This window comes from Macrosteles quadrilineatus, unplaced genomic scaffold (genome assembly GCF_028750875.1).
Source record: "Macrosteles quadrilineatus isolate MER2022 unplaced genomic scaffold, UCM_ALF_1.0 Scaffold_5__1_contigs__length_97177068, whole genome shotgun sequence".
NCBI lineage: Eukaryota > Metazoa > Arthropoda > Insecta > Hemiptera > Cicadellidae > Macrosteles > Macrosteles quadrilineatus.
Window position 1 is genome coordinate 84,501,432 of NW_026542598.1, and position 110,300 is coordinate 84,611,731.

A 110,300-nucleotide genomic window follows, 5' to 3' on the forward strand; every position below is an offset into this window, starting at 1 on the left:
TCAGTTGAAAGACTTGTTTGTGTGATTTGACGTTTAACATCATTGTAAACATTTTGAGATGTATGCTAGGTTAAAAAGGTAAACAAAAAAGGTTTGATCAAATAATAAAGACGAAATAAAATTGTCAATTTATAGGAACAATAACTATTTCTAGTCTATTCTCTAAGAAAGTTGTTTCAATTATATTAATATATAGAATTTTGAAAAGGAACTTAAGATTGTTTTACTACTAAAAGTGCGAATCGTTGGTTGAAATATTTTGTAACTGCATTACCTGATATTAATGATTCAAATTTATTAGAAATATTGAGTACTAACAAATAGGGTAATAGGGTAACTAAGAATCCATACACCAACAAAGACAACTTTTTTAAACTTAAATGTGCTTAAATAGGATATAAATAGGTTAAATGTGTAGTTAGAAATAGGACATTTTTTAAGGTTATCCTATTCGTTGTATTAATACTCAACTTTTAATTTTATTAGAACTAACAATGAAGTAACGATTTGAGTCAATGAAAGTGCAAAGGCTATAACTCCATAAATAGTACCGCCTCAGCTGTAGTAACAATGTATTGATGAAAACAATGCAACAATACAAGCAGCTGATTTTAATGCTGATTTTACAGCTGATTTTAATGCTAATTTACAGCTGATTTGGTAATGATTAATCAAAACACGGTTTACATTACATAATAAATTGTAAATATAGTAAAGGGTGGTTCATAATAACCACTAACATTTTGTTTTATGACAGCTCAGCTAATTCATGGGCTAGAGCAAGAGAGATGCTTTTTTCGTTGAATGGTTTCTTAATTAATAGTACGAGAGGTCGTCCAGTGGTCGAAACTCGACCAAAAATATGTAATGTACTCACTTATCTATTTTCACCCCACACTGTAAATAAAACATGTGATTGGAGTTTCCTCCATTTGTTTTGATTTTCTGTTTATATTTCGTTGTTATTTCGTAACCAGCATAGCAACGCATAAGATCCATGTTAATTTTTTCAAATTTTTAAACTCATTTTTTGTGCTTATCTTTGAGCCTATTTAAATTTATAAAGGGATTCTGCACACCTACAGGAAAATAGCTTTCCAACGGTATGCGTAGATTTTCCCTTCGATGCACACGAGCTGAGAAAAAAGGTTTTAAAGAAACATGCTTGCCTATTAATATATAGATAGATTTTTTTAATTATAAGTTGTTCAAACTATTAAACTTTTCTGATGGATGTGGCATGAAAAATAAATGTGTGAAATCAATGCAATCTTTGTTTTCCGGGTGTGAAGTAATAAACAAAACAACGCTGTGTAAAATAACAATTAGTTTATTAAAACTCAAAGAAATATGAGCAAAACGCAAATTCTTGAATTTATTTGAGTCTAAATAAACTGTAATTGTTATTTTACACAGCGTTGTTTTATTTATTACTTCACGCCCGCAAAACCATTAAACAACACCTCATTTATTTGTTATGCAACCACCATTAGAAAATCTGAATAGTTTCAACAACTTATAATTTAAAACAAATTCTATTAATGAACCACTAAACGAAAACAAAAACCCATGAATTAGCTGAGCTACAAAACAAAATGTTAGCGGTCATTATGAACCCGTTATATTACGTTACTAGTCCGGTAAACACATTTTGGGCGAGTTACGTACGATATTTTCGCCATAGGCTACCACTCTAAACTATGCGAACAATATATGAAAACTGTACAAATCCGTTATATATTCCCAACTACTAAAGGACAATTACTACACATAACTTCTAAGAGAGGATATTTTTGTTTATTGATTATAGGTAAAATCACAAATGTTACCGTACAATAACTATTTAACCGTAATTTTTGCAGCAATTGGGGTTTTACCTTTTTGTCCAGACTTAAAAGGACTATAAAATACTTAATCATGATCACAGTAGTTTGAGCCATTTTTGATTTGACTTTACCGTTATTCTATGGGGAAATCACCATTAAAAATCGAGATTTCGAAAAAAAACAAAAAAAACTGGAGGTACCATAAATAAGTACCCAAATATAAAATTTCAGCAAAATGGGATCACAGGTGTGGTATGTAGCTCTGTACACATACATAAACCCATACAGATACTTGAAAAATGCTCTTTTGGCTTCAGGGGACCCCAAAACTGATATCCACCGAAAACTCAAACTCGAAAATGTTTACGAAAACATTACTTCCTCCATATAGGGGGGAAAGTACAAAATCAATTCGTGATATTTTGTTAGTCAACCAAGCATCATTGATAGAATACGAACCGCGTATGGTAACAGAGAAAGATAACAGCTATCAGGGCAAACGTTGGAATGATTTTATCAGTCAACACGGTGGCTACAAGCAAAATGTAAGTATAACACCTTCCTGCCTACCCTGCAATATGTTCAATAATGCAGTTTGGTCTTTACTTCGTAATTTATTATTGAATTGTATAGTCAATGATTGCACATTGCGGATTAAAAACCTTCGCTGGTTCCTAAAATCGCATTTGATCGATGTATCGATGATTTTGTCAATGGTTGGTACTTTTGCGTTTTTTTATTGTAGAAAAATGTTTAATGTACTTTTAGATGTTTAAAAGGAATATTTCTCTAGAGTGCAAAAACTGTGTATTTTATAATATTAGGTCTTGCATAAATGATTTTTAAAATCGTAGTTATAACTAAAATCCAACTTATTTACATGCAGTGCACCTTTTTTGTGATAGATTATTTTGATTAAGCAACAATTCAATATGTGCTTAAAACAAATGAGTACACGCATATTCTTTCCAAATAATAATTATTGAATAAAAAATTAACTGTATTAGGCCTAATTACTGTATAGTTTTACTGTAGGTAGTTTGTGAGATGGTAAATCAATTAATGTAAAAAATTGGAAAAAATAAAATTTACGAAAAGACTTTTTTTAACTGCACCATTGAGACAATAGAAACATAAACTCAATCGACGCCATTTTACATATTGAGCGTATTTCACTAAGTGGGGTACTGTATGTTAAGATTCTAGTTTGGGGGAATGAGGACAATTACGTTAACATAGTATTATTATATACTTTATTACTTTAATATTTGATTTTTTAATTACTATCGTTTGCTATGATTTACAAATAGATTAATTCTAGCCAGAGAAAAGTAGGCTGCAGTAGAATTGCCACGTGTTTAATCGTCATGATTCGATTATGTAACTTCCTTGTACATCGATGACGTATGCAAGAAACGTAGTGATATAAAACATATGTTTGTAGATAACTTTGCACCTTAGTTGTTGGAAACTTAGGTTTTGCGAGTTATGTTAAAACGGTTTTATGAATGTGACACTGGCTTCAGAGTGTAGATTCGACTCAAAAAATATTTACAAAAATATTTCATTAAAAATATTGTATTAAAAATATCCCAATTATTGAATTAATTGTGGTATTGACTATACACTGAGTATCTCATCGTCCAATGTAAAAATTTGAAGCCAAGAAAATGTATGAAGTTCAGGACCATCTTATAATTGAGTTGAGTCCTAAACTCTAAAACAAGCGCGTGTACAGACAAATTTTTATTTTTCGTCAGAGTAATTTTTATTTTTTGTTTATCATGGGTATTTGGCCACGAGAAATCGATTGGACTTGGTCACAAGGCTGGAAAATCCAGTTTCCGCCCTACAGCCCTTTAAAGTCCCCATGTTATCGTCAATACGCTTTTGTAGCTGCCGTAAAAACAGCTGATGCAGGTTTTTTAATGCAATCTATGTGTTTATAAAGGTGTATTAAAATGTGTTCTTTGTATAATCTAATATGTGTTCATATTGATTACAGTACATAAAAAAATATTTAATTTAGCTAATCGACTTATATATTTAATGTTTAACTCAATCCGAGCAAAGCTTAGTCTCCTGGTACTATTAATTCAAATACATGCAGTATCGTAGCTAACAGCTGATTGATTTACCACTTGAGACAGAGATATGCCATTAGTTCGTATACCATCCCAACAGATTGCGCCACGTTTTTATTTGCTTCAAATTTGTACATTGGATGGGACGTTTTTTCTATAGTGATCGTAGTGACATAACTTGAAATAGTTTATACACATTTTGGTGATAAGCCTTTTACACTTTTACTAATAATAAAAAATAATGGAAAACATTGAACTATTAGAATATTCTGCAACTACTTTTTTGTCTCGTCTATTGTCAAAGTATAAAAACCCAAAACTAAAAATAGAATTTGGTCAATTGCACACTATAGTGTTAAACTAACGTGGTTATTAAATCAAGTTCTATAAAATTAAAATAAATTTTACAGCTGAATTGGATGGGATTTTTACTTTGGTATTGTTAATGGTAATTGTAGCTGTGTTCCTATAGTTATTTTACGTTTTTTCAGGCTTGCAGGTGTGATTCTGCTGCTATGCGTGGCGGCGAGCTCCGCCTTCCACGCAGCTGTCAGAGATTCAAAGGTATGAGCTGTTTCCGTCAATTGCCGTTGAGACACACACATATATATATATATATATATATATATATTATCAATTTCTTGTACAACAATATTAACTATGTTCATATGCAGAAAATGATTAAATATTTTCGATTATCTAACTTGTCGGCAAAATTATATTTCGGTAGCATGGTGATCAACAACATTGTTTTCTTGTGGATATTTAATTTATAATGTCGGTCAACTGGCTTGTCGACAAAATGGCATGTTGTTGGAATCGTGCTTCATTTCAATTTTTTTCAGATGGGTTACCCTTATAATGCTGTGATGTTCTCAGGGTTCATGTGTTTTTGTTGTTGTATTGTATTATTATTATGTTTCATGTTTTCAAAGTAATATTTTTGATTGTATAACTATTTCAGATGAGTTATTTCTAAGATTTGAATGTTTTCTGGTCTGGTTTAATATTTGGTTGTTGTTGTTCGTGTTGTTGTTGTTGTTGTTGTTGTTGTTGTTGTTGTTGCTGTTGTTGTGTTGTATTTTATCTTCATTACTGCATATGTTTTTTCAGACTGTCAAGGTGACAGTGTTCTACGAAGCGATGGATCCCGTTTTCAAGGATTTCATCAACAACCAGTTCTCACCTCACTGGGAACAGATTGAAGAAGGTATCGAGATTGAGCTCGTCCCCTTCGGAAAAACTAACGTGAGTTGTAGAGTATTCATTAAAATAAATGAATAGATAATTTGGTGTCTTCAGCCAGCCGTCAAGAATTGCCCAAATTGAGCCATTCAATTTACTTGTGTCAATTATCTTAAAATTGTATCTAAATCAACAAAAAAACTCGCTTTGATGAATGCAGCATTTCCACAAACTCAATTTCTGAAATGCTCAATGGTTTTACATGTATAAAATATCATCCAAAGTCCAATCCAATTGTTTTGTCTGCGCTTTGTTCCGAACAGCTGATTGGCTTATCACGTCATAAACTGAGAAATATGTAAATTCTGTAACAGGTATCAGTGGAGCAAGAGCCAGAACCTCATCTGGAGTTCGTCTGCACTCGAGGAGAAGAAGAATGCATCGCCAACAAACTGCACGCCTGTGTGATCAAGAAGATGCACGCGCACAAGCTGAAAATGGTCAAGGTGATCAAGTGTCTGATCAACAAGAAAGATCAAATGGACGGACTACCAGACGTAAGTCGTGTAACACTTTTGTTAAGAATTGAAGTCTTTTGTGGGCCTAAATCAAGTATTAATGAATTGGACTAGGAAAATTGTAAGGTGGAATAAATGTAGGCTACTTTACACGTTACGCAAGAGCGTGTTTACATCACTTAGGTGAATTATCAACTCCCTTCCGCTCGTTGCACAACATTCGCCTGCGTGATGTAAAAACGCTCTTACTACGATTGTAACGTAAATAGCTATTACGCCTAGGATCTTTTGAGAATTTTGTGAATGTTTCAATTTTTAGGTTTAAACACCCAAGTTGTATCGTACATTAGTGATTTATCAAGACATCTCTCTTAAAATTTGTTCAATATCGAAATAGTTACTAATTTTTTGACTTCCAGTTGGGATTCTACATTTTATCATTTAGTTGATTTTATTATTAATTATTTATTTACTTAATAACTAACTTACTTCCTTACTTACCCACTTACCTATTTACTTACTAACTTATTTATACAAAAAAATTATTTATTTATTATATTTTTTTATTTTTTTATTTATTTATTCATTTATTTGTTTATTTATTTATTTATATATTGTTATTTATTCATTCACAACGGATAGCTCCAATTACAATGATGCATATATTGGTATTACATATCACCTTTTTAATCGATTGTTGATTGTTCAGTGCCTGGACGAGATCCACATCAGGCCAGACGCTCACAAGTTCATTGATTGCGTCAACTCCCCAGACACCGATTATTTGGTCGTCAACCACGGAATCAGAACACAGAAGATGTTCCCCAAGAAGCTTGATTCCCTACCTAAGATAGTGTTTAATGATGTAAGTACGAAACCTCAAGGAAAAATTTAACAGTTCTTCACTTTTAGATAACAAAAAAGTTATTAATACTTAGAATAATATTTTTTGTTCATGTTGAGTTCATAATTGTGTGAATCGGTGGAGCTCGACCGAAATAACCCTTTGAACAAGTTCACAATGCTAAAAACAATGAAAAATGAGCTTGATGATCAAGGACACCAACTCAGGCTAGAGTTACTGGCAAACTAAGCATTACTTAAAATTTATTTAGAATTCGTGCAATTTTGAGTCATCTCCTACCCCAGAAGAAGTGCTTACTTGGATTAGTGGAATGATTCGTCATTGTAACGAAGATTTTCTAAAAACTGATTTACTACATTTTTTATCTATTTCCATATGACACAGCACAATAAGCCAAATATATTATAGATTAAATAATGTTTAAATTAAATTATATTTAAATAGAGTTTAGAGAGTACCATACGCTCAATATATATTTTGCACTAAGATAAGGCTTTAAAGTGAGTCGGTGGCTCAGTCGGTAGCGTCGCGGACTTCGGGCCCAAGGCAGCGATGTCGTGGGTTCGGATCCTGGTCACTGCCGATAACATTTTATTAGTACAATTCACCTTTGTACTGTACCGGCTCACTCCTTGCTTTGCTACAAACGATCCACGCACGGGCGCTTAGTCTATGTGGACGGGCAAACGCAAGGTTAAAAGAGGCCGCCAACCTCTTAAAAAAAAATAATAATAATGGTGATCGTTCTTGAAACAATCACCCAACCAAAAAGAAATTTGTTTGTGAGAAAAAAACGAAAAATGGGGTTTACTCAGGTTAAAATAATTCACAGTTCCACTCACTGGCCACAGTGCAGCCACAGACATTTGAGTTTTACCGTTGACTGTAGGTTTTACTGTACAGGTTATGTTTGATAGCTGGTTTCTTAAAACCAGCTTTCAATGGTCTTAATAAGCCATAGATAGTTTTAATACGCTTAAAAACTTGTAGTCTATTAGTAACATCTTCATCGTATTGTTTTGTATTTCAGCTGTTCAATAAGAGAGACCATGCCCAAGCCTTGACAAATTTCAAAAAGTTAATCTGTCGAATTGTGTTCGATCTGTGCGAAGAGAAGTAATTCTTTGTTTACTTTTTAGATTATTCTAGGTTAGGAAGGACAGCAGGGCAAGAGTCGCTGAAGAGTTTGCAGGCGATTGGTCTTTCTCATTTTTTTATAGTTATTTTTGTTTTTTGCCATTTTGTAAACATGTGTCAGATAAGTTCAAAGGAATAATAGGCCTACTTAGAAAATAATTTCATGAGCTATGATAAAATTAGTCGTAGTTATGCCAGAGACCTACAATTGGGCCAGTTTTACCAACAGAACTTCTCAAAAGCATTAGGAGGATAAGAGTTCGCATGCAAATAGAAACTATAAAATCGAAAAATGTAAATTTGTATTAATTTTCTTTCAGACACCTAAAAAGAAAGATCGTGGCGAAGGCCTGAACGAGTTCTTAAAAACAGTCTGTGGATTTCAAATGGACTTGTGTGAAGAAAAGTAATTATTTTCCACCCTTATTATCGGAAAAAGTAATTTAGTTTGGAAAGTAGGGTGAGAGTTCTTTGAAAACACCGACGAAAATCCACCGTTTTCAAATAGCTAGTACTTTAGGTACGGTTTTTGCAGAACTAATAGGCTTGTGAATGAATAATGTGATTGTTTTGCGTAGAACAATGTGAAATAAAATTATCAAAGAGGCTTTACCTCATCCAAATATTTAATTTATGTGGGTCAGATTAAAATAATTAATATTGTTGTACATCCTGAGGTTTGGTTGCAGAATCTTGATTGTCAACGTGTCGTAGCCTAGGTAAAAATAACACAAACACGTCTTTACATGTTTCGACTAAGATTTTCAACATGCACGAATAATGAAAATCAATTAAGGGGATTTTACAGAATACATAACTGAATTAATTTCAAATCAAAAGTCAAAACTGGTTAGGTAAAACCAGTACCATACAACAATGAAAATATTCTTCCGGGAACTCGAGAAAGCATTGCCTACATTGTTAACTTAAACACGTTTTTAGCATAGACCGAAGGTTTAGAAAGAGATTAATCAAACCAAGCTGAAATAAATATAGAATATGTGTCGAATCTATACAATTTAGAAAAGCATAAAACATTTTTTACTGGAAGTAACCTATATTTTGCAGGCAATAAAATTCTTATCTTTGTTGTATTTTATAAATGTTATGAATTTATACAGAAATGTTTGACTCTCACGCGGGAACAGACTTGATAATTGTCTCTTTGCGAATGTTTGTAGTATGATCACAAAACTGATAAAGTCCACACATCCTATGTCAGAGAAAAAATGTTCTTAAAGAAGTATTATAATTTTGAAATACGACTTTTTCATGTTCGTGCGGTCTTTTGGTCAACAAATTTTTGTCAGTTATGAACTAATTAATATTTTTGTAAATGATCGAACAATTTAAGTCAGTGAAATTTAAATAGATAATCTTGATGTTCACTTATTTCATAATATTAATAGGTACATGAATTTCTGGGACGTATCTCAAACTTCAGTATTTTCGCAAAATCAAAACACGGTTATTTCCCGATGACCAAAACTCGACTGTAATGCAATATTTCCTGTCTTTTGTACAGATTGAGGCTACGATCAAATATAACTTGCGCAAGTCATAAAGTAAAAATCAAATTGACCTGCAAACTCTTTTTTATTGGAAGATAAAAATCCGTATTCCCTAAACATTTTATAAATGCGTTTTCAGTCATTTATCTCAATTTTTCGATAAAATATGTGTTTTTTTTATTTTCATGCGAACTCTTATCCTGCTTTCCATAACACATAAGTTAAGCCTATTAAGGTAGCTAGTTCATTTAGTTTCTAAGAAATGTAGTTCAAATTGAATTGTTCTTCACTATATAGGATAATTAATTGACATTCACAACTAGCAAAACAGAATATTATGTGTCCATACAAATATTTGTTTAATCACTCATATTGCTTTATAGTTATTCTCTACTAATATAAACAGAACAAATAGAAAACCGTAAATAAATTTCTTAGTGTTGAAAAAACCTGTGATTTTAAATTTAACTAAAAGGTTTTATATTAATATTGAAGCCAACAACACTACGTCTGCCTGTGGGTCAAAAACGCACAAGTATTTCTTTTTTGTTCTTATTTCACGGGAAAACGAGTAGTTTATGAAATAACATTTTATGTAATAGTTGTTTATGAAACTATTTCAATTTTCTCTGTTTGGAATTTAATTATTTATTTATTTTATTATTAAAATAATTAATTTATTTTATTATTTTTTAATTAATTTATTTGATTATTTTTTAATTTATTTATTTTATATTTTTTTATTTATTTATTTTATTATTTTTAATTAATTAATTTATTAATTTTTTTTATTTTTTTTATTTATTTATTTATACTGAAAATACCATTAAACAATAACGCATCAAAGCAAGATGATTTACACAAAAATAAATACAAGATTTGTCTAGTATAATTAAGTCTATAAATAAGTCTATAATAATATAGTATCAATTATTGTCAACGCTAGTAAGCTAGTATATAGGTTATTTTCTAAGCCGTTTCATACAAATCATTATGCCACCTAAATATGTGTTAGTTCTCTAATATTTTCTATATTTTTACAGAAATATAAGAAGAGAGATCACGCTGCAGCTGTAAGCAAATTCACGTTGACCGTTTGTCACTACATTCAAGAGTTGTGTAGGAAGAAAATTAAAGTATTGCTGAACTAATCAAATTTCATTTCACAACCAATCTTTGAGAAGTCCATCATAGTATTTAACTCACCAAAATGTAGATTTACGTCTGGACGTTGTGGAGGAAAATAAAAAGCTAAAAAACTTAAATGTTGTATTTTTTTATTGTTTGTAAAAAATAATATAACAATTTATCCTCTGCAGAAATTAAAGATGTTACATATTAAATTAATGAAATTCACAAATAATTGTCTTGTATGTAGCTATTTTATAATTGCTAAAAAATAAAATTAAGGCACAAAAATTACTTTATTTTCCAAAAATATAATTTGTTATGCTAATCAATAATATTGTTTTTATTACATCAAGTGGTAGCATTGACTAAATATTCAAAGGTATTAGTTAAGAAGTAAAATAAAACAAATCACATACTTTTAGCATAAAATATTTAGATAGCTACATTATTTACTTATCGGTATCCATACAATATCATGTAATATCTAATTTTCATGCATTTACACACCTAATATTTTGATTGAGTACTTTTCCATTGTTATGGCTTATTAGTGGGGGGAGATCTCCAAAACTGAAAAATTTCTTCTCTTTTGAGAGAACTCCGCTTTTTCTGTTTGGTTGATAAATGAATCGAAAGATTAAGATGAGCTGCGGACTAGAAAATCCACACAATCGATTTATCAATATACCGATATATCGATATATCAATGCATCGATGTAGTTATACGTATATGGATGGTCCACATATCAAATGAAAACAAATAAAAGCATTATAAATTAAATACAATTATAACCTAAAACTTCTGCGTTCAAAGTCTGCATTATTGAATGGTACGTCTAGTTCACATAAATGGAAAGTCCACTTGTATCCACACTCAATGGTAGGCATATATTTGGTTCACATTAATGGAATAGCTATTTTGATTATTTAAAGTCAATGGTGCATCAGCCTTATTCCGCTGACCATAATTATTGGTTATCCATTTTGTAGTAAATTATGCTCAATGGTATTAATCCGATTGGTCTTCCCTTTTTCTCTGTACGGTATTTTTAATGTGCTATTGAGATGATTCGTTGACTAATATATGGTGTGACTCCTGTTTACCTTTTTATTGTTGTCTCGCAAAAAATCTCATGGCAACCAATTAACCCATAAGGCCCATGTTAAGTTTGTAAAATTTTCAATTCACTTAGGGAAAAGCCCTGTGGTCCCATTTGTACCGTTTCAGATTTATACCTTCCCATGGTTGGTTACTATGATTGTGCTAAATTTGGTGCATGTCGCTTTAGTCGTTCAGAAGGAGGAGGGGATTTGTAAAACAAAAGCAGGAGTGTAGTGTAAGAGCTTCGCTCAATTAATACTACTTCGCTGAATTGGTATTAAAAATTCACAAGTTGATCGGACGAAAACAATAGCTCTAGTAATGTAAACAATTAGAAATTACACAGAAAGCTAATGACAATCGCATGAAGCCTTAATATTGTAATTACCTCAACAGTTGACGTGTCATGCAACCATAACGCCCATTCTCAGTAAGTCAGTGGCTTTAACGCAACATGGTGAGTTACTTGTGGACTTTCACCTTTTACGTGTTAGGTTTAGGTCTTAGGTAAACACAGTTTTTCTGTTTAGGACTGATTAAGGAAATTATATAAAAATTGTAAGTCTGTGTTTATTAATAACTGTATAGTGTATTTATCACAGTGGAAGATGGTATTTATTTAATATCACGGTTACAGCTGTAATATTACATGTCTTGGTACAATGTCCTGTAAAATGAAGTTAACAGCTGGCAGATGCAATAGTTAAGGTATGGAAGTTACATTTCCATTGTTGAAAGGTACAGCTGACGAATTCACCTAACACTTGCCACATCACTGTGTTACACGGGTGGCGTCGTCCTGTAATCCAGCTACTGGGAGGTCACGAATTGTGGATATTTATAGGGATGCACTGTGGATACGATGCTCCCTGGTGTGGATTAACGTCCGCACTAGTGAGTACTACGACTATCCGCAGTATTATCCTGATAATTAGACCAATTCGTAAATTACAAGGAAAAATGTGGTTCGGATTCCACTATAAACTGTAGGTCCCTTAGTTGCCATTAGCTGTATGGGCTATTAATTAACAGCTGTGTCTAAGGAACATGTCGGCCTTAGTCACTAACAAGACTACAAGATCGCGCCACTCATCCTACACTCATCCTTCACTCATATTTGGGTTAAAATACGCACATAGTGGCGTCCCCATCTTAAATAATTGAATTGAATTGAATCAATTTTTATTGTTTTCGGACTAATTTTGAAAAGTAATACTATATTTAAGACTATTATTATATTGCAATTATCTTACAATGATTAACCTAAGTAAATTTGATTATTGTTGTTTTTTTATAGGTAAAAGACAGATATGGAGAATTGACATAAATATATATTGTAACATAAAATAAAGTATGACATTTCTGTGGGGTTGTGGAATACTAACGTATATAACATTGAACAAAAATTGATAAAATAATACATATTAACAAGGAACATTTTAAAACACTGTTAACACATTATTAGTGGGTTAAAAAAACATTATAGGAGAAAACACACAAAAATAATAGAGAAATTAATATTAATGATGATGATGAATGAATGACATGTAATATTACACAGTGTGTCCTGGAAAATTGTCCTTAAAGTTTTACACTTTCATGTAAAAGTAAACGTCATTACTAAACTGACACATACTTACTCCGATTAGCGTGTCAACAACCCTTATCATGGGTAAGCGGTGGGAGTAACTATGATATTTTATGGGAGAGATCATAAAAGTTGCTTTTGAACCGTAATTTTAACAGCAATGTGAGTTTTACAATTTTTTTTAGACTCAAAAGGACTATTACATACAGAGTGTTTTAAACGCAACCCACATTACAAGTACAAGACACTTTTTACCAACAAAACAAGCTCATATGTCCCCTGTTTCCTTACTGCATCCCTGTTTTCTTTAGCTCTTTGCCAATAAGCTAATATGCATAATTGCATTGTTATCTATATTGGGAAATTATCGATGTTAGGAATTTATTGTGAACAAGACTCAACATGTTGTTTTCACAAGCTCTAATAATTTTAGGTCTACATTTGTTTTTTTTTTAACGCTCCGTTACCATAAATTTTATTGAGTCAATAAATTAATAGTTTATTCATTATATACTGAAATCGCAGTCAGAAACTTAATTTCAAACCTTCCTTGACCAAAAACTATTTACTTTTAAAGTTTTTTTTCTGTTCGGAACGATTTTCTCCGTCAAAATTAGTAGACGAATGTTAAAGCTAAAAATATTAAGCACTTTTTTTTCTCTCTGGCTATTTTCAATACTTGCGTTGCAAAATAACCGTAGCTTAGAGTAAATAAAAATTAATATAAATACCCGTAGCTAAATGCACAGAAAATTCTACCTAGGGTGAAAAAATCGGCTGAAATTGAGAACAGGGGTGGTACACTTTTTTGTGAAGTTTTTCATCTGTTTTCCGAAGAAAAAAGTCCCATTTTAACCAATATACTTCATCTAATCATTACAATTGTTCTTGTATATCATTATTTTAACATAATATTTCAATATTTCACTTCAAAAACACCTCCATATCGACATTTAGATTAATTGAAATGTAACAGAATTCCATCGATAAACTATGAATTTATTATTGTGTTTGAAGAGTAATACATCTGACTATTCATACAACTAATGGTATTGAATATTGACAAGTAGAACACATCACATCTAAATACCAATAACTGCTATTCGTGTATAGTATTAGGTATTACCAAACAATAATGAAACCTTTTTTGAAGATCATTTATAAAGGTTAATGCATGAAATGTACGTTTAGGGAATTATGGCGCAGTGCGGTGAAAAATCATGTTCGTCACATGGACACAAAGTAAGTATCTTTTCGATCTTAGCACAACTAAAATTTTACATTTGAGTGACGAGTTATACTCTTAAATAATACTAGGTCGTCCAGTGGTCGAAAACTCGACCAAAAATATGCAATTTACAGACTCCTCTATTTGTTTCACCACTGTAAATAAAACGTCTGATTGGAATTCCTTCCACTTGTTTTCATTTTCTGTTTGTATTTCGTTGTTATTTCGTCACTATTGGCAACCCATTAGACCCTTGTTGGTTTGTTTTAAATTTGTTTTTTTGTTTATTTTTTAGCCTATTAGCGAATTTCCCATTTATTTGTAAAGGGATTGTGCACATCTACAGGATAATATGATAGATAAAACATACTTGTCTCTCAAACAGTATACATACATTTTCCCAGCGATGCACACGAGCTGAGAAAAAAGTGTTTTAAAGAAAAATGCTTGTCTATAGGAATTTTCTAGATTTAAAAGTTTTCAAACGATTTTTAAAGGAATTAAATGATTAATTTGTAAATTGTACCTCGTTCTCTAATACTTTAATCAATGATTTCATCAAGAATAATTCATTTTCCCTGTGATAAATGATTAGTCAGATATAAAGTATTGGAAGTTATTGGGTGGGAAAAACGGGAATTGTCTTGTAGATACAACCTTGTTAAGCAATGACCTGTGTTGTTGACCTATCAGGAAAACGGTGGTTAACTTATAACAGATCTGTGATAAGCGGATAACACGAACAGTGAGTGAGTGATAAGCCAATTGAAAGACTCAGAGGACTTACGTTTTTTTCCATGAACTGAAACTGACAAACTAAAATAAGAGTTATCATGTAGCCTTGTTTAACCAGTTTCACGAATGTTAAAAACGAAGTCAACCATTGGCCCTGATGATGATTGGACATAGAATGCGCTATTGTCTAAAATTATATTTTCTACCTTATTTTTTGCTGATCAAGTTTATGAAGCTTGAAAGTTGTTATTGCTCGCAATAAAACGTGTTAGATAGACTTGGTAAAAGATTCTTGTATTCGACAGAAATCAATAATTTAGATCAGCACAATCTGTTGTTTTTGTGCAGGAAAAATTAGGGAATACGTGATAAAAAATTATTTAATTGATCATTTTTTATTATTTTCGTTTGTTAAAATAGGGAAATTGGCTAAATGCCTTTGTTATAAATATGGCTAAACTATTTTTTGAAATTAAATTGACAAAAGGTCCTGGGTTTTGTAAAATAAGTTATTGACATGATAATTTCCCTAATCTAACTCAACACATTTTAAAGACAAACTTCATTCCACATTATGGTGGTGAATAAGGTTAACCAAACAAACTGAATGATGTCAAATATGGCGTGTCGTGTTGCGTGTCGCATGAATGGTTGACCTGACTGTACACTCATCAAGTTTATTTAACAACATTAACAGTGCTAGGTCATGTAAATCTTCAATAATGCACTGAATGGCCACAGTAAAATTCGCTTCAAAATATCAGAGAATTTGGCTTATTTCTTTTTATTGAATCCTTATTCAGTTGAGCTGTGGATTTTATTATGTACCTTTTGTGTACAGTACTACACCCACATACTGAGAAAACTTTAATAAAATCGTAAATATACATTTTTTTGTGTGCATCATCCAAAACCAACGTTTGTGGCTACTTATCTCTCTTTAACTATTTGTATCAACTTCAGTAATCTATATATATAAAAGGCAAAGCTCTCACTGACTGACTCACTCACTCACTCACTCACTCACTCACTCACTCATCACTAATTCTCCCCCTTCCCATTTACAATACCTAGGAGGCTGAAATTTGGTACACTGATTCATTAGGCATTAAATAGGAAAACTGAGTTGTTTTTATTCTGATCGGACTCTCGGGCTCCGCCCCAGTGGCTCTGGAGTTTCCCATGTTAACCTTATGCGTACTCATATTTAAATGGAATTAATGAATCTTAACAGCTGTTTCAATTAAACAAGCTGGTTCTGTTCTATGATGTGCAATAAAGTTACAAGGATTATCAACAGGGTGCAGCACTATTATTATTTTTTTTATTAATGACAACAGCTAATTTGGAACCAAAATGTGAGGGAGCGTAGCAAACGAACTTCAACCCGGAGGCGAGGTAGCGTAGCGAACGAGCTAACCTGAAGGCAAGTGAGCGCAGCGAACCAGCTCCAACCTAAATCTTGTTTTTTTCCAAGAAACATGTATTTTCATCGCCCCATTTCTTTTGTTCAATCTTAAATGAATTGATTGAGCACAACAATAGTGAATTGTTGTATTGAATAATTGGATACAATATCTTAGCGTTATCTTAATACTCAATAGCTTGGAGAAAACCTAATTAGGCCAACGTGTTAAATTTATGCAGACATTTATGCAACAGTATGACTACAGTAAATGATAATTACATTTAGTAATTTTGTAAAAAATCTAAAAATGGACAAATCTTGTGATAAAATTGTACATACATAAAGGTAAATAGTGTAACTTTGTGGATAATCTACCAAAATTCTAGATGACTATTTTGTTATAAAAAAAGAAAAACACATTGCATACGAAAACTATTAGGTTTTACCCAAACAAATCGAAAACTTCATTGGGAAAGCTTTTAGGGTATATTAAAATAAGGCGTATAGTTTATGCTACATTAATGTCATGTATATTTCTAAGTCAATCTACACCTTGTACCAGTAGCTACATAATTTAGCAAAAAACTTATAATAAATATATTATTACCGTTTCAGAACTGTGAGTACGCTCAGAAGAAAATACAAGAGCAGATAGGAGCGGTTACAAGGGACATCCCTCTGAGCTGGTGGCATTACATCCCTGGAGGACTGAAGATCAAGGAATACTTTGACCTAACGTCTCTACACGGGCTCAAGTACTTCTCTGAATCTGGACGTTCGCTAAGTGAGAGGTCAGGGCTCGTACTTTACTCCCATTATCAGGTGTATGGGAAAACAGGAGGCACCATCAAAGATGGCTTGTTTTAAACATACTTCCTCTTTTATTTATTATCTTTTTGGCTCACCTGCAGTGGTGGTGGTGCTGGGCTGCAGGGACTAGATCCTCCCCATTGGACCCTTGAAAAAATTTGTACCCTTGAAATAACCTATGAAAGTTACCAAACTGCTTTACAAATACCAAATTGTCCAGGAGGGGACCCTTGAACTTTTTTCTTCGGGGGTGCCCCTTGACAAGCCACCACTTTTCATCTGGAACACTATTTATAGAAAACTGTACGTCTAGGAATGCCTGGTTTCACTAATGTATTCTATTTATTTACAGGTCATTTTACCGACTTCAATAAATTATAAGATCAATCAGAAAAGTTTGTGTAAACTACTGCTTATGCTTATACTGTGGCGTTGTCAACTGTCTGTTGAGCTCTTAAATTAATTTTTAACTAAGGGAGATAAAAGGGCTTACTTAGCTTGTAGAAGATTCTTTAAAAATGTAGTCAATGCCATTACTTTAGTTATCTGTAAACTGGAACAGGAAAGCAGTTAGTTTAAAGTGGTCTCCCTTTATCGGTGGGAGACCTTAACGGCAGTGGTCCGCAGAACAGATTTGTTGGGCCGGCCAAACCAAACTATACAAACTCAGAGGCAATTGGGAGAGTTTGATGGTTGTAGGCGTTGAGGGCTGCAGACCTTGCGGAAAATAGCGTGGGAGAGTTTTACGGCGGCGGACCTTGGTATAACTCCGTCCACAGAGTTTAGTTCCTCTTCTCCTTCCCCAGCTCACGATTCTTGAGCGCATCTTGTGATGGGCATACTTTTCTCAAACCTTCTGATTGGACCTAAACTGTTAGCCAAATTGTTATTCTAGAGTTTATTTTTTCCTTTCAGGTATTTCTGGATAGTGGCTCTGACGCTAGTCTACGTCGGCGCAGTAATCGCAGTCTATGACCAGATCATGTACTTCATACACACACCTGTACTGATCAGTATAGACGACAAACCCACCCCTGTATGGGACGTTCCTTTTCCTGCCATCACTATCTGCAGTGAGAACCAGGTGCGGCCTTCTTACTTCAACCACTCTGCCTTTGAGGGCAACACCAGCATGACCCAAGAGCAGTAAGTAAATAATAAACATTATCAGCAATCTAACACGTACTTCCTCCCATTGGCTTATCGACAACCCTGTTTATGAACATGTAGGGTGAGTAATTATGATCTTTTATGGGTAACATCAATAAATTATCAATAATTATATAAATTAATAGGGCTGTTCTAATTTGTTTAGAGTTAAAAGGACTGTAACATAGCAAAAATATTAATCAACCGTGTTGGTTTCAGTTTTTTTTTTTATATGATTTTCTGTTATTTTTATTAAAAAATTGCCTAAAAAACAAAATTACCTAAAAATTAAAAAAACTTATGAAGGTGCAATAGATTAGTACCCAAATACCAACTTCCATCAATATCGGACTACCACTGTTTTGGTTTTTTTTGCGTGGGGGGGGGGGCAAAATTATAATCCAACAAAAACTCAAACTCAAACATTCTGAAAACAATACTTTCACCACATTCTTTGTACTGTATAGGGGGAGGAAGAAATAAATTAACTTTATTTCCCACGAAAATACTACAAACCAACAATACGTTACTATTTGGAGAAATATAATATAATATATTGCTTGATTGAGTAGTGTAACCGGTTTTTTATGTTTTATCTAAAATGACATTATAATTATAGTCCAGCGTGTTATACTGTATAAAACATGGTATTTCGCCTGAACTGTATTTCTGATGATGCTAATTCCTTGACACCTGGTATTTGAGAACAATAAAAATTGTTACAATAAAATATCATGCTGAAATCAAAAGCCGAATTATCGTTCTTTACTAAGCTTTCTTAAATTCAAAATCACTCTAACTAATGCTCAAGTTCTTGTAGGGACTCATTTTCAGGCAACATCAACAAAGGTACATAATATTTAAATACAGTTTTAGACTTTAACACAACAAGTGAATGTTTTAAAAATCCTCTGAGAAAATATTCCTAAACAAGTGATTGCAATTTTTTACGACGCAATCTTGATTCTAAAAGTACAAATGGCACAAAACCTCTACAGCACAATATTTAATACAAGTTCAGCTGAAAACGTGTTTTAGCGCAAAACCATGATAGATTTTTAATTTACTCATTTCTAAAAGGCTCAAAACGAATGTTAATTCAAGTTGTGAATTTCAGACGTGAGATATACGAGTACATATCAATGAGTTGCAATTCAAACATAACAGACTCCAAGCTAGAATTTATATCTCCAGACACCCTGTATGATGTACATCAGGTAAGTAAAGAATATTGAGAGAGATCCTTAATCTTAAATTGCTTAAAATAAGTCAATGAGTTGCCTTTATTACATCTTTCAAGGCCTCGGCGTTGGTGTGTGGCCTGTTGCCTTGGTAACAAACGTGTAAACAATATAAATATTGCGTAGAAGCTCCATATGAATTTTGGTAACAGCTGTTTCGGTAGGCCGTGGCTGCGGCGTTATCACTTTTTTCTCGCCACTGCCTTGTATTAAAAGAGACCATGACTCAGCGTATGTAGGCCTACTGTTAAATGTAAACAAACCATAATTCATTAGAAGTTTAGATAACTTTACTATCATGTAGAATGGTTTTAGGTTTTACTTTTGACCTTAATATACTTGAAAAGTAAATAACTGAGAAATGTTAATAGTTTGTGGACATTTACTACATTACATTTTTAAATACATATTAAGATATCAATATTACATAGTTTTTTAAATTGATTTAAAATTTTGTGTATTCATTAATTGTATCTCTTCATTTATATAATGCTTTTTGCTTTTCATTTGTGGGTTGATTTGTTACTTTCATTGTGTGATTATTTTGTCTAGTCGTTTGTTGGATGATCAATTTCTTGGTTCTTTTTTTATTTTTCCCCTTTGTATTTGTTTTATGTTGTTTTTTTTCGTATTTTTGTGTTCGTATTTATTTATTTTATTTGCCAGTTTGTTTTTGTTTTGCGTACCTAGATGTATCTTTTTGATTTGTTAATTTTATTCGATATTTAGTAGTTTGTTTTATTCCCTTGGTTGTCTAATGCATGTACTTATTTATTAGACCATCTGTAATCAGTCATTTTCAATTTATTTTTGCTTTTTTTAATTATTTATTCAACAATATATATTTATGCATCCATATATTACTTTATTCAAGGGAGTGAGCTGGTCTAGTGGTTAGAGTGCAGGACATCGGTCCCTGAGGGCCCGGGTTCAAATACCGGCAAGTAACCAATAGATTTGATCTAAGTGATAATGCCGCACCCCTAGGTCTAGCCTAAGGTAATGTGTAAAACAATTCTAGGTTCGTGCCTAGCGTCCTAGGGCAAAACATACTTTTTTCAACTTCCCCGCAGGAGATCTGGCGACACTGCAACACCAGTTACCTGATGACGTGGATGAGTCGGAATTTTCTAGAACCCTGCAGCATCTTCCAGCCGATGCTGACGGTTGCCGGGGCTTGCCACACGTTCAATGCACTGCCTGGAGATCTGCTGTACCGACCATCTGTCTACAACTTGTAAATATATATACAACAGGTGTCAAATACTTGGTGTCATTTGATAGGAACTTTGAAATGCTAAATACAAGTGCCATTGAGTTTTTTAATAAAACCAGATTTTTTTTATTTAAGCTGTAAAAATTAAAATTGCAACCATTCTGAAACAAAAACAATTTCAATGCACATTTTTCACCAAACAGTTTTCGGCTCTTTAAAACTGTATACAAAATTTTAATATATATATATATCTTTAGTAGTTTTCAAGATATAAATTTAAATCACAAATAAATATTGAATATCATGCCAACGAGCCATTAAAAAATCATTCTTGATTTTCTCTTAACTCTGACCCGTAGAACCATTTCCCGACGTTTGACTGTTAATGGGACACCCTGTATGTTTGTATAGCCTTCACGAACACACGTACACAGTCAAGTCGTCCAACGAAGGCATGATCTGGAGCCCTGATAGAGGCTACCCAAGCCAGAAGCGTTATGACAGCCCGCCGTGGAGAATGTCTGGCGGAGGCTACGGCAGAGATGCAACCTTTATACTGAATCTCCACAACCAAGACTTTGACGACAACTGTTTCTTCGGGGGCCACGGGTTTCTGGTTGGTTAATATTCTAAAATAATGGCCATCAACATTTACCTTGTCATCTAATACAACTTGTTCGTAGAGATATAATTAACCTTACATGTTATAGTGATTGACATTTTGTCACAAGAACACAAACAAATAAATAAATACGATACAAACATTTATTACACATAGGCTTGTCTCATTACGCAGAACGGTAGTAGACTGTGCACTTTTAGTTGACGTTTTATGATTTAGTATCCCATTTATTCATTCGATGACAGTTGGAACTGCACAAAACTATTTTTGAATGTAATTTTTGAAAGTTAATAATGCAGCAAACACAGGTTACCTATTCATTGCAATGTTCTTAACTATGTTATTAGTTATACTATGTTATTTATTTGTCTGACCTAATCACCAGACATAATCATTTGTGGGATGGTTATAATAGTCTACATGTATTAGCAGCAAAATAATATCTTTCAAAATCTATTTAAATCGAACTCTTTATTTTTTTATTTTCTAAAATTGAGCACTTATATTTTGCACAGCTGAAAATTTCATGGTTTTTACAACAATCTATTTACAATCTCTGTATAATAAATTTGTGTATTGCTAATTTTGTACTTTTTTCCTAAGCTAATTTAAGATTATCTGAAATGTAGTTTAAAATCTTTTAAAGAGTAATTATTGTCTTTATACTTTTTCTATAACACTGTTATAGTCTATTTACAAAATTTAGTTGGTTTGAAGGGAAGTCCCCCACTACTTTTTTGCTTATTGTATATGATGCAGCTGAATTAAAGTTTGTATTCAAATATTTTTTTAATTAATGGGCTTAGTGATCCTTATATAGAAACAGGTTATCTCAGCCAATTAAGAAAACTACAATGAACATCTAACTCCAATCTACTCTCATTCACGTTGCAGTCCTGGGAGCCTAGACATTCTAACTCATAAAGCAATTAGAAAACTACAAAGTAAATTTCTAATCTTACAATTTACTATTTAAATTACAATCACTTTGGTATTTGAAAACATATTTTGAGATGGTAATTAACTCTTCGGCGGCTATTTAAAATTACTGAAATTAACATTGCTCTTATGGTGGGCAAATCTAAGATGGCCGTTAGGCCGTAGGCTTCCATGGACTTTCTTGGAAAACACTTCAAAACTGCAAAGAAAATGTATGATCCCACAGTGTCCTAGATGTTTAAATTGTAACCACTTTGGTGTTTGAAAAAATATTGTTTGATGACAGTTTACTCTTCAGCAGCTGTTTGAAATTATCCAAGATGGCCACTTGCCTCCAAGGACTCTTAAAACACACACCTAAGTATGTGTCACTTTAAAGTACTGATAATGATAGAGTTTCTTAAATGAGATCAACCAGTGAAAATTTCTCATCTTGCAGGAACTTACGTTTTATGAATAACCTAAAACATTTTCCAGATAACATTTCACAGTCCAGCTGAGCTACCCACTCTAGCTCATCCTTCAACGTACGTACATGCAGATCACCTCACCGTCGTCAAAATCACCCCTGACCTCAAAGTTACGGACAGAATCCTAAGAAAATGGACCCCTGCTGAACGAGGATGTTTCTTTGAGGATGAGCGATTCCTCAAATACTTCAACATATACACAGAGAAAAACTGTGACCTAGAGTGTGAAACAAACATTTCTCTGTCGAGATGTGGATGTGCGCCTTATTACGCCCCTCGTAAGTGTGATTTTACTAATGTAAGAAACTAAATTTATGTCTGATTCCATTTAAAGTAAAATTAATTTCATAAATAGCTGTTTGGCCCACTCTTCTCTCGGGCGTGTAAATATATTTTAAAATTAGTTTGGAAACAGATCATCATTTTTTTTTGGTAACTCATTGACCTCTTTCTAGTTCGTAACAATTTATTTTTCCAGGTACAAAGGACATCCCAGTTTGTGGACCTTTAAAGCAACAATGTTTCCTGGAGAGTGTAAGTAAGTATTTCTATGGTTAAAAAAATTCTATCCAAGAGAGCACTTTATTACCATTTTCCCCATCTTAGGTATTTGACCTGCACATATTTGACCTGTGCATGGAGTGGAGCAAAAGGTGAAGATAACTCAACGTAGTAGCAGAAAGGAGAGTCCAAGTAGATTTTTTTTATTATGCCCTTTTTATAGCACATAATTTCTTCATTAAAATGGTATACTTACTTTTTTAATTACTAACCTAGAAATGTATAAAAAAAATATTTTCCATAACATTGCAGTGCCGTTTTAAAGGTAAAACTCATAGAACCTTGGTAGACCCTTGGAGGCTTTACTTACCGATTTCCGCAACTTTACTTTTTAGAACTTTAATGTATTTTTTCAGGACTGGTAATACATACAGCTGTGAAATTTTTTCCATGTAGCCTTACTGAATTATTCTAAACACAGACATGAGGATTTCATCATATCTCTAGTAGAAGCATAGATAAAACATAGTCATTTTATCTATGGTAGAAGCCTGTAAACAAAAAATTATAAAAACTAAAAAAATAATTGTTTTTGATTTAAATGAAAAATCTTTTGTCTGTGACTAGTTGTTGAGTTAATATAAAAGTATACCAAGTTTCACTATCCTACCTGTTCTAACTAATGAGAAAAGTGACATTTAGTTAACATTACCAAAGATATGTAGGACCTCTGACTCCCCTATTGATGCTACCGTTTTTAATAAATCCTCAACATTACTGCAAAGGTTCCAAATCCTGCAACTATGCAATGTGTACAATGTTTTATTTCACTGAGCTTACGCGGTTTTTTTTTTTAAAAAAAACTTATTTGCAAATCTTTGTGGTGATTTTACTAACTTGACGTCGTATTTATTACCGTATAGAGGGTTTGAGTTGCTTTCGTAAATAATTGTTACCACAGTAAATTTTAGTGTTAGCTTATCATTTAAATAAATAAAAACATCTTTCAACACTTTTTACTCATACATAAATACAAAATTTATCATTTAAAAAGTTATAAAACTTGTTGTTTATACTTTATCTCAGTTCTCAAAATGCATCCTCTGGTTATTATTTTTGTATATTTTAGTGAAATTTGTGTAAATTATCAAATTAATTTCAGGTAAATCACTAGACCCCCTCTCTACAGGATGTAACTGTATGCCATCTTGTTTCGAGGTCGACTACAAAATAGACGTGGCCAACTATCGAAGAAACTGGACAGTAGCAGCGAAAAAAGGGTTCAAATTAAATGGTTTTGGAAAGATCGTTGAGTAAGTAAATTTTAAGTAGTCATCATTTTTGCTAATCCATCAGAAAGCTACTACTATTTCATGAGCTTAATTTACAGAAAAAAAACATAACTTACTTCATGTAACCACATACTTGGAATTAGTAGCCTACTTAATTGCTGGCTCCTCCTCCTCCTCCTTCTTTTCCTCCTCCTCCTCCTCCTCCTCCTCCTCCTCCTCCTCTCCTTCTCCTCTCCTCCTCCTCCTCCTCTCCTCCTCCTCCTTCTCCTCCTCCTCCTCCTCTTCCTCCTCCTCCTTGTCCTCCTCTCCTCCTCTCCTCCTCCTCCTTATCCACCTCCTCCTCCTCCGAGAATAGTTTTATTAAAGTCTGTGATATAAATTTAGAAAACATTGAGGCGAAGGGTTTTCTAGAAGGCTCATGGTTAAAACATCTACCGATACTGGTGTAACGAATGTAAAATGCTGTTAACACTCCCAACATTAATTTAGTTTCCCCTCAATCAGCGATTAATGTTTTTAGTTTTGAATTTAGTCGTTTGACTTAAGTTTAAGTACAGCCTTGTATCACAGAAAATTGGCAAATTTGATAAACCTCATTGTACACTAAACAAATACTACTGTTTAACTATGTGAATTATAAAAATTGATAATTTTTAGGAACAATTTTGCAGTTTTGACAGTCCAATATCAGACACAGAAAGTAACTGCTATGAAACGGATTGCGGTGTTTGGACTGAGCGACTTCATAGGTAATATTTGTTTTGTTTATTCATTAAATACAACTAAACAGGAACTACATAAACACAAACTTTGAGGAAGTGTCACACCCCTACTAGTATGGTAGTATTTGTATTAGAGTAATTGTATTGTAGTAATAATAGGTACAAATTTTAGCTGAATTTGAAACATCCAAATACTAGGTGTACAATGCAGTTGCCTGCTTGTAATATTGAGCGGAGCTAGCATATTCATCCTGCAATGTCTGCAGTATCCTAAGTCAGTGGTTCATTTTATTCACATAAATGGAGTGATTTGAAGTATCCAAAGAAAATGGAACGTCTGGTTCGCGTCAACGGAATGCCTACTTGGAGTATCCAAACTCAATGGTATCTTTGGTTCACGTTCTTTAATGGAATTCTTATTTGCAGTACCTATATAGTAAACGGCTGCATTAAATGGTACGTCTAGTTCGCTTAAATGGAAAGTCTACTTCCCTAGCTTGTAGGGTTTTCACTGAAATACATCTATACTATTTTAAATTGAAGCCGTGTCTGTCTGTCTGGGCAGCTTTCAAGACTAAAATACAAACCCGATTCAGCCAAAATAAAGCACAAGAAAGGTCCACATATCTAGGAATGTCATAGGCCTATTCACCTTCCTGAGTTCCTCTCGGGCTACGCCCCTTGGAAGTTCAAAGTTTTTTGGTGAGGTTTTCAAAAGTAAATGTTAATTGGTCTCCATGGAAGCATGAGAAAATTCACAATGTTTACCTTTGCGTAGACATTTAAATGTAAACAATCAGAACTGCCAAATGCTCGTTTCACAATTATTTCAGACAGCTGATCCAAAGAAATTAAATATATTTTAACAGCTGTGGTAGGATTATTCAATCTAAAACTTGATGATAGATTATTTATTCTAAATCTATTTCAATGATTATGAAACTGATTTTTCCCCCTAGCGAAGCACGGGTACAGCAGGTAGTACTTAAATAAGCTGAAGCTAATAATTAATGTTTATTTTTTAGCTAACATCGGAGGCCTCCTAGGACTATTCTTGGGATTTAGTTTCCTCAGTTTGTTTGAAATCTTCTACTTTTGTACTCTGCGGTTCAAAAACAAGAATGGTAACATTAAAGTAACTCCAACTCCAACTTAGTAACATTTCAGTGCGACACTTTGAATATTGTATGTATACAGTGTAAAAATAAATTTGTGACTGTTATAACTGTGTTTTTGTCAACTGTATACCAAAAATTCCGAACATACACTTTCAAATTTTGTAAAATAGTTAAAGAATATGTTTTTCATGGCAAAGTAGCTCATATTGGAAAAATTATACCAAGTTAAGTTAAACTTAGCTCTACTTCTCCAAATTATCTAAAAAAAAGTATTTTCGCCATATCCACCAGTTTTTCAATAATATTTTAGACTTTTCAGAGACCTTTTGACGTGAAGAATGATATGTAATTTGAATAGGTTATTTGTATTTATATGAAACTAGCTGTTAAACTACGGGCTTCGTCCCGTTTGACTTCATAAGTATTAATAAAACTATTGATTGGTTAAATAAAGCTGAAATAAACAAAACAGAATACAGTAATACAAACAAATAATCACACCTGATTTTAATAAGGTAATAAATTGAAAGAATAACATATAAATAAGTACAGCTGGGGTATTTTTAACATTAAGTATATTGAAAGTTCCCTTTAGAAAGAAATAACGACCTTAAAGAGCAATTTATGAAATAATGGATAGTTTTGCGCAAGGTTTCTGCTCATGACGAACAGTTTAAGTATATGGTTTATGGGAGGTGTGACTTGTAGTTATCTCAAAAATTCATGGGTACTTTGGGATTTGTATATGGATGATTGAATGATGATTTAATAAATTTACTGTACAATTTATTCTTGTTTTGACCAAATACATTATTGACAAATAACACCTCTGTCATTTTTGAGGGGGTATTTCTTCTGGGAATCCTTTAATAATGACAACTGTTGTGTACCAAACTCAATCAGTAACAAGGCCAGTAACTGCTATGACAATGGAAAAGAAATCAAACAAGTGTTTCTAGGGATAGGAGTGGCAGAACCAGTACAGTGCCAGATAACGGAGTTTCCTTTTTTGTCTTAGTACGATAGGCACGAGCCCGGAATTGTTTTTCACATTACTTCAGGCTAGACCTAGGGGTTGTGGCATTATCACTTAGATAAAATCCATTGGTGATTTGGCGGGATTTCAACCCGGGGCCCCAGGAACCGGAGTCCCGCGCTCTAACCACTAGACCAGCTCGCTCTCCTATCATAGAGCTCGCCCAGATCACAGAGTGGTGGCATCATAAGTGCCAGGAGAGTCCACCCACAGCTCCTGTCAGTGACACAAACACTCCCAGACTCAGACTGGGCAGTTGATTTTAACTTCAAACCTTTTTTTCTAAAAAGTAAAGTAATATGAGCATATTAAGCTAAAGACAAATAACCAAAAACTATGACAAATAAAATTGAACCATTGAACTTGAGAGTCTTCCATTTGGTCAATCTGTCTCAAACGACTATTCTAATGTTTCCTCGAGCTTATTTTGACAGTATAAACTCTATTATTCTACTTCGATAAATTGGTATTAAAAACACACAAGTTGACCGAACGATAAACAATAGCTGTAGTATAATCTAAATAATTATAAATTACACTGAAATGTAATGACAACCACTTTCGTGAAGCATGTAATTACCTTCAAAGTTTATGAATAAAATAACAACCATAACACCATGCAACACCCATTCTCAGTTATTCAGTGGCTTTTAGAACGCAACATGGTGAGTTAATTGTGTAATTTTACCTTTTACGTGATATGTTTTCTTAGGTAAACACAATTTTTCTGTTAAGGACTAATTGAGGAGATATATAAAAATGGTAAGTTTTTGTTTAGTAATAACTGTATAGTGTACTCATCGCGGTATTGTGAAAGATATTTACTTTAAGCGAATTTCCAATATAGGGAATAAGCTATTACCGTAGGTCTCATGGTAAGACCCGGACCCGGGACCCATTTACTTTTTTTCGACTTGAGGTCTCCAGAGGCGAAAATACCATTTGTTTAAATTCATATGTGTCTGTTAGCACGATTATTTAGAGTTTATTTTCATCACCCGATTTTTTTACAGTCTTAAAAGTACAGCCGTTTTTGCAGCAGTAGCCTATGACAAAAAAGAGTTTTAATTTAGTTATTGTAAGGAAAAATTGATAATTCTTGAAATTTGAGGTGTAATTTTGTGGAGGAACTAGCAAAGTTCCAAAAGATTATGTTTATATTAAAACATATTATACATGAAACATACTTTAGTTTACTCAATAAACGAAGTATTTCACTGGGAAAAGTTATTGGGTATATAATTTAAAATATAACAAGCCTATTAATAACTTAAAAGGAAATTTATGTAGAAATAGCTACACAATTTATCAATGCTATTTTATAGTTGTTTCATAAACTTAAGGCGGTATAAGGGGAAGCTTAGACTAACCAACACAAGTAGACTTCTCATCCCATTGTAAATTTTGAAGCTCGTTTTTCGTGTCTAGTTCATGTACGGCGACAATATAGGCGCTAGTGTCGATGAAATTTTGTTCCTATTATTTATGGGTTAATTTCTAGATTTGTGCTTAGCTGTTGGGTTATATAACCGGGGGACGAGTTATTGTTTATGATTAGATCGAACTACTTGTTTAAACGAGATTTTAAATTACTGAAATAAACAAGAAACAAATCGTAAACAAAACATGAAATGCAGTACACCGTACAGAACCAACAATAAAATTGTCTAGCTGTTCCATAAGGATGAGAAGTCTAGGGAGAATTACTGGGTACCCCCACCACTTTTTTTAGCTTCTTCTAGTTCAGCTGATTAGCTGTCGGCTAATGTTGCAAAGTTATGATGAGATAGAAAAGAAGGGATGGAATCACTCCTCAAACCACCTAAATTTGGTGTATAGAGTATAGTACAAAACGTAATCTAATAAATGTATCATTACAGTATCAGGACTCTGACTACGGCCAGAAGAAACTACAAGAGCAGATAGGAGCGGTTCCAAGTGACATCCAACTGAGCTGGTGGCACCACATCCCTGGAGGACTGAAGATCAAGGAGTGCTTCGACCTTACAACTCTACACGGGCTCAAGTACTTCTCTGAATCTGGACGTTCGCTAAGTGAGAGGTCAGGGCTCGTAGGCTACTTTACTAATTAAAATCAGCATCAGATGTATATTGGAAAATAGGAGGCACCATCAAAAGCTAGCTTTGATACTAAGTATACTTCATTTTAGCGAATTCCCCTTTAGGGAAACTAACAACGGTAGAGCTATTACCGCTATATACGGTAAGACATAGGCCCGGGACAGATATGATTTTTTATTTTGATGTCTAAAACCACTTCGTTCAAATGTGTCTGTAAACACGACATCTTGAGTAATTTTTGATTTTGATGAAATTTGGCTTGAATTAATTTGTGAACCAGCATGATTAGATAACAGGAACGGGGTTTTGTAGGGTAAAATTTTGGTTTTCTCATTTTTCACCCTTAAAAGATTTTTCTTTCAACCCCTTTTAAGAACCTCAAAATAATTTTGTAAAGTATTACTGTACGGTCAAGTAGGAAATGAAAAATCCCCATGTTATTCTTGTGGAATCTCCGTAAACTGTTGTAGTTTGCTTGTTTAGGGATATATTTCGATCAAACATGGCAAATTTATTTATTTTATACCAAGCTATTAAAACTTTACCAAATAATACCCCCGCCGTAGCAAACCTGGAGATTAAGCGAATATCTATTTACCTGATTGGATTTTCAATTAAATCTATTTTAATAACATTAAGTTGAATAGCATGCTGGTCGCTAGTCTGCAGGTTTGCTGCGGCGGGGGTATTTACTACATGTATTATGTTGTTTCGTGGTGTTTCAGTCCAGGGAGACGAAGCCCCACTGGACTGAGGCCGTTCTACGACCATGTCCTCTTCAGCCAGTAATTATATATGTAGGCTATTACTCTTTTGCTCACCTTATGGACAATTTGTAGGAAACTGTTACGTCTGGAAACGCTTGGGTTTAGTAATATGTTCTGTTTGAAAGAGTACCGGCTATTTTACCAACTTAAATTATACGTCCAAACACAACTGTAAAATATGTTGTGTGAACTACAGCTTGTATTGTAGTGTTGCCAAATGTCTAGTGTAGAGAGCTAAGTTAATTTTCAACTAAGGGAGGTCAAAGAGAGTGACTTAGCTTTGTATACGATTTTGTAACTAGTTACTGACGTTATTTTAGCTATTTCTGAACAGTAACAGGAGAGCAGTTCGTTTGTGTCGTTCACAAACTTAAGCTCCTCTTCTCCTTCCCCAGGCTTCATCTTGCTGTGAGCTTAACTTCCACAAACCCTCTGATTGGACCCAAAGTTTTAGCCAAAGTATCTAGAGATCAAACAAATGTTTCCCTTACAGGTGTTTCTGGATAGTAGCTCTAACGCTGGTCTACGTCGGCGCAGTGATCGTAATCTATGACCAGATCATGTACTTCATACACACCCCAGTGCTGATCAGTATAGACGACAAACCCACCCCTGTATGGGACGTTCCCTTTCCTGCCATCACTATCTGCAGTGAGAACCAAGTGCGGCCTTCCTACTTCAACTACTCGGCCTTCAAGGGTAACACAAACATGACCCAAGAGCAGTAAGTAATAGAATCATTACTTCTTTTAAAGAGGTTGGCGGCCTCTTTTAACCTTGCGTTTGCCCGTCCACATAAACTTTTTGCAAGTGCGTGGAATGTATCCAGCAAAGTAAGGACTGAGCCGGTACAATACGAAGGTGAACTTTAACATTTAGTTGTTGGTAAACTGTAAACTGTACACATAGTGGGAAGCTATGGTACAATTTGGGGTTGCTCCTGCTCCTCCTGATCCTGCAGTGAATAGCGTTTGTACACTACTACACACTACAAGGAATAAATGAGAAATAAGGTTGCACAATTATATAAGGATATGTAGGCAAAGATCAGGATTTTATGAAAAAGTGGCTAAAATTTATCCCCATGTTATTCTTTTGGGAAAAAACGCCTAAAGTGGGGTCATATTCTGGTATTGCTATTACTGCGGCTGTGACCAGGATCCGAACCCACGACATCGCTGCCTTGGGCCCGAAGTTTGCTAGTCTCCTCCTCACCAAATTTTAATTTCATTCCAAAACTAGTGAAATTGGTTAATCTGCAGTATATTTTGTGTCTATAAATTAGCATCAACACTCAACTCACACCGAATCGTTTGTAGACGAACGAACGATCCTTTTGCCTAATTGCAGTTCCCGTGTAAATTTTTACATATGTTAAAAAACTATAATGAAAAGATATTGATATCACTGTAAATAATTACTTCTTCTTGATTCCCAGGTTTGTTGCCATATTTCTGGCTCTTTCTTTGCAACAATGGTATAGAAGTAACGTCCGGACACAGACGTCTGTGAATCGCACACCGAGCGTTTCCGTCGCGTCTGCAAGCCGACGGATGCGGTGTGTTAGCCCATTAAATCAGCAGGGCAGCGAAATTTTGCTACTGACAGACGATCGGTGATAGTTGGCCTTGAAATATTCACTTGCTAATATACCTTGACCCACACCCAACAATCTATTGTATCTGATATAATACAATTTTGGACTCAAACCATCACATGTGAATGTAAAAAAAATCCTCTAACAAAATTATTTTTCCGTTAAAAAACAAGGGTTTGCAATAATTTAACGTATTTTAGTTCTAAAAGTGTAAACGGCACGAATCATTTACAGTACAGTAAGTACTATGCTAATTAATATAAACATTCTGCTGAAAACAAGTTTTTAGCGCAAACCCATAATCGATTTTCAATTTACTCATTTCAAAAGGTCGAATTTTAATTCAAGTTGTGAATTTCAGACGTGAGATATTCGAGTACATAACAATGACTTGTAATGTACTCCAAACTGACACCAGGCTTGAATTTCTATCTCCAGAAATTCTAAATAAGGTACATCAGGTAAGTAAAGAATAGTGAAATATCCATAGCCTTAAAATGAATCGTATTAGCGTAGGCCTATATAGGCCCACTACAATCTAAACAGACCATAATTCGTTTAGAAGCAAAGATAACTTTTCTGCAATCTAGTATAGTTTTAGGTTTTAGGTGTAGACCACTACAAAGTTTTACTTTTGACCTTAATTTACTTGAAAATAATAAATAACGGAGGGGTGTTATTTGTTTGTTGACTTATTTATTATTTACATTGATTTTTTTTATTTAATTCATTTACAACATTCGAAGGAAATCGTTGTAGACGTTTTCAAGATCTTTGTGCAAGCAAGCAAGCCTACAAGCATACAAGCAAACATTGCTCAAGAGTATAATAATAAATTAATAATAATAGGATTAGGATAAGATGTACACTCATCTCCATTCAAACTTGGCTTAAAATACCTACTTTGTATGGTCACGATTTCATTGAAAAGTATTAAGTTTTTTTAATAGTTTATTTCTTGACAACTGGGACCCGATAGATGTAGGAAACCACTCTTTTTATAGAGTAGATGTAAAATCAACAAAGTTATTGTAAATTTAGTAGCTCTATTCACTTAATAACTGTTCTAAACCAAAAAATCTTGTAATTGCGAATGCTTATTGCACAGTATTCATTTAGCCTCAGAAACAAATATTTAATTCCATTAAATTACACAATTAGTGCATAGGTCCCTTCGTCTATTTATTAAATCATCAATTAATTAAGTACTTATTTCAATTATTTATTCAACCTTTTACTTATGCATTTATTTATTACTTTTATGTTCAACTTTCCTCTTGCAGGAGATCTGGGGACACTGCAACGTCAGTTTTTTGATGACGTGGATGAATTGGAATTTTCAACAACCCTGCGGTACCGGTATCTTACAACCGTTTCCCATGGTTGCCGGGGCTTGCCACACGTTCAACGCACTTCCTGCAGACCTGCTATACCGACCATTTGTCTACAACTTGTAAAATATGCAATGCCCATTTATTGATCCATAGATAAAACATACTCCCTAGTAGATCAATTCTCATCCTTATAGATCAGCTAGAGATAATTTTTTTGTTAGTTTTGTCCAGTGAACCAAGGCCCCATTAGAAAAACAGGATCCATGACGTCACACTAGTGGATAGATTTCATTGATAAATTCATTGCCATCACCATTCCCGTATGTTTTAGGTTAAACAAGCTGGCTGTTTGTAAGATTTTAATGGTAAGAGTTTAGTACAACTATCCACCACTGTGACGCAGTGTTGCGCTGCCCGTGCTGCAGCATGGCCTGTTTTTTCTAGTGGGGCCTTGAGTGAACCGTTCGTGGAGGTCGTGATTTGTTTACAGCTTGTTTCTGATTATTTCAGTCAGCTCTAAAACATCTAATCATAAACAATAACTCGTCCACTAGTTATTTAGCCAAACATTAAAGCCAAAAACATGAAATTACCGGTACCCCTATAATAGAAACAAAAATTCATCACACAAGTCATCAGTGTCACCAACATGAACTTGACACTAAAAACGAGTTTCAAAATTTACAACGGGATGAGAAGTCACTTGTGTTGGTTAGTCTATGGCAGAGTACCTACCTACTATTTGCTTTCACATTGCAAAACCTAAAAACACCATTTTAACTACATAACTGTAGTGAGATAAGCAGTTATGGTAGAATCATTGAGTATACATACAACGTTGATTATTGCTGAAAAATGAATTGGAAAGTAATGAACATTAAATAACTGAAAAAATATTGGATACCTGCCATCAAGGCATTTTTGAAAGAATTTTATTCTTGATTTTTGTTTTATTTCAAGACATTAAATCTATTCGTAATTTCTTTGTAGGCCTACATAGCCTACACCCTGCATATTTATCTTTGAACTAAATGTTGACATGTGGTTTGAAACCGGTGTTTAGTAGTGTGGGTATTTATCTATAAATTATAATATGTTTGTATAGTCTTCATGAAAACGAGCAAACGGTCAAGTCGTCCAACGAAGGCATGATCTGGACCCCTGATAGAGGCTACCCAAGCCAGAAGCGTTATGACAGCCCGCCTTGGAGAATGTCTGGCGGAGGCTACGGCAGAGACTTATCATTTTTAATGGCTCTCCACAACCACGACTTTGACAGCAATTGCTTCTTCGGGGGCCACGGGTTTCAGGTTGGTTAAGATTTTGAATTGTAGGTATTTAATTATTTTAAGTATTTAATTTTAGTATTTAACTTCCTGGTTGAAGTTCGTTCTCTACGCTAACTCGCCTCCAGTTGGAGTTCGTTCGCTACGCTCACTCACCCTATGGTTGCAAATTAGCTGTTGTCATAAATTTAAAAAAATAGTAGTGCTGCACCCTGCTGGCGAACCTATTAACTTTTTAATGCTATTGAAAATCGCAGAATCAAACTGTTTAGTTGAACCAGCTGTTTAGATTCTTTAATTACATTTAAATGTGAGTACTCAAAAGGTTAACATGAAAAACTCCAGAGCCACTGGGGCGGAGCTCTATTGACGGATCTGCACCAAACTTCACACAAACCATCCTTGAATAATGCTTAATAATACCTGAAAGTTTCATTACAATCTGTCGAGCGGTTTCGGAGTCCATAAAGGACAAACAAACCAACAAACAAGCAAACATACATACATTGGATTATATACAGGTGTTTTTTTTTTTACTTGCATCTTTATTTATGTAAAAACCGCAATAGATAGAAATATGCAGTTTGCGGGAATCATCTATTGACGTAGGGGGCCCAATTGTTTTGAATTCTACGTTACATTCACATTCCCCCCTTCCCCCCTGCCCCCAACTTATTTTTTTAAATAGCAAGGTACCCCTTGTGACATATCAAATGAAAGAGCATGAAAAAAGAAAATGTTTGGTGAAATTTATTTTTCATTTGATATGTCACAAGGGCGGGTACCTTGCTATTAAAAAACAAGTTATGGGTAGGGGAAAAGGGGGGGGATTATCTCACAAATTCATAAGCCGATTTTACATTTTTTTCACCAAAAATTTTCTTTTTTCATGCTCTTTCATTTGATATGTCACAAGGGGTACCTTGCTATTAAAAAAACATTAAGTTCCGGGGGAGGAGGGGGGGAATATCTCACAAATTTATGAACCGATTTTCAATTTTTTTTTCATTAAACATTTTATTTGTTCATGTTCTTTCATTTGATATGTCACAAGGGGTACCTTGCTATTAAAAAAAATTAAGTTGGGGGCAGGGGGGAAAGGGGGGGAATGTGAATGTAACGTTGAATTCAAAAAATTGTGCCCCCTACGTCAATAGATGATTCCTGCCAACTGTATATTTCTATCTATTGCGGTTTTTACATAAATAAAGATGCAAATTTAAAAAAAAACACCCTGTATATATATAGATTATTTTATCAATTAACTAGCAGAGTACCCGTCCTTCGTACGGGGTTGGCATGTAAGTATAAATGCTTATTGCAGTTATGGGAGAGGACACAGTTTAAGAAAATTTGGTCTTTTAATTTATATGGTATCCTATTGTGTAGCTCACATCTACCATATCCCTAATGTTCTACCACTGCACCTAAACCATCGAAAAAAGTTCTCATTGTGTACCACAACTTTTTGGTGCTAGTTGGTTCAAATTAGCTGTGGTCTTAAATGCAAAAAACATAATAGTGCTGCACCCTGTTGGTAAGCCTTATAATTTTTAATGCTGTATAATATCATAGAACCAACTTGTACAGTTGAAACGGCTGACACAATTCTTTAATTTCTTTAAACGCATAAGGTTAACATGAGAAACTCCAGAGCCAGAGCCACTGGGGCGGAGCCTGAAAGGATTTTTGAGGTAAGAATATGTCTACATGTTAGTCAGCTATCATCATACCAAATTTCAGCCTTGTCGGTTTAGTATTTTTCGCGTTTACTTGTCACAAACATCCATCCATCCATCCATCTATTCATCCATACATCCATATATCCAAACTTTCTTACTTATAATATTAGTAGGATAAGTGTTATCTGCTGTAATATTGCTTGTTTACGGATAGTTTTTTATCAAACTTGGCTAATTTATTTATTTCATACTAAGCTAATAATATTTTTCTAAAAATCACACTTCCTTACCCTCCCTGTAGGCAGCAAACCTATGTACTCGTTAAACCTAATGTTATTGAATTATATTTAATTGAAAATAAAGTCACACAAATGGAAATTTGCTTAGATTGCAGGTTTGCTGCGGTGGGGGTATTATGGAATTTTAATTGATGTAGAAAGAAGACTTTGTGGTAGTACATGATTAACTCTTATTTATATAAGATACTAAATAAATCAATCCCGTTGGTCACAATTAGTAGCGCCGGTCGCTTGTTATTTGAACAGCTACTGCAAACCAGCGCTACTGCAGTATTAGTATTTGCTATTTAAAAAAATAGCTACTGTTTTTAGCAGCTATACCCGTTACTTGCAACGGTGTCAGTATGCAAAAGAGACAATGTTGGTTCTTTGAAAATGCCAAATGGTTTCACTCCTACCATTTAATTTAGAAACAAAATTGAACTGTATTACTTAACTTGATAATAGTACATTTTTGTTAACTCATACTGTAAATACCTATTTAGGCTACCTAAGATACAAAACCAATGATAGATTTTAAAGTATAATAAAAGAATGTGTTTAATGGTTTGCACTGTAAACGAAAAGCTATTACAATTAGTAGTTCCAAACCGAAAAATAGAAATAAATATGGAAAATAGGGTAGTTTTCTAACACATTTTAGTGAAATTATAATCAGGCAAATGGAAATTAGCTCAGTTTATAGATTTGCTGCGGCAGGGGGTTTATATTACTGTTTACACAAAAATAAATAAAAAAATAAACCTCATAAAACTCAGGATAAGGGGCTAGGTTGATACGGCAATGATTATAGAATCTTAATTATTTCCTATATCCATGAATGATTTTTTACAACGAATTATTCCCTGTAAAATATTATTACAGCATTTCACAAATATTATAACAGACTCAGTATAATAGATGCATAAATATAAACAAATGAAGTAACTGAAAGAAAATATACTAATGAAATTACATTAACATATGGTTTGACAGCTCCATTTAAGTAATGTTAAATAATGTTTACATTCGGGCTAGTGACATCATTATTTTAAATTTATAATTCTTACCATCTCTGTTCTAATATTCGTGCAGTATTTAATATGTTTGAACCAGCTGTGTCGAATTGTGAAATCCAAATTCATTTGACAGTTAGTTCTGCGTTTACATTTTTAAACTTTGTAGGTTTGTTCTTTGTTACCATGGATACCATCAATCAATATTTACTTTAAAATCTCTCACCTCAAATTTTTGAAAGCCCACGGGGCAGAGCCCTAGGACAATATCGAAGCGGGAATAGTTCTATATGTATCCTCGGAGCTGTAGCTTCATTTGCTGTGTGCAATTTGAGCCCAGTCGGTTCAGAGGTTTTTGAGATTAGCTCACACAAACACACAGACAGACACACACCCGCACATATACACAGACACCACCTCTTCTTTATAATAATCCATTAAACAAATCAAAAAATTATATTTTGTGAAATTGAACACTTAACTTATATTTTGTACAGCTGAAAATATCAATTTTTACAACAATCTAGTACAATGTCTGTTCATTTAAACCTTTGTGTTGCAATTGTAGATCTTTTTTCTTAACCTAATTAGATTGTACTTTATCTGAAGGTTAAAATCATTCAAGAGACGTATTTTTTGTCCTCATGCCTTTTATATTAAAACCAGTTAACTTGTACTTTTTTTACTTACTTACAACATATACAGTTTATACATAAGCAGTATATTGAATTTAATATTTTTAACCACTGTACTTGATGAGACTTTTTCTCCTTAAAGAAGAGCAAGTTCAATAGAACCGCCGTGCAAACCTAATTTCCATTTGCCTGAACGATTTTCAATTAAATCTATTTAAATTAAATTAGGTTTAACGATTACCTAGATTTGCTGCTACAGGGAGGCTATCAAAGTGCTATTTGAAATAAAATATGAATAGCTTAGTATGAAATAAATAAATTTGACAAGTTTTTATCAAAATATGTCTATAAACAAACAAACTACACATTTTACAATGTTGTCCATAATAATAACATGGGAATTTTAAATTTATATTTGAATTTTCTCAGTAACCAATAACGTACAAAAACACATTGATGTAATTAATTATTTGTTTTTTAAGTTCTTTAAATGATAAGAGAGAGATTAGTAAATTTTATGTTTTCAGGGTGAAAAATTAGAAAAACCAATGTTGACCCCATAAAACCCCCTATAAAACCTCTTTCCCATGGTTACATCATGCTAGTTGGCGAACTCGTTCAAGTTTATCCCGCCGCACACCTTCAAACCAAATTTCATCAAAATCGGACAAAAACTACTCAAGTTGTCGCGATCACGGACACATACCTAAAAAAATTTATATATATATACCGTATACATATTTAACATTAACGGATGGTGTTTTTGGCCTCTGGGGACATCAAAATGAAAAAGTAAATTGGTCTTGGGCCCAGGTCTTACTGTGCCATCTGGTAATAGATATTTCCCTATAAGGAAATTCGCTAAAACTGAGAATTCAACTATTTTTGGTACTTAGTCAGGATAGTGTTACATCCAAACTAAATTAATCTTGTCCAAAAGGTTACAGGTTAAATCTGGATAAAATTTATCCTTTTGATTATTTTTTTACTGGGCCCAGATCTCTAGATGTTCTCTGTCAATGGGCTTTTCATAAATGATGCTGACTTAAGAAACAGCTGATTACAGCCAATAGCAAAGTTACTCCAAACATCTCACTCCAATCTACGGGTGAGGTTCATAACTCCAAGTTTTCATAACTCCAAGTACTTTTAAATACAACATTTCATAACTCCAAGTAAAATTATGTCCAAAGTAAATTAAAACCAAAATATCATAAGACCAAGTTTCATAACTCCAAGCGTTCATAACTCCAAGATTCATAAGTCCAAGTTAAAATAAAACCAAGTAAATTAAAATACAAAATTTCATAACTCCAAACGTACAGATTTGCAAGGACCACAAGTCCAAGTTTCATAACTCCAAGGGTTCATAACACCAAGTTTCATAACTCCAAGTGACAATGGGTACAGTCCGTGCAGGAAACGATAACGTACGCACACACACGCACCCATTACACACACACATGCTGGAAGAGCGTTTCCGATGTTGGCGAGACTATTCGAAGTGGTGTGTTCCCTGTCGCTTTGCACGTTCGTCTAAATTGTAATACAAATAGTGAGAGGATGAAATTTACATATTTAAATTCAGCGTAAACTGATGTTTAATACTATATAAATACAATTTAGTTCGTGCAGATGATTAATGTTTAATAATGGAAAATATGAAAAGGTTGTTCAATGTAAACATGAAAAAGTAAGTGAGCGAGGATTTTTTTTATTTTTTGGTCAGATGAAAACTTTCAGCGAGAAAAGTATAGATAATAAGATGTTCTTCAATTTTTGTTCCAAACATTTTTTCGTAAGACTTTTAGTTTGTCCAATAATCGACTTAGATGACCACCACGAGGTATGAATGAATTAGTTTACGCGCACGGTATTTTAGCAATTGCCGTCTTCCAACAACAATATTAAGGAAATACAGTATTAGTTCACGTTTTAAAATTTCTAAACTATGAAAAATATTTAGTCTTAACTTCTTCAGCTGTATGTACGAAATTTCGAAATTTTTTCTACATAATATTCGTGGTGCACAACTCAAATAAGTCGTAGTGCCTTTTTTTCCACTATTTTTCATCTCCTATTTTTCGGAAAAAATTTACACAGGATTAATCCAGGTTAAGGTTTTATCTTGTAGCATTCATTTGTAAATATAAAATTTGATTATAGTTACAATTACTTGTTCCCTCATAACTCTTTATTCCGTAACAAATATGAGAGTGTATGTTAGCAAAGTAAATTGTACGCAAAATGTCTGTAGTGCATAATGGGTTTAATAAAAAAATACCATATTTAAAATTTTAAAAATACTATCTAGATTTGTATGATCCAAACAAGCGGATATGTTTTTGAGTAAATACATCTATACTTAATACTAGATTGTTTTATTTGAGTCAAATAGAAGGCATTTATCATTTAGGTATTATTTAAGTACCTTAATGAGTTAAGTACTTTAATATAAGAATTGATGTCGTCCAGTGGTCAAAACTCGACCACAATCCAAATAAAATATGAACTTATCTATATTTATCCCACGCTGAAAATCAAACATGTGATGATTGTGTACCAGTCTTCAATTTGTTTTGATTTTCTGTATATTTATCGTTGTTATTGCGTCACCAGAATTTTAACTCATAATCCAAATGTTAGTTTTTTTGTTTATGTTAAATTCGTTTTCGTACTTATTTTTCATCATTTTTTTAATTTATTAAGTTGTTCTGGTTATCTACAGGAAAATATGTTTCTAACAGTATGCGTAGATTTTCCTTGCGATGCACACGAGCTGAGAAAAGGGCCTTAAAGAAACATATTTGCCTATTAATATATAGATATAGCTAATACTCGTCATACCAATAAAGAGAATAAATAAGCAGACACAAGAAGGATCTTATATAAGAAACATAATTTAATGTAGGCTATTCTAATAGCCAGTGAAATTTATTTTTGTAAACTTCACAAGAGAGATAATAGTAATAATAATCGAAAGTATATAGTAACTTAAAATTAGTGCAATTCTGTTCACTGCCGCAAACATTTTATCAGTACTGTTCACCTTCGTACTGTAGTACTGGCTCATCCCTTGCTTTGCTGGATACGTTACACGCACAGATCTGTAGTCTTATGTGGACGGGCAAATGTTAAAAATTTTTAAATACTTTTTAAAATAATAAATAAATAATAAATAAATTTTTAAATAGTTGGAACACATAATTCTTCATCCAAACTCTATGGTTCTTGAGAGTCACTTAATTGTATACACAATATATGTAAGCAATATCAGTTGTGTGTTTTTAGCTAATTTCCCATATAGGGAATAAGCTATTACCGTAGTGCTCATGTAAGACCTGGACCCGGACCGAATTAATTTTCGTTTTGAGAGCCCTAGAGGCCAAAAACACCATCCGTTCCTTTTTTGTTACATTTTTTAGACAAATTAAAATATGATATTATGGAGCTATTTATGTTGCAAGCGCTAATAAGTGGATGATACTTAAATAATTTGTAGAGGACGGATTGTCCAATTAATTTGTTTGTGGCGTCAAACCATATGTTTATTAGTCTAGGAGCTAGGCCAAGTCCCGTGTGCACTTTAATGTGCCTCCAGTTTTGTTGTGGGGCTTTGTTTAACACCTTTGGGAGCTTAAAAAAATACTGGTCACGTGGTCCAAATCATGGTCGTTTGGCCGCCATATTGGAAAATGGCCGCCAAAACGCTAGATTATTTGCTAATACGTATCTCCGCACCCAGTGGTCCGATTTTAATTTTCTAAAGCTCATTTTACTCCTTATGTGATTGCAAACAATTTTTGTATTTACACTTTTTTGCTAAACCCATTATTTATTAAGATAAATTAACATTTAAAATATTTCCAGTAACGTTGTGGAAATTATTGTTGGTTAATGCGTCCATTCGTTCCAAAAACTTAAAAGTATCGATAGCCCCAGTATTTCGCTCCGCTACTGTCGCTAGCGATATAAACCGTCAGCTTTTTACATGTCTGATTCATTGTTTACGGTTTCTTGTTTGTTCGTTTAGTTGGTAAAATATGGTTGGTTTTAGTGCAAGGTTATTTCTCACGTTTATAAACTGCGATGTGAATAAACTTTAAGTAGGTATTTACTTATACTTATCTTAAGTAAATAGTCCAATGTGAATAAAACATAAGTAATTTCTTTTTTTAAGTGTTTACTTTTTTCTATAAGTACCTATTTACTTTAAGCACACAATGTTAATTTAATGGAAAATTTTACTTACCTCTAAATAAGTATTTAATACCCAAAGAAATTAAGCCAAACGTACCAATAAGAGCAGCAATGGATAATTTTGATCACCTAGAGCAAACCCCTTCTGGTATTGGAGGCAGTCATGACACAGTACTGGTAATATTTCAAAATGAAAGTAACAATGTTGAAGATATCCCCGAAGTAAACCAAAGCATAGGACTAGTCAACAAAGGAATGCGATCTTTTCACAGTCTCCTGCCATGTCAAGAGCTTAAATATTTTAAAAAACCAGTGCAAAGAGGAGAAATCAGTGAGACGTTTACGGTAGCACCTAAAACTAACCTTATCCTGCCTGCTTCATCAGCTAAAGAACAGGATATGATCTGGAGTTTGTGCAGATATTTCGCAAGCAGAGAAAGTGACCCTAATGAATGTAAGATACCTACCTGGAGTGCATTCAACAGTATGATATCGAGTGAACATATCCCACAGACTAAAACTGCTTTTACCCCTATATTGCCACACCCTGCGACCGAATTTAGTTCAATATATACGTGCATGAAAAATTTTCAAGACTGTCTGACAAAAGTAAATCAAAAGTCAGGATCCCTTTGGTCTGATGAGGGAGTGTACAGAATAGCCAAAGAAATACAACTGCTGCGACCAGAAGAGTTTTCTAATATTTTTCTTGGCTTAGGAGCTTTTCATCTTGCTAAAGACGTTATGGCTTGTTTTGGAAATATTTAGCAGAAAGTGGAGTAAAAAATATTTTCGTTGAAACTGAAACGTTTGGACCAAACATTGTCGAGAATGTGCTTACTGGGAAACATTATTCTCGTGCTATAAGAGGATTTTCCATGCTAGCTGAAGCTTTGCAACGTTTATTACTTGAAAAATTCATGGAGAGTAACAATTTTTCAGAAACCACAGCCAAAGAACTTAAGGGTTTAACAGAGTGCATCAAGATTAAAGATTCGACACGTACAAACACTCAAGTCAAGACTCTCAAACAGCAAATTTCAAATATTATGGAAGAAATAGAAAAATTTGCTATAGAAAAAGGTAGAGAAAATGAGACGTTTCGGTATTGGTACCAATTCTTGACACATCTTTTTCCTATATTACGAGATCTTACACGCGCACAGAGAGAAGGGAATTGGGATCTAAATATTAGTGCCTTAATGCGGTCAATACCACTCTTCTTTGCATTTGACAAGACAAACTATTCTCGGTGGGCAAGTGTTTTTTTAGAGGACTGCTTACGTCTTCCTCTGGATTTCCCTGATATCTATGCGGATTTCAAAGCCGGAAATTTTGTTGTGAAAAATACTCAGCGAAAGTTCAGTTGTGTGGCTATGGATCAAGCACTGGAACAAAATTACAACAAACCAGCTAAAGGCCAAGGAGGAATCATCGGAGTAACAAGAAGAAGAGAAGCTGTGTTGCTTCATGATCTAATCAAACACGAGAAAGCCCAAATAGTAAAAGTTTTGCATGATTTATGTGGCCTTGTCTATGAAGATGAATACACTCTGCACCACGAATTTTCAAACAACACTACAACTGCTGATGAGCTATGCGTTAGAAGAATTGTGACTTTCATGAAGAAGCAAGGAAATCCATTCATGCATACAAGCTCTAGCTGTGGAAAAGAACTACAAAATGTTATTACTAAACAAAAGATAGATCGTGGAATGATCACTGATCTTTTAGACTGCATACAAGTAGGAGAAACAGCCCACACTCAGTTTCGGAGTGAACGATTTGAAGATAAGTCACTCAGTCTAATGCAACCAATTAAGAGACTAAAAAAAAGAGTAGTAAACCCCATAATCCGTTAGAAGTGGACGTAAAGAATGAAACCGCCCATGCTCTGCGTTTAATTGACATTTCACGGTGTCGAGGATATGACATAAATCATCTTTTGTCCTATGAATTAACTTCTACATCTTTGTTTTTGACCAGAAATGGATTTCTGACAAAATCAGATAAATCGCAGCTGGTTCATGAACTTGAAAAAAAGTTACAAACACCGCCAAATTCCGAAACCCCTCAATCACCTGGCAAAGCAACAGTTATAGATTTTATGGCATTTGCAAGGAAGGTACCAACTAAATCTTTAAAACTGAAGACATATGAAGAATTGGTACGAAGCATTTGGCTAGCTATATCCCAAGCATCTTACAAAAGTGAACGCATCGATATTGTTTTCGACGTTTATAATGAAAAAAGTGTTAAAGGGTTTGAGAGGTCCAAGCGATCAAGGAAACAATCTGTAGAATATGGAGCCCCAAATGACAACACGCCACTTCCTGTGGATACTGACGCTTTCTGGGCCTCATCTAAAAACAAAGAATTGTTGTAAGCTTACTTTTTTGAATGGATATCCCGGAAAGAGGATTCATTCACTGCGTCTTCTATCATTTATCTCGGTGGTGTAGTAAAAGATGGTCAGCCAAGATGTTTTGCTATTGAAAACGGGATAGTTGAAGAAGAGCCTACTTTGGAACCCGAACATGAAGAAGCCGATGACAGGATCTTAAGCCATATTTCTCACATAACATTGTCTTCAAAATTAAGCAACGTAGTTATCTGTTCTACTGATACGGATGTTTTTGTTAGTGCACTCTATCAATACCTACAGAAGTGGAAAAGCTTAGGACTTAAAGAGCTGTGGATTGCTTTTGGAGTAGGCAAAACATCGCGGTACATCCCACTTCACTCCTTTGAAGACAGAGTACCACTTACTGTTTTAACAGCTTTACCAGCCATTCACTCTTTAACCGGCTGCGACACTACAAGCAAGGTTAGTACGAAATTAGCAGCTTTAAAAACAGCTGAATCCTGTGCAGGAGACCTCTTGGTAGAGTTTGGAAAAGGGCCATTAAATGAGGACATGGAAAAAAAAGCAGAAGAATTTTTGGTTCGAGCACTTTCTTCAAGTTCATCAACAATGGATAAATTGCGTTTTCATCAGTTCCATCACAAGAAACTACGAAACTTTCAAGATTTAGCACCAACCTCAAGATCTATCCGTCTTCATATAAAAAGAAGCTACTTGCAATGTTACAAATGGATCCATGCTTTGGAACCATCTGAGAAACTTAATCCCTTGGACTATGGTTATGTAGAGGAAGGTGATTCTCTGATTCCACAAGTGACAGATGATCCAACGTTCCCTGAAGATTTCCCTAAGCCATGTAATTGCCAGACGTGTTTCAGAGAAACTGTATGTCCCTGTAGAAGATTGAAAGTAATGTGCTGTGACTTTTGTAAATGTAAGAGTAGTGTTTCAGACAATTGCAAGAACCCTCATACATAATTTTGCAATTCTTGTTCTTGATAAGATTTGAAACCCTAAGTTTTGGAAGACTATGTCTCTATATAACTTTTATCAGTAGGTAAATAGTAATGTCTCTATGTAAGTTAATAGTAAACATATATTTTAAACACACGTTTAAGTCTTTTAATATATTTTTTATTGATAGTTTTAAGCTTTTGGAACGAATGGACGCATTAACCAACAATTATTTCCACAACGTTACTGGAAATATTTTAAATGTTAATTTATCTTAATAAATAATGGGTTTAGCAAAAAAGTGTAAATACAAGAATTGTTTGCAATCACATAAGGAGTAAAATGAGCTTTAGAAAATTAAAATCGGACCACTGGGTGCGGAGATACGTATTAGCAAATAATCTAGCGTTTTGGCGGCCATTTTCCAATATGGCGGCCAAACGACCATGATTTGGACCACGTGACCAGTATTTTTTTTAGCTCCCAAAGGTGTTAAACAAAGCCCCACAACAAAACTGGGGGCACATTAAAGTGCACACGGGACTTGGCCTAGCTCCTAGACTATATGGGAGTAAGGAATCTGTTACCAATACTAACTAGTGTACATTTTGCTCGAATTCGAGCAATTGCAAGGTACTGGTATTACAGAAATTATTTCAAAACAATAACAGTAATATTTACAATGAGTTTAAAAGAGTCTACTCAAAGCTTACTGGTGTGTATCATATGGAGATACTCACGATGTACATAACAGTAACCAACATTTCCTGTAAATATTTTATCATATTTCATAACCTGTTATTGCTTTTTAATGTTTTCTACAATCATTTCCTGACTTATAGCCGCATAAGGTTGTCCATGTTTATCTTCGTTATTGATAAACCTATGCATGATACCACCCTTGTCGCCAGCTATAAGTTTACAAATTTAAGTAATTCTTTAATAAGGATAGAATCTGTTTTCATCACCATAAGGACTTCCTGTTGTCTGCCACAATTTTATTTGTTCAATTGGTGTATTTTTTGTTTAGTTGCAATAACGTTAGTTATATTTACCTGAGAAAATGCAAAGTTAAAGACCTTCTGTTGTTCAGTTGATTTTTGTTTCCCTTAGCATTATATGAATAATAAGCCTTCAGTAAAATGTTGGTAAGGGGCTCTTGGATATTTTCATAGGCTATTATTAAAATTGCTTGACTTTTATGAAAACATAGATTAATGTCATTGACGTACCAGATTTATTTGGCTTTAGAGGGCTTTCCTCTGAAATTATCACTAAGTTAAGTCCATGTTTCCTAATAAAATTTGTAGCACTTCGGCTAACCCTCGGTCATAGTTTGTAGGAATCTGAATCTTGTAGGTGTTCTTCATTATACAGGCTAATGACGATGGTTAATTCTTTAAAAAAAATATCTCTATTTCTTCTACTATGGGGCGTTCTATGACTTTTAATGTTTCTATAATTTGCAAATGGGTTCTTTCAATGATTTATTTTTTAAAGATCTAATTTTTGTATGACGCTTTTCTTTGAAATGCAGCTTAAATATTGACAGCAATTAAACTATATAGCTGATCAAAATTTTAACATTTATGATCTTCATAAGGATAACATGGGAACCTTTAAAGCCACTGGGGTAGAGCCCAAGGGACTTTTTCAAATCCAGTTCAAGGCCAGTTTGCAAATCTACGTGACAGCTCTTTCCAATGATACGTCAATGGATAAAATCGGTTAAGAAATGACGGAGGAGTTCAACCGACAAACTTCGTGTACGCGTATTAATTATATAGATATACGTATCACGTTTCGTTTAGCCTACAGGCAGGAAATGTCGCTCATTACTAAAATATTAATTAATTCTTTTAATAATGACTCTAGAGAAGAGTTAGAAAATTAAAAGTTGTAGAACAATACAGTTAACAAAAGTGGTCCTGTAACATTTGGTCATAACTTGAACCCATATGACATTATGGATCCTTTCATGTTCTGGAATTCTCGGCGAGTGCCCGAGCTGCTCCAGCAAGGTGGTTTGGTTGAGCCTGTTTTGGAAAGTGGATAAAAATGTACACTTACACGCCCATTATTGTTAAAAAATTGCTTAAGCCGTTATAACGTTAAAATGTGTATAAAGAAATATGAGCTATAACTGTATTCAGTGAGTGTTTGGATTTAAGCACCCCTCCCCCCTGCTATCTGCTCAATATTGCAAGCAGACAACTGCATTGTACACCTAGTGTAAATTACCTAAAATGTAAAGTTAAAACTGTGAAACACAGGAACGTTTCTCATCCAAAGTCCCCGTGCAATCTCTAGTGTTCACTTGGTAATACATGTGTATTACAAAGTATAGGGTGTTTTCAACTCCCCACGTGAGTGTTAACGTTTCGTAAAAAGTACAAGTTCCTGTATAAGGTAATGTTTTTCTTTTTGCAAAAGACTCTAAAAGTAATGAAAGGACATTTTTTATTTACATTTATTTCGATAACAAACAAGTGTTTTTGACATATAAATAAATTTGTTTGCACAAAACTTGTGTGTATTACGATCCCCCCCCCCCCTAAAAACTGTTTTTTTAGTAGTACGTTTTAGGGAAAAATAATACCTTTACCATTCACAGACATAATATAATCTTTTAAAAATTATATATTTTCCGGGTAGTACATATGCTAGTTATTCAATATCAAACAGTTCAATGACAAAATACATATTTTTTAATACAACAAATGGTTTATATGCAAAACTTGACCAAATACACACACACAAATTGCAGTTGGTAAAAGAAATATATTATTTACATTGTATAACTTAAAATAAATAACTCTTTCATATTGGAAAAAGTATACAGTAAAATAAACTTAAATAACAACAAAAAATGTTATTTACCAATTATTATTAGTGTTAATACAATTATAACAAATATGTAATAACGGGGTGTCAAAAACACCCCACGCGAGTACATACGTTAGTAAAACCCGCGCGAGTAGTTAAAGGTTAAAGTATACCTTTAGCATAGAAGTAAGAAGTATAGCAATTAATTAATCTGTAAGTATATAACAAAATTACATAATCGTTTGACAGGCGACGGTAGGTATATAGATACAATGATGCGGCAAAGGCTGCTGACAGTATTACAGCGGAGCGGACAGCGCAGGAACTTGTGGCGCTGACTGTACTACACATTCCACTTGGAGATATGAGACTCCACTCAACTTTTGGAGTTATGAGACTCTGGTTTAATTTTTACTTGGACTTATGAAACTTTGGAGTTATGATATCTTGGACTTATGAAACTTTGGAGTTATGATCACTTGCACTTATATTTTTCTTGGAGTAATGAAATTATCCCTTTTCGGGTACTTGTAGTTGTGAAACTTTGGATTAAATATAATTTGGAGTTATGATCTCTTGGACTTATGAAACTTTGGAGTTATGATCACTTGGAGTTGTGAAACCTTGGAGTTATGAGATGATCCCCAATCTACTCTCTCCCACATTGCAGAACAATACACACCTAAGTATGTGTCACTGTCTTGAATTATCGATTATCAATTGAAATGGAGGCGTAGCCAAAGAGTGAAGAATGAATGTAGAATAGAGTAAAATGATCTGTGTAGCATTTTTACTGACTAAGATCAGCTGTTTCATTAGCCTGGATCATTTATTTAAAGACCTATGGTTAGGAACAGCTGGATCCAGTTTTGAATGATCTAAAAGCTAAAATGACTTTTCTCAGGATCGATGGCAACCTTTTGATTGTTAGGTGAGAACTTTAACCACTCAGCTACCCAGGTGGACTGATAAGATAATGATATCTCTTGTACGAGATGCAGCAGTGCACGTTTCTCATGATGCAGAAACTTTTGTTAGCTAAACTTTATTCATTAATAATTTTCCAGGTAACATTTCACAGTCCAGCTGAGCTACCCGCTCTAGCTCATCCCTCAACGTACGTACGCACAGATCACCAAACCATGGTCAAAATCACCCCTGACATCAAAGTTACTGACAAAATCCTGAGAAAATGGACCCCTGCTCAAAGAGGATGTTTCTTTGAGGACGAGCGATTCCTCAAGTTCTTCAATATATACACAGAGAAAAACTGTGACCTCGAGTGTGAAGCGAATATTTCTTTGTCGAGGTGTGGATGTGTGCCTTTTTACGCCCCTCGTAAGTGTGGTTTGACTCAATTAAGAAGCAAAATTATTTTGATTGTTTGAAATTGGACCCACCTGCCATTGATCATGGGATGTTAATTAATGGTGTTGGTTCAATAATCAGTTGATCCTACCTGGGATAAACCTTTGACTATTGATACAACTAGACATGCCATCCCCACGTTAAACGTTTTTTTTATCGAAATCATTGTAGTTGATGCGAGCCACTGACCGATTGTGCTTATGTCAATTCATAATTTCTCTATATATTTAATACACAGTTGTAAGTCTGTTTTCTCAGTGACTACTGGACCGATATACAAGATTTATGTGCCAAATTGAAGGCAATAATGCGCAGATTTGCCGAATCTCCTTAGTATATACGTTTTTCTAAGGGCTACGACATTCAGCCCTTCAAAGGCCGAGTCATTACAATTTTTATTGAAGAATATGAAATTAGTTATAGCTATAAACCATTTGTAGGCTGTGAGTTATTTGTTATTATTTTTATAACAGAACCGTCGAATTAAAAAAGTAAAGAACAGTGATGGTGTTTAATATGGTCTGGGAGTCCCTACAAAAAATCTGACTCTTTTGAATTGGGATCGTTAAATTGGATTTGTCAATACTGCAAATCTATGAATTTTTCGAGACACAACAGACTAAGAGGGGCACAAATACATTGTCCTCATGTTGTCCCAAGGGGAAGGTAAAATTTGCTCCTTATCAACATTCTGAGTTCATGGAAAATCTTATCAACAGGGGGGCTACATCCAATGTAAAAGAAACAAAAACGCTTTCAAAAACCTATTTGAATAATATAACATCATACAACTATACAATTTGTAATGGTGAGTTCTGCTGAGTCTCACTTAGATGATTCAAAATCTGATGATCTATATAATTTTAAGATCAACGACTCCTTTTACCATAAGATTGGTCCGTTAATACCCTCTAACATTGTTTTTTATTGATGACATTATTCCCGTGGCGGAGCACGGGTGGTTAACTAGTTTCTGTTAAATACACAAACTTTTTTCCAATTTTAACTGATGGAATTACTCATTGTGAGCTGTAGCAACTGATGACCCATCAACAAAAATTAAGATAGAAAATACAATTATAGACACTAGCGAATTCTGTGACTAGCTCACTCAACTACGTTCTTTTTAATAAAAACTGGTCCATATGGATGGGAAGTCTAATTCGGAACACAATAGTCAATGACTAAGCCAAACATTCAATACATTCCCCATTCATCCTTCACACTCATATTCAGGTTCATGGTGTTCCTGACTTGGTGTAATAATAACAAGGTTGAAATTATAGTTCTACATGTGTTTGCCAATTTTCCTGGAAATTGGCTAATCCTGGAACTATGAATCGACGAATTTGCAGTCATCTTGTCGATTTGAGGGCCTCACGGCGGCCATCTTGGAAAAACCCGACTTCCGGTTGTCCGATTTTGGTAGACTTTTTTCCTGGTACTTTCTACACCTATTACTACCAAAAACCGTCGAAAAACCATTTGTTGGAATTTGTTCTATCTCAAGTGCCTATATTTACTCGACTAATGTTTTTCTTCTCACTTTTAATTACTGACAACAGCTGGAGTTTCATAACAATTTTTGTTTCCCATGTTAATCTTATGGAGAAATACAAAACTTTAAAGGGCCCCAGGGCCTCATTCTAAAATTATTTTGATAAAAAGAAAGTTTCCTGCACAACTTCACGTTACGCTCTTTCCAATGACACCAAAAACATGTCAATCAGTTCAGTAGTTTCGGAGGAGTAATTGTCACAAAAATCCTGCTTGCGTATTAAATAAGTACTAGTGGTCGTCCTGTGGTCGAAACTCGACCAAAAATAATTAATGTACAGACTTCTCTATTTTCTCCCCACACTGTAAATAAAACATGTGATTGGAATTTCTTACCTTTGTTTTGATTTTCTGTTTACATTTTGTTGTTATTTCGTCACCATCATGGCAACTCATATGGTCCATGTTAATTTTTTGAAGTTTTCAAATTCATTTTTTGTGCTTATTTGTTAGCCTATTTTAATTTTTAAAGGCATTCTGCACATCTACAGGAAAATATCTTTCTAACAGTATGCGTAGATTTTCCCTGCGATGCACACGAGCTGAGAAAAAAGGTTTTAAAGAAACATGCTTGCCTATTAATATATAGATAGAAGATAGATAACCGTATGATATATTTGCAAAAACAACTGCTATCAAATAATTTTGGATCAGATCAACTTTGTTTGGTTTAACTCATCCAAAAGTAATTATTTAACCAACTAGCATTACAGTTTTAAATAAAATAGTTACTTGACCTCCTTATACTTCATAAATTTGTTTTCCAGGTACAAAGGGCATTCCAGTTTGTGGACCTTTAAAGCAACCATGTGTCCTGGAAAGTATAAGTAAGTATTTCAATAGCTTTTGACTTTTTTAGCGAATTTCCCTATAGGGAAGTAGCTATTACCGTAGGTGGCACGGTAAGACCTAGACCCGGGACCGATTTACTTTTTCATTTTGATGTCCCCAGAGGCCAAAAACACTAGTCGTTCAAATTTTTATATATGTATATATATATATATATATATATATATATATACGTCCGTGAACGCGATAACTTGAGTAATTTTTGTCCGATTTTGATGAAATTTGGTTTAAAGGTGTAAAGCGGGATAAACTTGAATGAGTTCGCGAACCAGCACGATCGGACCATGGGAACGGGGCTTTACGGGGGGTTTTATGGGGTAAAAATTGGTTTTTCTCACTTTTGACCCTCAAAACACAAAATTTCCCAATTTCTCTTTAGACCTTTTTAAAGAGCTTAAAAAAACAAATAATTTAGTATATAAAAGTATTTTTGTTCAAATATTAGTAACGGAGAAAATTAAAAAATTGTAAATTTAAAATTCCCATGTTATTCTTATGGAGAAAATTGTCAAATGTTGTAGTTTGCTTGTTTATGAATATATTTTGATCAAACTTATTTGAGCAAATTTATTTATTTTGTACTAAGCTATCAATATTTTACTCAAAAACACACTTTATTAGTTTCCTTGTAGCAGCAAACCTAGGTACTCGTTAAACCTAATGTTATTAAAATATATTTAACTGAAAATCAATTCAGACAAATGGAAATTCGCTTAGTCAGCAGGTTTGCTGCGGCGGGGGTATTATTGTATAGGAGAGCACTTCACCTTTGCCTTCTCCTTGGTTTTTGACCTGCAGAAATGCATGGAGTGAAGCAAAACGTCAAGAGAATGAAAAGTTGTAGCAAAATTGAATATTTATGCTACAACTATTGTTAAATCCTTAACGGGGTTGGTTATAGGTACAGCACAGAACTTCGGCCGCTGAGGTCCCGGGTTCAAATCCCGCGCCAAGTGGATTTTATATAAGTGATAATGCTGCAACCCCTAGGTCTAGCCTGAAGTAATGTGAAAAACAATTCCGGGCTTGTGCCTAGCGTCTTAGGACAAAGAAGTCCTCAACTATATGGGTTTTATTACCTGTCATGCAGTTCCAAAAGTAACAAACGTGTTACATGTTTCGGCAAGAAGCTATCATAAAACACTTCAGTCCAGGAATTATATTGCTTGATTAGCTTTGTTGATGTTTAAAAAGGACACACATTCACGCACAGGACACACAAACAGATACAAAAAATCTGGTAATGTTGTGTTTCTGTGATTGGCTTATTTCTTTACAAAAACTGATTATTTCTGTGTCGTATCCGTATGTGTGTTGAACGGGTGTCCGTATTCAAACATCAACGAAGCTAATGAAGCAGATTAAATTTATCCACTCGTCTGAAGTGTCTTACGATGGCATTCCGCCAAAACACGTAATATGATTGTTACTTTTCGAACTGCATATGACAGATCATCAGAACCCATATAATTTTCAGGTTCGCGGCTATCAAAATTATTTATTATAAATCCTCAGCATCGCTGCAATGATTCAAAATCTTGTAACTTACCTAAACTTTTTTAAGGAAAACTGTAAATTAATTTAGTTTACTATAAAAAAACCTCTAATTTAAAAATATTATTATTGCTTAGAGGGCTTGAATTTCTTTGTAAATAATTTCTACCCCAGTAAATTTAAATGTTATTCTATAATTGAAATAAATAAAAACAACTTACAACACTTTTTACTCTGAAAAGCACACAAAAATGCATCGTTTAAAAAGTTGAATACATTTTTTTTACTATGAATTTTTTAAAGTGTATGAAAACAGTACTTTAATTGTTTAGTTTTGACTCAGTTCACAAAATGTGACATCTGATTATTATTTTTTATTATTTTAGTTATTTTTTTACAAGCTATCAAATCAATTTCAGGTAAATTGCTAGACCCTCTGTCTACAGGCTGTAACTGTAAGCCATCTTGTTTTGAGATAAACTACAAAATAGATGTGGCTTACTATCCGAGGAACTGGACAACAGCAACTACCAAAGGGTTCAAATTTGAAGGTGTTGAACAAATCTTGGAGTAAGTAAATTTAAATTACCTATAGTTATCTTTTTTGTAAATCCGTCAGAAAGTAACTGATTATGAAGGGATAAGTACTTAATCCACTGGCTGTGGTATAACTTTAGAAAACATTGAGCTCATAGCTTTTCCTGAAGGCTCAATGGTAAAACATCCAGGCCCACAGCTTGCATGTGATGTGCTATGACCCCGAGATAATTGCCATCTAAGCTAACCTACCTTTTGGTGAAATTTTTCTCTTCCTTCCTTGCGTCCCCAACAAACCTTAAGCATCTTGCGCCCTTGTTCTGGGCCCACTGTGCTCATTTAAAGCCTTGAACACATCCACTGATACTGGTGTAAACTATGTAAAATGCTGTTAACACTCCCAACATTTGCTCCTTCAATCAGCAAAGTTTATAGTTTTGAAATTATTTGTTTGACAAAAAATTTTGCCAGTTATAAATGTGAGTGTACAAAACACAACAAACACTATAATATATTTTAAATACCCCCGTAGGAGTAAACCAGCAGACTAAGCGGATTTCCATTAGTTGTTTACTTTTTCTCTATAAGAATAACATGGGAATTTTTAATTTAAAATTTTGAAATTTTCTTTCTAAACAATAACCGTACAAAAGGACTTTAATATACTAAATTATTTGTTTTCCAAGCTTTTCAAAATGGTTTAGAGAGATATTGAGAAATTTTATGTTTTGAGAGTAAAACATTGAAAAAATATATTTTTACTTAATAAAACCCCCCATAATGGTTCACATGGTCCGATCATGCTGGTTCGCAACTCATTCAAATACATGTAGGTTTACAAGTTATTTTCTAAATTTTATCAAAATTGGATGATGTTTGCTCGAGTTATTGTGCCAATGGATGTATATGAATTTGATAGGATGGTGTTTTGACCTCTAGGCACATCAAAACAAAAAATTAAATCGGTCCCAAGTCCCGGTCTTACCATGATACCTAAGGTATTAGCAGTATTATTAGGTGTTATTAGGTAGTATTATTAGGTGATATAAGGTATATTCCCTATGTGAGAAATTTGCTAAATGTGATTTGTAAGAAAGACATAATTTTCAGGAACAATTATGCACATTTGACAGTCCAATATCAGACACAGAAGGTAACTGCCATGAAGCGGATTGCAGTGTTTGGACTGAGTGACTTCATAGGTAAATATTTGTTTTATTATTTATTAAATACAATTAACAAGAAATGTATAAACTCATACTTTGATAAAGGTGTCACACACCTAGGTGGATAAATTAGCTGAATACAAGGTGAGTGTAGAATGGAGATGATAAGTGTAGCTTTGTTACTTGATCAGCTGTTTATTTTCAGGACCATTTTTCAAGCCCAATGATCAAGAACAGCTGGATTCAATTTTGAAACATTCAAATGACTTTTTTTCAGAATTGAATTGACAACCTGGAAGGGATTGATCTCTTCCTTGCGTCCCCAACTTATCTAAAACACAAGCGTCTAGGCAGCCAGAGCAACTCCGAGGATCGTGGATCAGAACACCCCCCACCACCGCACCATGTTGTACGCTTTCGAATCATACCGGCGCATCAGCATAGCCTAACTGTTGGCGGATAATTGTTATTTCTATCACTGTCGCTGTCAAAACGTATCGTTTGTAGCTTAAATTTAAATTAAAAGTAATTAAACTGTCATAACCTAACCAAACTAACCAAACTTGCTTATAATGAAAAACTCGAATGAAGGTTTACTAATCAAAAAAATAGTTCTGTTCTAAAAATAAAATTATAAAAGTCTTAAATTCAATTTTTTAAATTTTTAATTATAAAATTAAACTGTCATAACCTAACCAAACCAACCAAACTTGCTGATATGAAAAAAATTGTTGACAAAAAGTTAGTGCTACCGCTACCAGCGGGATTCGAACACGGCACCTATCGATTATCAGCCCGACACGCTATCCACTACACTACCAAGGCTCATGACTTAGCTCTGTATTGTTGCGGTAATGGTTGACGTCACGCCATCGGCACGGAGCGGTGGTGGGAGGTTTTCTGATCTGATCCACGATCATCGGAGTTGCACTGGCTGCCTAGATGCTTATATTTAATACCTCTCACTCACCCTGGGCTCTTTTACCAAAGCTGTTTCTACTATATTACCTAAATATTTTGTGTATACATAAATTTACATAAACAACAGAATTACCTCAACGTAAATTTCACTTATTTGTGGGTTTCACGAAAATAAATAATTAATAAACTAAAGCTAATAATCATATTAATTTATTTTCCAGCTAACATCGGAGGCCTCCTAGGACTATTCTTGGGATTTAGTTTCCTCAGTTTGTTTGAAATCTTCTACTTTTGTACTCTGCGGTTCAAAAATAAGAAAGGTAACAGTAACTCCAACATAAGAAAATTACAACGTAAAATATTATCTATATGTATAAATTGTAAAAAAAATTGTGACTGTTATAACTGTATTTTAGTCTACTGCAGACCAAATACTACCAACACACACACTTTCAAATTTTGTAAAATAAACAGGTTAGAGAAGAACAAATATTGTTCAGCTCTTATTGGAAAAATTGGACCAAGTTAAGTCAAACTTAGCTCTACTTCTCCAATTTATCTAGAAGTATTGCAAAAGTAATAATTTTGCCATATGTATCCATCAGTTTCTTCAATAAAAATGTGTCAATTTTCAGTTACTTTTTTAGATGAAGAGTGTTTTAAGCCAATTAGAGAGACTCATTTAAACAAGTTTGATCAAAATGACAGAATAATACTTGTAGACGGAACTAATAAAACAGACTCTCAACATCGACATAATATTCTTATAAAACTAGATAATCAAAACAATCAATGCTGAAATTTTATTGACTGAACTGCCGTATTTTATATCTTTATCTGTAAAAATCTTATATTTAACTTATTATCTTATATTATTAATACACGGCAGGTAATTCTAAGATGCTTCCCACCAACCAACATCAGATGGATGCCGACTCATTAGACAAACCACAGCACGAGATTTCGCAGCCGACCCTCCACAGCATCTTGTGTGTGTCAAGTGAAGTGCAGGCTGTTACGCCCAATCCAAGCGCTAGTCCCTCCCGACACCTTGCTCCTGGCCCACATTCCTATGTGGAAGTGATACAGGGCAGTGCAAGTGTCAGTGTCAGTAATGTGAATCAAGTTTATACTGCAGGTTCTGGAGATGGTGTTGCTTCATCAAATATTCCTGCTTTAGAAATTTGCCCAGAAAAGAAGCAGAAACTATAAATCCAGCAAACAATTTGATTCACCAGCAAACACTATTAACAAAAGTAACATTACCTCAAAAATACAACTCTCTCCTCCAAGGGGTGAATAAAAAAGTTGAAGAACTTGAATTGTTTATTTTATATTTAAAATATATTGTAATGTTGAAATTGTATGTATGAAAGAGCACTGTGTAAAAAAGATAGTAGCTATTTGCTTAAAAGAATGTTAAACCTTAGTTTGGCAGATGGCTATTTTAGAGAAAAATTGGAGGGAGGTTCTGTTATATTAATCCATAACTCTTTGACTTATGTTGTAAGAAATGATTTTTAAAAGATATTTAAAGAAGAATTTTTAGTTGGAGGATAATTTATTCAGATTAATTCACGAGTAATATTAATAGTATCAATTTATAGAATACCTGGCAATAAAGTTACAAAGGAATTCCTAAGGAAGCTTAATAATTTGTTTAAATTATATCAAAAGAAAAGAAATTTATTTAAATTCAAATGGCGTCAGATATTGATTTATTGGTTAAGGATACAAATCCAGACCGATTTCCGAATATTGTTAGTAGATATGGTTATAATGTACATTGTTTTGAAGCTACCAGAACCAATCAATCAGTTTCTTTATTGAGATTTCTTCAAGAAATGCAATAGTGTCATATTTGAATTTTCATCTTGCTTGACAATTTTGATCGATGAATTCCTATAGTAAATAGAATGGTTGATCCATTAGCCAGTCTTTGAGTTTCCTCTTGAGGTCTTGATTTCTTAAGGTCTTCAAGTGGTTGGGCAGGCTATTGAAGACCTTTGTCCCATGTAGTGCTTCCTGCTGTATTGAGTTGTATGTTTTGCTGGGTAGTCTGTAGCTCTTCGAGTGTTGTGAGAGTAAGAATATTTTCCTCTTGTATGTTCACTCTATTGAGTATAGTTAATCATTGCAAGGATGTATAGTGATTCACAGTCGTGGTTTTTAGTGATTTATAAGCTTCCCTGCAGCTTTCTTTAGGGCTGAGGTCAGCTAGCGTTATTGTAGCTTTTTTCTGAAGTCGCAGTATTCTTGTAAGGTTCTGATCTGTGGTTCCACCCCAGACCACTAATCCATATCTTTTGTGGGACTCTACTAAGGCATAGTATGCAGTATTAGTTGCCTCCTGTATTCCTATCAGTTTAATTCTACACAGTACATAAATTCCAGATCCTAGTTTTTTGCTCAGGCTATTTACATGTTCTGTCCAAGAGAGTTTAGCATTGATGGTCATGCCTAGTAGTTTGGATTGTTCATTGGCAGTGATATTGGTATCTTCAGTTGTCTGCAGCTGTCTTCTGCTGTAATTTATTTGCATAGTTTTTGTTGGACTTATTGCTAAGTCATTTTGAAGACAGTACGTTGTTGCTTTATTGGTTAGTTCTCTGAGTAGAGTCCATGAGTTGTATCATTCTTAATAATAAATGTTGTATCATCAGCATACATATTTGGCATGATCATTATAAATAAAGTCTGTGAAGTCATTAGTGAAAAGTATAAATAGAAGAGGACCAAGACCCGAACCCTAAGGAACTCCCATGGTGGTAGTTTTTGGGCTAGATCTGATGGTGTGTCTTGTTCCATTTAATGTTTTTTGTATTCAAACTATCTGTGCACAGTCTTCTAGATAGCTTGCTATCCAGACAAGGGCTTTGCCTTTAATCCCTAGTAGGAGTAGTTTGTTAAGTACAAGCTTGTGACCTAAGCAGCCAAATGCCTTAAGGTCTTTTCTGGTTATTTTATAAGGTAGACTTCTGTTACTTTTATAAGTTTTAGTTTAGGGTTAGTTTATATCGTAACGCCACTCCAGTCTTTGTACTTTGTGCATTGTAAAAATCTGATGAGTGAATAAAGAAAATATTTGTACTGATATGGAATTTTCCACAAATTAAAGCGATAATGAGATGAAGATTAAATAAATTATGAGAGTGTATAAATTTCCTGTATAATTTTTCTTTTTGTTTTGACCATATATTTCGATAAACAACAAAACCTAAAAAAAAGTCCATGTTCAGTCCTGACTTCATTACCTGAATGAATATATAGGACAAACAAAGAATGATAACTTTTTACAATAAATTACACAATGTTAAAACGAAAGCTAGGAAATAAAAATAAAATAACACCTCTGTCATTTTTGAGGGGGTGTATCATCTGGGAATCCTTTAATCATGACAACTGTTGTGTACAAAACTCCAGTAACAAGGCCAATAACTGCTAGGACAATGGAAAAGAAATCAAACGAGTGTTTCCAGGGACGCGAGTGGCAGGACCAATAGAGCGCCAGATCACAGAGTGGTGGCATCATAAGTGCCAGTAGAGTTCCGCACACAGCTCCTGTGAGGGACACAAACACTCCCAGACTTGGCAGTACCTCTACAGCTGTGACTGTAACATTATTTTATGGTCTTACACATGGTAAATAGCCCAGGCATATGTTTGGTCAACGAATTATTTTTGTTATTGTTCTCTTAGGTAAGCTACATTACAAAGCATATTGTGTGAACTACTTTTACCATCAATTTATATATAGCATCAATACCAAAAGCTCATAAATGTAATTAAGATTTCTGGTAAATCTCCTACATTTTTCCGCAGCCTCGATCAAGACTGTCCTTTTAACACTGCTTCATAATTTCAACACCTATCTGTGTCACAGTTTATTTACCGCACTAGTATTATCGTCACAAATTGGTACTTACAAGTAGCCAACGCTATGATGAGTCGGAGTGCCAGCTCGGCCAGGACCGTGTGCTGCGCAGGTCCATGCTCTGTCACCAGCTCCGGCCAGACCAGCATGAGAGCTATGTGGAACTGTAGAGTGTACGAGAACAAGAGTCCCAGGGCTATGGTCAAGTGAACAACCTCAGAACACCTGCAACAATTTTAAGGGAACTATCTCACAATTTACTCCTTTGTTACACCTCTCGCTTGAATATTTACACTTGGATTACTCCTCATGCTTCACTTAACACTTTTACTTACCGTAACCGCTAATTTAAAATAATTTGCAGCAGAAACTTTCATTCAGTTTCAAGTTATGTTTAAGATGCTTTGACTACTGATATAAGTAGAAATTGAATCCATGATGAAGCTAGAGTCTATAGTTTTAGAATATAATTAAATGAGACACCGGGGGAGTGTGTTGATATCAATTACTGATTTCTGTCAAATAATACTCAACTTTTTAACCATGCCAACCTGAAAGAAACACTTACTGCAAAATATAGCACATCTTATCTAATATCCAACTATCGTAGTAACAAAGAAAGTTAAAATTTGACAGTATATAGTTCTTTCACCAATGAGTGCTTTATTCTATTTAAATATTTTTTTTATGACTTCAGCTGGTCCATACAGACGTGATGACTAATTAAAAAAATTAAAAAATACTAACAAATACGTCTGTGAAAGGCTGTAGCTCAGGTGGTGGCTGGCGACGTCGTCTACGAATTTGATGAAGCAGATGAATGCGATGACAACAAACAAAGTCCCGACCAGAGCCAGTAAGACGATCAGCAGGTTACAATGTCTAAGAGGAGCCATGATTGGTGGAGTCGATCCGTTTAGTGGCCACGTCTGCAACGATAAATGTTTACTTACTATATTGTAATGTTAACATTTTTTGGAGGTTATGTTATCAAACTTTAACTGGAGGAGAGTTGGAAGATGTTGAGTGTAGCAGCTACTTTAATAAATAACTTGTGCGACTGCTTAGAATGTATCAATACAGTTCACTTGTACAGTACAAGCTCAGTCCTTGCTTTGCTGGATTCATTTGATAAATTCAGAACAGTTTAGTGGTTTTTCCTGGTTCAACTTATCAGTTTTTGAAATTTTGATTTTTTGGGGGGTTATTTTCCCCTTAACGGAAAAATAAGGTTTTAACAAAAACTATCTCCCGTAACCGATTTTGATTAAAATTTAGAATCTTATAGCCCTTTTAACTCTTAACAAAATGGTACAACTCCTCCTATTGCTGTAAAAATTACAGTTAAACTGTTCATTCAATTTTTGTGATTCAACCCAAAAAATACCATAGGTATTCACACCCCTTGCCCATGATAAGGTTGTTGACAAGCTACTAGGAGAAAGTATATGTCAGATTGGTGCATGATACCGTTTATTTGTATAGTTTAGCGTAATACCTTAGCTATTCCTTCAAAGCAGTAGATGGATGTTCCGAAAAACAGAGGTATCTGAGACCAGTGAGCGATTGTAGGTCGAGTAGTGATGGGTGGCAGGTCAGAAGAAGACACGTACAGCGTGAGGGCAACGGCACTGAATACAAACACACTGGTCAGTACGGAGAACAGGGTGAGAAACCTGGGAACACAAATGTTTAACATTTAGATTGGATTTGGCTACTTCTTACTTATTTTTTTTATTTCAATAACACCCTCATTTTAGAAACCCATTTAAGCTATTTATGTAAAATAAATCACAAACTTCACAACTAGTACCGAAGGTGGTCTCCTAAAGTTTGTTTGCTGGTTGTGTTCCCCTCGCTCTATAGAGCTTCAAACATGTTTGTTGATCTCAGCTGTCATAAAAAAACTACTTTCTGATAAAACAATGGAAAAGTGAAAAGTAGGTTATATTTTTCTTTGTATTTTTCTTAATCGATTATGTTCCATACCTCTCGCACATTTATTTTCAAAACATTGCAGCTACCATACTATACTCGGTTCATTAAATGTAGGCAGTTCTAAGGGAAGAAATTTATCCCCTCCATTTGATCGTCCCTTCAAAACAATAGTTTAACAGTTGAGTTTTGAGAAAACGTCAATCAGCTGCAACATATACATTATGCAAATGAGTAGTGGGCAAACTTACAGTCAAATAGCCTAAATTTTGTTAAAGAAACTATAGTGTAGCAATAAAAATAATAAGTATTTTTATCTATTTCATATGAAGCTTACCTGAGGTTAGCCATGAAGATTGTCAGAACTACTGGGAGGAAAATAATAACTATCATGAGATGCTCATCCATCACTATTCCATGTCTAGCGAGCATCCTCAGCAGCTGAAAAAACACAATGTCTCATTAGACGCATTTATGTCTAACATTAACAACCATCCAACTTTTCAATCGCTTAAAAAGTTAACTGCTTGTGGTAATCCCTGAAAGTATCCCTAGTGGAAGACATCAATAGAAATCAATAGAAAATATCTATTGATATCACTAGATACTTAGTGATATCAATAGATGTTCATGGATATCATTACAAGTAAATACAAACAAATAGACATCACTGAAAACTTAGTCAATACATATCACTAGACATCTATAAACATAAAATATATCAATATAGATCATTAGAGCAAACAAAGGTACTTACGTATCAAACGGAGGCCACCTAACCTACAGATTCGATTCGATTAGTAAACCTTCACCATCAGCAAGTTTGGTTGGTTAGGTTAGGTTAAGATGGTTTAATTTGATAAAAAAAAACATATATTCATGATAACCCAACCTAACATAACCGCTGCAGCGCGCTGTAAAATATGTGGCCTCCGTATAATACGTAAGTACCCAAACAAATCGTTCATTGATATCAATAGAGAATATTTTTTTAATATGTTAGATGTTATAAATCAATAGACATCAATACGGGTAAATAAAATTCAAAATATCTCTAAAATGTATCACATATGAGCATTATGGATTATACAAACTATCAATGTAAAGTGGTTAAATAAACAGTAAATAAAAATGTTATTTTTTGAAAAAAGGAAAAACTCTAGTTTTAGGTCATAGACGTTAGCTGAGGTACCTAAAACTCAATATAATTTAAAAATATATCATTTTCAAATTGTTGTAAAACAGTTACATTACAACTTGTATTAAATCTTATTTTTTAAACTGCCAAAAACTGATTGCTAAACAATTTTAAAATTGTTGTAAACAGTTTACGACTTGTATTAAAACTAATTTTTTTAAACTTCAAAAAACTGATTGTAAAAAAATTTTAAAATTGTTGTAAAACAGTTACAGCTCGTATTGAAACTTATTTTTTTCAACTGCAAAAAACTTATTGTTAAACATTTTTAAAATTGTTTCAATCTTATTTCAACATTGTTGTAGTATGAAGTTTAAATCAAAATGTTTTAAAATTGTTATACAACAATTATTGTAATACAGCTTTCGACAACTTTTAACAATTTCTTTCTTAATTGGTTATTGTTATAGGGATAAAAATCACTCACAAATTCATCATTGAATTCCTTATTTCTAGAAATCAATAAAAATAAATTGTATTGACACTATTCACATCACCCAAGTAGCAAGAAAACAGTTTGAACTGGTAATAAAATAGTTTTGAAACATGTTAAAGCATAATTACATGCATGAGTACATGCTTGAAATGACACAAATGCCATTAAAAAATCTTTTAAGTTTAATTATGAGGCCTAACACAGCTTCTCCCATTCAAAGTGGCTATCATTACAAGATCAGATATGAAGTCTCTGTGGTGTAACGGCTTAGACAGCCGGCTACTATGCTGAAGTCCCAGGTTCAAATCACGGAAACATCAAGACTTTTTGACAAGAATTTTTTTACTTTTTCATTTTTATTTTATTTTTAGTGCATAGTAGATGTGATTCAATGTGTTGAAACAAATTAAAAATTGTTTTTTAACAAGCTACAGATTATTTCCAATTAAGCTAATGACTCGGATCCTATATTTACTTGTATTGATATGTATTGATGTGTATTGGCCCAAATACACATACGTATCAATACGTATCAATATACAATTTTTGTATTGATATATATTGATCTCTTCCACTAGGGATACTAAGCGACTAGTTTTTGTGCCATCGTAAAACTTACAACATTTATTCATTATTTTTGTTTGAAATAACCAAATTAATTTAGTAAAATAAGGGATTGTACTGTATGAGAAAGACTATTATTTATATGGTCCTTAATAAAAAAAACTCACTCCTACAATAAGGAGTCAGTTAATTATTTCAGACAACTGAGAGACTTCTTATTATAGTTACTAACACAAACAAAGGCTCTTAGTCTACAGCATTTAGTGATGTAGTACCCAGTGCACTCTCCGCATATTGACTTATAAAAACCATTTTTTTTTACCCTTTGCGGTCGAATGGCGAGTATAGGTCGCCACCCGCCATTTTCCCGACTGCTCAAAAATGGCAACCTACACTAAAAAAAATCAAAAGTTAAAAAAGTTTATTTTTCCAGTAAAATGGCGCCATTTTCCTGACTGATCTAATGGCAAACTATACTCGGCAAAAAATGGGGGGGAAATTCGACCTCAAAGGATTAATAATGCCGTGTAAATGAATTTTAGTTAGTCTACTTATATTTTTTATGTTTATCCTACGAATACTTACAGATTGTAGTGAGGAGGACGTAAAAATGAAATATACAATGCAGCAACCGAGCTGGGTCATCAAGTTGAGTCCCTTCACCACCTCCCTGTGAAGAGCAACATTTTTACACTCACTGGAGTAGAAAATAAATTACAGTGTATAAAGAGGAAGAGAACGTAGATTTTAAAGATTATTAAAGATAGCAGACTTATTTGGTGGGAGAAGAGTCCATCCTTTGTACAAAAAGCACACAAATTTAACTTTTGACACAATAATTTGAATACTGACACTGAATGCACTTTCACCAAAGAAACGTGTTAGCAGCATAAGTTATTGTTTAGGGTTGCAGACACTTTCTAACCAATTAGTCTTGTTACTATCTTCAGGGCCGTTAATAACCAGTCCTCAAGAAGTTTTAGGTTTATTGGGGGGAAGGGGGAGGGGGCAACGAAGAGAAAAATTCTCCCTCAAGATAGGTGGTTGGCAACAATCGCTCCGGTCCATGGGGCAACATGCAAACCACGGGCCTGACTATATTACAAAAAAATATACTTTTTTTATTAATATTTTTCTTATTTACTTATTCTTACAATCACACTATCTTTGTTCCTATATAATCCACAATCTAGGAGTACTTAACTAGATATGGTCTGTTCAACATGTAGTCATGAAAGTATTACTCTAACAAGTTTGCTACTATTCAAGAATATTATTAGAAACAAACAAACCAAAACTTCTATCACCTGACTGCTGAAGAACATTTGCGGAACAGGGATGGCCCGGACTGGAATGCCCACTCCATCGTGTCAGGGAAAGACGGATAGAAACTGAGGTTCTGTCGATGTTTGATTTCCTTGGAGCAGTTAGCCTGTAAACATTTAATTAGATTTAAATCTTAGAAAAAAAAGAAAGATCAATTTCATATTTTAAAATGTTTGATGTTGTTAATTTGTTTTGTGATGAGTTGGTGGCTTATAGTGGATAGCTGGACAGAATGTAAAACCAATAAAGCAGCTATGTTGTGAATGTATTTCGATAATACCACTATTTCAAATTTATTCAGTACAGTTCATACTTAAGCTTAACTATTTCCCTATAGGGAAGTAGCTATTACTGTAGGGGGCATGGTAAGACCTAGGCCCGGAACCGATTTAATTTTTCATTTTGATGTCCCTAGAGGCCAAAAACACCATTTGTTCAAATTTATATATGAGTGAAAATTTAAAAACGTACGTTTTCATGTTCCTGGTCTTTTAATTCGTAGATACTGGATTTGTAGTTTATTATTATGTGTTTTAATATTTTTTGGGATGGGGGCAACATGTTACACACATTTATTTGGTTTTAAATAGGTTCTAGGTATTTTTTTCGTATTTTTAAAGTCTCGAAATTCACGACCATGACGTGTCCCTAGGGTACATTTTCCAACTTTCACGCTGTTTTTAGACTAATTATTCATGCCGAAATATATAAAGCCATATTTTTATGTCATCAATGGTTTTGAAACTTACAAAAAAGGAGCATATTATAATTTTATTGTCATTGCAAACTGACTACCATGACAAAATAAGTCTGTCCCTCGATTTGGCGTCACGACCATTTGGGAAAGATTTTCAACTTTGGAGCACGACAGTGGCAAGCCTGGCGTCGATGGAGTCAGTTGGTTTTAGAGACTAGTTCGGGGTGTACGTCAGGATTGTAGTGCCGGTCGTTTCAAATTGAAAGGAGGAATTACAGGATTAATAATGGAAAGATTGTGTTTTTTGTAATTTTGGTGTGTCCATGACCGTACGTAGTCATTCGATGAAGTAGACATGGTGTTAATTTTTGTTTATAAGCTATTTCAATTGCTAGATTAACCTAGAAGTCCACTTTGTATCCTCGAACATGAGGTACAGGGCTACCGCCAGAACAGAGCCAAATAACACGTAATTTCACGACCAAAGTTTCACGACCATCGCGGGTTTTTTTAACGACCAATTCAGCCTTATGGAGTATAGTGTTTATAATGGTTTAAATACCTGCATTCAGTAATCCATTATGCTGCTTGTGGCAACTATAGTTTCGGTTCACAGGGAACCATCTTCAGGCCGTACAAGGCGTCGTTATTCACTTCCATATATGAAGGTCGTCATAAGTACATAGAACACGAACACACGAAAACACACATTGACACGAACATTTAACATTAAAAATACCGAGTACTCAGGAACACGAGACAGGTGACGCGACCGGGTGGAAGTTGTAGCTCGAACTGGTGGTCAGTGGTCTAACGGTATGACGTCAGCCATTGTCTCCTTATCAATGCCGGCTCGCATTCATTCCTTCTCTCCTCCTCCCCCATCCAGTATTTTGATTGCGGTGTTATAAATGGAATTCGATTGGAATGAGAGTTTGTCATTTAAAACATTTTGACCATCTGTTTTGACTGCCTTGTATATTTCAAATTCTTCGTAAGTGTTAATGGTTGATCGGTCTTGGGAAAGATGTAAAACGTACATATTACTATTTAAAATAGTAATATGGACGTTTTACATCTTTCCCAGTTCCCAGTGGAAGTTGTAGCTCGAACTGGTGGTCAGTGGTCTAACGGTATGACGTCAGCCGTTGTCTCCTTATCACTGCCGGCTCGCATTCATTCCTTCTCTCCTCCTCCCCCATCCAGTATTTTGATTGCGGTGTTATAAATGGAATTCGATTGGAATGAGAGTTTGTCATTTAAAACATTTTGACCATCTGTTTTGACTGCCTTGTATATTTCAAATTCTTCGTAAGTGTTAATGGTTGATCGGTCTTGGGAAAGATGTAAAACGTCCATATTACTATTTAAAATTCTTTTCTATTCTTTTTAGAGGGACAATGAAAAGAACAGAAAACCGCCATTTCGATTTGGGTCAGCCCCCGTGCGAACAGTTACACCTAGATTTTCACAGTGGAATAGTTAGGCAACAAATGGTTAGGCAAAGCATTGCTGAAACCTTCACGTTTTGGAAACACTGATCAACGAAGCCTTAGAAGATCAATAAATTTTAACCTTCACAGACAAATCGTACCAGGTCTGTATTAAGTTTAATTACAATTAATTCTACAATTTGAACCATAAGTTAAGGAAAATTTAATTTAAAAAGCTTCTATAGAACCCAGGTAACAGTAATTTAACAGTTATGTCACGTTAAATGTCAATACCTAAAAAATGTGACTCAATAAAAAATATACTAAGAAGATAAGCCCTATGTGTATTATTTCAACTGGTACCTTGAACTGAGTCACTCACACTACTACAAGCTAAACCCATAACCACAATGCCACAATGTTTACCCACCAATATGTGGTTGTCGCATATACAGACTATCCCTAGACAGATTGTCAGTAATGGTCCCAGCAATAAGCCGGTGTGGTTGCGGAACACATCTCCAACCGCAAAAATTCCCGATCCTATGTGACATTTTATCAGGTGGAACAAGGTCTGAAAATAGCTGAAACAGACAAGAGGATTGATTTCACTAGACAAAGTAGAATACTAATTGTATGGTTTATGATTAAATATATATATACACTATTCCGGTAACTATGTCTATTCACACTCTAAAACTGGCCACATATTTAAAATGTGAATGATGTACTTATCCCCGCATAGTCAAAGGTACTCTTTGTTGTACACTTCGCTCATTAAATTTAGACATTTTTAGGGGAATAATCTATTCCCTCCACGATCTTACCATTAAAATAATTGCCCAACAGCTGAGATTTTGCAAATAGCAAATCAGCTGCAATATATTTATTAAGCAAAGTATTAGCGGGGGAAACTTCCCCTCAAACCCCCTAAATTTTGTGTACAGACTATAATATACAATCCTTATGTTGCTTGTGATAATATATCCAACACATATATTTTATCATACTAACAAACACAATTAGACTTTTCATCCGAATGTAAAATCTGAAGATTGTTGTTCAGCTGCTTTATAAATATAAAAGCTTTTGTTTTGTCTACATGATGGTGACACTGGGCAGTGTTGACAAAATGTTGTTACTATTGCTGAAATAATAAGAAACAAATCGTAAACAAAAACATGATCCTAGCGGCACTGGACGGAACTAACGATAAAACTACCAGCTGATCCATATTGATGACAAATCTACTAGGGAGTATGTTTAATATATGATTTTATGCTGTGATGTACTACTTACGTTGTCCGTTGAGCTACACAAATATCACATTTCTCCTTAACTTCAGGCACAGTGAGGTTCTCACAGTCAATTATTTGAGATTGTATTTTGTCGTCAGTCGCCTCCTCTTCTTTTGTCTGATGCAGAAGCACATAACTCGCATCAAGTTGGAGCATCCCTTTAAACACTACAAAACAGTTAGTTGCACACCCTGTATAAGATGTTATATTTTTCTAACTACTGTGCTACTTTTTTTGTCCTAGGACGCTAGGCACAAGACAATCCCAGGATTGTTTTTCACATTACTTCAGGCTAGACCTAGGGGTTGCGGCATTTTCACTTAGAAAAAATCCATTGGTGATTTGGCGGGATTTTAACTCGGGACCTCTTGGACCGAAGTCCCGCGCTCTAACCATTAGACCAGATCGCTCCTACTAACACAAAGATGTATTTGTGTGCTTCACTGGCATTTACTTTTTTTGCGTTTTTGTATTTTTATCTTCTAATATTGACCTTTTGTTAGGTAAGGCAAGCATTATAACCACAGCTGGGGGAGCGAACTGGTCTAGTGGTAGAGTGTGGGGCTTCGTTTCCTGAGGTCAGGGGTTCAAATCCCACCAAATCACCAATGGATTTTATCCAAGTGATAATGCCATAGCCTCTAGGTCTAGCCTGAAGTAATGTGAAAAAAATCCCTGACTAGTTTTGCTATCCCTTTAAACAACTCTAATATTTTTACAACCATGGAAATTTTTTTGAAGTGACGTACATTATCTGTTGTCTTGTTGAAAATGGCACATGTTTTAGAGTTGTATGTTTGTATGTTCATGTGATAAAAATGAATTAGATTGTATTCAATTTGGACCACACCAGGGCATGTTTTTAAGGAAGACGAGTTGGATGAATGATGAATGAGATGAACATTTTGTTAAGATCAACTTGGTTCTTTAGCCAGTACCATTAATTTTAACCGATTAAGGAATGCTTGACACAGTTTGAAAGCACCTAATTTATTGACAAAGTTTTATCAGAGTATGTAGGTTTGCTGAACTCTTTCCTACCTGAAGAAAAGTTGTGGAGAGCCACCGAGAAGCCCCTGTAGAAGCCAGCTGATTTGTGCAACCGACATACATCCCCCACAACCACTCTAAATTTTGGAAAAAAACGCCGATCACAATGGCACAGGCAGTTTAATTAGTTATAATATAAAAATGATTCATTCACCTGCACAGACTTAACAGCAGTGTTGCTCTTATCTTGTCTTGACATGATTTACAATGTATGCTTGACTAACGGTGGAGAGGAAATTGCATTTTCAAATGGATTCACACTCTTTAACTTATAAGAGTAGAAATGGAAATACTCTTTTGATATTTTTATGGAGGTTTTACATCCGTGCAGTAAAGTAAAAGTAAATTGCTCAATTTTATGAAGACATATAAAACATATGTCACAAGTTTAAAACATCGGAAGTAATTAACTTGCTCTTCATAAGAATAAAGTGGGAGATATCTTGATGAAAAAGTGCATGGTAAAAATAGAATACAGAATATTGGAGTTTATGCTGATCTTAATTATTGCATAAATCTTTTTGAGAAGTTTGAAACCTTTGAGCAAAAAAGGTCAAGCAACAGATTTGTTATTGTAAAATTTCCTTCCAAGGATAACAATTCTGTTCTATTTTACTTTACGGTTTTTAATTTTTTTTTTACGAAAAAATACATTCAATAATTATGTTCACTTTAATACTTAGTGTTGTAAATTAAAGGGACAATGTTGCTTAAACTGAGTTTTATATTAAATAATTCTTTTAATATATTTTTGTTAAAAAATTACCAAGCCAAATAAGCCCGCTAAATAAGTTATGGGTAAATTACTTTTAACCGTGGATAAACTGTTTTATAGTGTTGTTAATACAGTAATGTGTTTTATTGTTTTTCTCACAATTTCATCTCGTAAATTTAGGGTGAAAAATATCACAATTCATCAAATGTATCCAAATATGACCGTACACATTGAGAATCTTGAAAAATACTGTTAAGAATATAGTACTTAAATTTTAAATTAGCAGACTGGAATATGATTAAAAACATTTGAGTGTTATCACCATATCATTTAGAGTGCTTGCTGCATTGGAAAAAAGAACACATAAACTCTAATCTAAAGATTTATTTACAAAAAAAATACTTAATAAATATTCACTATAAAATAAGTAGCCTACATCTAGTTTTATTTACAGTAGACTCCCTCTTATCCGTACTCCTCGGGACTGAGGACAGTCCAGATAACAGGTTTTCCAGTTAAATCTACATCTACATCTACTCGTAAAAACGGACCGCTTAAATGTGTATTTGACTTAAATTTATGAGAGCATTGTATTTAGACACGTGATCACTGGTCTCAAATCTTTCCCACGAGAACGGTCGTTTCAGTACCGCCCACTTCCTGCCGATCTAGTCCAGTTAAATAGATGTGCTGATAAAAATTGTCCGGTAAGAGATGTCATTTCCACCAAGTGTAGTCCGGTTAAAAGGTGTCCGAATAAGAGGGAGTCTACTGTATACAAAAATGGTAAAATCTTAAAGAAATAACTAATGTAATAAATTTTGTCATTGTATATGAATTTTATCTTGTCAAATACAGAAAACGCCGTTTTTTTTACATTAGTATAAATAAATATCATGAGCTAAAATATAAAAAATTAGAATAGTATTTCTTCACTAGCAACCCTCCAAAAGTAAACCTTTTTTATCTGAGGTTTAACAAGCAAAGAAAAGCCAAAGCTGGAAAAAGCAATGCCTTTCCTATTAAAATAAAATGCTTTTTCTAGTAGTTTATTTATTTACTAGTGTCCCTGTTGCTCGAATTCGAGCAATTGCTAAGTATTACAGGCGTTATTTGAAAACGAATTTCAACCAAGTCAGCAAGTTTGTAGCAAACTGTTAAATTAGCAAACTTATTGACTGTTTACAACTAACATAACTTCTCACTTTTGATTTCTGACAACAGCTGGAGTTTCATAACAATTTTTGTTTCCAATGTTAATCTTATGGAGAAATACGAAACTTTAAAGGGCTCCATGGCCTCACTCTCTCATTATTTCCCTAAAAAGAAAGTTTCCTGCACAACTTCACGTTACGCTCTTTCCAATGACACCAAGAACATGTAAATCGGTTCAGTAGTTTCGGAGGAGTAATTGTCACAAAAAATCTGCTTGCGTATTAAATAAGTACGAGAGGTCGTCCAGTGGTCGAAACTCGACCAAAAATATGTAATGTACTCACTTCTCTATTTTCACCCCACACTGTAAATAAAACATGTGATTGGAGTTTCTTCCATTTGTTTTGATTTTCTGTTTATATTTCGTTGTTATTTCGTCACCAGCATGGCAACGCATAAAATCCATGTTAATTTTTTCAAATTTTCAATCTCATTTTTTGTGCTTATCTTTGAGCCTATTTAAATTTATAAAGGGATTCTGCACACCTACAGGAAAATTGCTTTCTAACGGTATGCGCAGATTTACCCCACGATGCACACAAGCTGAGAAAAAAGGTTTTAAAGAAACATGCTTGCCTATCACCCCACACTGTAAATAAAACATGTGATTGGAGTTTCTTCCATTTGTTTTGATTTTCTGTTTATATTTCGTTGTTATTTCGTCACCAGCATGGCAACGCATAAAATCCATGTTAATTTTTTCAAATTTTCAATCTCATTTTTTGTGCTTATCTTTGAGCCTATTTAAATTTATAAAGGGATTCTGCACACCTACAGGAAAATTGCTTTCTAACGGTATGCGCAGATTTACCCCACGATGCACACAAGCTGAGAAAAAAGGTTTTAAAGAAACATGCTTGCCTATCACCCCACACTGTAAATAAAACATGTGATTGGAGTTTCTTCCATTTGTTTTGATTTTCTGTTTATATTTCGTTGTTATTTCGTCACCAGCATGGCAACGCATAAAATCCATGTTAATTGTTTCAAATTTTCAATCTCATTTTTTGTGCTTATCTTTGAGCCTATTTAAATTTATAAAGGGATTCTGCACACCTACAGGAAAATTGCTTTCTAACGGTATGCGCAGATTTACCCCACGATGCACACAAGCTGAGAAAAAAGGTTTTAAAGAAACATGCTTGCCTATTAATGTATAGATAGATAGATTTAGGAAAATTAAAGCTTCATGATCAAGGACAGCTGGATCCAGTTATAAACCATTGTAAAACTACTGACATTCTTCTCATCAGCAACAACTACCATTCTATTTATTAGGCGAAGCACCTTCTTTTCTAATAAGTTAAACACTAACCACTCGGTTACCCGTATTTTAGAAATAACATAAAAACATTGCACTAATGTAAATAACAGCAAAGAAATATGACCCGAAATGAAACCTAATAAAATCAGACGGTACAAATATTTCAATTAATTACATTTAAATTACTTTTAGCACTGTGTTAAAATGTTTTTATTTGTATGTAATAGTATGCTGTAACTAAGAGAACAGTTAGTTTATGTCAATAGTCAATGAAGTATGTTATTTATGCATTGTGTAAGTTATTGATGAAACAAAACAGATTTTGGCAAGTAATATTTAGATTTTTTGAAAAATTATATTAAAAGCAAAAATGTTATTGAACACACCTATTTCTTGCTCGTTGATAAGCAAGCTCCTTCTGTCATCGATTAAAGCTGCTAAATGCTAATATCATAGGTAACCAGCGTAACAATGAAAATAATAGTTACATTTGTAAATTAATCAAAATTCTTACAGTTTTATATCAATAACTACACAACAGTTGGAAAAATTATCCCTAAGGCACATCAAAACGTTATGAAATCTCCAAAATAAATACAAATTCCTCACTTAAATACAATATTGCATTTTTGACTAAATCAATACGCTACTTTACATTTCCGCATAAAATACAAGACAACACTACACTTTAAGTGGGTGAAATTCAACCAGCGTAAGCACAACGATCCACCATGTATACACTTTTGGATCTGAAAACATACATTTGTTAAAAAAATCGTTCCATTCTGTCATGACGACTGACCGAAGAATGCTACAAAGATGTCGTGTAGACTGAAGTACGATCCAGTGAGGAAGCCGATGAGTGCGAGGGTGAGGGAGAGCACGTCAAAGGCGTAGTTCGGCCCCGGAGTGCGGCCGTAGTGCAGGGCGAGGTCGCAGAGGGGCGGAAACACTAGTGCGAGAGCTGTACTACTGACAGATCCGAGCAGAGAGATGAATAGTCCAAGGTGTGGCACTACCTCAGCTGCGATGACTGGGGACAAAAATATTAAAAATCAATCACTTCTTGTGTAATTTATTTATGTTTGAAACTAACTATAGTAATTTTAATTTTAGTGTCCAGTAATAAGTGTGAATATTGTGAAGACCCTGAAACTGGCTGCATCCTGTGGCAAAGTAGTGTTGGTCAGATTACATTACAAAACTGAACCACAAAGTTGATGGAGTAATGTAATGACATCATCAGTACAAACACCTAGCCAAAGCTGGGAAATTCCAAAATAAAAACATTTGGAGTAGATAGCTATACCAAAACAACAAAAAATATTCTTCAAATAACACATTTTGAAACTTGTCTTCAAGTTGTTACCCATTAACTTTAACTATTGTTACAATATAGCATGCTATAGTCGGTTGGGACAGTAACTGATATATTGTATAGTATTGTGATATCTATCGTAATAGCTATATAGTTTCATGAAATAGTTTTCAATAAGTCTTCAACTTAAGATATTATTGCCTCAACGTCAATCTTATATGAAACAAATATGATGATCTCTCAAAGATGCAGCATGTAATAAAGTGGAATCTTCGCCAATCATCTGAGTTTTAGACATAAATAATATTGTTAACATTTAATTTGGCAGTTTATAAATGAGGCCAAGTACTACTCTTGGGGTATCGCCATGGGAGAAGTAGTAGTAGTAGTAGTAGTAGTTTATAAATGATGAAGTCTTACATGTGACAAGAGCCAGACAGAAGCGGACACAGAGCTCTGCCTGCACAGGTCTCTTGAATGGTCCGTGCTTCCTGTTGAAGTCTGGCCACACAAAACAGACAGCCACGTGGAACTGTAGAGCATAGGAGAAGAGTAACCCTACGGCTATGGTGAGCTGGACCACCTCAGAGAACCTGAAATGGAAAGCTATATAGATAAAAGGATAATATATCCCTGTATATTGAATTCAGAAGTGGCAGCTGGAAAAGGAAAATTGGATGATGAAAATTTTTCCTACCACTGCATGCTGGAAAATGATCATATTGTAAACAGTACGCAAAGTAGATCATTTCCGCTATCATCATCAGTAATTTGCATGGACCCAATCTCTCCCTAGCTTCAAATTCAACGGTTCATTTTTATTCTAAAACTAGTTACAGCTTGAATACGAGAATGGAATGTCTCGTTCGGTCCGCAGGCAACAATGCTACTCACACACTAGCCGGAGGCAAGTTGAGCGTAAGGCTGCCCTCCACATCCTCTCCATACTTGAGGTATCCAACGAAACCCATCCACAGCAGAACACATCCGACTAATGACATTCCAACGTTCAGCACCCCGAACCAACCTCCGAACTTGTCTGGTTTCTTCATCTCACTTTGGAGTGGTAAAACCTGCACACAAACATCGTGGTTAAAAATATTATGATTAATTTCATATAAAACAGAACCTATCAGGAGTTCAAGTTTTAACAATCATCAGCAGGATGCCATCAAACCGCTCTGTTATTAATATGTAGCCTGAATAAACTATAGTGAAGCATTGCTAAATGGCCAAATTATATCAACATTTATTGACATTGTACACGCAACAACAAATTTTTCTCATGAAAAATAATATGCTGTAATCGATATAGTATGTTGTGCACTTGAATATCACACTATTAAATCACATAGAACATTGCTGGGTAGCTGAGTGGCCATTGGGATACTAGTCCCTGACTAAATTAATAATCATCAGCTGATCAAGTTCCAGTAATAAATCTAACATCTCGCCCATTCAACCAGCATCCTTTTTTCATATTCCTAAAGTACACACCCTTTTGTGTTGGGATCAGACAAAATCTAATATATCAGTATTGTTACTTACAATTTGAAAATAATTTGTCTTTTAAATAAATCAACTAATAGATTTTCTACAATAAAGGACTATTACAGTACAAAAGTTATGTACCAAAATAATCTACAGTAAAAAATTACCAAACCGATTCCTTCGAAGCAGTAGATGGCTGTGCCGAAGAACAGCGGCAGCCTATCAATAGGAGCGATGGCAGGCCTGGACGATACGGGAGGTAGGTCGTGCATGGAGATGTACATTGTCAAGAACACTCCTAGGCCAGTCAGAATGTTGGCCAGCACCGAGAACGGAACGAGGAACTTGAGGGAACGAACCATCGCGGTAGACACCATCGGAATGAAGATGAGCGCCATGAGTACGTGGACATCTACATGGTGACCGTAGTGTTCCAGGATCTGAACAGGTTGTTTATACAGTAGATTCAAGAGGCATTGACTGTCATATTTTGCTATTGATATAATTTGTTTTTAACGATATCGTGAAAAAGATGAGGTGAACTTGAACACCTATGATATCTATTGATGGAACTAAACATTCTGTTACCACGTTAAAGTTGTTTCCATTATTTTAATCTAATTGAAAAACTGATGTCATCGCAGTTGATTTGAGCCACTGACAGACGACACTGCGGTAGATTACTGATCTTCATCAAATTAGTTGTGTAGTGGGGCAGGAAAGTGTGGGTACAGCGTTGCCGCACTGCTTTTTTTAAAGAAACTATAAGCTACCAATATTTTCCGCAACGGTGGTGAGTGTCCCTGCACTGGAAAGTTTATGACTACACCACTGTGTAAAATACTCCAAAGTTGTAACCAAGTCAAACTGATAAGATGGCTTACTGTAAACTAGAATTGTTTATGTTTTTTTACATTAAAATAATATTCCACAAACACACTCTTTTAGTGGCACAATTCAACTCCTTTGTCATTGAAAAACTGGCTAACAAATGATAAGAGTAAAATCAAATAACAAAATGTTAAACAATTACGGTATTGGATTTTAAGGTAGTATCCTCTTTTGGATCACCAAAAAATGGTTACTTATTTCCTTTTGGTAGTCTCTTCAATTAATTGTTCTAAACATCAAATTCGTGTTATTCAGCACATTTGGGTCATGTGAACACACAGAACACAGAATCCTAACTTGTTAAGTGTTTCTCAGTAACCGATGTAGTTAAGCAATCAAAATAATTTGTCATCAGAGGTACTAATCAACTTAAATCATGTGACTTACCGTTGTTAGTGTTGATGATATGAAAACAAAGTAAACCGAACAAAATCCCAGCTGAGCAATGATGTTGAAAATCTTCACCATCAGTCTGGAAAAAAACAATAATACAATAATTATAATGTGATAATTGAACGCTATAAATTCCAATCCCTCTCAGCCCTACCAAAGCGAGCAATCTGTTAGGTAGCCTACAGAGGAACCATTCAATGTGGTACACTTAAGTCTAGTAGTGGTACTGGTGTCTTGATAGCCCACGCCCCCCTCATGTACTACATCGCTCACGGTGTATGAAGACCCTGTTCCGTGCGGGGTGGGAATTTCCACATAGTGCTCACAACTCGGGCTCTTCCTGCGTTTGAATCTGCTAGTGCCTACCACAGAACCTAGGAGCGCTTCTGTTACCTTAATTATTTTAAGTACTCAAAAAGAATTAAGGTATGTTATGTCGGAAATATACTTGTGACAAGCAAGGAAGAGCCCAAGCAGCAAGGACTGAGTGGAAATTTCTACCCCACAAGGCACACAGTACCCTCCCCCCCACAGTGAGCATTGAAGTACATAAGGGCAATGGGGGGCGGTGTTGGACTTTGCCCGACGTGACATCAGCGACTAGTGCTAGACACCACTTAAGTGTAACACATTGAATCAGAATTCATATTGTCCTACTTCTGGATATTGCTCATATTAATAAAATGATTTAGTTACCTTACAATATCCTTGTTTGTTGTTGGTAATTGCTACATGTTTCAGGGCAACTACCACATCATCAGGATTAACTTCTTCTCAGGTTCATTGTTAACTTAATATTGAAAACACAGGACACTCGTACATTTAACAAAAGACATAACATTTATTTGATCAACCGTCGTGGTGTAGCTTACTAGCAACAAACAAGGATATTGTAAGGTAACAAAATCATTTTATTAGTACCATTGAATGTGTTATGTTAGTTAAAGGTTTAATTATATTGAACTTTGTCTTTCTTTAAACAGATGAGGATACAGGAAGAAGAAACGTCCCTTGTTGTATCATGTGCTAAAGCAAAGGCGGCGGCGGAGAAAGCAGAGGCAGAGGCAGCAGTAAAAATAGCAGCAGCTGAAGCAGAGGCAGAGGCAGCAGTAAAAATAGCAGCAGCTGATGAAAGACTTGCCCGAGTGGAGGAAGAAGCCAAGCGGAAGGAAATAGAAATGAAGAAGAAGCTACTTGAAGACAGACTGTCATCGCTTAGCAGGGAATCGTCAAGAGTCAGTAGCAGATCATCTAGGACTTCAATTTCTTCTCTTCCACGACCGTTGCCCACAAAGGAAGCTGTTGAAAAGTGGATGCAGACAAAGGATCAAGCTGAAGACATTAATAAAAATAACGTTTTGAAGCCTTGTACTAATGTTCCAGTAAATATTATGAAGAGTGTACAGCAGGAGGTATCCTTGCCGCATCACGAAGTACAGTCTAGTTTCCAGCCTCGAGAAGAAAACTGTGAAAATCCTCGAGAAGCAAGGACTGTAGCTTTCAGCGAAGGAAGGAGAATTCCTCGAGATGTTTCGTGTTTCCCTCGAGATTGTCAACCTGATAAAATGATATTTAGAGAGAAGATGCCGGCGAGAATATTGTCAGCTCTACCTAATTTCAGCGGAGATCTAGACCAATGGCCCGCTTGGATAGCTGAATACAGGCGATCTACTGAAATTAATGACTACACTGATTTGGAGAATCTTCAAAGACTTCAGAAGTGTATTACTGGAAAAGCTAAAGAAATGATATCAGCACTGTTGATATATCCTGAGAACGTACCAGAAATTGTTAATTTGTTGGAACGGCGTTTTGGAAGACCAGATATAATTATTAAAAATCTCATAGCAAGCGTGAAAGGTCGACCACCAACTAAGGACTATAAGCCTGACACTTTGGTTGCTTTTAGTGACATGGTAAGGAACTTAGTAGTTACGGTAAAATCCTTGAAGCAGGACCACTACTTGTTTAACCCACAACTTATGGAAGAGCTCACAGAAAAACTGTCCACCAACATGAAGCTCAACTGGGGAATGTTTGTCACTTCACCACAGTCTCAATTGAAACAACCAATTGGCCTCGACAGCTTTTCGACGTGGCTCTCTTCTGTGGCGGATGCAGCAATTATATGTGCTCCCAGTACATCTACTAGTGGAAACTTTAAAAACATGTCATCAAGAAATGAATCAAACTCCAAGAACTTTGTATTAGTACAACATGAAGGTGACAAGAAGTTTAAAAAACGTATATGTGTTTGCTGCAAAAAACAAGACCATACATTGACAGAATGCAAGCAATTCCTAAAGTATGATGTAAATAAAAGATGGGAGACAGTCAAGAGTAACAGTCTGTGTTTCAATTGCTTGAAGACTAAACACCGAGCGATGACTTGTCGTAACAAACTTGCTTGTGGAGTTAATGGCTGCACCTATTTCCATAATAAACTGTTACACGTGACCTCAAAAGAAAAAGGTGCTAATAAAGAGACACCTAAATTGGAAATTCACAGTGAACATATGGGGTTTCAAGAAGAACCTGTTGCAAGAGTGTTGTTGAGGGTTCTCTCAGTAACATTGGTAGGAAAAAATGGCAAGCAAATTGAAACATTTGCTTTAATTGATGACGGTTCAACTATTTCTGTCATCGAAAAGGGATTGGTTGAAGAACTTGAAATTGATGGACCTACTAAACCTGTATCTTTCTCCTGGACAGATGGATCTGTTTATACAGAAAAAGAATCTCAGACTGTAACACTGACAGTTATAGGAGATACAGGCGAACACTTGACTCTAAACAACGTGAAGACTTTGACAGCCTTGCAGTTACCAATACAGTCTATGAATTCAGAACAAATGAAAAATAAATGGTCTTATTTACAGGAAATCCCTGAAGAAGTGTTTCAGCGTGGTCGTCCACGACTACTGATTGGACATGAACATGTACATTTGACAGTGCCTCTGAAAGTAATCATTGGACCTACAAATGCACCGGTTGCTTTGAAGTCGAAACTAGGTTGGACAATAAATGGTCCTACTGGAAATGTAAACTATCAAACTCGTATAGACAACGACTTTGTTATGTTTAAACATGAAACAAATTCAGATATGTTGGAGCTTAACACACTAGTTAAAGAAAGTTTTGAGAGGGATTTTATCGACTGCCCGATTAAGGAATCCAATAAAAGTGATGAAGAAGTTAGAGCAGAAAAAATATTAGAAAATACCTGTTCACAAACAGAAGATGGTTGTTGGCAAACTGGTTTGTTATGGAAAGAAGACAAACCATGGTTACCAGAAAGTCGTTCCGTTGCATTGAAGAGATTTAACTACGTTGAAAATAAAATGAAAGAGGACCCAAAACTATGTCAACAATATCATCAGAAAATAGCAAGTTATGCTGAAAAGGGATATGCAAAAAAGTTAAATTTGGATGAGGTAAAGAACAAAAGTGAGAAAACCTGGTACCTTCCTCACTTTCCTGTCTACAATCCCAGAAAACCGGACAAGTTCCGTTTTGTGTTTGATGCTGCGTCAAAATCACATGGAAAGAGCCTGAACAGTTGTCTACTACCTGGACCAAATTTATTCAATAGCCTGATAAGTATTCTGTTCCAGTTCAGAAAACATGAAATCGCATACGCAGCAGATATTGAAGAGATGTTTTTGAGAATAAAGATTATTCCAGAAGATCAAGACTCACTACGTTTTTTATGGAGGGAAGAAACTGACGGAAAATTACAGGAGTGGTGTATGACATCAATGATTTTTGGGGCAGTTTGCTCACCAACCAGTGCCATTTACATAACTAGAAAAAATAGTGAAAAACATGGAGAGGAACATCCAGACGCAAAGCTAGCTGTAAATCAACAATTCTACATGGATGATTATCTTGATAGCAACCAATCTGTGGAAGAAGCTAAGAGCTTAATAGAAGGAGTTGTAAACATATGTAAAAAAGGTGGTTTCAATTTGAGGAACTTTATTAGCAATTCACCAGAGTTAATGAGCTGTCTGCCAAAGAAAAGTTGGTCAAAAAACTACTTGAAAGAAGAAGATGTTGGAATAACAACTGATGACACAGAGCGAGTACTCGGGATACACTGGAATTTCCATGAGGATTTCTTCCTTTTCAAAATCAACTTTGTAAAAGTGAAGAAAGAAGTCGTTGATCTAAAAGAGCCACCAACCAAACGACAGGTGCTCCAGGCTGTGATGTCCATTTATGATCCAATAGGCTTTATCACTCCAATCACAATGAAGGGCAAAATTCTGGTACAAAATCTGTGGAAAATGAATGTCCAGTGGGATGAAAGAATTCCAGCGCAGTTGGAAAAGGCATGGAGAAATTGGATGAAAGATGTGAAGATTTCGGAAAATCTGAAAATACCTCGATGCTACAACTTGACTGCAAACTGCACTGTATCATTACATATTTTCTGTGACGCAAGTGAGAAAGGATTTTGTTCGGTTGCTTATTTTAGGACTGAAAAACCAGAAGATTGCGTGGAAGTTGTTTTTGTACTGGCAAGATCACGTGTTGCTCCCCTAAAGTCGTCCACCATCCCTAGACTTGAACTGCAAGCAGCTGTATTAGGCAGTCAAATTGCATCTTTGATCTATCAGTTTCACAAAATGGAAATAGACCAAACATACTTTTGGACGGACTCAAGAATTGTGTGGTGCTGGATTCAAGCAACTCAAAAGCAAAAGTCAGCCTATGTTGCTAATCGTGTTGATAAAATACTGAGCAACTCAGACAGAAATCAATGGAGGTGGTTACCTACGACAGAAAATGTAGCTGATGAAGCTACACGGGAATCAGCAACTCCATTAACGAACGATTGCCGTTGGCTCCAAGGTCCATCCTTCTTACTTAAAAAAGAAAAGGAATGGCCAAAAATTGAAAGCATTCCGAGAAAAGAAGACTGCAATGAAGTAGCCTTAGCAATTTTACCTGAAAACAAAGAAAATGTTATCGATATGGAGAGATTTTCAAAATACTCCAGACTCATAAGAGCAGTAGCATGGATGCAACGATTCATTTCCAATACGAGATGTAAATCTGAGAGAAATACAAATGTGAGTCTTGGTGTTGAAGAGCTTCAACGAGCTGAAGAAACCTGCTTCAGACTTTCACAACTAGAATCTTTTCCTAAAGAAATGAAGAATCTTGAGGAGAACAAGCCAGTTCCTCGAGAAAGTCGACTTCATAAGCTAAGCCCTATTTTGACAGGGAACTTATTGAAAATGAGAGGAAGGACTGAATATGGGAACCAAATCAGTCAAGACCTGAAAAATCCCATAATTTTAGATCCTAAACATCGACTTACAGTCCTATTGATCCAACATGAACATGAACAGGCAGCTCATCAAGGTCAAGAAACTGTAGCAAATAATATGAGACAAAGATTTTGGGTAATCCGTTTGAAGCGAGCAATTAAGAGCTGTTGGGCAAATTGTAAGAAGTGTCAGCTGCGCAGAAACACACCTAAAAATCCTGAGATGGCTCCTCTTCCGGCAAACAGATTAGAATCTTATGGACGTCCATTCACCTGTGTGGCTGTGGATTATTTTGGGCCTCTGGAAGTCACTATAGGTCGCAGAAGAGAAAAGCGATATGGAGTGTTGTTCACATGTCTGTCAGTGCGAGCGGTACACTTGGAGATTGCAGCTTCTCTCAATACAGACTCGGCAATTCTTGCGATCAGGAGATTTGCAGCAAGGCGGGGTTGTCCTTCGGAATTGATATCAGACAATGGTACCAACTTTAAGGGCGCAGAGAACGAATTAAGAAAAGGACTTGAGTCGTTTGATAACGAACAAATTAAAACGTTCTGCGTGGGGAAGATGATGAAGTGGACTTTTCTACCACCGGCGAGCCCTCACATGGGTGGTGCGCATGAACGTCTTATACAATCGGTGAAGAAATGTTTAAGAGTGATTTTAAACACCCAAGCTCCTAAAGAAGAAACGTTGACTACTCTATTATGTGAAGTAGAATACATAATCAACAACAGACCCTTATTTCCTGTATCAGACGACCCTAATGATGAGCTCCCTTTGACACCAAACCACTTTCTCCAGGGAGGAGCAGATAGAGTCACACCAGCTGTCATTATAACGGAGAAGCACCTGCATAGACAATGGAAGATCGCACAGGACATGGCAGACAAATTCTGGAAACGTTGGCTGAAAGAATATGTGCCTTTACTAAACAAACGCTCCAAGTGGCACACAAAACAAGTAAATCTGCAAGTCGGTAACTTGGTCCTTATAACTGAAGAAAACCAAGCCAGAGGAAGGTGGACAAAGGGTGTAGTCGAAGCTGTTTACCCTGGACGAGATGGCCAAGTGAGGGTGGCAGACATCAAAACGTCCACCGGCACCTGGAGAAGACCGACTGCTAAACTAGTCAAGCTGATGACTTAAACTCGCCCCGGAGAAAATGTTATGTTAGTTAAAGGTTTAATTATATTGAACTTTGTCTTTCTTTAAACAGATGATTACAAAAAATATGCTTCTATTCCAATTTGTAAATAAATAAAGATTTTTAGTGTTGCTTAAATGTTCACCAAGGAACATCAGTTTTTCATTTACAGATATAATAAATAATTTAAACTATTCATTTTGAACAGAATGTTTTATCAATTATATCAATTTGTGTTATATCAATATCAATTTGAAGATGGGGACGCCACTATGTGCATATTTTAACTCAAATATGAGAGAAGGATGTTCCCCCTACCTTACTTTTCTGAGAACCCTATACATTTCACTTTTCTCTCTTATATTTGGTAATTGATACTCAAACAAACCTGATAGTTTTTGAGAAGCGACGGAAGTATCGTGGACCCGTTTGGAAGGCCCACTCCATCGTGTCAGGAAACGTTGGATATACTTTCAGGTTACGCCGCTGAGCTAACTCTTTAGAACTGTTGATCTGGAAATGAGCAATTATTTGAGCAAATTCAAATTTTACAGAAATTAACTTTGTTGATTAGTTATTTTACTGATAACTTGATTCAAAAGATAACAATAGAAACGGAAGTACTGTTTATTCATAAAAGTACTAAAGGTGATCAGTCCACCTACTATTTGTGTTAGAGCAAACTATCGTTAATTCTCTCAGAGGGTTAACCAGTTAAATCCTGAAAAACATCAGTATCTTTTTGATGGTTTAAAACTGGACCCATCTATCCTTGGCCATTATGGGCTTTTAATGGTTTTGGCTAAAGAAACAACCAATCTAGTAACATTATAGCTGTCATCTCATCCTTTTCATCTTTCCTTAACATACGCACCCAAACAGTTGTATTGATTTTGTATGAATCTTATCTACCAAAGGACACCACTAACCAAGACGTGATTCCCGTAAACACAAATGACTCCAAGGAAGACTGTCAGCACGGGGCCGAGCATAAGACCTGCGTTCTTGAAGGCATCTCCCATTGCAAACATTCCAGATCCTATGTTTCCCTTGATCAAGTGGAACAGGGTCTCAAAGAAACTGAAACAAAATATTTTGGGCTATAACTATATGTGAACCATGTAAAAAATTTAACACAACACTGTAGGCGTAAAAGTTTAGAAAGAAATTGTTAAATTTTATGTTTTGGGGGGCAAAAATGGGACTACCAAATGTTTATCCTATAAAACCCCGTTCACACAGTCCAATCATGCTGGTTAGCAAACTCGTTTCAACAAATTAGTTTAAACGTCTGTAATGAGTTTTATTTAAAGCATTACACTTATGAGAGGTAATTACTTGAGTTATCGTGCTTCTGGATGTATAATTGTATAATTACATTGTTGTATTGTATTGTACAGTATATGATTTTGAAAGGATGTTGTTTGTTCACTTGGGATATCAAAATAATAAAGTAAATCGGTCCTGGGTCCAGATCTTACCCTGAGACCTACTGTAATAGCTTATTTCCTATATGGGAAACTTTCTAATATTTTTCAATGAGGAGGGGTATTTCAACATTTCTACTCACGTAGTAGGGTGACGAACCCCCATACCGTGTTCATCATTGACTTTGGCGTTTTCTAATTCCATCTCCGAAAAGTTGATCACCTTAACATCACCGTCTGGATGAGGCTTCTCAAGCAAGGGTTTCGTGTTTGGTCCTTCATTGGCTGCTGTTGCTATTTCAGCCATCGTAACTGAAAATATTGAACACTATAGAAGTAGGAATTAAAATCAATGGAAAGTTTATTTAAATAAACATATAAACAACTTGTGAGAACTGACTTCATCAATTATTCAATAGTGGGGGGCGAAATTTGTTTGTATTAAATACGATAGTACCTACAAAATAATGTGCATTACAAACAATTTTACTAGTAAACTGTCAAATTATACATTATTGAAGTTAGAAATACATAGAGTAATCAGGATCCAAGTTTATTTAAACTTTCATTAGAATACTCACAGAACTGACTACTGTATTTAGTTCAATGATTCAAGAGTGAGGGACTGCAAGAGGATTTTACAAAAATGAGGAGTTAGAAGAGAAATTAGAACTAAGATGAGAATAACAGATTTTAAACATTCTTAGACTCCCAAGAATACTGATACCAAAACCTTAACAACAAAAATAACATATACAGAACAAATTGAAAAAGAAGATTAAAGATACAATTTTCAAAAAATTGTTTATGAAATATTAAAAAGTTTGTTGTCGAAGCTTGAAAATTTCTTAGTGGGCTTTTCAAACTTCAAATGATTTTTAGGTTGATTTTTGTAGAGTTGAATTTAGATTCAATACATTCAACACAATAAAGTTCTATATCGAACAAATAATACTAAACTTACCTAATGATGCTTCAATAAAATACAGTTGATTGTAAAAAAATAAACACTTTCACTCAATGATTTTTTTACTCAGTTTAAGATAATACAGATGATGATTTCCTTTTGTCCAATTAAAATTCTCTTCCTTTGTTCCGGTTCACCAATAACCCCTTCAACCATGCTAAAGTATCACTTTTAACGATAAGATTATGAAGGCCTTGATTGGATTACTTGAAATTACTAGAGATAGTATTGTTGTGAAGTGTTTTTTTAACATAATTATAACTTGATGAACACGCTTTGTTCTCCATATTGACCGTAGTAAAAAATTACCTTAATTTAGTTTGTTTTTGTGAAAAAAATAACTACATTAAAATTATACAGTAGCTTATAATTGTTGCTTAGATGATTTTATAAGTATTCAGAATTATGTGTATTTTAATTTAAGCCCTGACAAAACCAAATAAGTTTTAGGTGGTTCAGCAAAAATTCACTAAGCGTAAATAGAGAAAATTTTATGCATTAGCAGGTTGAGAAGAGGTAAGCTACCTACATAATTGTATAAGTGAAAGCTTAAAAAAAACCTTACAACTTTTTAAAGCCTAAAGATTGTAATGTCAAAAAGCAGGGTCCAAAAATACTTTAGGGGGGTCCATCCCTCCCCCCCCCCCCCCCCCCGTGACCGCCAATGGTTGTACAAGTATACTTTAATTTTTAACCAAACAAAACTAAAAAGAATTTTTACAGAAGCACACCATGTGAATCATGTATTGACAATGGCTTTTACCAACCTTACGATTAAATCCCAGTCGGTCAGTCTCTTTGAATACAATAAAAGTGAAAATAAAATTAATAGTTCACAGATAAAAGTTCATTATCTGAGAAAAATCAAAGCACTGAACTCTAGCTTATCATAAAACAAACAATTGTGTGTGGCACTTTTGTTTATGTTTGTATGGTGGGCGAATAAAGTCAGAACTATTTTGAGTCACGGCAATGCATTGTCTTCTCAAGATTCTATTTTATTGGCTACGTGCCAGAGATGATTTGATGGTCCACATGTGGATTTTGCATGCCTTGACATGTTTTGTAACAAAAATAACAAACTCTTATAAAGTATCAACAAAAAGTCCCTTTTTTGAGGGGATGTGTGGTTCAGCGCATCCCAGTTTTATCAATTATCTACAATCACCAAGTAAATATTTTGATATTACAGTTGTTTTTTAAATTAGTTATTTATCTGTTTGCAAACTATTCATCCAAAATAATAAAAAACTAATGAAAAACTTTATAATTTCATAATTTATTTAAGTTGTTTTCTATATCTAGACAAAAATTCATACACAAAAATCCATGAGAAAACCTAGCTTATTATCGATGAGAACACTTATCCTAATCCTTCATTAATTCACAGTTATTGTGTGACCTGAAAAACATTGAAGTGTTGTTTGTACATCAAATTACATTACCATTGGTAAACATTTTTTGTTTATAAAAATAGTGTTAACCCTTTTATTTTAACGGCTTGTTCTATAAATTAGATAAAAATAATCTTTTGATTGATAAACAACTTGTGGGATTTTGAAAACAAATAAATTAAAACGTTACTTAAAGGTGTAACACTAAATACGTAATACATTTTGCCTAGTTATTTACTGAAACTTATTATTTTTTTAAATTAGTTTGAACATATTGTCAATTAATATACAAAGAACCTAACTTAAGCAAATTATATTATTAACAACAATACCTGTGAATCAGCTGTTCACTTTCTACTAAATCTAGGCTACACAGAAGTGTGGTCTAGTTTACCACAGACTGGGAACTGTGGGTTGTGGACCACTATCAAATGATCAGCTGGACTAGAAATAGTGGAGGGGAACATCTGATACATTGAGAATTTGGAAAACTTGTTTTCGGTTATGGTGCTAATGTGCTAGGTGTGCTAGGTATGCTATTTCATCCAAAACATGTAATACATTATTTTTTTGTAGGTATACAAAAAAGATTATTGAATAGTAAAAAGGGTTGGATTTTGCACCTGATTTTGGAAAATTAAAATTCATCCACAACTTTTTGGAAATTAATATGTATCTTTTATAGGTATTTGAAAAGTTATTCGATTGTAATTATTATGGTTTACGGTATTGTCTCAAAATCACCCAGCAATTCTTTTGGCCGAATATGTATGGTGATCTTCATAAACATGATAATATTCAGTTTCAAATACTACACTGGGAACTAAATTAATCCAATTATTGTGTTTTCTTAGCAACCAGACTTGCAATAGATATTTTTTTACTCCTCAACCATTTCTCGTCATTATTTTGTAAAATCATTGATCTGTTTTTGCTAAAATATTTTTTTAACAAGATTATCAAAATGAAAAAAAAAATATTTTGTACGTTGATAAAAAAATAATTTTAACCCATAAACCACATTGTTTTAAACATATCATCCGATCATGATGAAAACAATTTTTTGCTCTTATGCAATTTTCCAATGTATTCTCCGTATCTCAGTTTAAAGGCTAGAGAAAGTGAAAACCTTACCCTAGTAAGCACAAGAGATGGTTTGTTGGTGTCGAGCATTTGATAGATTACAACCAGATGGGAGATATGAGTTTGTGACGGCCTTTTTGAACATGTTACATCTCATTTTATCTCCACACCCTTTTAGAGGTCACATATGGTGTTAAGACTCATTAATAGAGGTCAAACAACTGTTGTTTTTTATAAATCACCCACCTTCAATTTAGTAATCTTGTAGTCCAGGACCTGACTAGGGTTCTGTGTGCATGTCGTGTAGGCCTATAGAGAATTTTGCTTTTGCATTTCAATATAGGTGTCTTAGGAAGTGTTTTCCACTCGGGTGTCAAGTTCGCACCTGGTACGTTTTCGAGTTATGACGTCATCAAAATGGCAGCCATGGATTTTTTTAAATCGTATATTTCGCAAACTATTTGTCGGATCGGAATGAACTTTTTTTTGTTTGAAAGATAATTTTAAATGCTACCTGTTTTAAATTTACACATTTGTTGTATGTTTAGTACATTCTTCGTGATTTTGCAAAAACCTGTATTTTTAAATATTTTTGTGTTATTTTTGTTTGTAACGTTTTATTGATACAATATATCAAAAACCACCAATGAAAAAAGTTGTAGAACGTTTAAAAATCTTTACAAAAATACCAAATTCGATATGTTTTACTAAAAAGATTACGTCAAGAAACTAGATAAATCTCATAAAAACACCAATTTTAGCGCAAAAACGCCTATTAGTCCGGCATCTAGGGCAGTTCGCAAGTCTTATAAAGACAGTTTTACCATTCAATGTTGATGTATGTGTCTAAATAAGTGTTTTCAACTCGGGTGTCACGTCTGCACCCACTGCAGTTTCCGGTTATGACGTCATTAAAATGGCGGAAAGGGCTATATTAAAAATAACTATATTTTACATACCATGTATCGGATCGGAATTAACATTTTTTTGTTTGGAAGATAAGTTTACATGCTATCTTTCTTACATTTACACTTTTGTTGTATGTTTAGTACATTTTTTGTAGTTTTGCAAAAACCTATATTTTTAAACATTTTTGTGTTATTTTTGTCGATAACGTTTTATTGATACAATATATCAGAAATAACTTAAAGACAAAGTTGTAGCACGTTAAAAGGGCTTTACAAAAATACCAAATTCGATATGCTTTACTCAAAGGATCACGTCAAGAAACTAGAAAAATCGTACAAAACAACCTAATTCGGCGCAAAACGCATATAAATCCGACATCGATGGCTGTGTTCGAGTCATATATAGACAGTTTAACCATTCAATGATGATGTATGTGTCTAAATTCTCTATACACGACATGCACACAGAACCCTAGTCAGGTCCTGGACTATTGGTGGGGCTTATGATTTCAGTGTAAAAGAAATCAATGTGTAAAATGGTTTCTTCTACGGTTGTATTTAGTTAATTTTAAAGTCTGTATAAAATAGGCAGAGGGAATTGGAATACATAGTAAAAATTTTGATTATTCCAAAATAGAATGTAACCAGTTTTGAAAACAGCTGATATAAAACATATGGTCTTTTCTGGAGCTTTTCCTTTTAATTATCAGCTGTTTTCCCTTGCTCTTAATTTACTTCCCTTTCCATTAATCAATTTACATTGGTTTGTAATGTTATGTGTGTGATGTGTGTGTGTTTTTGTGTCATCAATATACATAGAATTGCTTATGACTTGTACTGAAGGAGCTTTTCTGGCACTTAAATTTTTTTCTGTGGTCAGCTTGTAGAAGCAGTTTAATCTTCATATTATAATTTTTATTCACATCTTTTACTAATGTATCTTTTTACCATAGCTTCCTATTTGGGCTTTGTCACTTTCGTCTCGCTGCGGCCTTGTATTAGAATGAGGCTATGGTTTCATACTGATGTTAAAATTGTATAAAATAGCCCATTTACTTATAAAACAAAAACATTCTATTCCTTCACGTCATGACTGGCTTACATAGGCCTACTAATAGTGGTAATATTGTATGAGAGGTAACAAAAACCATAGTTTGGTTTTAAATGAAACATATAAGTTTATTACATTTTCAAAACAAACTTACATGTATAAGTACATTTACAGTAAACAAATGGTGCATTGCATCTTTTTATAAAAAACAAATAAACCTACAAATACAAAATATAATAATACAAAGTAAACACATATTTTTACAAAGAAGTACCTATGTATAGCTTATCTATAACTTATTGTGCCTCTAATTAGTAAACTAGAGGTCATCCAGTGGTCGAAAACTCAACCAAAAATATGATGTACAGACTTCTCTTTTTTCCCCTACGCTGTAAATTATAACATGTGATGGGAATTTCTTCAATTTGTTTTCATTTTCTGTGTATATTTCGTCATCAGCATAAGCAACCCATAAGGCCCATGTAAGTTTTTTTTTAATTTTAAATTAATTTTCTGTTCTTATTTTTTAGCCTATTTTAATTTATAAAGGGATTCTGCACATCTAAAGAAAAATATCTTTCTAGCAGCATGAGTAGATTTCCCCTGTGATACCTACGAGCTGAGGAAAAAGGTTTTCAAGAATCATTCTTGCCCATTAATACATAGGATTTTTGATATATAGGATCTCTTCAACAAGATCTAGTGACTATTTAAAATAGCTCCCTTATTAAATTGAAGATTACGACTGTCATTTCTATTTTTTATCTTTTTTTATCAATTAAGTTTTAGTTTAATAAGATAACCCCCCCCCCAGAGACCATGTTTGCATTCACCACAAGTGATGGGATCAAGTTGAGAAGGAAATAAGGAGACTGGCAGGAAGAAAGAGGCAAGAGTTACAAATGGTTATAAGTTATAAATGGATGCATTGCTTGGAGGAGTGGCCACAGAAGTAAGTTTTAAAATAAAAAAAAATCGATGAAAAAATCTTAAAATTGACTAAGCAAATTTAGGTACTATAGTTCGGCCGCTTAGAAAGCGACCTCCTCCAGCATTGGTTTAGCATTAGCGCGCAGGTCGTTTTCTAAGCGGCTGAACTATATATCAAAATGTGTAAAATAATAATTTTGCACCGCAATTAAAAATTCTCTGGACCCTTGTTGTTGTTGTAAGAGGTTACTTTAAACAAACCCCATCAGACACCCCAGCTAGCTTTATGGGAAATATATGGACACCCATGAGTCCAATGTTAACAGAGCTTCCTGTGAGTAAAGAATTCTCACTTTTTAACAATCTTTTGTGACAAATACCCTTTAACACTAACTCTCTTCTGTCGATGAACCAAAAGCTTGTACAATATGGACTAAACTGAAATAACTTCCGGTGCAGAAGCCAAAGAAGGCGATGATGAGTGTGAGATAATCCACCATTTTACGCCAGCCGAGGAAGCCAAAATCTCCGTCTAGCTGGCGCATGCTTATATCACAGAGAGGAGGGAACACCAGCGCTAGCGCCGTGCTGCTGACTGCGCCAACCAGCGAGATGAACAAACCCAGGTCTGGGATGATCTCCGACAGTATGACTGGGAGAAACAGTGGTAAAGTTAGTGAAATAAATGATAAATTTAAACATATTGTCCTTTTTTGGACACAGTTCTAGATGTTGAAAATGGTTTTAAAATTCCAAACCTTCTGATGGGACCCCCAGGACCCATTCTTTCTTGGGGGGTGTGAAAACCCCCCTGGTAGCCCCCCCCCCCCCCAACCATGATAAGGTCCTAGAATCACTACTGATAGTGAACAGCTTTGAACTATAAACTCAGAACTCTTTCCTGAAGACAATTATGAAAAGTGAGTGTTTAACCTATGAACTATATTTTTACTGAGAGTCAATAAGGACTTCAAAATTCTATTTTAAAGACCTAATATCAAAACTGTGATCAATACTATAGCAATCACAGCTCTTCATCAAACAGATCATAAAAAAAGATATTTTGAATCAACTTTTACGAGTAGGCCTACATGGTTGTGCCACTATTCATTCAACTACGCTGTATACTCACATGTAAGAAAGCAAAGCACCAGCCTGAGGATGATTTCATATTTAGCAGATTTGTCGAAAGGTCCCCATCGTTTGACCACAGCCGGCCAGATCAGGGCTACGGGAACGTAGAACATGATCGGATACGTCAACAAGATCCCGATGGCTGTGGCGATCTTGACAAACTGTGATAGACTGCGGAAATGTTTGTTGTTTAAAAAAGTTCAAAATGTAGTAAAATTATATATTAAAAAAAAACTTGTGTAGTTTTAATCATGAGGGGAAAACATTTTACTAGTTAAAATGAAAAAAATTATGAAACATGGGTTGTATTTTCATTGCACTGTGAGTAAATGTAGACTATTCCTATTCACCTAAATGAACACTTTCTTTGAGGATCTTAAAAAGACCAGCAATACAATGTATGGGTAATTGTTCATGTCCACAACGCAGGTACTTTGAATTTTGGAAAACCCGGAATACCCAACTAACATTACTTTTCACTAAATAAAGGCACAATATTTAAAACACTTGGATTTGGGTGCATGAGCATAACATCTGCATGCGATTTTATATATACAATCCATACCATACAAGCAAAAGAATAGCTTTTAATGTAAAACAGTAAGAAAAGTTTCTCAGGGACTTTTCCTTAAACACTTCAAATGATTTCAATATCTTCAGGCTTAGTTTGGTTATGTTCTTTATTGGAAATTCATCACCGTATGTAACTTTGTCAGTTTTAGACCACAAACAATTTTTCATCTTGTCCTTACATAATTGAAGGACTGTTACCGTTAATAATTCATAGAATGTTAATCTTCTTGAACTTTCAATAATTAGAAAAATCACGGGTAAAACAACACTGAGATTCGTCAGTGGATAGTACTTACTCACTGTCAAAAGGCAGATTGAGGGTATAAGGCTTCCCTTTACATCTTCTCCATACTTGAGGTATCCGATGAAGCCGACGATGATTTGCAGCACAGTTACGATGATGTTGCCAACATTTAGAACCCCCAGAGGACTATCAAACTTCTCAGGGTTCTCCATTTCAGTTTGTAGAAGTAACACCTAACAAATACTAATTTTTATACATATTCGTGACAAGATTTTACATTTTTGTTAAACACTATTGATTTATTATGTCTGACTGTTCTCATAATCAAACCAGTGGCCTTTTGATTGTTCGGCAGGCACTACAATCATTAACCCAGCTCAATTGGGAGATATTCAACAGTTGATCCTCCCAAAGTTGTCCTCCAAAAGTCTTTTTTGGAGCAAATAAAGCCATATCCTAAACTGAAATAGTAAAAGACTAGTACCAGGAGACTAATCCATGATGGTTGGTGGTTTTTAATTTGTTTCGGTGATTAAAACACTGACTGCTTAGTCCATTAGTTTCTAGTGAAATTTCTTGATCTAACATTTCTCCATGTCCGCTGCTGAAGAATCGCTTCTTGTTTTGTTTTAATCTAAATCTCCATCATCAACATTTTTTTATATTAGCTTTTATGTAATAAGTTTTTTTAAGAACATAGGTGTTATGTAGAGGCTTTCGCCCATCTAAATTTTAGTCTAAAAGCCCACAATCTTCATTATGTAGATAAACGGATGGGGCATTAGTGTTATTAGAATAGGATGGATCATCCTTCAATCTTAAACTACTTATTTAAATGGAAAATTGAGAAAAGACTATTGCCGCAAATATATCCATTCAAAATCAATAAAAGGCCTTCCAAAATATATTCAAAGGGTTTCATTTGTCAATCTTTGAGCTTTTAGCGATCCCAACCAATGAAACAGCTGATCTTAGTCAGTAATAAAGCTTCAAGGATCATCTCAATCCATCCCACACTCACCATGCTCTCATATTTAGCTTAAAATACACACTCAAGAGTGTGTCGCTGTTTTTAAGCATTGATAATTTTGACCTTGAATGTTTGAATTTTAAAACAAAGTATGGCAAAACATTTAGCTACCGATCATACTAGTGGTTACGTACTCTCTACAAGTAACTTACCAGGCTGATGCCCTCGTAGGCGTAGATGATAGTCCCGAAGAACAGCGGCAGCTGCACCCAGGACGGCAGAGCGTACCTAGAACTGATCGGGGGAAGATCCTGACTGCTGATGTAGATGGTCAGGCCGACACCAAGGAACATTGTGGCTGTGGCAAACAATGATACTGGTGCGAGGTACTTGAGGTTGCGTATAATGATGAAGCCAAGGAGCAGAGCCAGTGTGACCAACATGTTCAGGTGGATCTCTAACTCGATGCCGAAGTTGTGTAAGATCTGGAATGGGAAAAAGTAAAGCATGTTAGTTTTGTATTTCATGGTTTTGAATACTATTTCATGGTTTTAAATATAATTTCAATTTATTTTAAATACATTTGAGACACATGTTTGTCTCAAATTTGTTTGTTGTTCTTAGCAAGGATACAAGTAATGTTTTAGTGTTCATGAGAAACGAGGATTAGGATACCGGTATTCAAAATTTAAAATTATTTTTTGAGAAGGCTGTTCTGTTTGATTTGGTGAAACAGTTTGTGTATTTGACAGAAATCAGTAATTTAGATCACCACAATTTGTTGGTGATTCACATCAACAACAACGATTTTGATTGAAAAACTGGGAACAACAGTTTTACTAGACATGGGGAAGTCTAGTTAATTGTTTTAATAGTCAAAGATGAACAACTACTGTAACAACCAATTTATTTACTCGTATTTAGTTCAGCCTGCAAAACGCTACTTTCTATCCTATCGTTAAAAAAATATTCATTTGCCTACATTAAAAACTAGGAAAAAATTTTATATTGTTATTATTTACCTGATGGGTTGTGCTGGTGACAAAAACCATGTAAACACAGCAGAAGCCCAGCTGTGCAACAATGAGGAAGAAATTTACAGCTGATCTAAAAAACATTGAGGGAAACAATTAAAACATTGGATTAATGTTTTTTTATATTTTATAAATGTTTCAATAACCACAAATTTAATGTCAATTTTCTGAAAATTAACAACCCCAATTTCTAGGAGTCAATAATTCAGATATCTAGGCGTTGTACTGTCTGACATATAAATATAGATAAGACATAGCAATTCAGAATAGGATAAATGCAGCAAATAAAAGTCAGTGTGCATGTGGAAAAATAATTGAATCATTTATTCATATTTATTTATATTTATTATATTATCATTTATTTGATTAATCAAAGGAAACCCAAATTAGAATAATGTAGATACAAGAGAATAATTAATTATTCCAGTAGTTTTATATGGAGGGAAAAATTTGATCCTGGACAAGAACATGGAAAAGAAGATTACAACCTTTGAGAATAAAGTTCTAAGAGCCCTATATATGGTCCAGTATGAAGATGGAGTATGGAGAAACCGCCACAACCGAGAGTTAAGAGAATCAATCATTCCAAGACCCCGATATTGTAGGAGAGACCAAAAGCAGAAGGCTAAGGTGGATTGGCCATATCTTGAGGAGAAATGAAGAGAGATTGTTGAAGATGAGCTAAAGGAAGATCTGAGGGGAAGAAGACCAGTAGGAAGGCCAGGTGATGGGATCAAGTCCGGAAAGATATGGAAAAAATGAGACTAGTAGAAAAAGATTTGGAGGACCGAGAGAATTGGCAACGTGTTGGCAAGGCCAAGTGCCAGCTTGGGTAAAGTGGCCATGGAAGTAAGTAAGTAAGTAAACCACATATTTAGCCCATGACTGGAGAAGAGAAAATTCTGCCAAAAGACATCTGCCAGAGGGTGCACAAAATAAGGGATTTCCATGAGTGAAAACTACTGTTAGAGATCAGTACGGTTAAGTCTTCAAAATTGAAATTTGGCTCTTCTGTTCAGTCCATACTAAGGTCCATACTTTTTACTTAATATACTAAATGTTTTAATACTTAAAAATAAAACAAAATATACTTTGTTGTACTTTGTTAAATGTTTGCGTTATCACTTTTTACCATAGAGATGACTTTTATTGGTGCAACACTCATTTTTATGGCTGAAGGGAGTTGAGTTAATTCTCAAAGAACCATTGATTAACCAAAAATATTATAAAAGTTAACCTATAAACTAAGAAAAGTCAACTTATGATGACTTTATTAAGAACTATTTTACAATTAGGGATTCTAAAAATGTTGCGTGTTAACGTTTTTAATGAAAAACACACATCTAATTTAAGAACAGTATATACATTGGCTGAAGACTCATTCAGTGCAGCGTCAAATTACCAAAGTGTCAGAATACGTGTACTGATTAAGATGTGCCAGAACTTAACTAGATATATTTAGTTATTGTTCTTCAAACTCTCAAAAAACAATTTGTCAGTGATCTCACTGATTTCTCCTTGTAGTGGTTTTGATACAAAGTGTTTCTTACTTACTTTCCCCGGGAGGCGAACTTCTGGAATATCGGAGGTCCAGAACTAAAACAGAGCTCCACTGTGGCGTCATAACCTGGGTAGTAGTTCAATTTGTACTTCTCCCTCACTGCAGTGGCACAGTTCACCTGATAATGAACAAATTAGATAAACAAAATCACCTAATAATCAACTAAAGTCGGGACCACGTAAGTTTGCAGTTGGTGGCAGCTAATCACAAGACAAGGCTAGTGCGACGTTGCCACATCGCCCATTGACAACACAAATTAAAATATACTAAGCAATATTTTCAAATCAGCTGGTATTATTAGATTTGGCAACACCTTTTGGGTTTGTTGTACAAAAAAAGTATTTCCTTGTTAAGGTGCGTTTTCCTCCAACTTCAGTAACCGCGCTGCGTGCTACGCGATTAATCTAAAGAACGCAGCGTGGCCAGGAACAGCGTGATTACAATTTTACGCTGCGCAAAAGTGTTTTCCTAGACATCCGGCAATGCGTTGCGTAACAGAGTGAAAATTTAAAAACGTACGTTTACATGTCCCTGGCCTTTTACTTCGTAGATACTGGATTTGTAGTTTATTACTAGGATTGCTTTCAGAGCGGTGAAAGCCAGTTGAGCGGAGAAAACTTGATTTAATATTTGGGTAACTAACTAAATAAAAAAAAACAATATATGTACTAATGCTTGTTTTATTGATTGAAATTTTAATAATTTACCTCTTGACTACATCTTGATGTGATTCAGATAGGCTACCTCTTGCAAAAGTAGATTAAATTACAGTAGTTGGGACTATGATAATAATATGGAAAACGCGAGTAAAAAAAGTTAAAGTTAAAAGTTAAAGTAGAGTTAAAAGTTAAAGTAAAAAAAGAGGAGGGAAATTTTACATTTAAACTCAACTGTACAAAAAAAACCGTGGACTTCATTATGACCCTTGCAATCGGTAAAAAGTATTGAAGTATAAAAAACAATAAGTATAAAAAAACGAACATTTAAGTATAAAAACATGAGGGAAAATTTGAAATTTAAAAGTCAAATGTGCGACATAAACATTAAATTTGTCTTCATTTTAACCCTTCCAATCGATTGAACTCAGCTTTCTTTGCAGGAAATAACTTATGGCTGTTTATGCCAAGTAGTCTTGATGGAGGAAATGAGTGTAATAAAAGTCCATCCAGTTGTCGAACTCTAGATAATGCTACATACGTCAATCCAAGAGCAAACTCTTTTTGGCCAATGTCAACAACACATTTGTCCACTGTTATCCCTTGACTCCGGTGGACGCTGATAGCAAATGCTAGTTGTAATGGCATTTGTTTTCTGACACATGACACTCCATTGTGTTTAAAAGACACTGTTACAGGGGTAATGGGAACTACACCATTAAAGATTGTGGGACCTTTGTAATTGTCAAAATGAACCAAAACACATAAAGGCATATCTTCTAAGTGGTTTGCAAAATCTGAAGTCTTGTAAATTATTTCATGTACTGTCCCCAAACTTCCATTACAAAGTCCTTTTGACGTCCACAAGTTCTTTTTTAAAATAACCCTGCAACCAACACATAGCTTGAGTATATTTGGGAGTCCTTGGCAGTCGTCAGTATCAGCTCTGCTTGAAGTGTTATTGCTGTTTATAGCGTTTATAATCGTTACTGGGTTTCCAGTATTCTTCAATCTTTCCAGGTTGTATGTTTCAATTTCAGAATTTGTGCTTATAATTCTTAATACATTTTCACAACAGTGTAGTTGTTCTCGATTTGTCCAGGTGAATCGTGTTTCGAGGAAATTATAATCATCCATGGTTATCACACCATTAGCTATATTGTTGAGCACATTTTTGAAAGCATTCTGATCTTCTCCAATCTGTCTCATGATTGTTTTTAGTTCAAATACCTTGTCAAAAGTCATAAACATTGCTTTGCCATGAATTGCTAGTTCGCTCACACCAGCTTCCATGTATAATGCTCGGTCTTTAACTGGCTGTAATTGGTTAGGATCGCCAAACAAATATACGATATAACCACCAAATGGCTCGTTAGATAATTCTGGATTACCTTGACGAAGCCTTTTGTCCATTGTTGCGAGCATTCTTTGGCCTATCATGCTAAACTCATCGCATATTACGGCTTTTATACTTAACATCATTTCTTGAAAAGATTTTCTAGACTCTCCAGATAATTCTCTGACTTCACCAAATCGATTCAAATTAAAACGCAAGGCTGAATGAATTGTCTCTCCCTCAATATTGTTAGCTGCAATGCCTGTAGGAGCTAATAAGAGTATACTTTCTTCACCATGCCGTACTTTACACATCCGAATCATTTCCCGAATCACACAACTTTTTCCGACTCCGGCAGATCCACATACAATTGTACGCTTTTGACTAGTTTCATTATTCAACTGACGATTAAAATGATCGAGGACATTTTGCTGATCAAGGTTAAACACAATTTCTTCGTTGCCATTATTTACTGCGTTAATCTCCTCAGCATTTTTTGATTGCTTTATGAAGTCTTTTGCCTCTTCAATGTATGGAAACTGGTCATATGCATGGTACCAATTGTGTTCTCTGTCGAGTGCACGCAAACCAATTTCTGTTTCAGTTATAGGCACTTCAGGATGAGCTGCAGAAATCTCCATCCAGTCATGTTGGTCAATATCGCCTTCATATTCATATTCATTGTTTTCTTCGTCTGGAGTTCCTTGTAAGTCCCAAACATTTAATGTAGGCCTACTATTTTCATATGTCTCTTTCCAGCTCCGATGAGTTTTCACATGTTGTTCTATACGAAAATTTGAATGAAGCAACACTTTTTGCCTGAAATATATTTCATCCGTGGATTCATTCATACCCAATGAAACATAAGGGACAACTTGTACTACATTTTTTTTATGAGATGCTACTAACCTAGATCCCACTGTTTTGAAACTACTTACAAACTCAAATAGAGTCATATTTTCATATTGCACTGGACGGTTTTTGTATGTTTCCAAAATCGATTTAGTGTTTCGGTTTGCGGATGTCGTCGTCAATTGAACATACTCTTCATTCCCTATAAACAGTTTTACGAACTGCCTACTGCAGTGGTACAAAGGATCACCATTTAGTAGATGGTGAACTTCGCATGCACTATAGTCACGGTTTCCAACGATTTTATTTAGTAGTTTTGTAAAAACGGTTCGAGCGGGAGCAGTTTTTGATAAACTTGATGCTATTTCAGTGATCATTTCTTTATATGTGTTTGAATGCGGTTCACCTTTTGCAGCATATTTTGACAGATAATTGATTATTATTTGTTTGGATGTTACAACCTTGCAGTCTGTATTAGCTCTCCAAGAATGGCTGACAAAACGATTATGTTCGTCAAGTAATTCATCATTTCTTTTTGGAGTGAAGGTCCATATGCCCTTTTCATTTTTCTCGAGAGTAGATGTCTCCACAATTTTTTTTGGAAACTTGAACCTACATGTCTCCTGGTTACCTTCTTTGCGTAAGCAATACTGTGAGTGCCTAGTATGTCTTTGAACGCGATTGAGAAGCTGTGCAGTTTTTTCACTATCATTAAAATCTATATCAGTACACCACTCACGTGAAGGGTGTTTTTCAGCAGGAATCGCATTGACATTTGGATTAACAGCTGTAACAATGCTGTCATAATACTCTATGTACCTTTTAATATCATCTGACCCAGCATTATCAAATGATGATACATCTGGCGCTCCTTCTAACCAAGCAACCATATGAATATGGGGAGCTCCTCTATGCTGCCATTCAAAACGATACCAAAAGTCTTTAATTTTTAGCTTTTCTTTTAGGATGCCCATGTAACACTCTACACGTTTAGAAAAAAATTCATCAGCTATCATGGGGTTTTCAATTAGCAATTTTTGCATGAATTTTGAGAGCTGACGATCGTTTCGGAATTGTTTGACATCAATGTCAAGTATGTTTGAAAGGTCGGGAAACCAAAAGTCTGCAGAACTCAATGTTAAGAAAATTGTTGGGACACCCAACTGTTCGACCATACACTGTAATTCAAGTCTCCTTTTAAACCAATATGATGATGATCCACGGATTTTTGCTCCAAATGACAACAGCTTATTTAGTAAATTTGGGCGATGCTTAATTTCTTGAATAAGTTGCTCAACAGAACCATTAAAATCGTGTTTTTTTGCAAATATTTTGCTAGAATTAATGGCGTCATGCCGCTGGTCTCGATTAAGGACAAAAAACCTAAACCGTGTGTCTTGAGCAAAACGTTTATCATGATAATGCATGAGAAAGTACAACCACTGTTTAAATGTTGGGCGATCTGCTGGATTGCGGCGATTGTCCAGAAATGTTCCTTCACCTGTGGGGAATAAGTGTGGAAATGCATGGACGATATATGATTCAGATGTAAATTCGTTGATTGGATTTTGGTTAGCGGATGGCCAATTCAGAACGGCTGACACTAACTCAGAGTCCCGTTGTTCTGGTAAAATTGGAACGCAAGTTTCGGTTACATGGTCATTTTCATCAATGATTTCACTGGCACTATTGTCATTTAAACTTGGTAGCTGTTCTGTAACAAAGTCGTCCTCAGGTAAACTGGCTATAACGTCACTGTCTATTTCTATGTCACTATAAAAGGGATTGTTGTCTTTCAAGAAGTGAAGAGCATCTAGTACTTTTTGACGCCTAACACGAAAATCCACATATCCAGTTACTGACTTCTTTCGTATGATAACGATATCAAGATTCGTTGGTGATTTTGGGAGAACACGAGCCACTTCACTTATATCTTGCTCAACATTGATTATGTTTCCTTTGTATCGGAAATTTCCGGGTTGACCTGCTAATTTTAGCTGGTAAACACACAGTACTGGCTGTACCCTAGCAATTAACATCTGTTCAATCTTAGTCAGATTTTGCAATTCAGGTGGAACTAAGCCTGGATCCATATGGTTAGCCGATGTAAATTTTAACGACTTACCAGCTTTGCAAGAATAGCAACGATAGTTTTCCTTGTTCTTATTTATGAGTTCTGCCTTTTTACATTTTGTACATGTTACATAAGAGAAGGATTTCATTTGTTCAACAAACCGTCTTCTCAACACATCGTCAGAATTTGTTTCACTCCTACGTTTATTTAGGGCTTGTTGTGTTTTTCTTGACCTTCTTCCAATATTAGATCGTTTTTGGGCCGGCATTTTAATATTGGCCTTAATAAAACATAACACGAAAAAGGTATGCCTGTTTTAACTTTAAAACACAACCGTAAAATACTTTATACTCAAACTAATTGAAACACTTCTAAATGACTAAAATGGACTAAATTATCAATTGTATTTTTGTGTAAAACAAAAAACTAACGAACTGCTAAAAATACTATTGAACAATTAAACATGGCTGAAATGTAGGCATAATAATAACAAAAGTGAAAAGTAAACATCACATCAGCTGATTTATGTGAAAACATAATAATAATAGAAGGGAAGACATGCCAGAGACAATGTAGATTTGGTCTCCTATTACGTCATCTTATTTTGTCACAACGTAGGCCTTATCTAAACAACTCAAATTAATTAGCCTAATACAGAAATTTCTTTACTATTTTTAGCGTATTCTTCGTTTTTATTGGGCGTTTAAAGTATATTTTTATTTATCCCCGCTGTAATAATAATTATACGTCATAAACATATTATTTCGTTTATTAGTCACGAATACTCATAAACCCCGACCTACATTCCCCACATGCCTAAATTAGATCAGTGTTCAATCTGCGTTTTATTAATAAGTGTAATAACTTACTGCACCGTCGATGTAATTCAACATAATACAACCTGTGATGTATTATCGGATTAAATATCGATTTCGATGCGGTTCGATATATCGCTTATTAAATCCTGATTTCTAACATTGGCTGTTTCTAATCAGCTGGCAACACAAATAGGTTCGCAAGAAAGTAGTCACCGGTTCGTATCCCTCCGCTCCTTGTTTATGCTCCGCGCATTGAGAAAGTAGTTCCATATATTTTCTTAATTTTCAGTGAATTCCGCGCCCTTAAAAAATGTTTTAACGGCATTTTCTTGTTTATTAAAATCATAGGAATGGATTAAAAACGTTTAAAAGAAAAGTCTAGAAAGTTTAGAAATACCTTATTATTTTCTTGTTTACATTGTTCTTGTAAACAAAAAACTGTCATATGGCTACTTTAGTCCCATAAGCCTAATGTTAAAAATTGGAAATTTTAAGTTCGTTTTAAATTGCATTGGCATTATCTAATTGAAATTTGTTTGTTTAAAAACCATCTCACTATTAGTCTAAGTAATTTTGTTAAGTTTGGCTGAAATGCGTTCAGCCGTTATTGAGTGATGTTTCTCTATTTGTTGCATTGAAGTTGATCCAAAAGAGCTACGCTCGCTTCGCTCGCTCCGCTCAATTATGTGTTTTAATATTTTTTGGGACTGGGGCAACATGTTACACACATTTATTTAGTTTTAAATAGGTTCTAGGTATTTTTTTCGTATTTTTAAAGTCTCGAAATTCACGACCATGACGTGTCCCTAGGGTACATTTTCCAACTTTCACGCTGTTTTTAGATTAATTATTCATGCCGAAATATATAAAGTCATATTTTTATGTTATCAATGGTTATTAAACTTACAAAAAAGGAGTATATTATAATTTTATTGTCATTGCAGACTGACTACCATGACAAAATAAGTCTGTCCCTCGATTTGGCGTCACGACCATTTGGGAAAATTTTTCAACTTTGGAGCACGACAGTGGCAAGCCTGGCGTCGATGGAGTCAGTTGGTTTTAGAGACTAGTTCGGGGTGTACGTCAGGATTGTAGTGCCGGTCGTTTTGAGTTGAAAGGAGGAATTACAAGATTAATAAAGGAAAGATTGTGTTTTTTGTAATTTTGGTGTGTCCATGACCGTCCGTAGTCATTCGATGAAGTAGACATGGTGTTAATTTTTGTTTATAAGATATTTCAATTGCTAGATCAACCTAGAAGTCCACTTTGTATCCTCGAACATGAGGTGCAGGGCTACCGCCAGAACAGAGCCAAATAACACGTAATTTCACGACCAAAGTTTCACGACCATCGCGGTTTTTTTCACGACCAATCCAGCCTTATGGATTATAGTTAGTTTGGTCGTGACAATAACTTTAATATAATTGTAAATTGAACAGTTTAGTTCAATTGAAACACATAGTTTTATTATAACTAACAGTATAATTGAAGGATTGTTTGGAAAGACTTAGATTATTCCAGACAATTCACGACCGTACCGTTTGTCCCTGACCATCACGTTTATGATTTCTATCATAAAAATTTCAAAAATTAAAATATCGTCATATTTCAATGTTTTTATACACAAAAGAAGCACACCTCTATACAAACATAACGATTTTTCGGGTCTCAGGTAAGTTTTTTCGGAGTTATACAAACTTAAAAAGATTTTATTGGCTTTTTTCTATTTTATGAGTTTTTTAAATTTTTTTCTAGAGAGACCAAATATACCAAAAGCTCAGTGACCTTTTTATTGTATAATGGTCATAAAAGTAAATTAGTTTATAGCAAAACATAGTTATAAAAATAATATTAACTATTTTTAATATTCATTTAAACGTCCGTTATGGTCGTGACAGGATTTTGTGTTTTTCTACTAAAGATGCTCTTTAAAAAGAAAACTACCAAAGATATTGCGTTACCATGGACATTTTATGAAACTTAAAATGTTAATAAAATAAAAATAATAATAAAAGTTTTGAAAAAAGGGGAAAAAATTTGCAAAGTGCTTTTCCTGAAAACGTACGTTTTTAAATTTTCACTCAACAAGCAGATTCGCGGTTTCTACAGTAGCGTTCTGCTATATGGATCGGAGAAAGAAGAGTCTCATACATAAATAAATGATAAATAAATGAGGTGACTCATACATTGGGGTATGTGAAGTTGGCCTATCCAAAAAAACCTACCCACAATTATTAATTCCATTTGTTAGTTCCGTGTTAGTTCTTCATAGTTCCGTTAAAATTTGCATTTGTTAGTTAGTTCGTTCGTTAGACGGAATTATTGGGAACTATTGTAACTAACTATTGACACCGTTTGAAACCCAATTTAGGGCATGGATATGCTAGAGTAAAGTTAGCCCGCCCCAAGGCCACACACGTGGATTGTGCCGTTTACATAGTGTAACATGTTAACTAAAAAAAATTAAATTAAAATAAAAAAAATATTAAATTAGGGCCTACGTTAAATTGAAATTTTTTGACATGATGTTTAGTTTAAGTATTTAATGTATTAAATTAAAGAAACGTCCTAGGTACAACACTTTAAAAATATATTTACACTTATACTGTTTTCAAGACTTTAAATATACATGAAATTGGAAAAAGTTTATCGATTTCGAATGGTCACACCAAATGATCACACAGTCAATTAATAAACTGTCATCATCAACAGTGAACTTGGTAACATCACTACAACTTATCGTTTTCTCCATATTTCCAATGTAAACAATGGCCCAGTTCGGCAGCGTGGTTCGCAACTGACTGCTCTCGAGGCAGTGGTCCCAATCACGCTGCGCACTGCGCAGTTGGCAGTTAGTCGCGCACCGCGCCGCTAGGAAAACAGTCTCATTCGTTTAAAAGGGATCGGTGGTTCCGGCAACCGCGGAGCACGAAGCACGCAGCGTTACAGGCTTAATCGCGTCGCTAGGAAAACGCCGCTTAAAGGACACGCTAAAGTGGCATGCCTTGTGACATGTTATTTTGCTTGTAGTAATTAAAAAAAGAGCACAGTCAATGAACTGTCATTGACCGTGCCAATAACTTCTTTAAAAGACATTTGGTAAATTAACCTTTTTAAAACGAACTGAACTTATTTTTAGGTCTTGACCTCAAGCTCTTTTCTGTACGATACACTAATAAAGGAGGAATAAATGTGCAACAAACTTTCTAAGAAAGGAATATTAGGTAGTAGATGCACACAAAATATTTGCAAAACATTTGTTTGACCACAGAGAAGCAAGATACAGAGGAAACATTCAACGGTACACTCAAGCCGTGTCTACCAGTCGCTTGTGTCTAGTGCAAGTTCTATTGGTCGTCCTCTTCCGCTCTCCTCTTCACCTTACCATTACATACTACAGCACTCACAATCTTTAGGGGGGGCCTGTGTGTGTGCTACAACTGCTGTTGTAAACAAAATAGCCGTTCGGGCTCTTCTTTGATCGTTTAGCATATATTCCCAGAGCAATATCACATGGTTGTTCAATAAGCATGTTTCCTCTGTATCTTACTTCTCCGTGGTTTTACAAATAGTGGCTCAACATACATTGTCAGACAATCCTTAGCTTATATTCCACCCCTCCTGAATACAATTCAGAAGGAAATAGTAGAGAACTGTCAAAGAAACTTCTATTCTACTACTTCCATCTGAAGAGGTAACAAAAGCAAATTAATTGTGTTGTAAACATTTGTGCGCTTACTGTTTGGATCTCTTTTATTTATTATTTTTTTAGAGGTTGGTAGTTTCTTTTACCTTGCATTAACCCATACATATGAGACACAAATGCCTGAGCAAGGAAAGTATCCAGTAAAGAAAGAGGAGAGCCATTACAGTACAAGGGACTGACTAACTAAACTCAAAGGAAAGTTTTTTTACTATATGCATCCACTACATCTTCCTAAATTTATTCCAAAGTAAATTATATTTTCTTAATCATGAAGTATTGTTCTGTAATATTGTAGCTTATGATCCTTACTCATATACTTAAAAGCAGTATACAACATGTTTTGAAAAATATAAATTCAATTTAGCCCTAAAGAGTAAAGTAAGCGTGTTCAATTTAAATTAAATTTAAAATTCTTACCAATATATGTTGGTTGAAGACACAAATACCGCCTAAAACCGCAGTCAGGAATGGAGCTAGGATCAAGCCTCCGTTTCTAAAAGCATCTCCCATCGCGTAAATTCCAGACGCAATGTTCGCCTTGAGGAAATGACCTAGAGTCTCTACGTAGCTGCAAAATATGTTCTTTTATTACAAATTTCTTAAACTTACCAAACATAGATTAAGATTTTTGGGTAACCCTTGAATACCCATGGCCAAACTTACAAGATCATTTTCTGCTTGTTCTTCTGTTCTATAATGAGGTTACGCATGTTTCCAAACTACAGTAATGAGATAAATTGAGAAAATAAACCATATAATCTCATAAGAGAGCCTAAAGATCAAGAAGTAAATGCAGTGACTCACTATTAAAATAATTTTGATAGGTACCGGTGTAAAACTTTGAGCAGCTGTATGAAGATGAAAAGTTCATAAAGCTCTTTAATTATTTCGTCAGCCACCAATATCAAGCAAGCTTCCGACACAAATAACAAAACCAAGTGCATTTTAGATTCTTCGGAGTCAAAAATCATATGCATCACCTACCCCTATGATACCAAAGGATCTGCTATTTCCCCAAATCATTACCTACTATATGATTTAAACCTGATAGCAAGAAAGGATAGACTTACGATGTTGGGTGTTTGGGCCGCTGCATTTGTCCGACCCCTTCCACAGCCGGGAAATGATCCGGCAACTCCGGAATTGGAGGAGGTTTCTCATAAGGAGGAGGCTTCAGATCCATCAGGGACTAGTGTTTGATCTAAAGTATTGAGGATAACACATTTTAATTATAATTTTCCAACAGTTTTGTCAAAAGGGGAAAATTTGCTTGTACAAATCTTTAGTTTAAGTTACTTAAAAATGGGATTTTACGGTAACCAGTTTTCTAAAAACATCGTCTCATTGACTGTAACAGATTGAATTGATGTTTAAAATTTTTTAAACTTTTTTACAAACTGATGACTATTTTGATTTAGAATGGTTATCTAGATTTGTTCTCCAAATGCCCCTCTGCTGGAACAAATATAATCTGAAACAATGTCATAAGAATTAACAATTGTTTTATTTGTTGATAACCTCAGTGTTTCTGAAATAGGCTTATTTCTGTTAAGGGGCTGACGTCAAAACCACTCTCACATTTCTGAGTAAACAAGATGGATTTATAGCTATAATCCACCTTAAGTATATTGTTGTTTAAACAAGATATTGTTGCACTTTACAGTTATATGCATTTAGAGTTCCAAGGTCACAAACTGTTAGTTCTTATTCCATTTGTTATTCTGTTAGTTTTTTACATAGCTAACTAAAGCTTTTTTTGTGGCTATGAAATTGATTTCAAACTAAATTTTATAAATATAGCAACTATAGTATCTTTAGTAATCTTTCATCCGGTACAACACTCATGAAAACCCAAAGGTCTGATTCTAAGTTTAATTGCCATGAGAAAAAATTTTAATGTTCTGCAAGTATGGAGTAGAGTAAATATAGAGGCAAAAGGTTAATTTATAGTAAATCCTACAATGCAATTTAGCAATTTTTTTTATTAATTGCGTCCTAGGCTATCAATATTTCAATAAAAAAACACCTGTAGCAGCAAACCTATGTAGTATACTTGTTAAATTTAATGCTATTTAATATAAATAGAAGATGACAATATTAAGGGTAGTATTTTAGTGGAAATTCAGCCAGGTGTAAATGGTAATTTGCTTAGTCTGCAGGTTTGCTGTTGCAGGGGTATTTTAAAGTTCTCTCTTTAGTGCATGGATTTGTCTAATATAGAGCAGTGGGAGTTTAAAAATCTGGGACGATCCCGATGAGTGACAGATTACCTCTTATCATAGTGATTTCAAGTTGTGTTCCAGATTTTAGTACTTAATAATATTACTACAGGCTTGTTGTAATACATTTTGTAAGCCCAATACCATATTCAGGATTTTTTTTGCAGAGAAGGAGGATTTGACGGTATTTAAGATTTTTTTTGTGGAGAAGAAGGATGGATTTGAGGGTTTTTGCCATGTACGTGTATGTTCTGGTATCAGAATCAAGATTGGTTACAGCAATATAAAACCAAGTCTTTTATGGGCTTTGTTATTTATTTTTGAATATTTGCTCACTTTTAGTAAATGAAGTTGTGACAATTAAGTGCCCTGACATCAATAAGTTTGCAATTTTAAAAGCTAGTTACTTAATTAATACTCTGACAAAAATGATCATGAAGAATTTTGTTATAAGAAAACATTTGGTTAAGGGACATCTCTAACCAGTAATCTTGTGAGCCTAATTTTCTTTTTCCTAAAACACTTTGTTTGACAAATTTAATATTTTCAATCTTAAAACCTGTTCCACCAATCTTTATGTTCCCAAAAGTAAATAAGACTTTATTTTACAAATTTTACTTCAACTAATCTTAAATTTCTATACAACCACCATTTCTGTACAAAGTTATTTTTTGTAAAACTTTTTTCATGATATGTCCACCGCAAAAAACAAAATTGCGTACATGTCTAGTGGCGCGTGTAGTGGAAATAAAACCGAACACAAATAAACTAAATACATTAACAACTAACCATTGGCTGTTATATCTTACTTAATTTTTATCTCTAAGACTAATTAATCATGTCAATGACCCGTGCATGTCCTACTTACCTTATAGCAACAAGAGCCGCGCCACACAGTATCGGTTTGACATATATCGATCACATATCTGCTTATAAGCTCAACTTATCTTCTCCGAGGTTCGTCTCTTTGTTGCTCTTGAGATAACTAGTATTAGGGACAGGTGTTTGCCTCTTTGCACACAATAGTCGGCTCACGCCAACTCAAGTGTTTGTTCAAACAGTAAACATTCTTTCGCTTTAAAAATTCAGAATCAATGTGTACAATATTATGTATGTGTTATTGGTCAACAACGTCACTTGCTATGTAACACTGCACTGGTGTGAAAATGTGTTCGTAGTTTTTGCACATCCCTTGTATATCTTTTTAAACTGTCAAACATTTCATGGGTAGTAAATTTCACTTTATAGCTAGTAACTTACATGTTTTAACCATGAGACTCAAAGGTGTATTCGGAATACTTTGGAAACAGCAATAAAGATACTGCAGATTTGTGTTCTCTCCTGTACTTATCTAGGTGTGTCAGATGTTAGTTATCATCAATACACCTTAGTCAAACATGTGTCAACTCAAGGGTAATTTTCAACTCAATCCGAGTCAGTAGTCAACTCAAGGTTATGGTCATTAGGCAATGATCAAGTCAATGCAAT

The 110,300-nt window shown here is 34.5% G+C and overlaps 5 protein-coding genes across 7 annotated transcripts; 2 read left to right on the top strand and 3 right to left on the bottom strand.

Annotated features, from left to right (window-relative positions):
- The first annotated feature begins 2,281 nt into the window (after positions 1-2,281).
- LOC128995316 (GILT-like protein 1) lies at positions 2,282-10,391 on the top strand. Of its 2 annotated transcripts, XM_054420298.1 has the most exons (7): positions 2,282-2,371; positions 4,402-4,474; positions 5,024-5,158; positions 5,470-5,652; positions 6,323-6,478; positions 7,936-8,021; positions 10,170-10,391. In XM_054420298.1, the coding sequence occupies exons 1-7, from the start codon at positions 2,334-2,336 to the stop codon at positions 10,201-10,203; spliced, it is 705 nt and encodes a 234-aa protein (XP_054276273.1). In that variant the 5' UTR covers positions 2,282-2,333; the 3' UTR covers positions 10,204-10,391. The 2 variants fall into 2 exon arrangements, with proteins under 2 accessions (XP_054276273.1, XP_054276274.1); XM_054420299.1 differs by lacking the exon at positions 7,936-8,021 and having other exon boundaries at positions 2,283-2,371.
- A 39,204-nt stretch (positions 10,392-49,595) lies between these two features.
- LOC128996058 (pickpocket protein 28-like) lies at positions 49,596-57,827 on the top strand. The gene is made up of 6 exons (XM_054421209.1): positions 49,596-49,794; positions 52,149-52,208; positions 54,144-54,294; positions 55,372-55,463; positions 56,570-56,668; positions 57,238-57,827. Exons 1-6 carry the CDS (start codon positions 49,599-49,601, stop codon positions 57,558-57,560), a joined length of 921 nt encoding a protein of 306 aa, XP_054277184.1. The 5' UTR covers positions 49,596-49,598; the 3' UTR covers positions 57,561-57,827.
- A 1,876-nt stretch (positions 57,828-59,703) lies between these two features.
- Positions 59,704-70,221, bottom strand: LOC128995349 (proton-coupled amino acid transporter 1-like). The gene is made up of 10 exons (XM_054420336.1): positions 70,151-70,221; positions 69,111-69,276; positions 68,242-68,395; positions 65,663-65,787; positions 64,941-65,025; positions 62,495-62,598; positions 61,721-61,898; positions 60,970-61,151; positions 60,275-60,447; positions 59,704-59,960 (listed from the first exon to the last, which is right to left on the bottom strand). Exons 2-10 carry the CDS (start codon positions 69,263-69,265, stop codon positions 59,704-59,706), a joined length of 1,413 nt encoding a protein of 470 aa, XP_054276311.1. The 5' UTR covers positions 69,266-69,276; positions 70,151-70,221.
- A 3,021-nt stretch (positions 70,222-73,242) lies between these two features.
- On the bottom strand, positions 73,243-88,112 carry LOC128994737 (proton-coupled amino acid transporter-like protein CG1139). Of its 2 annotated transcripts, none has more exons than XM_054419485.1 (9): positions 87,993-88,112; positions 85,443-85,611; positions 84,802-84,952; positions 84,261-84,385; positions 77,441-77,525; positions 76,330-76,602; positions 75,566-75,744; positions 75,092-75,264; positions 73,243-74,386 (listed from the first exon to the last, which is right to left on the bottom strand). In XM_054419485.1, exons 2-9 carry the CDS (start codon positions 85,604-85,606, stop codon positions 74,142-74,144), a joined length of 1,395 nt encoding a protein of 464 aa, XP_054275460.1. In that variant the 5' UTR covers positions 85,607-85,611; positions 87,993-88,112; the 3' UTR covers positions 73,243-74,141. The 2 variants fall into 2 exon arrangements, with proteins under 2 accessions (XP_054275460.1, XP_054275461.1); XM_054419486.1 differs by lacking the exon at positions 87,993-88,112 and adding an exon at positions 86,264-86,352.
- A 3,361-nt stretch (positions 88,113-91,473) lies between these two features.
- Positions 91,474-109,776, bottom strand: LOC128995744 (proton-coupled amino acid transporter-like protein CG1139). Its single transcript, XM_054420761.1, has 9 exons — positions 109,681-109,776; positions 107,664-107,794; positions 107,011-107,161; positions 97,142-97,266; positions 95,576-95,660; positions 94,766-95,038; positions 93,632-93,816; positions 92,765-92,937; positions 91,474-92,284 (listed from the first exon to the last, which is right to left on the bottom strand). Exons 2-9 carry the CDS (start codon positions 107,774-107,776, stop codon positions 92,022-92,024), a joined length of 1,368 nt encoding a protein of 455 aa, XP_054276736.1. The 5' UTR covers positions 107,777-107,794; positions 109,681-109,776; the 3' UTR covers positions 91,474-92,021.
- Between the last annotated feature and the right edge of the window lie 524 nt (positions 109,777-110,300).

Excerpts from the sequence above, each read along its gene's own strand:
- LOC128994737 (XM_054419485.1), bottom strand. The coding sequence starts at position 85,606 with ATGGCTGAAATAGCAACAGCAGCCAATGAAGGACCAAACACGAAACCC. Across the intron at positions 84,386-84,801 it reads TTTACGGGAATCACGTCTTG|ATCAACAGTTCTAAAGAGTT; the intron begins GTTAGTGGTGTC and ends GCTCATTTCCAG. Across the intron at positions 75,745-76,329 it reads GCTTCGAAGGAATCGGTTTG|GTTTTACCACTCCAAAGTGA; the intron begins GTAATTTTTTAC and ends GTTTGTGTGCAG.
- LOC128996058 (XM_054421209.1), top strand. The coding sequence starts at position 49,599 with ATGGTCAAAATCACCCCTGACATCAAAGTTACTGACAAAATCCTGAGA. Across the intron at positions 52,209-54,143 it reads ATGTGTCCTGGAAAGTATAA|GTAAATTGCTAGACCCTCTG; the intron begins GTAAGTATTTCA and ends AATCAATTTCAG. Across the intron at positions 56,669-57,237 it reads GCGGTTCAAAAATAAGAAAG|GTAATTCTAAGATGCTTCCC; the intron begins GTAACAGTAACT and ends AATACACGGCAG.
- LOC128995349 (XM_054420336.1), bottom strand. The coding sequence starts at position 69,265 with ATGCTCCAACTTGATGCGAGTTATGTGCTTCTGCATCAGACAAAAGAA. Across the intron at positions 62,599-64,940 it reads CGTCCTCCTCACTACAATCT|CTGCTGAGGATGCTCGCTAG; the intron begins GTAAGTATTCGT and ends GTGTTTTTTCAG. Across the intron at positions 59,961-60,274 it reads CATCATAGCGTTGGCTACTT|TCACAGCTGTAGAGGTACTG; the intron begins GTAAGTACCAAT and ends ATAATGTTACAG.
- LOC128995316 (XM_054420298.1), top strand. The coding sequence starts at position 2,334 with ATGATTTTATCAGTCAACACGGTGGCTACAAGCAAAAT. Across the intron at positions 4,475-5,023 it reads CAGCTGTCAGAGATTCAAAG|ACTGTCAAGGTGACAGTGTT; the intron begins GTATGAGCTGTT and ends ATGTTTTTTCAG. Across the intron at positions 5,159-5,469 it reads TCCCCTTCGGAAAAACTAAC|GTATCAGTGGAGCAAGAGCC; the intron begins GTGAGTTGTAGA and ends ATTCTGTAACAG.
- LOC128995744 (XM_054420761.1), bottom strand. The coding sequence starts at position 107,776 with ATGGATCTGAAGCCTCCTCCTTATGAGAAACCTCCTCCAATTCCGGAG. Across the intron at positions 95,661-97,141 it reads AAGTTCGCCTCCCGGGGAAA|ATCAGCTGTAAATTTCTTCC; the intron begins GTAAGTAAGAAA and ends AATGTTTTTTAG. Across the intron at positions 95,039-95,575 it reads TCACCAGCACAACCCATCAG|ATCTTACACAACTTCGGCAT; the intron begins GTAAATAATAAC and ends TTCCCATTCCAG.